General features: G+C 41.1%; 2 protein-coding genes and 1 long non-coding RNA gene across 6 annotated transcripts; 2 read left to right on the forward strand and 1 right to left on the reverse strand.

Annotated features, from left to right (window-relative positions):
- Window positions 1-44,276: 44,276 nt before the first annotated feature.
- Window positions 44,277-51,499, reverse strand: LOC138171649 (uncharacterized). 2 transcript variants are annotated; one of them, XR_011170930.1, is made up of 3 exons: window positions 51,040-51,499; window positions 45,885-46,009; window positions 44,277-45,130 (listed from the first exon to the last, which is right to left on the reverse strand). It is a non-coding gene; the product is annotated as an uncharacterized lncRNA (long non-coding RNA). The 2 variants fall into 2 exon arrangements; XR_011170931.1 differs by having other exon boundaries at window positions 45,848-46,009.
- SP1 (Sp1 transcription factor) lies at window positions 48,714-91,589 on the forward strand. 3 transcript variants are annotated; one of them, XM_069101216.1, is made up of 6 exons: window positions 48,714-48,847; window positions 53,508-53,644; window positions 54,169-55,681; window positions 82,656-82,824; window positions 84,425-84,624; window positions 85,762-91,589. In XM_069101216.1, exons 2-6 carry the CDS (start codon window positions 53,531-53,533, stop codon window positions 86,073-86,075), a joined length of 2,310 nt encoding a protein of 769 aa, XP_068957317.1. In that variant the 5' UTR covers window positions 48,714-48,847; window positions 53,508-53,530; the 3' UTR covers window positions 86,076-91,589. The 3 variants fall into 3 exon arrangements, with proteins under 3 accessions (XP_068957317.1, XP_068957318.1, XP_068957315.1); XM_069101217.1 differs by lacking the exon at window positions 48,714-48,847 and adding an exon at window positions 52,303-52,399; XM_069101214.1 differs by lacking the exon at window positions 48,714-48,847 and adding an exon at window positions 52,513-52,626.
- Window positions 91,590-111,697: 20,108 nt separating this feature from the next.
- Window positions 111,698-118,658, forward strand: AMHR2 (anti-Mullerian hormone receptor type 2). Its single transcript, XM_069101127.1, has 11 exons — window positions 111,698-111,746; window positions 112,041-112,223; window positions 112,451-112,628; window positions 112,977-113,062; window positions 113,440-113,552; window positions 113,766-113,996; window positions 114,939-115,053; window positions 115,159-115,331; window positions 115,552-115,699; window positions 116,202-116,338; window positions 118,048-118,658. Exons 1-11 carry the CDS (start codon window positions 111,698-111,700, stop codon window positions 118,282-118,284), a joined length of 1,650 nt encoding a protein of 549 aa, XP_068957228.1. The 3' UTR covers window positions 118,285-118,658.
- Window positions 118,659-144,179: the final 25,521 nt, after the last annotated feature.

Raw genomic sequence — 144,179 nt, forward strand, 5'->3', positions numbered from 1 at the left:
ACCTGAAATGTTAATTCTTTTGGGATCCATGAGCTAGGTGGTTCAGTGGATAGAATATTGGGCTGGGAGTCTGGAAGATCTGAGTTCATAATCTTGCCTCATACACTTACTAGCTGTGTGAGTTACTTAACCTTAATTTTTTTCATCTGTAATATAGGTATAATAATAGTACCTAGCCTGAAAGATTGTTGTGAGGATCAAATGAAATAATATTTCCTAAAGCACAGTGCCCAGGCACATAGTAGGTGATAAATAAATGCTTATTTCCTTCCTCTTCCTTTCCCCCTTCCTAACCAAATGGCATTACTCACAGAGCATGGGGTATTTTTTAATGGGCTTTTCCGAAGGGAATAGCTTGGGATCCCTTGAAGCATGACGTTATTTCCTAAATGCAATCCTGCCAGGTCTTCTCTTGTTCAGTTCTGGGCCCAGCTCAAAATCATCCATCTGTGTGCACTCATAGACTTACTCATTGGGATGCCCATTCAACTTCACTGCAGAATCTAGGCTAGAGTCATGTTTTGTCCACTAGATTTTTTTTTGTTGTTTTTCTTGTGTGGATGGCCCAGCCTGAGCAGGATCTTAAACATCCTTCTTGGTCAGATACCTAGATGTCTAGATATAGGCTAACTAAAGAAGGGAAAAACTTCCAGTGTAGATTTCCATCCCCTTAAAGTCATCTGCCCTGGAAAGGTCCCAAATATCTTAGTAAAGTTTTAAGCTTTGGTAGTTTAAAGAGGTAACTAGGTAGTTTAGCGGATAGAACAGTGGGCCTGGAGTCAGGGAGACCCAAGTTCAAATGTGGCCTCAGACACATTATCTGTGACCCTGGACAAGTCACATCCTCAGTTTCTTCAACTGAAAAATGGGTATAGCACCTACCTCTGAGGGTCATCATGAGGACAGAGTACAAAGCACCTGACACGGAGTAGGTCACTTGTTTCCTTCCTTCCTACATGAGGCTAAGAGTGGCTAACTCCTAAATCAGGGGTCCTTAACTTGGAGTCTACGAATTTATCTTTTAAAAAATATTTTGTTAACTGTATTTCAATATAATTGGTTTCTTTTGTAATCCTAGCTGCTTTATTTTATGCATTTAAAAACATCATTCTGACAAGGGGCCCATAGTCTTCACCAGATTGCCAAAGGATACAAAAGAACCCCAGTTCTGAAGACTCAGATGCAGACAGGGGTCTGGTGGGGTATAAGAGGGGGAATTTTCCTAGCCTCCGTGGAAATGGGGCTTGTGTTTACATTACCTGCCTCACAGGATGTCAGGAGAGAAGTTTTCTCTAAACCTGAAAGCCATACACAAATATATTTGGGAATGGAGGGGACAATCCAGTCTAGACCTCTGTGATTTCATCCTCATTTCGAATCCCCAGAAAGGCTCATCTTACTGACTTCAAATATGGTCTCAGGCACTTACTAGTGTGACCCTGGGTAAGTCACTTCACCCCCTTGCCTCAGTTTCTCCATCTGTAAAATGAGCTGCAAAAGGAAATGGCAAAACCACCCCAGTATCTTTGTCAAGAAAACGTCAAAGGGGATTGGAAGAGTCGGACACCCTCCACCAATGCATTTAATTTAGAATCTTGGTTGCCTGGGGACACTGAGAGGTTAATGAATAACTCGTCTGGGGGCCATATAAATGTGAGTTACTGTTACTAATGGGATGCTTTATTGGGCTTTCTCTTTCTCTGCACACTCACAGCCCCAGGTCGCTAGGCTCGCTTTAGCCCCGCGGCGCGGCTCGGCTCGGGTGGGGACCACCTTGGACCAGAGGGGACGGGCGGGGCGGTGCCAGGCTGGCGGGGGCGGGGCGGGGGGCTGAACGGGGGGCGGGGCTCTGCCGGGCCGGGCGCCCGGGAAGGAGGCGGCTGCATTTCTGCGGTCCCGACCACAATTGCTGGGAGTCGCGTCCCGGAGACTGGCGGCGCTGACTCTGCCCGCTGCGGCCGCGCCGATTAGAGCCCGAGAGAGAGCGCCAGCCGAGGAGGGGGTGGGGGGAGCTCCGCATGTCCTCCTTCTCCTGCTAGCCCCCCAACCCACCCTCCTTGCAACTCCCAGGACCCAGGAGTAGCCACCTCCCCGTTTGAGCCCGGGAGTCTCGAGTCTCTCTTTGCATTTGGACCTAGATGCACTAACCGCCCCCCAAAGACCTCCGGACCCCAAAGTCCTTGAAACCTGGCTGTGCAGCCCTCTTGACATTTTCCAGGTTTCCAAGCCCAGAGCCCTGCCTCCCCAGCCAGTCATACTCTCCCTGCTCCCTTTTCCCAACACCCCACCCCCAGTCTCAATCTAAGCAACCAGGGGAAGAGGCCGAGGTGTGTTTGGGGGCTACCCCCTAAAAGCCCTGCTTTCCCACCCTTACCCCCTCTAAGCTGGGAAGAGTAGTGTAGGCTGGAATAGGGTGTGTCAGAGACTTAGGAGGACGTGTAGCCCCAGCATAGCCCACAGTAGAGAGTATCCCCTGCTGGCTGTCCAGTAGCCGCTCCCTCCTCCCCTCCCCCCAGCAGTGACCTCCAGCTGCGGTGGTTGGGAAGAGGCTGGCCCCTTTGATCTAGGAGCGTGGCCACTCCCCCCAGGCGCCCTATTAACCTCCATTATCCCAATTAGGCAGCCCTCCCAGGCCTGGATGCCGGCTTCAAAGCCCCCTCAGTTAGGTGGGGGGCGGGAGGTGGGAGGGGTGGCTAAGGAGGGGGATTCAGGGAAAGGGACCCTATAGCTTCTCCACCCCACACCACCAAACCAACATCTAGGCACGGTCCAGGTGTCCTTGGATTACAGCTTAGAGGAGCAGGCCAGTGCCAAGGGCTGGACCTCAGGGTCCCAGACCCTCTGTCCCCAGGACTAGACAGGAAGAGAATTATTATAGGATTGGGTTTCTTGCATTGGGTGAGCTGGACCCAGATATTCTAGGGCCAAGCTGGACTGTGAAGCCCACGGGATTCCCCTGCTTTATTTCTGGGGAGGGGGAACTGGGAACCACCCCTTCCCCCCTCAATACTATCTCAGTTCCCCTCTTGCCCCCCCCCCCCCCCCTCCCTCATGGAACAGTTTCCGCTGAGGGAGCCAGAGCACAGTGGCCGCTTCCTGGAACATTTTCCTGTATCCGAAACCGCGGCTCCCTCCCCAAGGACTGGCTGATCAAGGCCAGATGGGAGCAGGGACTGGGGGAGGGGAGGGAGCCGGCTGCTTACCACCCTTCTACCCCCCCACACACATATACACATACACACCACAGGGAGCCCCTGTCCTGAGACATGCACACAAGCCCACATTGCACACCATGGTCACACACACAGGGACACCCATGGTGACATGCCTGCATTCATCAATACACAGGCACAAAAAAGCCTACAAACCCCAGAATCCCACGTGTGCATAAATATAGTCATAGACATTCTATAGCTCCACACTCTCACCAACCACGTTGAGTTGGTCCTGTGTCCAAGTTCCATCGTCTTGTCCCTCTCTGATCCCTGACCATCCTGGCACTTTTAGATCTTACTTAGATGAGGAAGGATTCCAAGACACAGGGATGAAGACCGTGAGGAACCCCAGCTCTACTCCCGGGAGTGAACACCCCAATCAATCAATCAATCAATAAACAAGCATTTATTAATCCTTCACAATGTGCCAGGCACCGTGCTGAGTCATGGGGGTATAATGAAGCAATCCCTAAGGGAAACCTTCTAATAATGGAGACCAGTATGGATAAAGACTTACACAGTATAAATATAAAGTTAACAAATATAAATATATTCAAAAGTAGCTAAATACAAGGTATTTTGAGAAGAAAGGCACTAGAAGTTGCAGGAAATCAGGGCAGCAGATGGTGCTTAAGCTGTCTTTTTAAAAATTCATTTTAAAAATAAGTTTTTATTGATGTCTTTTTTTAACATTACCATAATTTCCCCAAGTATCCCTTCCTGTTCCCTTCCCAGGGAGCCAACCAAAATAACAAGTAATATTTTTAAAGACAATAAAAGGGAAAAGAAAAAGAAAAAATGTCAATTCATAACTGATCAATACATCAAAAAAAAGTCTTAAAATAAGTGCAAGTTACAATACTTGTGGACCTTCCACCTCTGCAAAGGTGGGGCCTAGGGATGTCTTCTCATATCTCTTTTTTTAAATCATGCTCATTCTTTATAAGTTGGCAACATGCACTTTTGATTTTTTGTTGTGATTGTTTTTCCATTTACATTGTTGTAATTATTGTATATGTTACTTAAGTTGGTCCTGCTTTCTTTACTTTGCATCGTGTAGATTTGTCCGTGCTTCTCTGTATTCATCACATTCAGCATTTCTTACAGCACAGTGATGTACCACAATGTGTTTAGCCATTCCCCAATCAATGAACATCTACTTTGTTTCTAAGTCTATCACAAAAAATGCTGCCATTGGTATTTTAGGGTGTATGGAGGTTTTCTTTTTACTGATGGGATATAAGCCTAGGAGTGGAATTTCTAAATCAAAAGGAATGGACATTTTAGTCACTTTATTTTACATAATTCCAATTTGTTTTCCAAAATGGTTGTGTTTTAACAGTATTAAAGGTAGAGAAGAACTCTATGAGGTAAGCAGAGAGAAGACTCCAAGCAGGACAGACAGACAGACACTCCTCACCACCAGCCACACTATTTCTTCTTTTATTTTTTGGAGGGTCGAAGGTAAGGCAATTGGAGTTAAGTGACTTGCCCAAAGTCACACAGCTAGTAAGTGTGACAAGTGTCTGAGACCAGATTTGAACTTAGGTTCTCCAGACTCCAGGGCACGTACTCTATTCTCTGCGCCAGCTTAGCTGCCCATAAACCATACTCTATCTTTTTTTTTTGAAGGCTCCAACCAATCAGTTGCCAAATGCTACCATTTCTATCTCTACAACAATCCCTTCCTCTCCAATCACACAGCTACCAATCTAGTCCAGGCCCTCATCATCTGAAATTTTCAAATAGTCTTCTGTTTGATCTCCCTGCCTCCAGTCTCTCTCCACTCCGATCTATGGTCTACACAGTTGCCAAAGTGATTTCCCTAAAGCACAGGTTTAACCACACTGCTTCCTCTACTCAGTAAATGCCAATGCCCCCCTACAACCTCTAGGTGTCTAGGATCAAATACATACTACTTCAGTTAGTATTTAAAGCTTAGTGCTACTTGGCCCATTCCTTCTTTTCAAGTCTTCATATATATGCATCACTCCCCTCCACTCATTCTATCCTCCAAAAAATTGGCCTATTTTGTGGTGTTCAGTCCATCCTCTACCTCTGTGACTTGGGGCTGGTCTGCCCCCCATGCCTGGAATTCAACATGGCGATTTATTCTACAACTCTCTAATGAATTTATCATGTAATTTGGGGAGGAGGAATAGAAGAAAGTTTAGAACTATGATTAGTGTAGGGAACTTCCTGTGTGGATTTTCCCTCCACTGGATGTAGTTCTACAACTTTATGTAACTCATAGTCTTAGAGAGTTGTCCAGAACACAGAGGCTGCTTGACTTTTTTAGTAAAATGGTGAGAAAGTAGAACCTGAACCCAGGTTGTCCTGACTTCAAGGCCAGCCTTTCTCTCCACTCTGACAAGCTTCTTCTCTATAATCTAACACGGCCTATTCCATTTATTTTACTTGTATCTTATCCCTTTAATCCATATGAGCCAAGAGGCTCACCTAAATTTTGCCTTTCTACCTGCCTCCAGAGAAAGACTGATAGAATCTAGAAAAAAAGACCTAAGCTTGCCTGCACTTCCTTCCTTCCTTTCTTCCTTTCTTGCTTTTTCTTTCTTTCTTTCTTCCTTCCTTTTTCTCCCTTCTTTCCTTTTCCTTTCTTTCTTTCTTCCTTCCTTTTTTCTTCCTTCCTTCCTTCCTTCCTTCCTTCCTTCCTTCCTTTCTTTCTTTCTTTCTTTCTTTCTTTCTTTCTTTTTCTTTCTTTCTTTCTTTCTTCCTTCCTTTCTTCCTTTCTTTTCTCCTTTCTTCTTTCCTTCCTTTCTCTCTTTCTTTCTCTCTCTCTTCCTTCCTCAAGTTTTCTTCCACAAAATGACTAATATGGAAATATGTTTTATATGATTACACATTTATGGCCTATAGCAACTTGCTTACCATCTAGGGGAGGAAGGGAAGTATAGAATTTAGAAATAAAAACTTTTAAAAGTTAATGTTAAAATTCTTTTTACATGTAATTGTGGATAAAAATAAAATATTATTTAAAAAAATAAAAATAAATTTCTCCTTCCTCCCCAAACCCAGCAGTGGCATGTCTGCATGTGATAGGCACCTAGTAAATGCTTATTGAACAAATGAGAAGCAAATAAGGAATATAAGCTACTGTGAGATCAGATAAGGCAGAAATCACTTCCAGCTGGAGAAAAAGTGGAACACTTTACCAAAGAGGTGGTTTGAGGAATTAAAGCAGATTGGTGAAAGGAGAAGGATGTTAATAAACAGAGGTAAGGCTGGGAAGAAGGCATTTCAGATGGAGCCAACTTCATAAAAATACAGTTGTTGCAAGGAGATCAATTAGAAAACTACCCAAATGAGGGTGGTGGCTATGTGAGTAGCGAGAAGGGGACTCATAGGAGAGATATTTGGAAGGTAAAAACAATATTTGGCAATAGGTTGGATGCATGGGGTGAAAGCTCAAAATGAGTTGTTTGGCAAGAACATTGAGGGACAACAAGAACAAAAAAGGTATTTTAAAAACTATATGGGAGAAAAGAAGATCAAAAAAGGTATAGTACCAGTACTTGAGGTGGACTTAACTAATAATTTATTTTTTCATTTTTTTCAACATTCACTTTTATAAGACTTTGAGTTCCCAGTTTTTTTTTTCTTCCTCCCTCCCTTCCCTCCCCTGTCCCCAAGGTGGCAGACAGGCTGATGTGGGCTATACATGTACAATAATATTAAACATATTTCCACATTTGGACTTAAATAAAGAGAAGATAGAACTTTTTTTTTTTTTTTTGCTTTTTGGAAGGGGGAAGGCAGGTCAATTGAGGTTAAGTGACTTGCCCAAGGTCACATGGCTAGTAAGTGCTAAGTGTCTTTGAGCTCAGGTCCTCTTGACTCCAGGGCCGGTGCTCTAATCACTGCACCACCTAGCCACCCCCCACAGAATTTCTAAAAAAAAAAAATTTAGATATATATATATAGCTGTTGATAGTGTGCATGTGGGGAAGGACCCTGAAGGAAAAGGAGTTTTAGATTTGATAAGAAGAGGAAATATTTATATAGTGCTTACTGTCTGTTGGTTGTTGTGCTAAGAGCCTTTAACAAATATAATCAAATTTGATCCTCACAACAACCCTTATCTCCATTTTACAGTTGAGGAAACTGAGGGAGGCATAGATTAAGTGACTTGGCCAGGGTCACACAGCTAGTAAGTATCTAAGGGTCAAATTTGAACTCAAGTCTTCTTCCTGACTCCAGGCCCATGACTCTCTCAGCTGCCAAGTAACAAAAGGTTCCTATTGGAAATTCTTTAATAGAAAAATAGATAGTCCTATTTCTCCTGCATAGTTTTTTTTGTATGTATAATATTTGTGGTTTCTCTCATTCGATTGTGAGTTGCTTGGGAATAAGGACCCTCTTCTGCCTGTTTTTGTATCCCTACTGCTTAGCATAGTGTTTGTCACATAGTAGGTCCTTAATGGATGCTTGTTGATTGGCTGAAAAAAAAAATACACATGACTATTTCTGATCCAGGAGAGAGTGTTGCAAACAGAAAGGAGGAGAGAGATCTGAGATGTTGAGATCTGAGATCTGAGCTGTTACTGAGTTTCCCTTGATGGCTGCTCCTTCTCTACCTCTATCCCTCTGGCCTGGATGGCCATATGCAAGAAGCCATAGAGTGTGCCCCACTGGGGACCGAGTCTAAAAAAAGGCTGTTGAAGTAGATTCCTTGGGAATTTCCGGGGGAGCTGAAGCTAGGGAGGAGCCTTAGATGCAGCAGGGATGGCTAGACCATGAAACAACAGCAGGTGGCAGCAAAAAGCTATTCTGTGACCTTGAGATGATTTCCTTCTCCCCACTTGCTCCATCCATTTGAGGAGGAGGAGGAGGGTAGGTGCACTCAGTCCTCAGTTTAGACATTTGTCTAGAGAGCCGAGGCCAAGGTTGAGGATGGAAGAAATGAATGCTCATGTATCTCCCTACTTCTTACCCATCAGGATATATAAGTACTGTTTATCCTAGAAATAGCAATATTCTTAGATGATAGGATTAAAAGCTTGAAGAGGTCTCAGACGTCATCTAGTCCTGGGGTGACCGATTTTTAAAAAGTTGTTGTATTCTTAGGCTCTCAGTAAATCTTCTGGTACCTTCCATTGAATTGGGAAGGAACTAAATTCAAGAATTTACCGTGCACGTGTACTTAAGAAAATGGTGTCATTTCAAAAGGATTACTAAATAATATAATTTATTTACCAAATAAAATTAATTGGTAATATGGTTATCCAATTATAATTAATTACCAAATATTCCTCCTATTCCCTAGATAAACTTTTCCAATACTTGTAACTCATCAAGGGAAACCTTGATCCAAGCCAACCCCTTCATTTCATAGATGAGGAAATCCAAGTTTAGAAAAGTAAACTGATGAAAATAACTGCCATTTCTGTAATGCTTTTCCAGCCCTTCACATATATTATCTCATTTGAACATCACAATTTTGTGAAATGAGTTCTACAACTATTATTATCCCTATTTTATAAATGAGGAAATAGACTCAGAAAGTCAATAAATGTTCAGGCTGCCATGAGAAGCCAGGAGTCCTGATTCCAATTCCATCCCTCTCCCTACTGTGTCACAGGAACCCCACAGCTTCTCTTGGTTAACTAGCATTGAAGCATAGAATATCAGAGCTGGAAAGGACTTCAGGAGTTATCTGATCCATCTGTTTTATCGGATCTAGTTCATTTTACAGATGAGCAGACTGAGTCCCAGAAAAGTCAATTGATCTGGTTACTTATGCAAGGAGCTGGTAGCAGAGAAAGGACTAGAGATCCACTCTTTGCTCCTTTCAGATCTGGGCTTCTTCCCCATATCTCACCCCCAAAGGAACGGGCACAAAGAAAATGGCTCCCCCTTCTTCATCAGATTCTGGAGCAGCACAGGCTTTCTAATCATGGCATTGCACAGAGAGGCTTGGAGTTTATCCGTCCAAAAACACTTATCAGTGCATAAGACATATGAGGTGCTATAAGGTCCGATAAGGAAGAAGGAACTTTTCAGGAACATGATGGTCTGGGGCAGAGTTAGCATGATGTAGTAGCTGTAGAGATCTGGCCTTAAAGCCAGGGCCCAAGTCCCTTCTCTTACATGTACTGGCTACATGATCCATAAGTCTTTCACCCTCTGTATGTTCTAAAATGAGAATTTTGGGGGCGGCCAGGTAGCACAGTGAGTAAGAGCACTGGCTCCAGTGTTGGGATGACCTGGGGATCAAATCTGGGCTCAGATACTCAGCACCACACTCAGAAATAACTGGCCGTGTAACCTTGAGCAAATTACTTAACCCCAATTGCTTAAAAAAAAATGAGAACTTTCTAAGAAATGTCCTTAGTTGGGAGTTTCCTATAACAATGAAATCATAGGGAGACCTGTGCCTATTTATTGAGTCAGCTGTGGTATGAAAGAAACAGCCCTAGACTTTTGGGATGAACAGGGCCTCTATTAGATAAGGTGTCTCTTATTGGACAAGTAGTTTTCCTTACTGGATGCCATGGCTGATGATAGGAGAAGAGAAGGTGGTAAAGGGTGAAATGTTCCTCTATTATTCAGGAGTTTGTCCAATCTGAGAAAATTCAAGGTGTATTTGAGTGAACACTCAGCAGATAGTGGATGCAGAAAGAAAGCCACTCCAGAGAGGAAGCAACTTTGAGAAATGAGACCTTTGGTAGAAAAGAGAGCCAACCATGAATCCAACAGAGAACTAGGCCTGGTGATCCAGAATTGAACTATAGAAAAGGACCAGACTCTGGGAGCTCAGGTGAACCACCTACCTGGCAGAGATACTACATACAATGGGGAGTGTTGAGAAAACCCTAGTAAGAGAGAAAGCAGATCATGGCACCACAGTTCTAGAAGTGTGAGTTGCCTAAGACTAGGGGTAGGGAACCTTTGGCCTCAAGGCCACATGTAGCCCTCTAGGTCTTGGATTCAGGGCTGTACTTGAGGACCTAGAGGGCCACATATGGTTTCCAGGCCGTAGTTTCCCCACCCCTGCCTAAGACCATGTGTTTCTTGTATATGTATCTCATTCCTATTGGTACTTTAAATTTGTGCTTACTCTACCCAAGGTTTACAGGGATAATTTTTTGAAAGTATTATAATTAGACAGTTTGGTAGTAGTTAACTTGGACTTGGAGTCAGGAAGATCTGAGTTCTAAAAAAGCTATGTGACCCTGAGCAAATCACTTAACTTGGCTGCCTCCTCCTCTCCTTCTTCTTCTTCTCCTCCTCCTCCTCCTCCTTCTTCTTCTCCTTCTCCTTCTCTTCCTTCTCCTCCTCCTCTTCCTTTGCCCCCCTCCTACCTCAGTTTCAGTCTCAGATATAAAATGGAAATAATAAATAGTAGCTACCCCACAGGGTTGTTGTGAAGACCTTATGAGATAATGTGTGTAAAGCACCACTTGGTAAATCTTTAAGTGCAATAGAAATTCCAGCTATTATTATTGATAAGTACTGTTGCTTTAAGCTAATTGTGTCTACTAACTGACTGTTAATAGGAAACACACAGGTAGGGGCTTAGTTAGAATTTTAAGAATAAAGACCCACAGTATGGGTTCTGGGTTCTAGGTTCTGAGTTCTAGCGGCTGCCTTCTGAGGACCTTACCTGGTAGTACAAGTGAAAATTGGGGCAGTATCCCAGAAAGGTTGTTACACAAAGGTAGAGATGGGAATGGGCTGACCCATCCCTGGCTTGGAATAACATAGCAGAACAGAAATGTGTCAGGAATAGGTAGGACCAAGGGCTTGGCATCAGGGTCCTTTTTTGAGTCTTATTCGCTTGAAATCTCAGACTATTTTATTTGGCACTTGGTGGGGTGTAAATTTCCCTCTTGTGCCATTTTCATTCAACAGAAATCATACACAAAGGAGCTCAAGGACAATCTTGGAGAGAAGTAAATTACAAGAGAACAAGTTACCTTCCCGGATCCAGCCTCCTCTTCCTAGGATTTCATGGAGCTTTCTATCATGTTTTGTTATAATCTCCTGACCGGTCCTATCTGTGCTGCTGGATAACCTTCCTTAGGCTAGTGACTTACTTCTTTTCTGGCCTGGGTATAGCACCAAGCTGAAGCAAGCAAGCATTTAAGGACCTACTATATGCAAGATACTGCATCTAGTATTGATTCAGGTATTGGATATAAACCATCAAGGAGGCTAATGGTTTGTGTAGTGGTTAGAGCTGGCTGGAGCAGTGGATAGAGGAGATTTGGAGTTAGCAAGGCTTGAGTTCAAATCTTCTCTCAGACTTGATTGTGTGACACTGGGCAGAGTCATTTAACCTTTATTTATTCTCACTTTTTCCATCTTTAAAATGTGATCAATAATACTTAACATCACAACAAAAAGCTTTTTTGCAGACCTTAAAGTACTGTATAAATGCTAACTTCTCCCTCTTTCCCCTTCCCCTTCCCCTTCTCCTCCTCCTCCTCCTCTTCCTCCTCCTTCTTCTTCTTTTTCTTTTTCTTCTATAAAAACCAAAATGAGGACCCTGAAATCGTTTTGCCCTCAAGGTGCTTTCATTTCTACCGGGGAAGATGGAGCAGGTACATAATACAAATGAACTTGGAGGAGAATATTTGTTGAATGAAGGAGTCATTCAGTGTCATGATTAAATATATTTATATATGAGGGTTTTTTTTTCTCAAAGCAATTTTAAATCACTGACTATCTTCTGTCCAGCCTATTGATACTTTTTAGTCACTTTTTTTTGAGGCAATTAGGTTAAGTGACTTGCCCAGGATCACACAGCTGCTAACTGTCTGAGACCAGAGTTGAATTCAGATCTTTCTGGCTTCAGGGCCACTGCTCTGTCAATTACACACCTAGCTGCCTTTTCAATCATTTTCCATTGACATGGTCTGGACCAGAAGGTAGGAAAGTGTTGGGGAAGGAGAGTTGAGAAAACCTGAGTTGAAATCCTAGCTCTTCCACTTAGAATGTGTGTCCTTAGGTAAGTCACTTCTCTCAGGTTTCATTTGCTTCTTCTACAGAATAAAGAAGTTATCAGGGGAGGCTGGATTCTTCCAACTCACAGTCTGATGGTCCCATGATGAAGCATGCCCCCCACCTCCTGACAGAGAGGTGCTAGATTCAGGGTACAGACATATTTTTTTGGATATGGTTAATGTAGTCATTTGCTTTGCTTGACTAGGCATATTTTGTTACAAGGATTTTCTTTTCCTTTTTTTAATTAAGGGGATGATGTAGAAGGGGGGAAGATAGAGTTTTGTTCAGTGAAAATAATTTTAATTTAATCTTTAAAAAGTCCTATGGTCTATGAAAGCAAGGCCCACAGGGGACTGCCCCATTTGTCATCCAAAGCATATGGTGTAACTCCCCTTTTCCAGGCAGAGAAAACACGTCCCAGAGCAAAAACAGTGAGATGGAAATTGTTCCAAGCCTCCTGGATCCTGGATTCCAGCTCTATGGACACCAGCCGGACTCAGGGCCCAGAGCCATGAAGCAGCTGCAAACAGTTTCCTTTCTATCCCCACAGAGACTACTACCATTGGGGGGATTACTCCCAACTCTAACCCACCAAACCTGGAGACAGATGGGAAGGCAAATAACTAAGTTTGTATCATTGAAATCTAGGGACACAGAGGCCTCAGGTCTGTCACCCTCCTAAGTCCTTTGGCAGGAGGATTAGAGCAGATGGAGGAGAGCTGATTTGATCATAACCTGCCAAAGAGCCACTGTTGGTGCCAGGCTGCAGTGAAAATTTTAGGGGCTGCAGAGAAGGCCAAGCATGAGGTTAGGGGAGGGGGAAAGGCTGGCAGTTTTCAGGCAGTTGATGGAAGGGGAGGACCCCATATCAAAGCTAGGCTCTTCTCTTGGCTTGAGGCTGATCCTGCAGGACTAGGAGATGCCTTCAGGGTAGAGACACACCACTGAAGGGCTAAGGTCACAGGACCGTTTACTGGGTTATGCTGAGGCACAGTGTCCAGGAGGAATAAAGTAACAATGATAATAACTTACCTCTGAGTTTACAAGACAGTGTCACTCTGTAAGAAATGATGAAGGGGATCAGGTTCTAGGAAAATCTGGGAAGACTTGTACAACTGATACAAAGTGCAGAACCAGACCAATTTAGACAATTGTCATTAAGCAATGACAACAATGTTATACAGTTTTCCCTCTCACATCACAACATTCCCCACTGAGGTTCTGCTATATCGTGGGTCAGCATAAGAAATTAAATGGGAATTTTAGAGGAGCTCTGTGAATGACATGCAAAGGTCAGCATATTATACAGAAAAAGTTTAGAAACTCAGAGAGGGAGGCACAGAAAATTTAAAACTCAAAATCTTACAGAAGTAAATGTTGAAAACTAAAAATAAATTAATTATTTTTTTAAAAAGCAAAGTAAAAACTCAAAAAAAAGTTTAGAAACTCAGAAACGCATAAAATTTATGTACAGTATTGTATAGTATCAACCCAAATTTTACAATAAGGTATTATAAGCACCCCATTAAAAAAAAAGAAAAAGAAAAAAATTCAGACTTCTCTGGTATGAAGGGAAGGCTAAAACGTTTTATGCAGATTTTCCAGATCACAGCACATCCTTACCCTCCAAGATGTGGAAGGGGATATAGTATAAGGATAAGTAACTGGAAAAAACCTAGGAACTCTGATCAACACAATGACCAATTGGAATTCCAAATGACTCATAATGAAACATGTTAACCACCTACAGATAGAGAGATCATAGTTTCAGAGTACAAACTGAAGCATGTTTTCTTCCCCCCCCCTGTTTATTTTGGATATAGCTTATGAAAGAATTTGTTTTGCATGACTGTACATATTTATAATAGGTTTTGGTTTTTTTGTCTTCTCAATGGGTGGATGAGGGAGAGGAGAGAATTCTGAACTGAAAATAAAATAGAATTAAAAAAACAAACCAAAGGGACAGATATTTCTATCCTCATATGAGAATAGAGGTAATTTGGTATGCTGGAGATTGGTTGTTGTCCTTGGTTCTCCAAGAGGACCAAAATCTCATCACTATGTTAGGGTCAAGGTTCAGTGTGTGCGACTGTGGTTGATCAGACCGGCATGAGCTCAGAAGGCTCCACCACAGGTCGGGCACAGATATTGCAGATAGGCATTTAGAATGGAGATGTCTCAGATGCTGGATATTATAGTAGGCCTGGAGAGTTAAAACCCAAGTGCCTCTGACTGGCTTTGTGACCTCAGGCAAGTCTTCTTAACCTTTATGTGGTTTAGGCAATTCCTTAAGAAATCAATTATGATGCAGACAAGCTGCAGCCTGGCTTGGTACAGGCAGTTTCCACATTCTGGGAGTTTCCTATGATGAAGAAATCACAGATCCTTAGAAAGTTTACAGATGAGAAATCAAACTCTGAGCTTTTAAGTGACTTGGCCAGCGTCGCTTGGTGAGTGGTCTAGAGGGCAGTATCCAGCAATATGTAGGCAGCAAACCTTCTGGGGGCTATGGAGTTATTATGAGGGGTCCTGAAATTCTTCATACGGAAATCCATAAATAAGAAGCAGACCTTCTGGAGAAGAAGGAAAATAAAGACTGGACTGGTGATTTCTGTGGCATTAGGGAGCTCTCAAGCGATGGTACTACAGCTAACTGCAAGTTGGTACCTTTTCTGCAATTTAGAAAGAGATATCTAGAGTATTGAAAGGTTGATGACTTACTTAGGTGTGGGTCACACAGCCAGGATATGTCAGAGGGAGGACTTGAATATTGTCTCCCTGTCTCTATTATACTTTCTATACTATAGACTGAGTAAATGTTGTGCATAAGCAAATAAGTATTAAAAATACATGTAATAAGTATTAAAAATGTATTGCTTTTAAATGTAAATGTTTTATTAAAAGCTTAATAATAAGGGGCGTCCAGGTGGCTCAGCGAGTAAGAGCACTGGCTCCAGGGTCGGGATGACCTGGAGATCAAATCTGGGCTCAGATACTTAGCACCACACCCAGAAATAACTGGCCGTGTAACCTTGAGCAAGTTACTTAACCCCGATTGCTTAAAAAAAAAAAGCTTAATAATAATAACAATAGCATTTATTCTAGGTATTGTACTTTTTTCTTTTTAATTTAATAGTATTTTATTTTTTCCAATTATATGTAAAGATATTTTCAACATTATATATATATATACACTCACACATTTTTTTTGGAGGGGGGAAGGCAAGGCAGTTGGGGTGAAGTGACTTATCCAAGGTCACATAGCTAGTTGTGTCAAGTGTCTGAGGTTGGACTTGAACTCAGGTCCTTCTGATTTCAGGGCCGGTTCTCTATTCACTGCGTCACCTAGCTACCCCTCAGCACACATTTTTTGAAACATTTTGAGCTCCAGATTTTTCTCCCTCCCTCCATCCCCCTCCTGAGACAGTGAGCAATCTGATATAGATTATACACGCACACACATGCACAATCATGTAAAACTTATTTCCATATTAGTCATGTGAAAGAAGAAACAGAACAAAAGGAAAAAGCCATGAAAAAAAAAAGTGAAAATAGTACACTTCAATATGCATTCAGACTCCATGGTTCTTTCTCTGGTTGTGGATAAGCATTTCTTATCAGGAGTCTTTTGGAATTATCTTGGATCATTGCATTGCTGAGAAGAGCTAAGTCAGTCATAGCTGATCATCACACACTATGGCTATTACTGTGTACAATGTTCTCCTGGTTCTGCTCACTCCATTCAGCATCAGTTCATGTAAATCTTTTCAGGTTTTTTTCTGAAATCATCCTGCTCATCATGTTTTATATGTACAATAGATACTATGCTTCTTAATAATAATAAAAAATTAAACAAAATAATAATAATACCTAACATTTATATGGTGCCTACTATATGCCAAACAGTGTGCTAAGCATTTTACAATTATTATTTAATTTGATACTCACAACAATCCTGGGAGGGAGGTGTTATTATTATCCCCATTTTACAGATGAGGAGTTAAATGACTTGCCCAAAGTCACCCAGCTAATAAGTGTCAAAGACTAGATTTGAAGTCTATTGTTCCAGGACTCAGACACTTACTAGCGGGGTGATGCTGGGCAAGTCACTTCACCCTGTTGGCTTCAGTTGCCCCATCTATATAATGATCTGTAAAAGGAAAGGGCAAAACACTCCAGTATCTCTGTCAAGAAAACCCCAAATGGGTCACAAAGAGTCAAACACAACAGAAATGACTGAACAGCATCAACAACAATTTCTTGACTCTAGGCCCAGGGCTCTCTCTACTGTGTCACCCACTGAACATCAGTACAGCCACCTACATCTGCTTAACGATAATTTATTTATTTATGTTTGCCTTTTTTTTTTTTGAGAGGGGAAGGCAGGGCATTTGGGGTTAAGTGACTTGCCCAAGGTCACATGGATAGTTTTGTGTTAAGTGTCTAAGGCCAGATTTGAACTCAGGTCCTCCTGATTCCAGGGCTGGTGCTCTATTCACTGTGCTACCTAGCTGCCCCAATAAAAATTTTTATTTAAATTAATTTCAACATCTAAAGCTTGCCATTCTTTCTAAATTTTTTTTTTTAAAGCAATTGGGGTTAAGTAACTTGCTCAAGGTTACATGGCCAGGTGTTTCTGGGTGGGTGCTAAGAGTCTAAGCCTGGGATTCGATCCCCAGGTCATCCCCACACTGGAGCCGGTGCTCTTACTCGCTGTGCTACCTAGCTGCCCCCCTTTCTAAATCTGTATTAGGATTCTCTGTCCATTCTTATTTGCTCTCCATCTTACATGGGTTGACTTAGTATGTTCTTCTTTCTTCTGGTCTGTATGTTCCCATGGATAGGATTTCATAAAAACCTTTCCAGATTTCTTTATATTCCTTATACTTGACAATCTTCTTTGAGTTATAGTATTTTATCATATCAATATAGCACAATTTATTTAATCATTCTTCTATTTTTAGATATTAAATTTTTTGCCTGTTTGTGTGCATATGTATATATAATGCTGCTGTGAAAATTGTTGGAAAAAAAAACAATAACTTTTTCTTGTTTTTGATTATACTTTCATCATATTTCCAAAAATTGAATTATTGGGTCAAAGGGAATTTTTTAAATAATTTTTCAGCATATTTCTCATAGATCCATTGTGAGTCAAAAAATGCAAATTCATTTAAAATGAATTCATATATTTTACCCCTTCAGAGATATTTTCCCCCACCTTACACTTGCATGTGCCAATAGGTTGGGTTCCCAGAGAGTGGATGCTACCTCTGTTTTAGGGGTAATACTATAACTCATGGGCCTCCTTTGGTGTGCTAGTAGATTCATTTAGCAATTAGCTAAGGCATTTACTAAGATGGTATAGAAAGAACAGTTACTATAAAACATTGCCTCCAAGAATCTAGGGTACACTCTCCCACAAATATACACTGAATCCTTAGAAAGAGTTGATTCAGACTTAGAGTATAACAGTTCTGCTGTTTGGTCACGGCCAACTCTTTGTGACCTATTGTGGCAGCAAGCACCTCAAGCGTCCTCAGGGTGGCTGCCAACACAGATTCTTGGATCTGCTTTGATAAAGGAAAGCAACTCAAAATGGGTTAACAAGCTTACTTTAATCAGTCAGATATGTATTGTTCACCTAGTTCAGGGGAAAAAGGTCAGCACCCCGAACTTCAGAATATACAGACAGAATTATCAAGACAGAGAAACAGATCAAGTAGACAGATTTCCAAACTGTCCAACCATTACATCCATACCAAACAACATCTGGGTTTCAAAGCTGGGGGGTCTCTGGACAATGGCTTCCCAGAATCCATATCAAATCACAGAACACTTCTCAAAGTGAGCCCCCAAAACAAAGCCTCACATCAGGGCTTATATAGCCTTCTCCTGGCTCAGAGAATGTAACAACCTTTTGGACCCACTGGCCAATCAAAAAGTATCTACTGAAAAACAAACCTCCTACCAGAGGCTCCAGGTGTACTTTACCTTAGGGGCAGGGAAGATCTTTAAATTTACATTCCCATTACACCTATTTGGGGTTTTCTTAGCAAAGATACTGGAGTGGTTTGCCATTTCCTTCTCCGGTTCATTTTACAGATGATGAAACTGAGGCAAACAGGGTTAAGTGACTTGCCTAGGGTCACACAACTAACAAGTGTCTGAGGCCAAATTTGAACTCTTAAAGATGAGTCTCTTTTGGCTTTTGGAGGCAATCAGGGTTAAGTGACTTGCCTAGGGTCACACAAGCTAGAGTCTGAGGCCAAATTTAACTTCAGGTCCTCTTGACTCCAGGGCTGGTGTTCTACCCACTGTGCCATCTACCTGCCCAAAGTATAACAGTAGAGAGGCACTTTTGTAGGATTCACACATGGCAAAGGCAACTCACAAGTCCTGGTGCTGTAGAACCTTGAAGTTCTTTCTCTCTTCCTTCAGTACTGTGCATCTCCTGGGTAGGCTGCTCAGCTTTCCTTTTTTTTTTTCTTTTTTTGCTTTTTGAAGGGGGAAGGGCAGGGCAATTCAGGTTAAATGACTTGCCCAAGGTCACATGGCTAGTGAGTGTTAAGTGTCAGAGGTCGAATTTGAACTCAGGTCCTCTTGACTCCAGGGCCAGTCTACTCACTCTGCCACCTAGCCGCCCTTGCTCAGCTTTCTTTATCTGTTTTGAGGGGTCCCACTCCTTAAGGCTGCTTTCACCCTTGAGAAATTATTTTTCTTTATCTCAGTTAATCAACAAGCATTTATTAAATACTTGCTACATATCTGGATGCATGCTAAGTTCTGGAAATACAAATAACAAGCAATCAGAAAAACAATTCCTGTCATAAAGGGAGCTTACATTCTAATGGGGGGTGTCAGCACATAAAGGGGGATCTGAATAGGAAGAGGGAAGAGACACAGTGGCAAAATACAAAGAATGAGGGACTCCTTCCCCAACATGGAGATTCCAGGATAACCTCACCACTGGGAGAGGACACTGAAGGAGAAAGCAATGGAAACATGGTGGCAATAGAATTTTTTTTTTCTTTTTGGAGGGGGGAAGGTAGGGCAATTGGGGTTAAATGACTTGCCCAAGGTCACACAGCTAGTTTTTTGTTAAGAGTCTAAGACTGGATTTGAACCTGGGTCTTCCTGACTCCAGGACTGGTGCTCTATTCACTGCACCACCTAGCCGCCCCGTGGCAATAGAATTTGTGCCTGTTTGTGCCTGTGTCTCTGCTAGGCACCCACACCCTGTTCCTGACTGGTCCATTAGCTCCAGGGACATGGTTGATGGGGGTAGGGGTATAGATGAGCATGAACACCCCTTCCTCTTTTCTGTCCTCTGGTACAGGTACTGAATGACTTGATATGCTATATTAATGATTAAATTACTGTAATTAATATATTACTACATTATTATAATCAATATACATTACTATGGCTACATAAAATTACAATAATATATAAAGCAAGTCACTTGGGCAAGTCACTTAACCCCAACTGCCCTGCCTTCCCCCTCCAAAAAAAGCAAAAAAAAAAAAAAGAACCCATGAACTAGATCAAATGAGATAATATATGTAAAACAACCTGCACAATGCCTGGCCCATAGTATGTATTTGTTAAATGTTTGTTTCCTGTGTCCCATCATGGTACCTCATGAAGCAACTAGCCCCAGAATTAAGACATCAATGAAAGAAAGGAAGTGGCTTTGTCTACTCCAGTGAGGGGACAGGTTCAGACAACTTGGTCACTCAACTATCCTTGAATATTAACTTAGACTATATTTTAACATATCTTTTCCTTGCTCAAGAATATGTATATATATACATATATACACACACATATATACACATATACACATACATACATATACACATATACACACATATATACATACGCACATATATATACACATACATATGTGCACATATATACATATATACACATACACATATATACACATATATACATACATATGCACATACATACACCTACATACATACATATATACACATATATACCCATACACACATATATACACATATATACATGTATATACATATACACACATATATACATATATACACATATACACACGTATATACATATACATATATGTATATATACATATTGCCTAAAATTGTCTTGAGGCAGAGAGTAATGTCAGGGCATGGGGAACTACTGTTCATCTTTAATATCTCTCTCTCCAAGCTACAAATAGCTTGAATATAGATTAATTATATATTAAATAAAAGTGTTGCTGGCAAACTAGGGCCTCAATCTCAGAAGATGGGGTGGATATTAACATTTTTTTATTTGACAGAGCAGAGATACCTGAGCCCTCTTCTAGGTTTTTTGTTTGTTTGTTTGAATGGGGGAAGGCAGGGCAATTGGGATTAAGTGACTTGCCCAAGGTCACACAACTAGTTAAGTGTTAAGTGTCTGATGCTGGATTTGAACTCAGGTCCTCTGGACTCCAGGGCTGGTGCTCTATTCGCTGTGCCACCAGGCTGCCCCCGAGCTATCTTCTTAGTTCTCTTCCTCAGGATTAGATTTCATTTTTTTGTTTCAAATTAGACAAACTCTACCTGATGCTTCTTGTGTCTTTTCTTTCCTCTGTCTTTCTTCTTCTTCTCTCTAATCCTTCTCTGAAACAGCTTCAGGGCTGGTGGGGTGGGGGGGTAGGGAAAAGAAGACATTTACATGAAAATTTTGTCATGTAATTTTTTTTGTCATGTAATTTGCAATTTTCATGTGCAGTCATCTTTTTATTGTACTATGTTATGGAAATGCTTGTTTTATTCCATAATTTTTTCCATTTTTCCAAAATCCATTTATTCCACAAGTTGAAAATAAATTTAAAAAGAAAAAGGGTGAGTAGCTAAGTACAAATCCTTTCTGAAAATCTATCCCTTTACTCCCCTCACTCCCCTATAACCTTTGTCCTTGGGCATAACTATCAGAGATTTCCCCCTTGATCATCTTGGAGGAGCGGATGCGAGATGAGGGCAGTAAAGATATAGTAATAAAACTAGATTATTCAGTAATTTATAACCCTTGAAGATAATTTAGGCTTCTCAATGTGCCTAGGTGTTTTATATTCCATTAAATCCTGCTTTTATATCTTATGTAAAATATAGCTTCAATATTAAAAATTGTTAAATTATTATTTCACAATTTTTAAATAATTAAAAATTTTTAAATTATATAACATTAACATTAAAAAAATATAGGTGTCATGGAAAATCCAGTCAAGGGTTCTCAGCTCTTTGTCACTCACTATCAGTGATACTTAAGAGCAATCCACAGCCTCTTCTAAATGCCATTTTCCTTATCTGTAAAATTGAGGGGTTGGTCTAAAAGAGGGGTTCTAATTTGGTATCCATGGGCTCCTTCAAAGGTATATTTCATGAAGAAAAGTACATTTTTGCAAATCCGGGCTCGGATACTTAGCACCACACCCAGAAATAACTGGCTGTGTAACCTTGAGCAAGTTACTTAACCCCGATTGCTTTAAAAAAAATAAAAGTACATTTTTGTTTCAATATAATTGGTGATTCTATGTATTTTATTTTATGCATAAGATGTAGGCATATTATGTATTCTGCAAATATTGTTCTGAGAAGGGATCCACAGGCACCTGCCAAATAATAATACAAATAAATATAAGAACCCCTGTCTTATAGAAGATCTCTAGTGTCCTTTCCTTTCCTTTCCAGCATAGTACTACGGTCATCTGTAAATTCCTTTTGGTGAGGAGGAACCACTCTCTGGAAAAGAGCTGAGTACAAGAGACTAGTTGGGTTTCTCAGATGTCTGCCTCCATCCCCCCCGGTTTTGTCTCCTTTGGGACTTGAAAATCATCTGACCACCTTGGCTTCCTGCCACCCCTGGACCCAAGGGCCTCAGAGTTGTGGGAGGGCTGCTGCAGACAGCTGGACGACCCACACTTCACTGGGACCCAGAAGTCCGTGGCACTGAGGATGAGGTGGCAAGCAGAGAGGTCCAGACCAGTGTGGTCAATTGGAGGAGCAGGAGCGTGGGGCCTGAGCAGACTTTTGCTTTGCTCCCTCCCGGTGCCTCAGGGCCCAGAACAGTTTATTTATAAATGCAATTTCTCCAGCCCACCAGCCATTCTCATCCCACAGCCCCGGTTTGGTGGAAGGGGGGCACTGAAAACAGGCCCCAGCTCAACCTAAGCTACCCTCTGCTCCTTTCTCCCTCCCCTTCAGCCCCTGTTACAGGAAGGAAAGAAGGGTCCTTTCCAGACCTGGTTAGCCAGCTCTGGCCAAGTTCCACTCCTGGGAACGAAAGAGGGATGGTGTCAATGCTCTCTCCTTGGCCTTCTCTGGATAAGTCCCTAGGCCCTTGACTCAAACTCCCTCCCTGGGCCTAGCCCCAGAAGCTGAGCCAAAAAACCAGGGGCAAGGAGGAAGAGAAGCTGCTTCATTTTGCTGTTGAAACAGGAAATTATGTTTTTAAAGTAAAAAAAAAACAAAAAACAAACCCAGCCCTAAACTCCCAAGAGTGTGTGTGTGTGTGTGTGTGGTGAGAGAGAGAGAGAGAGAGAGAGAGAGAGAGAGAGAGAGAGAGAGAGAGAGAGAGAGAGAGATCATCAGAAAAACAAGAAAATCAGTTTGTAAGAATAATGAAGATGAAACGAAGAGACAAAGATAAGGAAGTGAACAAAACTTATAATGATAGTAGTAGTAGTAGTAGTTGTTTTTATTCCAGGGAGCAGAGAGATTGTGTGAAGGATGGGAGAGGGGAGATGGGGATATCTGGGGAACAGTAAGCCATCTGTCTTGAACAGAGAATATTTGAAAGAGAATAGAGAATATTAATGTTAGAGAATTACATATAAATGAAAGAGAATAATAATGTTAATGAAATAATATATAGAAAATATAATAGATAATAAATGAAAAAAAGTGAAATAATTATATAGGCAGCTAGGTGGCACAGTGGATAGAGTGCCAGGCCTGAAGTCAGGAAAACTTACTTTTCTGAGTTCAAATCTGGCCTCAGACACTTACTGGGTGAGACTGGGCAAGTCACTTAACCTCTATGATTTCAGTTTTCTCATCTGTAAAATGGGATAATAATAGCACTTACATCCCAGGGTGATTGTGAGGATTGTGCCAAATGTGCTAAATGTGTGACAAATGAAATAATAGCTGTAAAGTATTTATCACAGTGCTTGGCATATAGTTAAGTGCCATGTAAATATTAGCTATTAGTAGCAGCAAAGTGCGTTGCAAACCTTAAAGCAATGTAGAAATTCTGCATATATATATCTATATATCTATACACATACATATATATGTGTGTTTGTGTATGGGCTTACATAAATATGTATACAATACAATAAATATGCAAATATATTTCTCAGATGAGGAAATAGACACAGGAAAGTATAGTGAGACAAGGAGAGAAATCAGCCAAGAATCCCAGTTAGCACCTGCAATTTAAAAAAAAATTTTTTTTGGAGGGGGGGAAGGGCGGGGCAATGGGGATTAAGTGATTTGCCCAAGGTCACACAGTTAGTTAACTGTTTGAGGTCAGATTTGAACTCAGGTCCTCCTGACTCCAGGGCCTGTACTCTATTCACTGCACCACTAGCTGCCTCACCAAGTGCAATTTTAAAAGATGATGGAGACCATAGTAATGAAGAAAATCAGCAACCAAAAATGCCTCAATATGGTTGAGGAACCCGTATTAAACCTTTTATGTAAAAGGACTCGAAAATTGCCATTTCTCCGGTCCCATAATAGTAGCATTCCTATTATCAATCACTAATTAAAATTAATAGTTAAATCATTGAAAAATGAGGTGAAAAAAAGCTTCTAAATTTGAATTTGTGTTTTACTAGTTAATCATAATTATTGTGACTGCATCTGCACGAATTTGAAAAATAAAAATGTGGGTGGTGGTGGGAGGTTTCAGATCTGTGATTTCATTTCCCTGGAGGAAGACTCAGGAGCTCCTTTCAATATGCAGATTGCCAAATCCTCTAAAACCACATTTTAGAAAATTGTCTGGGGCATTGAGAAGCTATTGTGTCCATGAATCAGTTAACCAGCATTTATTAAGTGCCTAATATGTGCCCAGCACTGCATAGAAGGAAGGACTTGAATGCATGTCTTCCTGACTATGAGGCTGCCTCCTGTCTACTCCAAAACACTACCTCTAATAATAGTAATGCATGTGTGGGAGCCATTGTTGACTCAGTCTACAGAAAGTATGTTTGCTTATGAGCACAATGCATCATTATGTATATTTGACTGGAGCCAAATAAAAATCAGAATTCTTGCTGTGTCTGTGAGTACCTCCTGCAGTAATTCTCCTGATTATAGAGAAGTTCCTAGGACCATAGATTTAGGGACCTTAGAGGTCATCTAGTGAAGTACACTCATTTTACAGGTGAGGAAACTGAGGTCCAGGGAGGTTGTGATTTGTTCAAGATCACATGACTATTAAATATCAGAAGAGATGCCCCAAAGGCTATAAAACTATGCATACCCTTTGATCTAGCAATACCGCTTCTAGGGCTGTATCCCAAAGAGATCATAAAAAAGGGAAAAGGATCCATATGGACAAAATTATTTATAGTAGCTCTTTTTGTAGTGTCCAAGAACTGGAAATTGAGTGGGTGCCCATCAATTGGGGAATGGCTGAACAAGTTGTGGTATATGATGTAATGGAATACTGTTGTGCTATAAGAAATGATGAACAGGTGGACTTCAGAAAATCCTGGAAAGTCTTCTATGAACTGATGCTGAGTGAAGTGAGCAGAACCAGGAGAATATTGTGCACAGTTAACAGCAACAGTGTTTGATAATCAACTTTGATAGACTTAGCTCTTCTCAGCAATACAATGATATATTTCCAAAAGACTCATGATGGAACATGCTGTCCACATCCGGAGGAAGAACCACGGAGTCTGAATGCAGAATGAAGCAGACTATTTTCACTTTTTTTTTCTTGTATTTTTTTCCTTTTTTTCTTATTCTTCTTTCACAACATATGAAATATGTTTAACATGATTGTACATGCATAGCCTATATCAGATTGCTTGCTGTCTTGGAGAGGTGGGAGGGAGAAAAAAATTGGAACTCAAAATCTTACAAAGATGAATGTTGAAAAATATTTTTACATGTAATTGGAAAAGGTACCAGAGCTGGGATGGCCAGCTCAAATATCTCCTCTAGGAAATTTTCCCTTATCCTCACCAGCTGAAGTGATGCCCTCACATGATATTTAACATATACCCAGGAGGGAAGATGGGAAAGAGCCATAAATGGGGCTCTAAGGTTAACCTAGATTGATTAAGTGACTTGCCCACTAATTGGCAGAACTGGGATTTGAACCCAGGTTCTCAAGCTCTAAATTCTGGCTAGCAAATGGAAAATAGATCAGTTTATTTCAAATCCCTTCTGGGTTCATCTGATGTTTTTCTAGGAGTTTTAAAAGACTGAACACCCATAGCAGGCATTTCTACAAACCTTCTCCTTTCATGCCCAGGCACATAAGAACCAAGACTTTTTAGAACAAAGTACCCATTTCAACAAGCTTTCACAGATACAGCATCCACTTTTTTTTTTTAACCATGATCCTATATGTTTGTATGATATATGCACAGAATATGTATCCTGACTGTTTCTAGTGGACTATGGCCCTTGATTGTCCTGATGCCAGACCGGAAAAAGAAGTCTGGCTACTGAGCCGGGAACCTAACCAGGTTAGAAAGAGCCAGCCACTCAGAAGTCTTTGAAAGGAGAGACAAATTTCTCTCTCTCTTTCTCTCTCTATCTTTCTTTCTCTCTCTCTCTCTGTCTCTCTCTCTCTCCCTCCCCTGCCTCTCTTTCTCTCTTCCTCCCCCACCTCTCTTTTTCTCTCTCTCCTTCTCTGTCTCTCTCTCTCTTTCATTTCCACCTATGGAGTGGGTTACAGATCTTCAATCTTGGCAACCTTATCCAGCATCCAAAGGGATGATTCCCATCAACCTTCAGTGCTCACTTAATTTTTAACATTCCCAGGCATGTTCAGGGCTCATCTGGGTTTGCTTTTCAGCTAACTCTGCTTGTCCTTTCTTTGACTGATTTGGGGCCTCCAAGTAGGAACTTAATAATGTTGCAGGGACTAATATCTGATCCTTCATCTAGATCGGCCCATGAGTTGGCAGAGGATTTTCTTAGGGAAATATGTAGGCTGTCCTGTATGTGAAAGAGACCCATGAAGGAACAGGACAATCTGCTTTCTCACCTGAAACTGAAAGGTTCATTTCCAGTGGACCCCAAGTCCCCAGCCTCAATGTGAAGTGGTCCATGTGTTCTGGAAGTTCATTTGTAAACAGACTGTTGAGAGAGGAAGGTCTTTTTTTTCCCTTTTCCTTTCCTTTATCTTTCTTTTGCTGTTTTAGTTTAATTTTAATTATAATTTTGTTCATTCCTAGTGGTTTTGTGTTAGGAGAAAGCCCTATAAACAATAGGCAAGTGATTATTTATAATAACTTGGTAAAATATTGTTTGTTAAATTGCGATAATTTTGTATGGTACAATATGATTGTAAGCTACTAGGCCACTAATTATGATAGGTCTAAGTCCCTACAAAAAACTATCAATTATTAAATTGTCTAAGAAATGTACCAAGTACATCTCAGGCAGGGGGGAGATGAGGGAGGAAGAGAGAAATTTTGGAACTCAAATTTTCTTAAAAAAATTAATGCTAAAAATTGTCTTTACATGTAACTGGGGGGAAATTTTTTTTTTTTAAAGAAATGTACTGGGTGGACTGCATGGCATTGTTTACATGGCATTTAGGAGGCTGTTAAGAAATGTACTATGGGGCAGCCAGGTAGCACAGTGAGTAAGAGCATTGGCTCCAGTGTCAGAATGACATGTGGATCAAATCCGGGCTCAGACACTTAGCACCCACCCAGAAACACCTGGCCATGTAACCTTGAGCAAGTTACTTAACCCCAATTGCTTTAAAAAAAAAATGTACTATGTGTGGGGGTGGCTAGGTAGCGCAGTGAATAGAGCACCGGCCCTGGAGTCAGGAGGACCTGGGTTCGGATCTGGTCTCAGACACTGAACACACACACACACACACACACACACACACACACACACACACACAAATAGCCTTGTGACCTTGGGCAAGTCACTTAACCGCAATTGCCCTCCAAAAGAGCAAAAAAAAAAACCTTAAAAAAATTCTGAGAATGATATCTTTGACATTCTTAACGGACTACCTTGTAAATTTGAAAGGTCAGAAGTTCTTGGGTGTTGACTACCTACTGGAGGGTACTTTCTGCTACTACAAAGTTTCTCAGAGAAGGGCACTGATAAGGTAATGAATTCCTGATTACCCAGAAGATGCAGACCTATTGTGAGTTACTCAGACAGTACATTTCTGAAATAGAAATGAAATGCCTGGTCAGCCATCCCTCAAAGCATTTCATGTTTTAAGTATTAACCCTCTGGGAGAGTATTTGTCATTGGGTTACTACTGTATTGTTTTTAGTGTTTGTCAACATCTCTTAGAATTTCTTTTATGATGAAGGAAATAAATAACTGTCCTATACCTGATATTGTACATTGAATGACTTTCTAGAAGAGACCCTGTTAATTCCTTTTGAGGAAACCATAGATATAATACAAACATAAACTTTGTTTAAGATTCACCCCACCCCCACCCCAGAGGCCTATGTGAATAGGGGAAAAAGGAGGCAGAGAATTTGAGAAGAACATTCAGATTTTCTGTTTTCAGGAGTGTGCTGAAGCCGGTTCAGACCTGCTCACAAGAGCCAAATGTTCAATTTTAGTCTGAGCATTGATATTTCACATATCAGAAACACTACAAATCAGGGCTTAATGTATCTTGTTGACTGTCTAGACCAAGGGTTAGCAAACTACAGCTCTATGTGCCAAATCTAGCCTGTCCTGTTTTTGTAAGCCCTCAAGCTAAGATCTGGCCAGTTGTAGCTCAGATTGTATAAAAACTGGCATGAGATTGGATTTGGCCTATAGGGTGTAGTTTACTGACACAGAATCTAGCCTATACACTTGGAAAAGTTACAGAGAAAATGTTAGTAATACAGATTAAATTTAAAATTAGGTCCTGTGTACATTCCAAGTGTATAAGCATACAACTGTTCCCTTTCCTTAAAGATTAGGCTCTCAGGGAATGAACCTAGGTCTGTGTGAGTCCATAGCTGGTAGAAAGAGCTACCAGCTACCCCTCTCTCAAACTTATACATTGAGGTGGCTAGGTGGCTCAGTGAATAGAGCATTGGCCCTGGAGTTTGGAGGACCTGAGTTCAAATTCAGTCTCAGATACTTAACACTTAACTAGCCATGTTATCTTGGGCAAGTCACTTAGCCCCAATTGCCCAGCATCTCACCCCTCCAAAAATAAAAACAAACAAACAAAAAAAACCCTGTATGTTCACCAAGGCCTAGTGACCTAGGAAAACCCACAGTAGATACTGAATCTACAGAACTACAAGTTCAATTCTGGAATCTAAGGAAGAGTCTTTTTGAAAAGAAGTGGGGAAGAAACAGAATCTCTCACCTATTTCTGGTACTTTCTCTTTTGTTTCTATTGTTTATTCCTTTTGGCCTGTTAATATCTTTGAGGGGTATAGCTTGAATTGAGTAGATTAAAGCAAATTAAATGTAAATCTAAATCAGTGTTTATTTTGTAACTCAGCATCTTCCTTTGGAGGTTGGAGGACTAAATAGGAATAAGCCAATAGCAAAAAGAAATAGACTTTTAATTGTAAATTCTTTGACAGCTAAGATTGTCTTTTATTAAATTTTTTTTTTTTTTGCTTTTTGGAGGTCAATTGGGGTTAAATGACTTGCCCAAGGTCACACTACTAGTTTTTGTGTTAAGTGTTTGAGGTCCTGTTTGAACTCAGGTCCTCCTGACTCCAGGGCTTTGCCACCTAGCCACCGTCTTTTATTAATTTTTAAAAGTCTTTGTATTTCTTTGTGTCTAACACAGTGCCTTTCTTGCAGTGCAGTAGGCACTGAAAAGTGTGGGTACCTTCTCATCATTTCCCAGATTTCACTCCTGGACTTCATCATAGTCTCCAGAAACTCATCCTTCAAGATCACATCAATCAATCAATCAGTCAAAGAATCAATAAACATTTATTAAGTGCGTACTAAGTGACAAGCACTGTGATACAAGATACAAGCACTGGGGACACAAGAAGAGGCAAAAGACAGTGCCTGCCCTCAGGTTTACAATCTAATGGGGCAGACACTAAGCAAACAAATATATACAAAACAAGGTATATTCCAGATGAAGAGGAAACAAGTAAGAAATGGAAAGTACTGGAATTGAGAGGGCCTGGGGAAGGCTTCCTGTAGAAGGTTGGATTTGTGCTGGGTGGTCAATAGTTGCATTGGAGGAGGAAGTGAATTCCAGGCAGGGAGGCAGACAGAGAAAATACCTGGAGCTGAGAGGTGGAGTGTCTTACTTGTGGAAAGGTCAGGAGGCCTGTGTCAGTGAATTGAAGCGTTTGTGTTGGAGAATAAAGTATAGGAAGACTGGAAAGGTAGGAGGTGGCTAGGGCTCTGAATGGCAAAGCAGAGCAAGTTTTTTATTCCTGGAGGCAAGAGGGAGGCATTGCCTGTAGTAGAGTAAGGGTGTATGTGGCGGGGTGTGTTTTCCAGCTGCACTCCTCCCTGACCTCATCATGCCCTTGGGCTGCCTACCCTTCCCTCCACCTCAGTCTGGCTGCCCTTCCCCCTCCTCTTCGCAGCCTCTTTTTACATACTGTCTTCCCCCATCACATTGTAAGCTCCTGGAGGGCAAGCCCTGTCTTTAGCCATGCTTAACCCAGTGGCAGTTTATTGAATGACTGAATACACGTCTGCTGAATAGAATTCTTGAATTATTTTCTAGGGACCTACGGAACAGGAGACATTAACCAAAAATCTCTTCACTGCCGGATCCAGAAGCCTTTCCTCTGCTTTCAGTCTCCTGGACCTCTCTGCACCTCTGATACTGATCACCAGTCTCCTGGATGCTCTCCTCTCTAGGTTTTGGGGACACAATTCTCCCCATACCTATCCCACCCCTCCTTCTCAGTCTCCTCTTCTAGGTCAGGCCCTCTAACCATAAGTGTCTCCAGGGTTCTGTCTGGGGCCTTTTCCTGGAGGCCCCTCCCTTCACCTCACAGCTGATCTCATCAACTTCCTTGGATTTAATTACCATTTCTATGCGGACTATTAATAAACCTACCTACCCCATCCCTACCTCTGCAGACCTCTAGTCTCCCATTTACCACTGCCCTTCTGGCGTCTCAAATTGGATGTCCAATAGACATCTTACACTCAACAAGTGTAAAAACTAAACTTAGTCTCTTTTCCCCTAAACCCTCCCCACCCCTGACCTTCCCTGTTACTGCAGAGGGCAACACCTGCCTTCCCATCCCTTGGGCTCACAACCTGGACTCATCTTGTGCTCCCTACTATCTCTCACCCCTCATATCCAAGCTATTGCCAAGGCCTGCCGATTTCCCCTTTGAAACATTATCTCCAATATGCCCCCGTCCCTCCTCTGGCCCTGCCACCATTTCTACTACCAGCCCTCATCACCTTGTGCCTGGACTATGAGATAAACTCAAGTCTCCTTCTACTCCAGTCCACTCTCCATCCAGCCACTAAAGTGATTTTTCTCCTAAGTACAAGGCAGCTCGTGAAAGACATAAAATTTAACAGTGGTCTTTAGTCCTAACATAGGGCTTCATTAGATAAATCTTTTTTTAGGCCTGAACTTGTGACTTCATTGACTAAGGGAGTTCTGGCTAAGGAAACTCCTTTTATCCAGGAGGTGGGTCAGTAGATGCTTGGCAATTTTTTTTCTTTCACAAATTGCCTGGGGCCGTGAGAAAATTAAAGGATTTACCCACAGTCATAGCCTAGTGTCAGAGAAGCACTCAAACCCATGTTTTCAAACCTGGCTCCCCAGCCTCTGAGCCTTTCTGTCTCTTCTTAGTTTATAAATTCTTATATCTTATAAATTCTTACCTGTCTCTTCTTAATTTATAAATAAATTATAAATTAAAATTTCTAATAAAGAAATTAATATAAGGAGGCAGCTAGGTGGTAAGTTGGAGAGAGCACAGGCCCTGGAGTCAAAAGGACTTGGGTTCAAATCCAGCCTCAGACAATTACTAGTTGTGTGACCTTGGACAAGTCATTTAACCCCAATTGCCTTCCCTTCCCAACCCCTCCCCAAAAAAGAAATTAATACAAGTAGTTGGAAGAAGCACTCCAACATTAAAACTTTAGAGGCACCATTGCTTGGATATTTCTCAGTTCTGACCATATAGATAAATGTAAAGCAAATAATTCAGTTGAACCCATTGCTCAAGTATCTTCTGTGTAGAAGACACTGTTTCTTATATAAAGCCAAAGTTGTCGAGGAGTTTACAATTCAAAGTCCTTTTCTTTTTACTGTTTGGTTCATTCCTGTCTAATCCTGTGACCTTCTAAGGGGGCTGATGACCAGCAGAATCGACTTTTTTTTTTTAGTCTACTCAGCTTCCATGTCCTCATACTCTAAGCTTGAAAATATATTAAAGGCGAAGCTTCAGGTCCATTCAAGTCCTGCCCCAGATATGATACTATGATAAGATACTAGCTGGGGATAGGGATGGAAAAAAAGGCTCTTAAATTCATGGGGCCTCAGGAAATTCTCCAAAACTGGGGTCAGTCAACACTTTGGGTTATCCAGGTTTAATCCCAATATGAAGTAGCTGAGAAAAGGGTGGAATAGGAATGGCAGGGGAGGGAGAAGTCAGGATTGTGAATCAGAAATGCATGGAAACTATTGGATTCCTGGCCAAGTATTCCCGAATTACAATTCCAGTACTATCTCAACCCTTTTTTTTTTTCTCCTTAGGATACAAATCCAGCCTTAGTTCCCGTCTTTAGCGTAGACCAGTCCCAGCAAGTACAGGTGTATGTTGTGTTGATCACGTAGGCAGCTGGCCCAGTCCACCAGCTGGTCTGCCTCTGGGCAATAATCTCTCCTAATCTGTAGAATTTAGTCTTTCTGCCTTCCCATGTATCTAATGAAGCCACTGGGACTGGAAAAACTGTGCAAAAAGCTGATAGTTCTTGAGAAAGAGAGGAAAAGAGCCAAGAGCCTGTTTTACAACCTTTGTAAGAGGTTTGGGAATGAGATGAGTACTGATTTCACTCCAGAGCAAGAATCCTGAACTTTTTATGTGTCATGGACCCCCATCAGCAGACTGCTGAAGACCTCTTTTTGGAATAATGTTTTTCAGTGGGTAAAATAAAATGACAGGATTATAAAAGAAACAAATCATGTTGAAATCCAGTTATCAAAATATGAAAAAAGGTAGTTTATGGGCCTCACGTTTAGAATCCCTGTTCCAGAGGAAGATAATGGTGTATCCTGTATGAATCTGGAAAGTCAAGGCCCTCTTTTGAATTTTGACTTTCCTTGTGTTCTTCTTTCTTAAATTTTCAGTTTTCTTTCTTGAAATACCAGTGAGATTGGATTTGGCTTAAGGAGGGAATAACATGCACACTCAATTGGGTATCTTACCCTACAGGAAAGTAGGAGGGAAGGGGATAAGAGGGGGAGGGTAGTTAGAAGCAAACACTTTTGAAAAGGGGCATGGTCAAAGGAGAAAATAGAATAAATGGGGGGGTGGGATAGGATAGAGGGAAATGTAGTTAATCTTTCACAATGTAACTACCATGGAAATGTTTTGTCTAACTACACATGTATAACCTCTATTGAATTGCTGGTCTTCCCAGGGGGGGTGAGTGAGGAGGGGAGAAGAGAGAGAATCTGGAACTCAAAGTTTTAAAAACAAATGTTAAAAAAAATTGTTTTTACATGCAACCAGGAAATAAGACATACAGGCAATAGGGTATAGAAATCCATCTTGCCCTATAAGAAAATAAGAGGGGAGCCTGGAGGGATATAAAAGAGAGTAGATTGGGGGAAGGGGTATTCAGTATGCTTGTCATCTTAGGGTGGGGGTAGGGGAGAGATGGGGAGAAAATTTGTAACTCAAAATCTTGTGGAAATGAATGTTGAAAACTAAAAATAAATAAATTATAAATTAAAAAAAGTCACCAAGCCAATAAAAAAATTATCAATGAGTGCAATAGTAGAGGACACAGTGCTGGAATGACGCTAGGCCAGACATTAGCTGTAATCATAGGCAAAATCACTTTAACTCATAGTCAGTTCTCTCGTCTGTGAAACCTGGAGACAATAATCTTGTATAACTCCCATCCCCATTCCTCAGGTCTTAGACACTTTGGAAAATTCAAGGGCAGAGAAGCTTGGGAAGTCACAGTGAATAGTGGGTCACATTAACCAGAATCAGGGTGCTGCTAGCTTCATTGTTCTTGGAGACATTTCTTGCTGAGAGTTAGGGGGAGGACCTGTAGAATTGGCGTGTCATATTCCATGAAGGGGCAAGTACTATAAGTAGGGGGAAAAATAACGGAAACCTGGGTGAAGTGCTGACCAGACTGGGAAGAGGCTGGACACAATCAGAAAGTGAAAGTGGCTATAAAAGCAGGAATGAGACTGTAACTAGGGGGGAAGGACTGACTGATGAGAACTGGTTGAGGAGAGCCACTCTAGTCTGGCCCACAGCTTCTTTCTCTCTATACTTCCCCAGAACACAGTGCTGGGGGAATTTCCCACCCAGGATGAAAGTCTTGTTCCTCTCAGACCAGCTAGAAAAAAGATCTGGGGAAAAAGAGAAAATTCAACTCTGTCTTTCTTGTATTCTTATTTTTTAATTTTTTATTTTTTGGAGGGCAGTTGGAGTTAAGTGACTTGCCCAAGGTCACATGGCTAGTTTTTGTGTTAAGTATCTGAGATCGGATTTGAATTCAGGTCCTTCTGACTCCAGGGCTGGTGTTCTATTCACTGTACCACCTAGCCACCCCATTCTTATTGTATTATTGCAACCTACTTCTGTAAATCTTGCTTTCTAAAATTATTATTATGAACTTGGCAGATATCAAAGAACCTGATCTTTTCCATATATAAAGAATAAATTTCAGTCCTTTATGGCTTAGAATTGTTTCACATCTATATCAAATTTAACATCTTATTTCTAGTACTCCCCTGTTTGACTTTGTCTCTCTGAATTTCTTTCTATTCTTTTCTGTATATTTTGTGTTTCAAAAATGTTCTTTTCTTTCTGGCCTGTTACTATTTTCATTCTCCCCTCCTCAAAATAAACACCTCCAAACCACACAAAAGCCCCCTCTCTTGAAACAAGTATAGTCAAGCAAAATAGACCCACACATTGGTTGGGTCAGAAAGTGTGTCTCGTTCTGCATATCTAGTCCATTATTTCTTTTTCAAGAACTGGAAAGTATGATTTATCATCAGTCTTTGGAATCATGATTGGTCATAGCACTGATCAGAATACTTAAGTCTTTCATGTTTTTTTTTCCTTTACAATGTTGTAGTTATTGTACAAACTATCTTGTTCTGCCTGTTTTACTCTGTATAAGTTCATAAAGTCATCTGGGTTTCTTTGAATCCATCTCTTATAATTTCTTATAGAGCAATCACATTCTGTGATATTAATGTTATAATTTGTCCATTTTGACAGTTACCTCCTTAGTGTTCTTTTTTTTCTTTTTGTTACAATAAAAAGCATTACTATAAATTTATATGAGTCCTTTTCTCTTTGATTTATTTGGAGAATAAGCCTAATAGTAGTATCTAGATGGCTCAGAGGATAGAGTGCTGGGCCTGGAGTCAATGAGTTTAAGTGCAAGACCTGAGTTTAAATGCAGCTTCTGTGTGACCCTGGGCAAGTCACTTAACTTCTGTTTGCCTTAATTCACTGGAGAAGGAAATGGCAAACTATTCCAGTATCTTTGACAAGAAATGGACAGTATCAGGGTGCTATGATTCATGTGGTCATGAAGAGTCACACATTAACTTAAAAAGAATAGGAAGCAGTATCACTGGGCTAAAGGATATGCAAAATGTAGTAAATTTGGGGGCATAGTTCTGTTTTAGAAAAAAATAGTAAAATGGCACTCTATTTTAAGCACAAGTTTGCCACAACACTTTTTTTGGGGGGGGGGAGGGAAGGCAAGGCAATTGGGGTTAAGTGACTTGCTCAAGGTCACACAGCTAGTAAGTGTATCAAGTGTCTGAGGCCACATTTGAACTCAGGTCCTTCTGACTCTATGGCTGGTGCTCACTGTGCCATCTAGCTGCACCCCCCCCCTTTTTTTTCAAAATTTTATTTTAGACTCAAACGCCAGAACACAAATACAGAATAGAGAAGAGAAACAAAAACATATCATGAACTTAAATATTGGAATTTAAATATAAAGTTAGAAAGCAAAAAAAAAGCTTGTCATGTGCATAGCAGAACATAAGAGAGGATTCAAAATATGTAACAATAAATTCTCATTTCAAGAAAGCCTGGATGATAAATAATACTCGTGTTGAGAATTGTCCATCATTTCTTTGCTTCCTTGGGGGTTTTCTTTTGCTCTCTGCTGGGCACTTTTTGACTTGGTTCTTTTTTTTCCCCCGCCCAAGGCCACAATAAAGTTTAGATAGGTTTCTCTATAGCCATAAATATATACATACCCTCCCCACCCTTACCCCCCAAGAAGACTACAATAAAGTTTAGATGTTTCTCTATGGCTATAGATATATACATACACATAGACATACATAGACATATACTTTCCCAGACCTATTCTACTCCTAATCTTTGTTTTTATGTTTATATTTACCAGAAAAATGCTCCAAATCACTATTAATAAGAGAAATGCAAGCTAAAATAATCCCGAAGCTTTCCATTACACACATCAGATTGGCAACGATGACAAAAAGGGAAAAGAATTGTTGGAGTGCAGGGATAAGAACGTGCTAGTGTGGAGCTGTGAATTAAGTCAAACCATTCTGCAAAACAATTTGAAACACTTTTTTAAAAACATTATTCTATATCCAAGGCACTATACAACCCCTCCTTTGACTAAAGAACTTTACAAGATCAATATCTTAATCCTGAATACAAAAGAAGATACTGACCCTAAGTGAGTCATTAATCACTTCAAGGGGGAGGTAAGGCAAAAATGTGATCTAGATAAGAGTTGTTTAGCTTCTAACTTTGATCTATTACTTGAGAGCTGGCGTTTACTCTATCCACTTTCTTAAAATGAAAAATCTAGTTAGAATCTTATTCTGGAAAAAAAAATTCTTAATATTTTCTGGAGAAACTGAAAAGGGGGTATTTAATATACTTCCACAGCTCCACCTTACTTTCCAGAATGGCTGAACTAACTTATGGCTCTATCAGGTAAGGTTAGTAAAAGCTGTGTAGTAGGTGCTTTTCATACAAGGAAAAAGAATGCAATCCCATGCTCAGGGAGTTTACGTTTCAATGGAGGGAGACAAACACACAAAAAAGGGAGCTGAAGGTACCTGCCCTGAGACTGAAATCCTGAAGGTCATAAGACTGGCTGGCCTGGGCTTTCCTCCAAAATGGAAAAAATAGAGGCTCTGAGAAGAACTCACCTGAGAGAAGGCCATCAAGGTGGAAAGAGATTTCTGGGTGAAAAGGCCACAAGAACTAATGGATGTTCTAAGGCAAAAAGGCCCCAGGCACTAAGGGAAGTTCTGGGGAGAGAGTGTGGAAATTCAGAAACAGAGCCAGGAGGGGAATGAAGGTGGGCCAGTCTGGGACCTTCACCGAGCCACAGAATAGAGGAGCTCCCCCATGAGGGAAGGGAGCCAGCATCCCAGAGATGTGTCCCAGGATGAGAAGGCTGCTGGGGATATGTACTAGTGTACCTGTCCTTCCATAGCGACTCCAACAAATGCCATTTTCCATTTTTGTCATCTTTGTCAGTGCGGTATGTGTGAAATGGAACCTCAGAGTTATTTTCATCTGCATTTCTCTTAGTCGATGATTTGGAGCATTTTTCCATATGGTTGTTTATAGTTTGCATTTTTTTCCCTTGAGAACTATCAGGTTTTTTTTATATCTTTTGACCATTTATTTTTCTGTTAGGGAATGGCTCTTGTTTTTATAGATTTGAATCAATTCCTACATATATTGAAAACAGACTTTCTTCCCAGTCCCAAATGTTACAGTGCCTTCTGTGGGTTTAAGTCAGGTGTGGGGAACCTGCGGCCTCCAGTCCATACATGGCCCCCTAAGTCCTCAAGGATGGCCCATTGACTGAATCCAGACTTCATAGAACAAATCCCCTTAATAAAAGGATTTGTTCTGAAAACTTGGACTCAGTCAAAAGGCCTCACCAGAGGACCTAGAAGGCTGCCTCTAGGCTGCAGCTTCCCCACTGCAGGTTTAAATCATTTTTGGGTGGTGCAGCTAGGGCAGTAAATAGAGCAGCAACCAGTTCAAATTGGGCCTCAGAAACTGGATACTTATTAGCTGTGTGACTTTGGGCAAGTCACTTAACCCCAATTGCCCTGCCTTCTCCCCTCCAAAAAGCAAAACAAACAAAAATCATTATTGGCACTATTTGATAGCAATAGTAATTATCTATATTTATTTATTTATTAAATACCTACTATGTGTCAGGCACTGTACTAAGCACTGGCAAGAGATAGTCCCTGCCCTCAAGAAGCTTGCAATTTAATGATATGGTTTTAGAAATGCTGGCCTTATCAATAAGACAAGGAAAATAAATTGGGGAAAGAAGCATAAGCAAAGAGGAAACAAAATTATCACATTTTATTGATGACATGATAGTTTACTTAGAGAATTCCAGAGAGAGAATTAAAAATTAATGTAGCAATTAATAACCGCAGTAAAGTAGCAGACCATAAAATGAACCACATCATTCACAAGCCTTTCTCTATGTAATCAACAAAATCCAGCAAGAGGAGCTAGAAAGAGAAATTCCATTAAAAATAAAAATAGAGACACAGGAAGTACAAGACTACAACCATAAAACAATCTTTACAAAATAAAGAGAGAGAAAAAATTGCTCATGATTGGGCTGTGACAATATAAGAATGACACTACAACCTAAATTAATTTATTTATTCTGTGCCATACCAAAGCTTTATTTCATAGAACAAGGAAAAAATAATAACAAAATTTATCTGAAAGAACAAAAGAAATTCAACTGAAAAAGTGGAGGGAAAAGGGGTCAAATACATACACATATATATAATATATGTAAGGAATTTATTCAAATACACAAGGACGATAGCCATTCCCCAGCAGATAAAAAAAATAGTTAAAGGATCTGATTTATATAGAAAAATGCTCTTAAGGCACTTAACCTTTCTCAGCCTCAGTTTCCTAATCTGTAATATGGGGGAGTTCCCAGACTTGTAATGATCAAATGAGATAATGCATATTAATAGCTTTGCAAACTTTTAAAGGGCCATACTGAGGGAACAAGTATTTGCATATTTAAACTATTATTACCTTATAAGAAAGGAGAAATGGAAGAACTTATGAACTGATGCAGAGTGAAATAAACAGAACCAGGAAAATAATCTATGCAGTAAGCTACATCTCTGTGAAGGAAAACATCTTTAAAAGACTTAACTTTGATCAATAGTAAGAAAAGCCAGGAGTCCAGAAGTTTGGTGATGGATGAATCATTTCTTTCTAATGACAGACAGGTGGAGATGGACTAGGAATGCAGGAACAGATAAATACGTTAGGACATGACTAGTGAGCCTATTTTCTTTTACTAACCTGCAATTCCAAATCTATTTTACATTTATTTGTTACAAAGGAGAGGAGTTTTGGGGTTTTTTTTTTTTGAGGGGAGTAGATTAAGAAAGAAAAAGGAGTAAGAATAATGCCAGAAAAAAAGGAAGGTATTTGAAGCTCAAAAAAACGCACATAAACTTATGAAAGTGAATGTTGACAACTAAAAATAGATAAACTAACTAAAAAAATGCACATAAGAAGATGGAAGGAAGTTCACAGGGAAATTCATTTGAGTGGGAGAACCTTCAAACTGTTTCATCTAAACACACACACACAAATATTTTAAGGTAATATATGATATTATATTATATAATTATAATATTATAAATATAATATAATATATAAAATATATATATAATAGAGAGTCATTGTTTCAGATACAATCCTCTTTTCCTGTCCTTTGTATATGGAAATATTCCTGCTGGTATTTCTCATGTTCAGAACAACAAAAAAAAAATAAAAAATTATTTAAAAAACAAAGAACCAAAGAAAAAGAGTTTGTTTTTCACTTTTAAAAAATTTAATTTAATTTTTTTACATTCTTTTTTTTGTGTTCCAAATTCATTCCTTCCTCCCGGCCCCTCCCCCACCCACTAAGAAGGCAGACAATATGATACCCATTCGACAGGTGAAGTCATGGAATCATTTTCTCCTTTTCCTCCTCTCTTGCCCTTATACTAGAAGATGCTGATGCTCCCTCAGACCTCAGTTACTCAGCTCCTGAGATTCCATGACCTGCTCTTCTTTTCCACATCACTCACACACACACAGATATGGTCACATCCTAGGTCTTGCCGTCATCCTCACATCTATGTCCAGAAGCTCTGGACCCTCCTCTCTATAATCATCACCTCCAGTCACTCCATCTCTTCCATGATTTATCCCCTTTTTAATCTATTTTTCATCATGATCATGACTTCCTGTCCTCCATCACCCCTTAGTAAGGCTTTCTCAGGCCATTACCTTTGCTTGGACTTCACTTTCCTCCCTAGCCAACTTGGGTCTGATTCCACAATTCCACAACTTTGCAGTCATCGATTTAGAGGTGGACAGGACCTCAGAGTTCCATCTATTTAACCCTACCACTGCTCATGACTTGCCAGACCCTGACCGTCAATAACTTCTATTATCCATCTTTTATATAAGTGCTTCTCACATGCTGAGCTGACACTATGAATTTGTTATCTAGACTCAAGTGGGAGCTCACTGCAGCAAGGCAATCCTTTTCCTCTAAATGGATTCTTTGCACTTTGCAGATACTGTTATAACTCTTCCTCTTTCCTCACACCTCCCTGCTCCTCTCAGCTGAGAACCTTGTTTCATATTTTACTGAGAAAATAGAGACTACTTGCCATGAATTCTCCATTTTCTCCTGATCTCAAAATCATTTGGCATCATATCTCATGTTTTCTGCCTTCACTCACTTATCTGATAATGAGGTGGACCCTTCGACTTGTACACTTGACCCCATTTTTTCCAGAAGACTGTCCCCTCAATCTCCCCCCATTTAATCCTCAATCTCTTCTTATTTACTGGTTCCTTTCCTGCTGTCTAATGAAGAATCAGACATACATTTTAGGCCATAGCCAATGTGCCAACTTGCTTTTGTTCACCAGCAAATCTAAATGCTTGTAACAAAGGATTTTTTTGCTTGAGTCTCTTCCATATTGAAAAAAATCCTCATCAGACCCTTTCATTCCCTTAAGTTAACATTCTATATTCCTCCTTCTCTTCTCAGCCAAACTCCTAGAATATGTTACCTACAACCATTGCCTCTATTTTATCTTCTCTTACTCATTGCTCAACTGAAATTACTCTCTCCAAAATTACCAGCCTTAACTGTAAAATCTGAAGGCCTTTTCTCAGTCCTCTCCCTTCCTGATTTCGCTGTAGCATTTGACATTGCTCATTGCCCCCTCTCCTCTTGGCTCCTCTCCCCACTGCATCTTTGTGATGCTGCTCTGTCCTAGGTCTCTTCTTACCTGTCTCATCCATTTCACTCCCTTTAAATAAGATGTATCTCAAGGCTCTATCCCTGGCCTTCAGCAATTCTCTTTCTCCACCTCTCACTAACTCCCAGATCTATTGGTCCAGTCCCAGTCACTCTCCAGAGCAGCAATGTCCTGCTAGACATTTCATACTGGATAGCTCCTAAATAGCTCAGTTTCAACAGTGTCCAGAACAGAACTCAATCTTTCCTCACGAACTCATCTTGATTCTGAACTTGCCTATTTCTGGCAAGGGCACCACCATTCTTTCAGTCTGCCAGGTCCATGACGTTGGCATTATCTTTTACTCCTCATTCTCCCTCACTCCACATTTCTGATCAGCCTCCACATCTTGCCATTTCTCTCTCTACAGCATCAGTCATCTCCACCCCCTTCTTTCTACACTACACAGCACCATCTTGGTTAAGGCCCTCATCACCTCTCACCTGAGCTATTGCAATAGACTTAGGCTCCCTTCCTTGAGTGTCTCCTCACTAACCTACCTTCCACAGAGCTGCAAAAGTGATTTTCTCTAAGTACAGTCACTTCCTTGCTAGATGAATTCTGGTGGCTCCATATCAATTACTTCTAGAATAAAATATAAGCACCTGGTTGGCTTTTAAAGTTCCTCATGACTTGCCTTTCCTCAATCTCTAGCCAAACTTGGCTTCATACTGCTTCTCACACAGTCCACTTTTTCTCCAGAGTCTTTGTCTTTAGCAAAGTCATCTATCCCCTTATATTCTATATATAAAAGAAAGCTTTTCCCATCAAACACCTCTTTTTTTTTAAAAAGCAATTGGGGTTAAGTAACTTGCTCAAGGTTACACAACCAGTTATTTTGTGTGGGTGCTGAGTATCTGAGGCCGGAACCAATCTCAGGTCTCCTGATTCTGGGGCTGGTGCTCTTACTCACTGCACCACCTGGCCACCCCCAACAAACACCTCTTAATTCTAGTGCCTTACCTCTGTTAATTGTTTCCTATTGTGTATGTAGCTTGTTTGTATATATTTGCTTGTCTTTTGTCTCCCCCATTACATTGTGACTTCCCTCAGGGCTTTTTTTTTTTTTTTTTTTTGCCTCTTTTGTATCCCCAATGCTTAGTACAGTGCCTGGTACAGAGCAGGCACTTGATGAATGACCACTGATTGACTCAAGCTACAGTTGAAGCCCTGACCTGTTATATGAAGTCTTTCCTGGACTACCCCTGCCTCATTTCTGTGCCAATTACTAATGTTCTCCCTCCCTAAACTACCTAGTATTTCTTTTTGCATTCATTACAAATATATATCTGTATATACACACACATATATCACACACACACATATATATATATAGGTAGTGTATGTACACACACACAGAATATCAGTTCTTTAAGAGCAGAGACTTTTAAATTTTTGTCTTTTTGTCTCCCCAGGCCTGGCACGTGGTAGATGTTTAATAAATGCTTGTGGATTGATTGATTGGCCAAGAGAACAAAGGTCACAACAGTTTGATGCCAGAGCATTAACTAGCTGAGAACCAACCAAGAAGCACTCAGAGCCTTATGCTTTAATTGTCAAATGAATGGACTAATGAGGAGCCAGCATGAGGAAATGGGGATGAGGCTAGAGATGGGAGTCTGAATGGACTCATTATCAGTTGCTTGAGAGTTCATCCCACCTGGATTCACAGAACCTGCACAGTTGTGTCATTTTAAGTTGGAATGCATAGCCGTACTGGACAACAGATTTGAAAGGACTATGGTATTTCATTCATTCTAAGGAGAAACCTTGATGAAAATACCTTCACAACTCTGAAAGAACTCGTGATTGGTGGACTGGATTATCAGATCATGAAGGGACTTCCAAGGTCATATATATGTGCTCTTCTTTTATTTTACAGATGACTATAAGGTCTAGGGGAGTTAAGTGCCTTGCTAAGGTCACACAGGCATGTAAGTATTAGAGGCAGGTTTGAATTCAAGTACCCTGACTTTAAAGCCAGTGATTTTTTCCTTCCAGTTTGAGACTGTCACCTACAAAAGGATCCTGCTTTGTACTTATACAGGCCAGGTGCAATTCCAAGAAGTTCAATGCCAAAAAGAAGAGATCAGGATTTTCTCACATACTCTCTCAAACATTCTCAGAGGCACTTAGGTGGCAAAGACCATGATGATGATAGTAATAACAATGCTAACAATAACTAATAACAGCTAGCATTTACAGGGTGCTTTAAGGCTTACAAACACTCCAAAAGTATTATCTTATTTGATGCTCACCAATAATCGTGGCTGATAGGTGCTATCCCCATTTTACATAAGTCAGGGAGAGGTTAAAGGACTTGCCCAGGAACACACAAATAGTAAGTCTGAAACTGGATTTGAACTTGTCATTCTGACTCCAGGTATAAATTATAAATCTGGCTCTTCTTTCTCTCTCTCTCTCTCTCTCTCTCTCTCTCTCTCTCTCTCTCTCTCCCTTTCTCTTTCTCTCTCAGCCAGATGCTGCTTTGACAGTAAATCTAGCACCTGGTACTAGAATGTTCTTTCTCTCTAAACTGCCTTGTATTTCTTTTTGTATTCACTACAAATGTATATATATACACACACACCCATATACACATACATATACACACATATAAACACACAAACACAGATATGTACATTTGGCTCTCTTTCTATATCTCACTCTTATCTACTGTACCATCTAGAGTCAGGAAGACCTGAGTTCAAATTCCTTCTCGGACACTTACTAGCTGTGAGACTGGGCAAATCACTGTAACCTCTCTTTGCCTCCATTTTCTCATCTGTGAAATGGGAATAAGACTAGCACTTGGCAACCAGGGTTGTTGTAAGGATCAAAGGAGATTATAATTGTAAAGTGCTTAGACGTAGTAAGCTTATATAAAATTAGCTATTATCATTACTTCTTAATTTTTTTTTAAAGCAATTGGAGTTAAGTAACTTGCTCAAGGTTACACAGCCAGGTGTTTCTGGGTGGGTGCTAAGTGTCTGAGCCCAGGATTCCATCCCCAGGTCATCCCAACACTGGAGCCGGTGCTCTTACTCACTGTGCTACCTGGATGCCCCAAAGGTGTTTTTTTTTTTTAATAAAATGCAATAATATTTGTCAAATGTTTTGCAAACTTTAAAGCACTCTATAAACACCAGCTATGATGATGATGTCTTCATCCTGGAGTCCCAGGGAACATCTTTTCAAACTGAAGTCTGGCTTATATCTATGGTTTTCCCAGAAGAGATAAGTAGGGTCCCTTCCAGAAACTGTACCAAAGAGCAGATGGCAGGTATAAGGCAACTATCTTTTTTTTTAATTTTGCCACAATATAAATGCTTAAAACACAAAAAGTCTCAAAAGTATAAACTGAAAAATGCTTAAAACATGAAACGGTAATCTATCACAAACGACTCACTGGAACCCATAAACATACACAGAAAAAAGAAAAAGAATTCAAAGGGCTCAGAGAAGCCCATAATAAGCCACAGACACATGTTACCTATTCCCTTTATTATGCTTTCCCATGAGCAAAGACTCCTAGGAGACTTGGGGGACTGCTGACTAGATAGACAGACAAAGCACTTCTGTGTCAGTCCCTGCACAAAGCACTGTGAATACACATGCTAGAAAACAAGATTGTGGCACCCACCCTCAGGCAGCTTTCATTCTAATATGGGAAGGGGATGTTTGAGAGGAAGTGGGGGAAACAAGTCCATATGTTTCCAAACCAAGTTCCTAGTTAGGCCTCCTCCTGGGCTAGCTAGCTTTTTGTACTTTATTTAGCTTTTTTGCTGTCTGGCTCCTATGAAGAACTTCTGGGGCTTTTCCCCGTTTGCTTGGATACTTTGGAGGCCTCAGGTTTCTTTTCCTTGCCTTTGGGTTGGGCTTTAGAGAAGGCAGATGGGAAGGACGTAGTATAGGACAGATACTAGATTTTACTTTCCCCTCCATTTTTACTGTCAAAGCAGCAGGGTTTTTTGGACTCCCAGAAGAGCTTTTGGTTCTTGGATGAACCCATCACTGGTGGCTCATCTCCAAAGTAGTAATTTCTACCATTAGTCAGCATTGGACTTTGAAACTTCTAGGACTCTTGAGCCCATTAGGTAGCCTCCAAGGCTAGAACCATGTGCGTCAGGATCTTGGCTCAGAAAATAAACAAAGTAAAACCACAAAGCAGAAGAAGGAGCCAGATGTTAGATCAAGTGACGTATCTGAAATAAAAGAAAAGAGAAAATGGCAGACTTTGTCCCCTTTATTGACTACTGAGTGGCCTGCTCTTCCTGGATGAAAAGCCAGTTGTCTAGACAGTTCAGTGGATACTGTGCTGGACCTGAATTCAAATTTTGCCTCAGCTACTTATTAGCTTTGTGACTCTGGGCAAGTCATCTGCCTGACTCATGTAAAATGAGGATAATAATAGTACTAACCTAGGGCTGTTTTGAGAATCAAATGAAAGAGTATCTATGAAATGCTTTACAAATTTTAATGAGCTACATAAATCTAACTTCTTGAAGAAGGGGCTAAACAAGTTGGTCTAGTAACTAAATGGAACTGCTACTCCATTTCAGAGTCGGCAAACAGAGGTTTCCTTAACCATAGGAAGTGCATGTAGTAAGAGGATAGTTTTGACTCAGTAGAGTTCAGCTTTCCTATGGCCTGTGTCGGTCCTGCTGCCAGCTGGCCAACCAGTCAGAGGTGCAAGGGAGGAGCTGCAGCTCCCTGTGTCTTTGGATCTTTATGTACCCAGGCAACCAGGAAGTCAAGAAACTATGTCAGTGGCCTGAACTTTTCCCCTAGAGGTGATTAAGTCTCCAGAACAATTTCAACGCCTTTAAGGAAAAACAACTAGCCCAACCCACCAGGCATGGAACTGGAATAGATATTCAAACAGTCAATCTGTAATTATTCATTAAGCACATGGGGTGTACCAGGCACTATGCTTGGCTGCAGGGATGTTCCCATTACCACATCCTTCTTCTTTATGGCAAGGTTCTTCTAGGCAACACTCCATCACTTAAACAGCTTCAGGGACATTATTATTGGACAACCCTAATCTCAGGGCTGCAAGAAGCTTGTCATAGGTAGCAGCACTGGGGAAAAAAAAAAAACAAGAATGATTTCAGAACCAAAAGACAGCAAACAATGCAAAGATTCCCTGAAGGGGTGACCCAGTATGGGAGAAGGAAGACCAGAAATCCCAGGCCTTACCCCACCCTCCTAATAGAAGACCAAATCCCAGATCTAAATTGTAGATCACAGTGGGTAAGCAGGAGGGGCCCCAGAAATGCCAGGGTTATGAAAAAGGTAATGATATCTCTTGCAGACGTTTTAGTGAGACTCTCCTCAATTGTTGAGTAGATGGGTACACTGAAAGCCCCAACCCAAGTATTCTGCTCAGAGATGCTTGTAGAGATAATGGTCCTCCTCAATGTCTCCCTCCTCTGCCTTGGTTCACTCCTACCAACCTTCCCTTTCTCCTTTTGGTGTAGTTGCCTCAGGGATCTGGGCTCTTGGCTGTGCTCTAGGAGATTCTTCTCAGTCCTATCTAATTTTAGACCCTCCCCTGACCCTCCCAAGCCTTCTTTTTGGTTCTGAGATATTTCCTCCCATTTATACCAATCCCTTTGAGTGTGACCAAGTCTCTCAAGTAATGGCTTTGATTAATTCAAGTCAAGTCAACTAGCATTAATTATGTATAACTGTGGGCCAGGTACTGTGTTAAATTCTGGGAGATATAAAAAGGCAAAAACATGGCTCCTGAACCCAATGAGCTCACAGTCTAATGGGAGAGACAACATGCAAGCAACTATATACAGGTTAAGTGGAAGGTAATCTCAACTAGGTGTCAAAGTGTAATTGAGTGTTGAGTTTGAAGTCAGGAAGACTCAACTTCCTGAATTCAAATCTGGCTTTAGATACTTACTAGCTGTGTGACCCTGGGCAAGTCACTTCACCCTGTCTGCCTCAGTTTTTTTCTCTGTAAAATGAGCTGGAGAAGGAAATGGCAAAACATTCTAATATCTCTGCTAAGAAAACCCCAAATGGGATCATGAAGGGTCTAGTAAGACTGAAACAATTGAACAACAATTAAATCTCATTGGGAAGGTCCTAGAAGTACAGGAAGAGCCCAAGGGAAGCACCAAGAAAGGACTTCTCTTTCTTCAACTTCCTCATTAGATCCCATCAGACTGGGCTCTCTGCCTAAACTAACATTTATAGCTATCTCAAGTTAAGCCCTGACCTCTCTATGGGATAAAGCAAAATTCAGGTCCCTAAAAGTGTTTAGGTGATGAAATAGCAACTTGTTCTATCCTGCCTGTGGACAGGCACGGCCCATCACTTCAACCTAGGTCTTCCAATTCCAAATCCAGCATCTTAGCATGTGGGGCCATATACAAAAAATATTTGTGGAAGCACTTTCTGTTTATGTAAATCCCTGGAAGGACAGAGGGTGATCCTTCCCAATAAACAAGTTTTTTAAGTTCCTACCATGAGCTAGTTATTGTGTTAGGTGCTATTGATACAAAGACAAAATGAAACAGTCATGGTAGCCATCAATGAGCTGACATTCTGCCCTTGGAGAAACATGCCACATAAATACAAACAAAATCAATACAAGCTAAGAAAGGAGGGAGACAGCAGCAGGTGGGGAAATCAGGAAAGATCTTATGTAGGAGCTGGCAACTAAAATGAGCTTTGAAACTAAACCTGGGATTTTTAGAGGCAGACATGAAAAGGGAGTCCATGTTCCAGTTATGAGACACAACCTGTGCAAAGTCACAGAAAGATGAGAGGGGGTGCCAGGCAGGCACTGGCAGCATTAAGAAAGCCGTTTGATAGTTTAGTTTGTTTGGTAGAGTGCATGGGGGGAGTTAGCCTGGAAAGGCAGTCAAGTCAGTTTTCGAAGAGCTTTAGCCTAAACCAGTTGGAGGAGTTTGTTTTAGGATCGTGATAATAATAATAACAGCTAGCACTTATATAGTATTTTAAGGTTTGCAAAACGCTTTACAAATATCTCATTTTCTTTTGCATGACTGCAATACTTAATCTATATCAACTTGTTTGCCTTCTCAAGGAGGGAAGAGAGACAGAAAATAGGGAACTCAAAATTAAAAAAAGAATGTTTTGTTTACATGTAATTGAGAAAAAAATAAGAATTAAATCTAACCCCCAATATCTCATTTTCTCCTTACAATGATACTATTATACCCATTTTACAGATAAGGAAACAGGCAAGCAGAGGTTAAGAGATTTGTCCAGGGTCACAGAGCTAGTAAGTAGCTGAGGCTGAATTTGAATTCAGGTCTTCTAGACTCTAGGTCCAGTGTTCCATCGACTGTGCTACTTAGCCATGGGAGTTTGTTGAACTGGGGAATGGTATAGTCAGACTAGTATTTATGAATATTACTGTAATTTGGAATTATTCATAAAATGACTAAAATGTTTATATACTTTGACATAGAGATCCAACTGCTAGGCTTGTATCTTATGTAGGTCAAAGGCAGAAAGAAGGGTAGCATACACACTAAAAAATTCAGTTACTCAGCTTCTTAGTATGTATCAGGCATTGTGTGGAAGTGCTCAAGATAAAAAAAGAAAAAAAGTGGGGCTTACCCTCAAAGAGGTTACATTCTAATGGGGAGACAGGTTTACAAATAACTGCACAATAAGATTATGTCTAGTGTACATGGGAGGTGATTTTGTAGGCAAGGTCCTAGTCTTGGGGGGTGGGGCTGGGGCTGGGGCTGGGGGTGGGGGTGGGGGTGGTGGGTGGGACGAGGAAAACCTCCAGCCGGAAGAGCTGGATTTTAGTTGAGCCTTGAGGGAAGTCGGAGGCAAAGGTAAGGAGGAAGAGCATTCCTGGAGACTTTGGGGACAGCCAATGAACAGGCACTGAGTCAGAATGGAGGAGGCCTGAGTCACTAAAGGTAGGAAGGGGCCGGGTTGTGACATGCTTGAAACGCCAAAAAGCATTTTATATTTGGTCTTATAGCTAACCGGGAGCCACATTTTATTGAAGAGAGTGGTCTAATCTACACTTTAGGAAAATGAATTTGGCAGCTGGCCCACGTGGGGCCTCTGGCGGCCCTGGTCACCTAATCTACCTACCTTCAGGCTTCCTTCCCCACCCACCTACCCACCCATTACTACCCCACCTACCTCCCCACCTCTTTACTCTCTCAGATACTCAGATACTCCTGTGCTGGGGTGGGAGATTTTATAGGTTATTGATTAGATGGGGGGGGGTGAGAGTGAGTGAGGAGTCAAGGTTGACCTAGGGAAATCTTGGTACCCTAGATAGTAATATGGAAATTAGGAAGCCTCCCCCCTTCATCCCTGAAAGATAAGTTCAGTTTTGGACAAATGCAGTTTAAAATGCATATGAGGCTGTTTTTCTGTTGCCCAATAGGCATTTGGAGATGTGAGACTAGAGGTCAGGCACAAGTTTGGGTTTGGACGAATAGATATGCAAATCATCCGCGTGGCAATAATTGAATCCTCGAGAGCTGATGAAATCATCAAACTAAATAGCATACAGGGAGAAGAGGGCCCTGGACCAAGTCTATAGCTAGAGGTGCTGTGGTGTATTTAATTTAAAGTCAGAGGTTTATTGATCAGAGCTCCTGTCTATCATAATTTATTTTACCTATAAATTGTTCTCCTTGTGCTAAATTCTGCATCAGTGACAGAGATCTTTCCCGTTTCCACTTTCCATTTCACTATTTCCTATGGCAAGATAATAGTCTATTATATTTATATACCATAATTTGTTTAGCCACTCCCCAATAAGTGGAAACCTGATAGCTTTTAGCCACTTTTTAGCTTTTTTGACCACTACAAAAAAGAGCTACTATAAATATTTTTGTACAGGTAGATCCTTGTCCTTTTTCTTGGATCTCTTTGGGCTATAGACCTAGGTGGGTATAGCTGGGTTCAAAGGGCATAAGATGTTTGGTAACTTTCTGGGCAGAGTTCTGAATTGCTGTCCAGAATGGCTAAACCAGGTCACAGCCACACTACATTTGTCATTTTCCTATTATATTTGTCAATTTCCTCTTATATTTGCCAGTCTGATATAGGTGTGAGGGAGAACCTCTGGGGTTTTTTTTCAATTTCTATTTTTCTGATTATTAGTGATCTGGTGCATTCTTATGGCTATTGATAAGCTTGGGTTTCTTCCTTTGAAAACCTCTTGTTCCTATCCTTTGACTATTTTTCAATTAAGGAATGCCTCACAAATAAATTTAAATCAGTCCCTTATGTATCTTGGATACAGGACCTTTATCAGAGAAACTTGCAGCACAGTTTTCCCCAGTTATTCATTTCCCTTTTGATTGCATTAGATTTGTGTGAAAACTTTTACATTTTATATAATCCAATTTCTCCACTTTATCTTAAGTGATCATCCTTTGATCTATTAATCATGAACTTTCTCTATCCTTGTATTTGAATGGTAATTTCTTCTGGGCTCCTTTAATTTACTTATATCATCTTTTATTTCTAAGTTCTGCAGCCATTTGGAATTTATCTTGGCACATGTTATAAGGCGATCCAATCTTAATTTCTGTCAAACTGCTTTCCAGTTTTCCTAACAGTTTTTGTCAAAAAGTGGGAGTTTTTTTGCTCCATTCTGTAGCAGGATCAGGAGGAGAGGGGGAGAGGGGAGAGGTCTGCAGGCTCTTCCATCCTGGGCTCTGTTTGATTCTTTGATCCAAAGTCTTTTTACTTAATCAAAGGAGCCCCACGTTTAGACAAGTATTGATTAAGCACCTACTAACTGCTGTAAGTTAACTACTTCGGACCTCTCTAAGGAGTTTATTTTCCATAATGGGAGACCACTTGTACCCCTGTGAGTGCTAAGAAGATAAAGCACTCCGTAACCTCACCCACAATCGGTGTTTACACCTCTGTGCAAAGCTCTCCTACAGGCCTCTGCCAGACTAGAGCGTGCCCCGATTTAGTTTTGGACTTTTGCAATAACCAGCTGATCCATCCCTTCTGCTCTCCATTTCTTGCAGGCCTAACCCAGACATTCTTGCTCCAGGGTCTTCAGCATCTCCCCCTTGCTTCTAGGATAAAATACAAAAAGCACTGAAATACTGAGGGGGCCGGCTCCAACCTGCCTTCCTTGATGCGGGCCAAACCGGCCTACTGGCTGCTGCCTGGATCCGTCCGGGCTGCACCTGCTGCCTCGGTCTGGCCTGGAATGTTCTCTCTCCCCTATCACTGACCTTCTTCCCAGCTCCGCTCCTGGGCCCCTCCCCGGGTGGCCTTTCCTCCCCTCCCTAAGTGTCCACCCTCAGTACCGGGCCTGGCCTGAGACCAGTACTTCGTGTACCCCTCCCCGCTTACTTCCTAACTGTTGTGTGTTCCACTCGTCCTCCCTAATCAGAGCCCGCGACCCCAATAATTTCAACAGAGGCGGTCGTCTGCGTCCCTGACTTTCTGCATACTTTGTTAAAGCCGCCCCGGATTAAGTAGAGCAGTGTTTCGAGTAGGCACTCCATCTGAATCCGGTTCAGTGTCGGGGTAAAGAGGGAGCCCCACGGGTCCAGCTAACCAGGGGTAAAGCTGGGGTACATGGGAGGGAGGACGTAACACGTGCCAGGAGCGACCTCCAACTGCCCCTCCCCCTTCCCTCCTCCCCCCGCCCCGGGAGGGCAAGGCGGGGGCGGGGGACTTTCCCAAAGCTCCAGTCCTGCCTTCTCCGCACTGGCCGGGGCGGGGCAGGAGGGCAAGGGGGATGGAGCGGGGAGGAGGAAGGGGGCGGGTGGGCACCCCACACTCCGCCCCCGGACGCTAAAGCCCCGCCGCCGGCCCGCTTAAGGCTCGTGAAGACACCTAGGTAAAAAAACAACATGGCGGCAGAGCACTATTGGCACAACCCCCATTCCCTCCCCAGTACTAGGCGCCACTGGCCAACGCCCATTGGCCAATTTAGGGCGGTGCCCGGCTAACTCTGTGTCCCCATTGGTGGAAGGGATTCAGAGGGAGGCTGATTCCGCTCTCTCCAGATCTTACTTCCCTCACAAAACTTATTTGGTGGTTTATTGGTTGTCCTGTCACGTCAATGTAAATTTAGTCCCGTCAGCTTCTAGGAGTCTTCCAATGATGGTTTGGCTAGGCGCCTTTCTGATTTGTGATTGGTCATTTTCAGATAAATCCGCCCCCAGTTCGCAAACCTGTACTTTGCCGAGCCATATCCTAAACTCTGATTGGTCGTCCCTCTCGTCATTTCTATAAAAATTGTCCTATCCCTGCGGCGTAGAGAGCCCGCCTGGCTGTTTATTGGCGACTTCTCAAGTCCATCTTTAAAAGGACCCACCCCTCCCTTCTAGCCCTATTTCTTATTGGACTTTCGAACTTGAGGGCCGATCCTATGAGGCGACCGCCAGCCACGCAACGCCCTTCTGCACAGTGGGTACCGCCCTAGCAAACCAGTCATCCTTCCCATTGGCCGATCGATCCGCCTCTCTTCCGTAAGTCCCTCTTTTCCCCCTCCCTCATTGGGAGGGGCAGCGGCCTATGGGCGGGGCCTAGGCCGGGCTTGTGGCGCGCTGTTCCCTCCTCCTCACCCCCCCCTCCCTGTCCGGTCCAGGTTCGCTTGCCTCGTCAGCGTCCGCGTTCTCCCTGGGCCCCCCCTAACCCCCCCCGCTGCAGGACCCCCCCCCTCCCAGAGCTCGTGCCCGCGCTGCCACCATGAGCGGTAAGGATCCGTGCCCTCCACGCCGGGGGCTTGGAAGCGGGTGAGGGGGCGCGCGCGCGGGCCAACCGGGCGGTCCCCGCCGAGAGGGGGGGCGGGCGGGAGGCGGCGGCGGCGGCCTTGGTCCCGCCCGGGGCGGAGGGAAGGGGAAGGGACTAGGGAGGGAGCGAGGGAGAGCCGGGGCAGTGGCGGGGCCTCCGAGGGGGAGGGGGGATGGGCTGCCCGCCCCGGGGGAGGGGGCAGCGCGGCCTCGCCCGCCCCCTGCCCGCCCCGGCCACGGGGGACGGGCCTCCCCCGGCCGCCGCCCGCCCCAGGCTCTTCTGGCGGGGGCGCCGGAGCCCCGTGGGCCCCACCCAGGCCCTACGCCTCCCGCCCGCCCGCCTCAGGGCCGTCGCCGCCAATGCTGCCGCTCCTCGTGCCCCCGCCCCCCTCCCCCCCCCCCCCCCCCCTGCCCCCCCCCCCCCCCTTTTTCGGGGCCCCCCCCGCGGGTCCGCCCTCGCCCCGCCCATTTCTCCGAAACCGCCCTGGCCCCCCTCTGCCCGCCTCCTCTCCGCCCCCGAAACCGCCTCCTCGGCTCCCGCCCGGGGACCCCCACCCCATCTCCTCCTCGGTCCGCCGCCACCTCCTCCCCGGCCCCCCATCTCCTGGAAGGCCCCTGGGCCGTAGCTGCCATGCCCAGCATCCCCGCATCCCCCGTGCCAAGAGCGCCGGCCCCCGCTCCGGGGCCGCCTTCCCGGCGTGCCCGGAGACCCCCGGCTGCCCCCCGCGCTGCCGGCGCGGCTTGGAGATGCCAGAGCTGTGGGGACGGCGGGAACCGTGCGCCGCAGGCCCCGCCACCCTCCATTGCTGCCTCTGAATGTTTGGGCTTTTTTAATCTTCTCCAGACCAAGATCATTCTGTGGATGAGATGCCTGTTGTGGTGAAGATTGAGAAAGGAGTTGGCAGCAATGGTGGTGGCGGCTTTTCCCAGACTCGTAGCAGCAGCACAGGCAGCAGCAGTAGTGGAGGAGGAGGTGGCCAGGTGAGTGAGGGAGGGTGCACAGACCCCGGGCGGGGGGGGGGCGTGCCCTTGGGACAGCCCCTCGAGGATGTGTTAGGGCCAGGAGGACATGGAGCAGGTGGTAACCTATTTGAAGGTTGAGTGTTTTGTTTTTTTTTTAAGCAATCGGGGTTAAGTAACTTGCTCAAGGTTACACGGCCGGTTATTTCTGGGTGGGTGCTGAGTGTCTGAGCCCGGATTCGATCCCCAGGTTATCCCGACACCGGAGCCGGTGCTCTTACTCGCTGAGCCACCTGACTGCCCCAGATTGAGTGTTTTTAATAAAAGGTGTGAATGGTTCTTGCTTCAGGTTGTGTTGTTAAGTGATGATGCCTGGGTTTGTTTCTTCAGGCTTGTGTTCTAGATTTCTCACCGTGTTTTTTTTGTGCTCGCTTGTCTCATGGGATATTTTTGTGTATGTCTCATGCAGTAGTCTACCTTCTTGGTGTTTGTGTATGACTGACGAATGACAGATCAATAATATCTTCCCTTTTCTCTCTGACCAGGAATCCCAGCCATCCCCACTAGCTTTGCTAGCAGCCACCTGCAGCAGAATCGAGTCACCCAATGAAAACAGCAACAACTCCCAGGGCCCAAGCCAGTCAGGGGGCTCAGGTGAACTGGATCTCACAGCTGCCACACAACTCACCCAAGGTGCCAATGGTTGGCAGATCATCTCCTCCTCTGGGGCTACCCCTACCTCAAAGGATCAGGGTGGCAGTAATAGCAATGGTAGCAGTAGTAGTGAACCCTCCAAGAACCGCTCAGTCTCTGGTGGGCAATATGTAGTTACCACCACCCCCAATATACAGAACCAGCAAGTTCTGACAGGACTTCCTGGAGTGATGCCCAACATTCAGTATCAAGTAATCCCCCAGTTCCAGACTGTTGATGGGCAACAGCTACAATTTGCCACCACTGGGGCCCAAGTGCAACAAGATGGTTCTGGTCAAATTCAGATAATACCTGGGGCAAACCAGCAGATTATTACAAATAGAGGGAGTGGGGGTAATATCATTGCTGCTATGCCAAACCTCCTCCAGCAGGCTGTCCCCCTCCAAGGCTTGGCCAATAATGTCCTCTCAGGACAGACTCAGTACGTGGCCAATGTCCCCGTGGCACTCAATGGGAATATCACCCTGCTGCCTGTCAATAGTGTTGCTGCAGCCACCCTGACTCCCAGTTCCCAGGCAGTCACAATCAGTAGCTCAGGCTCTCAAGAGAGTGGCTCACAGCCGGCAACCTCAGGGACAACTATTAGCTCTGCTAGCCTGGCAACCTCACAAGCCAGTTCTGGATCCTTTTTCACTAATGCCAGCAGTTACTCGTCCACAACCACCACCAGCAACATGGGCATTATGAATTTCTCCGCCAGCGGAACAGCCGGGACCAATACTCAAGTCCAGACACCACAAAGGGTCAGTGGGCTCCAGGGATCTGACTCTCTGAATGTTCAGCAGAACCAGACACCTGGGGGTACGCTCCAGCCCAGCCAACAAAAGGAAGGAGAGCAAAACCAGCAGTCCCAGCAACAACAGATCCTCATCCAACCTCAGTTAGTTCAAGGGGGACAGGCTATTCAGGCCCTCCAGGCTGCACCACTGTCAGGTCAGACCTTTACAACCCAAGCTATTTCTCAAGATGGTCTCCAGAACCTCCAGCTTCAAGCTGTTCCTAACTCAGGCCCCATTATCATCCGGACACCAACAGTGGGGCCTAATGGGCAAGTCAGTTGGCAGACTATTCAGCTGCAGAATCTTCAAGTCCAGAACCCACAGGCTCAGACAATCACCCTGGCACCAATGCAGGGTGTCTCTTTGGGACAGACTGGCAACAGCAACACCACCCTTACACCTATTGCCTCAGCTGCCTCCATCCCTGCTGGCACGGTCACTGTGAATGCTGCTCAGCTCTCCTCGATGCCAGGCCTCCAGACCATCAATCTTAGTGCACTAGGTGCTTCAGGAATCCAGGTGCACCAGCTGCCAGGCCTGCCGCTGACCATAGCAAATGCCACAGGTAAGGAATAGTGAGAACAGGACTGAGATGTTTATGTTGTTGAACTGACCTTGGCACATCAGCGAAGTGCTCCAGCCTAGGGATAGGACTATTTTCCAACTGCTTGCAGAAACCTGCCTCACTAACACTGCTGTCTAGGCAGGTCTGCACTAGAGAACTTGAAATGATGTCTCCAAATAATCTGGAATTAAGTATTAACACTCATTCTCTACTCCCCCCAGTAAATCTAGATTAACATTATTTATTGGTTGTCATACTTTTTATTAGACTAGAACTTCAGTTAGCTAGAAACCCTAAATCATAGCATCTCAAATGAAGACATTTAGAGCTGGAAGAGATGTCAGATTGTTCAGTCTTGTCTTACAGTTGTAGAAACTAAGACAAGAATTAAGTGACTTAAGCACACAACTAGTTATGGCAGAAACCAGGACCAGAACAAAAGTCTCCTGGTTCAACTATGGTGCATTTTCCTTGGTTAACTGATTTTTTTTTTGATCAGCATTTAATGAGAGTTGCATATCATGAAAAAGATTATGCTGTATAGAACTTAGTTTAAAAAAAATTTCCAGGGAATTTCTGGGGACAGTAGAGGTTGAGCCCATTTTCTTATACTTTCTGCATTTATAGTAGAGTGCTATTGTATATATTGATTATGCCCCTGATGATATTGCAGTTATAGTCACCAAAAATTTAAATAATATTTGGTGTGCTTTACTAATAAGGAAGAAAACAAAGAGTGTAAGTTAATAATTTTTAGAGGCATTTTCAATGAAATGTTTATTAGTTAACAAGTAACTAGACTATCTAGTTAAAAATTCCCACATTCTTAGATGGTGTATATTTTTGAGTATGGGTCACTGCCAGATGTCCTGGTTAACAAAGAATTAACTAGTAACTTTTCATCAAGGTTTCATTAGCATTTTTCACCTGTGAAAAAGAGGTGGGGTCCTACAAGGCCTCTCCTCAATCCAAATGTAGGTTAGTGATTTAGTAGAGATCCTTTCTAGGTGCTTCTGGGCTGCCCAGAAGGGGATGTTAAAAACTGTGGAGACAAGCTGTGGTGTTCACTGGAGCTTGATCGAACTGTGAAGTTCTGTTGTTTCTCTTTCTTTTGTGTCCATAATCACATATCTCTAGAGTTAAATACATCAGGGGGCTCAGTGGATGAGAACATTGGTCTGTGTAGAATAGAATTCGGTAACTTATTTTCACTTGTAGTGGTGTTGTTTCCTTTAATAGAGAAAAGAGTGTTTTCACTCTCTGTTGTATAGCATTGGGAATGTTCATTTAAAAAAATTATGGATGAAAAATATCAAAATTCTTCCAAATCACTGAACTTCATGGCTCCATTTGGAATATAGTTAGGTGTTGTATACATTACACAGTTTACTTTAGAAGAAGAAAGGTGCCATAGGGGATGGAAGGCTGGCCTTGCAGTGCTGAGGATCTGGTTTCAAGTCCTCTGACACATCTGGGCCCCAGGACGCTAGGGAGCCATCTGCCACTGGCAGTTATGCACACTTGTGGATCTGCCTCAGTAGTGCGGGGAATTTCCACACAAGGAAGTTCCCACACTAATAATCAGGTCTATACCCCTTGAAATTAGTTACTTTTATTGTAGACCATCTCTTCTTGCAGTCTGAGAAAGTCTCAGGAGAGAGCTATTAAAGCTTCACTACTTAGTAAGCCTATATGGTTTGTTTTAGTCAATCTCTAAAGTGTGATTATTTTACTCAGCAAATTGGGTATTATTGTAAGGGATCAAAACTCTGGTGCCATTTTCTTTTTTAAAAAATTGAATCCGGCTGTCTTTGGTTTGTTGTTCAGTTGTTTCAGGTGTGTTGACTCTTCCATGACCCCATTTGGAGGTTTTCTTGGCAGAGATACTGGAGTGGTTTGCCATGTCCTTCTCCAGCTCATTTTACAGATGAGGAAACTGAGGCAAATGGGTTAAGTGACTTGCCCGTAGTCACACAGCTAGGAAGTGTCTGAGGCTGGATTTGAACTTAGGAAGATGTGTCTTCATGACACCAGGCCTGAAATTCTGTCCACTGCACTACCTAGCTGAACTTTAGTGTTCTATTTGGCATCACACTTTTTACAAGTAAGAAGATATGTAAGTGGAAATGTGAAAAACTGTTGTTGAAAAGTTGACCTTAGTATAGAAGTCTACAGGTAACATCTGTTAAGTTTTATTTTGTTCTTTTTTGGTCCTTATTAATTGTTTACTTTTAGTTTACAAGATTTATTATCACAATTCCTTGAGTTTCAAATATTCTCTCCCTCCCTTCCCCCATGGCGGCATACAATCAAGTATAGTATCTGCAAATACTTTCACATTAGGCATTAGTCAGGTTATAAAGAAGGATTGTATCAGATGGAATGAAGAATGGGAAAGAGGAAACAAAACCAACAAGAAAAAGAAAAAGGGCAGGTAGTTTGCTTCAGTCTGAGTTCAAACTCAGTTCTTTCTTTGGATGTAAACATCTCTCTTCATCATGAGTCTTTTGGGATTGACTTATGACTCTGGATTGCTGAGAATAGTCCAGTTTATCAAAGTTGGTTGTCACACATACGTTGTGTCTGTAATTGTGTACAAATTCCTCCTGGCTCTGCTCTTCTCACTCAGCATCAGATTGTATAAGCCTCTCCAGGTAAATATGAAGTTCATCTGCTCCTCTTTTCTTATCACACAGTAGTATTCCATAACATGCATATACCACAACTTGTTCAGCCATTCCCCAGTTGATGGGCACCCCCTTAATTTCCAATTCTTTGCTACCACAAAAAGAGCCGCTGTAAATATTTTTTGTAAGTATGGGTCTATTTCCCACTTCTATGATCTCTTTGGGATACAGGCCTAGAAGTGGTATTGCTGGGTTAAATTTTATTTTCTTTATTCTTAGGCTTTTCTCTAGTGCCTTCAGGGAAAAGCATGATTAAAAAGTTTTCAGCTTAAGGTCAGGATATCAGTAATGGAGATTTATTATTGCTAAATCCCACTCTAGAGAAATCTGCTGTTCCCTTTGCCACAGGACAGAGTCTCTGAACTAAAGATAGAGGTCACATTAGATATCCCTAATGAAAGAATGGAGCACTCAGATTTTGTTGTGTTGAGATTTAGTTTTCTTCACTAATGGTAGCTTCCAAAGATATCAGTTCCTCCCCCATCCCTTCTAGTTAGTCACAATTGTGCAATATTCTCGTTACCTCTAATTCATCTGACTTTACTCCCCACGAAGGATAATAAAGTTACTTCCTGGAATCCTAGTGTTGTTTAGATGTTGCCTGGCTGCTGTGAATGAGGTTATTTTATCCTACTTTCCAGGGTATTTGGTAGTTTTGCTGGAAAATCAAGCTGTGCTAACTCCCTTTTGTGTGCTGCCTACCTAGTTGGTGGGCTGTGTAGCTTTGCAGCTGGTTTCCCTTGGTCTGTTTACAGTCTCCCTGTGAAATCACCCGGAAGACAAGCAGCTCCCCTGTTAACTCGTTGAGTTAGCTTATCTGTACGTCTGCTAAAGAAAAGGGGAGACAGGGCACAGACCAGAACACTCCTGTTCTTGTGGTTGCTCTACGCCCCCTCCCCCCCCACCAGTGCATCCCCCCCACCCGCTGCCCGGGGGGGGGGGGTGGGGAAGGAAACGCCCCAGAAACTTTCCCCCTTAAATTAGGGTTATGTTCCAGACAGTGAAGTGATATGTGGGGCCCTCTCCTGTGTTTTTTTTTTCCATTCAGAAATAGCTAAAATATTTTAGCTAGCCACCCCATCTCTGTTCTTATATAGAGATTGTCATTTCTTCCTTTCAGTTTTTGAACCTCTTGGTCTTTTCTCAGCTTTGGCTAAAAAAAACTCTTGCGTGGCCCCAGGTTGGAGAGAAGGTTTACTTAGGCCTGTAGTTTCTGTACAACACACTTTGGATGTCTTCATTAGGAGTTCTGCCGTATACAGAGTTCCAGGGCTAGGCTCTGGCAGCAGAAGAGAACATATTTCATTAGTGACTTTAAGAAGAAAATTTCAGACACTAAAAATAAAATTTTCACATTTGCTTAATTTTATCAGTGGCAGAAGTATGTCCCTTTTTCAAGGGAAGTTAAAAGAACTTGATACTAAAAGCTGGTTTGCCAATGGTGTCAATAGACTTGGGGTCATATTGCTGAGACTTAGTTAAGAAAGAAAGTTGCATTTCAGCATTCAGTGACAAGTTATTTTAAATGCCAAAAATATAGCCTACATGATTGAGTCTCTTACAAAAACACCCAGAAATTTCTATAGTTAAGATTTTTGGTATTGATTTTTTAATGTTAACGTTATTTCTCAATGTATGCCGTCCTCTATGTAGAGAGCCATTCCATTATAACAAAAGATAAAAAAGGTCTATGTGTGAGGTGAAGCAGGTCAGCATAATTAACTAATTTGTCAAGCATTTCTGACATATATGGTGTTCATCATCCATAGGCCTCTTTACCCCCTCAAATAAAGGGAATGAGGTATATTCTTATGTAAGCTTTTGCATTTTATTTTATTTTTGCTTTTTTTTTTTTGAGAGGAGAAGGTAGGGCCATTAGGGTTAAGTGACTTGCCCAAGGTCACACGACTAGTTAAGTGTCTTGAAGCCAGATTTGAACTCAGGACCTCCTGACTCTAGGGCCAGTGCTCTACTCACTGCACCACCTAGCCTCCCCTGCATTTTATTTTTTAATAATTTAAAGATATTTTTTGTATTCCTCCTCATTCTTAGCCATCACAATAAGTTTTTTTTTTTTAATTAGAGAAAAAAAATAAGTAAAACTAATTAAAACTGTGAAAAGCCTGAAGATAAAATCAATGTTCCACACTGTTGGACCTCCTACCTCTGCAAAGAGTGGTGTGGAGAGTGTCATTTCACAAGATTTTCTATTTTAAAAGGAAAATATTTCTTCAGTTGAACAAGTGAAGTTTACGGTTTCCTTGAACAGCTTCTCCCTTGATGCTGCTGAATATTTCTTGTGATCATCTTAGTTTTCATTGAACAGGTAGTCTAAGACTTGGTTTTGGTTTGTTAGTAAGAGTAAAAACTTCTTTAAACTTAGGTGCCCCAGTTCAGATTGAAAATGAGTTGAATAGGGGGGTGGCCAGGTGGCTCAGCGAGTAAGAGCACCGGCTCCAGTGTTGGGATGACCTGGAGATCGAATCCACCACACCCAGAAATAACTGGCTGTGTAACCTTGACCAAGTTACTTAACCCCGATTGCTTAAAAAAAAAAAAAAAGATTTGAATAGATTAGAATTCAGTCTGTAAAAACCTTATTTTATTGGCCCTATTTATTCCCAGTGACTTTCCGGTAAATGACATCATCTTTAAAGTATATTGCATTTTGTAATGTGACCATTTTAGTTCCTTATTAAGTGGCCAGAGCACGCAGTTATGCAAAGTGTGCACCGTCCGCAAGCCATGGCTCACTTCTAGAGTTCTGCCTTTTATCAGTTTGGTTTGGTTTTGTAGAGTTTGCTTGTTGTACACACTGCTTGGGAGGACTCAGCTGTAACTGATTCATTAAGCATGTTTTTAAATAGTAAAATTGATACCAGAGTATCGATATCAATAGAAAAGATGATACCAGTCTTTGCCATCATACTGTCACTTAATCTGAGAAAACATCTATTTAGTCATGGGAATGTTTGTTTTTAACCCTTTGGGACACCAAAGGACACCTTTTCTCTCTGTAGTAAACAAGCTTGTGTGTCAGTGTTCTCTCATTTCTCCCTTGAGCATTCTGGGAAAATGCCACAAATATTTAGCAATAGCCTATAGGACTTAGCTTTGTTGTTTTGAAAACATAATTGTCTACACTGTAACTGAGTCCCTGATGCTGTGATAGTCTTGGAGAGACTGTTTGCCTTAATAATAATGGGTGAGGAGAGGAGGAAGGAGTAGGGGACAGTGACAATATCCATGAGAATGATAATGCTGAGAATGGTCTTGACCACAGAGACTAGCACTTAGGCTTCAAGGTTTGCAAAGAACTTTATATACATATCTTTTACACTGCAACACTGTGAGTGAAGTAGGCCCCACCCACACTTATTTCCATTTTCAGTAGATAATTGATAGATCCTGAAAAAAAAAAAACAACCGTGTTTGAAGAAAACAATTGAATTTCTCTGACAAATGGATCTTTCAGGGTTCTTTGTAAACCTGGACTGCATTTAAATTTGTTCTTTTGCTCCACTGTCTTGTAGAAACTCAATTTGCATGGTTTGTATGACTTATGGAGATTGAGCAGTATTACTTGTTCTACAGGTTTTGATGTGCCCTTCCAGTAGCCTGCATTATTTACTATGAATTTCATTCTCCCCCCAAAACAAAACAAAATTTCCTGTAGAAAGCAAACAATACCATTGGCTTATTTGAGCTAGGAGTTAGAATATGAAATGCCTCGTTCATTAAGTCCACATTAACATTTGCCCTTTAATAGTTGGGAAACTGCTTTAAACCATAAAATTGCTGAAGAACTATCAAATAACTGGTTTCTCTGGGAAATTACAGATGAGTGTTGGCTACAAATCTGTGGGGTAAAGAATTTTGAATTCTCTTGAGATAGATCTTTACAAATTGCTTAGCATGAACTTTAAGGAGTGACTTGCTCAGTATGTGACCTCAGAGATTGATAAGGCACTCAGGCATAGTATTGGTTTTGGAGTCAGAAGACTTGGGATTTGAATTCTGGGTGACTTTTGGTAAGTCACTTCACATTTCTCACTCTTAGTTTCTGCATATATAAAATGGATGGGGAGGTAGACTCACAACTCTAAAATCTTTGATCTGATGAATGTTGGGGGAACTTGAATGCTTGTTGGTAGTACTTATTTACAATGTCAAAAATATAATACTACAGCCTAAAATAGTGATGGAGTGAGAGAATGAGGCATTTTGGATTTGGCAGAGACCTTAGAGATTATCCTGTTCAACTCCCTGATTTTTTTTTTAAACAGATCAGTAAACAAGCTCAGAAAGGTTGTCTTCCCCAAGGTCATTCAATGAGTGGCAAAGCCAGGACTAATCTTCAGGTCTTCTGACTCCTAGTGTTTAGATAATGGAAGTGATCGTTTTATTTCACTTGCTTACCCAACACTGTAGATACTAATAAACAGTCTGATAATAATAGCCGATATTTATATAGTGCTTTAAGGTTTGTAGAGCATTTTACATAAATAATGTCATTTGATCCAAAGGCAAGAGCGATCAGAGAAACACAGAGTATGAAATTCCACATGTCGGATTATCTCATTAACCTAAAACATAAATGAGCTCATTTTAATTTTACCTGTGGTCATACTCTCATCTACTTATGTATATAATTTATCATCAAAATGCCTCAAGCATGAGGAGTAAATGATTATACAGAATGGTGAAAGATAAATCTAGGGCTTAGATAAATTAAACTTCTGCAGAATTGAATTTGAGTTTGCCACAGTTTGTGTAGAGAATTTTAGATTTTTGCATTTCAGAGGAATGTTTTCTATTAACATGGGTTATTTTTTAGGAGCTCTTGAGACCTCCATAGCAGGTGTCTGCATTGTGCCTGTTGTTTTTCTTGTCATTCTGGAATGATCTTTCAGATTTTTCCTTTTTTTTCCTCAAGAACTGCTTTCTTCCCTTACTAACGGGATGATGGGGATAGGGCTTAATTGCCCTAACAGAGCATACACAAGATTCAGTTTTATCCAGACTTGTACATAAAAACTGTGAAGTGTGTTGTTTATGGTAAATAGTGGTGGGTATAAAAATACCATGCTTAGAACCCTTTGGCAGTTCATCGAATTCAAGGTACAAACATTTTTGCCCAGACCAGCAGCAGTCTTGGGAAGGTAAAGTTTTTTTCTGAATTCTAGGAAATGGTTTTCAGATATTATAGACCCATTTTTGTTGTTTTTAAGAATATTTATGAGCATTCACATATTTCTTTTAGTTTAATCATTTTTAACTTTAAATGGAATCCATAAAGCTGCAGGATACTCATGGTTCAATTAAACAAGCATTTTTTTTATCCACCTACAGTTTGGCATCTATCAGAGTATCATCCGAAAATGTTTCAGGCACCTAAGTAGTAGAGGTTCCAATTGCAACTATTTATTTAATGAAAATCATTGTTCTATCTTGTTTCATTGTTTTATATTTTTATATATTTCCTTAAAAAAATTTTAAATCTAATTTTGATTGATTCCTTTTTGAAAACATCACACTAAAAACATCACATCACAATTGATTAAGTGACTTACCCAGGGCCCCAGAGCTGATAATTGTCTGAGGCCTTATCTGAACTCACTCAGGTCCTGGTCTGGTACTCTTATCATAGCACTGTGCCACCTAGCTGCCCCCTTTACCAACATGTTAATGATAACAGCAGCTAACATTTCTATAGTGCATACTAATGCGCCAGGCATTGATCTTCACAGCGACCTTGGTGGGGTAAGTACCAGGATAAATCATTTTATAGATGAGGAAAATGAGGCCAACATGTCTGAGCTTGGATTTGAGCTCAGGTCTTCCTGACTCCAGGCCTACTGCACCATCCACTGCTACACCTGTGCCCACTGTATGCAGCATTCCATGCCTAGGGTCCCCCCCACCCCCACCCTCTAGAACCATTGGACCAACGATAAGAGGCTAAAAGCAAAGTGCAAGAAAGTTTTCATCTTAGACCTAGAGTTTCTACCCCTAAGGATCATCATGTTCATGATTGTGAAGTAATTGGGAGGAATATAACCATTATTAGATTTACATTTCTGTCTGCATGTCCTTTCTTAGTTTTCTAGTTAAAAATATTCCTACCCTCCAAGTGCATATTCCTGGTGTCCTTTCCCTTTCTATTCATGCACAAATTCGAACCAAATCTTTATTACCAAGTGTGTTCTAGTGAAAGGAGAAAGAGAAATATGGCTGGCAAAGGCCAAGGGTAACCAAAACTCTGGGAACTGGCAGTGTGAAAAATAATTCTTTTCTACTTAATGGTATAAGAACAACCAAGGGATGTTTTTTCTGGGCTCCTAGGATCGATCGTAACTTTAGAGCTGGAAGAACCAGTCCAGCTGTTTCATTTTGCCCATTAGGGATTAGGCTTAGAAGAAGATTTGCCTGGAATCACAGAGCCTAGTAAGTGTAGGAAGCAGTGTTAGAACCCAGGTCTTCCTGACTCCTGATCAGCACTCTATCCACAATGCTGTGATGCCTTTTCAGTATCTTTACTGCACTCCTTTTTTCCAAAGTTTACTATTTTTATTTTTCAAGTAATAAATGTGTTTTTTTTTTCTTTTTGGAGAGAGGAAGGTAGGGCAGTTGGGGTTAAGTGACTTGCCCATGGTCACACAGCTAGTTTTGTGTTAAGTATCTGAGGTCACATTTGAACTCAAGTCCTCCCGACTCTAGGGCCGGTGCTCTATTCACTGTGCCACCTAGCCACCCCAAGTAATAAAGTTTTTTAAGTTTTTTTTTTAAATTTTTCTCTCCCACTACTTCCCTTCTCTTGTTGAGCAAATTAGAAATAAAAAATCTTTTCAATACATATTTACATGATCTGACAAATCAGATTCTCATATTAGCCACGTCTTAAAATATATCTCTCTCTGCATTTTAAGTTCATTACCTTGTCAGAAGGTGAGTGATGTGTTTCCTTTTCATTCTTTTGAACTTGTGGTCTGTCATTGTGTTGAGTTCTAAAGTTAGTTGTTTTTCTCTATAATGTAGTTATTGTATAAATTGTTCTCCTACTTCTCACTCAATATCAGTTTATAAAGGTATTAGTGGTTTCCTGAAGCTGTCCATTTCATCATCTCTTATAGCATAATAATATTCCACAATTTGTTCAGTTATTTTCTGATAAAAGGCAACCAACTTCCTTAGTTTCAGGTTCTTTTTTTTTTATATCCCCCTCAAAACTCGCTATAAATATTTCTGTACACAGATTCTTTTTCTCTTTCTTTGATTTGGGGTATAAGCATGGTGGTAGTAGTATAGCTGTGTCAAAGGGTATAAATAGTTTGGTAACACCCTCTGGGCATAGTTCCAATGTCCAGGGAGCTTTGTGTGACTTTAATTGAAAACTGCCTATTCCTATCCTTTAGCCATTCATCTATTGGCAAATGGCACTTAGTCTTATAAAATTGAATCAGTTCCTTGTATATCTTCAGAATGAGACCTTTTTCAGAGAAGCTTGTTGCAAATAGGTACCTGTTTCCCTTCTGGTTTTTATTACTTTAGTTTTGTTTTAATTTTGTTTAATCAAAACTATCTGTTTTATCTTGTGTGATTCTCTGTCACTTATGTCATCATGAACTCTTCTTCCAGGCATAGCTCTGAAAGGTAATTTTGTCTTTGCTCCTTTTAGTTTGTTTATGATGTGATCTTATGTTTAGATCATTAATCCATTTGGCCTATCTTTGGTGCATGGTTTGAAGTTTTGGTCTAAATCTTCATTTTTGCCAGACTGCTGTCCAATTTTCCCAGCTGTTTTTGACAAATAGTGAGTTTTCCCCTCAGTAACTGAGGTCTTTGGAGTTTGTACTACTACTGTGTTTGTTGTATACCTAATCTGTTCTACTGTTTTACCTCCTTTTTTTAAACCTATACCAAATCATTTTAATGATTACTGTTTTGTACAGTTTATGATCTGGTACTGATAGACCATTTATTTTCATTATTACCTGTGAGATTCTTGACCTTTTTGTTCATCTATATGAATTTTGTAATTTTTTCCTAACTTTTAAAAATATTCTTTGGGGAGTTTACTGTAGCAATGAATAAGTAAATCAGCAGTAGGTAGTGTTACAATTAGGTAGTATTGTCTTTTTTATTATATTAGCTCAACCCATCCTTGAATAATTAAATGTGTCTCCAATTATTTAGATCTTTATTTTTCAAAGAGTATTTTATAAATTAGATGTACTTAATAGTCTCTGGGTAAATCTTGGCAGATGCCTCTCCTGAATCTTTAATCCTTTTAAAAACAATTTTGTGGTGACCAAAATTGCATCTTAAGCTAGCTTAATACATTAGACTAATTTGGAGACATGTGTCTATTTCTTAACCTGATTAAGGAAGATAGATACTGGTGAAATCTGGCATATATACCTTTAAAAAAAGTTTTTTTTTTTAAATTCTGAATATCTATAAGTAAAGTGTTTAATGTAGCACAAAGTTTGGAATAAGGATTGTTGCAAGCCTGAATTATACAACAATACTTGTGATGGATGATGTGTGTTCAGCATACTTTCAAAGTAAATCATTCTTCCATAACTGGTAATTGCTTTTTGCCTTGTTTTAATTACTGAGGCATAAAACAACCAAAGAAAGCAAAGATGGATTGTTCTTGGAAAGCATTTCCCCTTGTTGGGATTTATTCAGTGACCCCCTGAGGCCCCTAGAATTTCATCCTCCTGTCATCCCATACAATGGATACCTCTCATCTCTAGATTGTTTTGATGCTTAGGGAGCTAGCTACATTGTGGCCTAGCATCTTGGCACTGATGGTGAAGCTTTTACTCAAATGTAGGCAAGTCATATCCATCTTAATAAAATCATTAATGTGCTCTCACATAGTATTTTGAAATGGGCTGGTAAGCAGATTCGGATGCAACAAGATTTTTGATTCTCCTTAGTTATCATTTTCTGATTTTGCTGGTTTGTCAGCTAGTCTTAAAAATATCAAAAATGGAAAGACATTAATTTCACAGTGAGTATTAAGTTGCAGGTAACCATAATAACTTAAAACTAAAGCACCTAAATGACCTTAAATTTATACCATTCTGCCTTTTTGCCATAAAAAAAATCAAAATGCATTGCTTTGGTCACAGAAGACTCAAACCAGTTCTGTTGCTGAAAATAATATTCAGCCTCCCATTATACTTTAGTTACTATGGTTTATTTTAGTCCTTTCAGAGCCCCTAAACTAGGGGTTTTTAGCTTTTTTTGTTTCCTAGACCCTTTTGGCAGTCTGGTGAAGCCAATGGATTCCTTTTTTTTTTTTTAATAATGTTTTTCAATACATACAATAAAACATGTGGGGTTACACAGAAAATTATATTGAAATATAGTTCTCAGACTATTGAGAATAAAAAAGTTCAGGGATCCCAGGTTAAGAACCCCTGCCCAAAAGCTGTAAGTAGTAAAAGGCAGGACTAAGACAGTCTTTTCCAGGAAAGTCATTTGGATGACTGACTTGATGTTCTACCACCCACTCCCCCATACATAACGTATCTAACAAAAAAAAGCAAGCCAAGGAAGGGGATATGGAAAACTCGGCTTTGATGCCCTGTTCAACACTTTTTACAAGACTGTACTTGTAGAAAACATGAAGATTATAAAGGTTCTGCTTGAAAAGAAAAGCTTGCTGTTTAGTCAGGAAGTCAAGAGTTCAGAGGCTTTTCTGGCCCTATTTGTGCAAACCCCCACCAGGCCTGTCCCTGCAGCTGTTTTCTAAAGGCTGAGATAGGAGCAGATGATGAAACCTAGAAACTGTATGAACAGTTCTATTTATAAATGAATCAAAACTGTTTCTGTCCAGTCCCCTCTACCAATCTCCATCCTGTTATGTGAGACACAGGTTATTACCAACAGAATCAGGAGCTGGTAACGATTTTCTGTGGACCTCTCCTAACCTGCCAGTTGTGAAGAAAAGTTATTCAGTGAGATTGTAATATAAGACTGATAGAAGCTGATGTTTTTGGTTTTTCTTGGTTTGTTTTTGAAATGGCTATTCCCCATTTGTTTGGCATTGCCCTAGATGTGAAATCACACGTGAACATAAATTGAGTCTTGTACTCACAGTTCTCTTTTTGCACACTTTTTGTTCTGAATTACTTCTCATAACCTCTATTCTTTAAATGAGTAGATGAGCTGTGAACATAATGTTTTCTCTGATGAAATTGAAGAATGAGGTAACAGAGGCTCAGAGCCTGGCAGTGGCTGGTAGGCAAACCTCTGTGGGGAGGAGGCCTTGTACTGGGTGAGGTTTTATTTGGTGTCTAGCAAGAGAAGTTTTCATTTTACTGGAGAAATTAAATGTTCAGCTTTCTTGATTTGGGACTGATGTTCTCATTTGTAAATTATGTGCATCCCTTTTTTCCTTTCTCCTTGTCTGCCCTTATGCTCACCCCTTTTCCTGTGATTCTTCTCCCCAGTACAGGGGATTTAAGGAAGGGTTTTGAATGTTGGATTTACAGTCGTAGAAGAAACTGGCTAGGCAACGTCATCTGTTTAATTCCCAATCAAGATACTTGGTGACCTTGCTCAGAGGTTCTGGGCTCTAGTTTCCCTAGTAAAATAATAATAATGATACTTGGCCTATTACTCATGGAGATGTCACATAATGTCTGTTAAAATATTTAGAACATCTCATGTGTTTGTACAATTGTAGGTGTGTCTCTCAGTGCTTTAGATCCTAAATGTGGACCGATTAGGCAACTCTGCCTGACCTCAGATATATACAGCACAGTACCACATACGGAGTGAATATTTTTGAATAGGAAGGAATTTGAAATGTTTTGGCCCTTCTGATCCTTAGAAAAAGCAGGTTTATATTTTTCCCCCTTGGGAATAAAATAAAGCTAAAGAAATTATTTTATTGTCTTGGATATTTCTGGAGATCAAAGCCCCTTAAAGGTTGTCCCCCATAAATTGGGAACTTTAAATTGTAATCATTATGGCAGCATATGTTTCAGGTCTCTCTCATAGTTGGGTAAGAAATTGACAACACAGACATGGCACACTAAAAAAAGTCAGAAAGGTAGGTAGGACAGCTAACTCAGAATTCTTTGGCTTCTAGTGACTTGGTAACCTACTGTCACTGCTTGATTCTGGGTTGTCTTCTTGTAACTCTAGGCATAAATTGTCATTTAGTCCTCAGACCACAAACTGTACAAAAATTAAATTTAAGGGGCTGACTACCTAGGAACAAAAGGTTCCCTACTTCTTCCCTAGAGTCACTTCTGCTGCTCTGTTCTAAAGTTGCCTTTAGATTGTTGATCCCATTCTGGTATCTTAAGTGTCTGGTGCATTTAAGGCCCTGGGGGAAGTAGTTGTAGTACCAGAAGTCCAGCCCTCCAGAGCAGTGTGCTGAACTTTGAGTTTAAGTAAAGGGTTTACATCTTTAAAACCTTCTAAGTTCAGGCAGTGATTGGTCAGAGTTAGAGTTTAGGAAACTCATTCAGCTAGACGCAGAACAGATTGGAATGGGAGAGAAAGCAGGCAGGCAATTGTATCATGATGAGTGAGAGCAGAAACGGGAGGGAGCAGTGGATCCAGAGGCAAGGTAGTTTAGTGTGAAATCAAGACCTGATTTCAAATCCCACTTTGCTCTTTATTGCCTGAGTGACCTTGGGCTAGTTGTGTCACCTCTGAGCTTCAGTTTCCTCATCTGTAAAATGAGGGGGGTTGAATATTGCAGTACTGTGAGAAGCAACAATTATGAATAATTTAGTGAAATTTGAGAAGGCTTGCATGAACTGATGCAGAGCAGAGTGAGCAGTGATCACAGTAACGTAAAGGAAAAAGGCACTGAAAGACATCAGAACTTGACTCAACATAGTAACAGCTCATGACTTGAGGACTAAAATGAAGCATGGTTCCTTCCCTCTTGGTAGAGAGAGAAGTTGGGTTATAGGTGCAGAATCAGCCTGTATTGTCAGATTTGACTAATATATTTTGATTTGTTTTACATTCATAACTAATTTTTTTTGTTACAAGAGAAAAGGTTCTGTTGATTGTGATAGTCATCGAGAAAGGATAGTAAAGTTTAAAAAATTGATAAACTATTTAAGAAGTAAAAGGAAATAAAAATAAAAAGATTGGACTAGCTGACCACCATGGTCCCTTCCAGCAGTGTAGTATAAGAGAAAGAGTCCTGATTTTGGAGTTCACAGGGTGATACTGGTTCAAATACCAGTTCAGGCAATAGGAAATTCACTCTCTGGGACTCACTTTCCTTATCTGTAAAATGAGAGGCTGGCCTAGGTGACCTTTAAAGTTCTTTCCAACTCTTAAATACATACATTCTAATGACTTTCTAAGGACCTTCTAGTTAGAAATCCTGTGGTTTGTGAATCTTTTATCTGAATTGTGGTAGAAGTGGGAATAGAAAGGAGTTGGGGAGGTAGAATTCAAAGCATTTGGATTTGGAGGTGGGGGAAGGTGGGACAAGAAGAGAGAAATAAAAAATGGTTCCATAGTTTTTAGCATAACTGAAAGAATGGTGGTGCCCTTAATAGAAATGGAGAAGTCAGGAGTAGGAGGAGTTGGTTGGATAGCAAAGATAATGAATTTGAGTGACTGACAGGAACCTGAGAGTTGAGAGATCCAGAAGCCATTTATTGCTTCTGTTGTGACTAGAGATATAAATATAATCATTTGATTAGATATACTTGTTGAAATCATGGAAATGGGTGAAGACCTCAAAAGAGAGGACATAGAAGGGTGCTGATCACAAAACCTTTATGGGATCTCCACTTTAGGGAACAGAAAAGGTAGGAGGACAGAAGACGAGGTAGGAAGAGAGCAAGGATAATGCAGTGTGAGGGAAACCAAATTAGGACATAGAGAAGGGATCAATTAGAACTTTTAATTTCCTCTGGGCCTTCTTAGTAGGGGCATGCAAGTCAGTCCAGAGTGGTTTCTCTCATCTCACTTTCCTGCTCTCCAACTTCAATGAACTTGTATTGTCTAGTTTCTTGATGGTTGAGTATGAAAGAAAGTTGGGAGAAAATAGTAGAGTAGGAGTTTATTGTATTCTTTGTGACTACCAGGTCACCTGATTTATTAATGAGTTGCACTTCAAATATATTTTAGTTAAATGCTTTGTAACGCTATACTTTTGTTTCTTTAAGATGAAATGGAAGGAACTTTAGCAGTAATTTAGTCCCCTTGCATATTGCTAATCACATTCATTTCCCTAAACCAGGATACTGAGGAAATAAAGAAGCAGCTTCTCTCCCTCTCTTTGGCCATATAGCATGAAAGAAAACTGGATTTTCCATAGACCCACTTGTTTTTATTTTTTCAGCTGAATAGGTTTTCCTTTCTTGAAGCTATTGTCATTTACAATTAATTTGATTCTATTGGACCTTCTAGGTATAGGGAAGACCTAGAGAAGAGAAGAACTAGCAAGAGCCTCCTTATTGTCAGTTTAGGAAACCGAGTCCCAGGGAGAAAGGCTACCTTGTCCAGTATTACAGGGATAGTGTGTCATAGAACTAGGACTCAAGCCCCTGGTCTCCTGACTCCAGCTACCCATTTTTATATCACTAGACACCTTTACTGTCATGTGGAAACCGACTTTCTAGCCTATACCCTGGAAACATTCCACTCTTAACTTACATTGCAAGGATAAGCAGAAACTGTCTTTTCTTCCTACCACATTAGACTTCCTTTTTTTTTTTTTTTCCTATTCTTATATGTTGTAATGTTTCTGCTTTAAAGATATTAAGTAATTAGTTTCTAATCGATGAAACTGAATAGTCCAGAAGTTAATGTGAATGTTAAATTATAAGAATTTGAGTATCAAACCCCTGTCTCAGTTCCTTAGGGAAAAATTGAGGTGTTTCATACTTTTATAGCCTAGTAAGTGATGAAATGTGAATATAAAACCAAATATGAATTTGACTTTTTTTCCCTGAAGATATTGTCACCAAGCCAAACTATACCCTCTAACACACGGATCGTTTAAACAGTAATTTGTATGAATGTTAACCTGAGGGGATTTCTTCAGACAAGTGTTAAGATATATGGTTATAGGAAGGAAAGGCTAGAATGTGGGAAAGGAATTTTCAGGATGAAGAAAATACCAGGAAATGGAAGAAACTGAATATCTTGGTATTTATTTGATTTTTTGAACATTAAGATTAATGTCTAGATCTTAACAGGACAGGTAAAATGGAGGACTCCTGTTCCTCTTTGGGCTTATGATTAATTAACACAAGATCACAGTCTTTGGATAGCTGACTTAGTTCCAGTGTTTCCCAAAACATAGATTAAGTGCAATTTAGACTCTTCAGGTTTTTTTTTTTTTTTTAATCTGGGCCTTATTTTGTCAGTAACCACTTTTCGGGCCTTTTTGTTGGAATGAACTTTTTAAACTATCTCAGACTTTCTGTTAACACTTTTAGTTTCCAAACCCCTGCTCGTTTATCCCTTGGTGACACTGACACCTGCTGGAGAAAGCCAGTTTGATCAGCTCTACCAATCACCTGATTCTTACTGAAAACTTAAGATAAACACAATTAGTTTTAGATCTATAAAACTGAGAGGGAGAAAGGGGTTATTTTTCTTTTTAAACTTCACTTTTGTTCTCTTTGTATTTAAAAATATTTCATTTATATTTTCTTTTTTTAATCCCTGTAACATCTCTTTTTTTCTTTTTGGGTAAATAGTTTTTTATTTTTCCAATTACATATAAAGCTAGTTTTCAAAATTCATTTTTTAATAAGATTTTGAGTTTCAAATTTTTCCTCCTTCTCATCCTCCCAAGATGGCAAGCAATCTGATATAGATCATACATATGCAATCATGTAAACCATATTTCCACATTTGTCATGTTGTGAAAGAAGAATCCGAACAAAAGGGAAAAGCCACACAAAAAAAGACAGAATTGATGATAGTCTGCTCCAGTCTGCATTCAGACTCTATAGCTCTTTCTCTGGATGTAGATAGCATTTTCTATCATGAGTGTTATGGAATTGTCTTGGATCATTGTATTGCTGAGAAAAGCTAAATCAGTCATAGTTGATCATGGAACAATGTTGCAGTCACTGTGTAGATGTGCTTCTGGTTCTGCTCACTTTACTGAGCATCAGTTCGTGTAAAATTTTCCAGGTTTTTCTGAAATCATCCTGCTCATCACAGTAACATTCTATTACATTCATATACCATAACTTGTGCATTCATTCTCCAATTGATGGACATTCCCTTAATTTCCAGTTCTTTACCATCACAAAAAGAATTGCTATAAATAATTTCGTACACCTAGGTCCTTTCCCCTTTTTTTATGATCTCTTTGGGATACAGACCTAGTAGTGGTATTGATGAATCAAAGGGTACGCACAGTTTGCTTGCCCTTTGGGCATAGTTCCAAATTGCTGTAATTGCCTCTCTTAATTCACCACCATCCCATCCCACTCTCACTACTACCAAAAAATAAAAGTCTTCCCTTAACAAATAAATGTAGTCACACAAAACAAGTCTGTCACCTCTCTGCCAAGAAATGGAAAGAATGATTCATCATCAGTATTCTGGAGTTGTTGTTGGTCACTGCATTGATCATTGTTCCTAAATCTTTCACTGTTTTTCTTTACAGCTTTGTGGTTATTATATAATTTTTTCCACTCTTATCATTTCGCTCTGTATCAGTTCATACATGTATTCCTAGGTTTCTCTGAATCTCTCCCTTTTATAATTCCTTACAGTGCAATTGTAATATGTTAATATCATAATTTGTTCAACCATTTTCCAGTTGGACCCCCACTGTTTTTCCCATTATTTTTGCTACAATCAAAAGTGTTGCTATAAATATTTTTGTATGTATGGGTCCCATGTTCTCTTTGAGGTATATGTGCCCATTAGTGGGATCCCTTGATCAAAGGGTATACGGTTTAGTGACTTTGGATATATTAAAAAGATTGTCAGTTATTGGACCATTTCACATATTTGATAGCAGTGCATTAGTGTATTTATCCTCTTACAGATCCCTCCAAAAATCCTTGCCAGTCTGATGCATGTAAGGTAAAATTTCATAGTTGAATTTCTCTTATTATATATTTTATAATATAATATTTTACTATATGGTTGTTGATAGCTTGGATTTCTTCCTTTGAGAACTACCAGTTCATTTCCTATTGGGGAATGAGGATATATTTTAAAAATTATTTATTTTTAGTTTTCAACATTCACTTTCATAAGTTTTACATTTTCTTCCCTTCTCTTCCTGCTATGGAAAAAAAAACAAAAAAGAAAATAGTCTGCTTCGTTCTGCATTCTGACCTCATAGTCCTTTCTCTGGAGATGGCATTTTTCATCATGTTTCCTTTGGAAATGTTTGCTGAGAAGGGCTAAGTTTATCAAAATCAGTCTTTGCACACTGTGGCTGTTACTGTGTACATTGTTCTTCTGGCTCTGCTCCCCTCACTCAGTATCACATCATATAAGTCTTTCCAGGTTTCTCTGAAGTCCTCCTGTTTATCATTTCTTATATAGCACAATAGTGCAATGAGGATCTTATTCTTATACATTTGAATACATTTCCTATATATCCTGCATAGTAAACCTTGATTAGAGAAATAAACAGACAAGATTTTGTCCCCAGTTAACTCGTTATAATTCTGTTAATGTTTTTGGTACAAAACCTTTTCAGTTTTATGTAATCAAAATTGGCCATTTTATCTCCCATGTTTCTTGCTATTCTTTATTTGGTCCAGAACTTTTTTCTAGGGGTGGCTAAGTAACACAGTGAATAGAGCACTGGCCCTGGAGTCAGGAGGACCTGAGTTCAAATGTGGCCTCAGACACTTAACACTTACTAGTCCTGTGACCTTGGGCAAGTCACTTAACCCCAATTGCCCTACCTTCCCCTGCTCAAAAAAAAAGCAAAAGGAAAACAAAAAAACTTTTTCCCTATTTATTTGTAGTTACTAAAGATAGCTCCTGATTTGTGATAAGACCTTTTATAATTAGTTCATTTATCCATTTGGATCTTATCGTGGTAAATAGTGTGAAATATTGGCCTAAACCTAATTTCTTCCAGACTGCGTTCTTGTTTTCCTAGAAACTTTTGTGTAATGGTGAGGCCTTACTCCCAGTAACTGGAGTTCTTATGTTTATTGAATAGTATGCTACTAATTTTGATTGCTTCTGGAGCTTAGGAATCCTAATCTTTTCCATTTTTTTTTTTGACTTTCCTACTTTTTAAATAGTACCAGACCGCTTGGATGATTATTGTTTTGTAGTACAGTTTTGAGATCTGATACTCTGCTAGGTCTCCTAACTTTTCCTGTTTTCATTATTTACCTTGTGTTTCTTATCCTTTTGTTACTTCATATGAATTTTGTCTTTTTTTTTTCTTTTTGGAGGTGGGAAGGTAGGGCAGTTGGGGTTAAGTGACTTGCCCAAGGTCACATGACTAGTAAGTGTTAAGTGTCTGAGGCCACATTTGAACTCAGGTCCTCATGATTCTAGGGCTGATGCTCTATTCACTGCTCGACCTAGCTGCCCCCTGAATTTTGTCATTTGATATTGAATCTTCAAATTAATTTAAATAGTATTGTTTTTTATTGTCAAGGTCCAACCATGAAATTTAAAAATATATCTTCAATAATTTAGATTTCATAGTTACATGCATATACTTCTCATGTGTCTTGGTAGGTGACTCCCAGATATTTTGTGCTTTGTCCAGTTGTCTTGAATGGAATTTTATTTTTCTGTCTCTTCTTCCTTCCTGGGTTTTGTTGGTATTATACAGAAAGGCCAGCAATTTATTTATACAGATTTTATATATTGTTATTTTACTTAAGTTATTGTTTCAAGTAGGTCTTTTTAGTTGAATCTATAAGGAAACCATAATATCTGTAAGAAGTATTAATTTATTTTCTCTGTGTCTGTTCTTATTCCCTTAATATGTTTTATTTCTGTCTTATTGCCATGTCTAGTATTTCTAGAATTATATCAAATAATAGTGGTGATAATGGACATTCTTACTTTACCAACCTCATCCTGTTGGGTAAGCCTCAGGCATTTCTCCATTAGAGATAATTCTAATTCTTTGTTTTAGTTAGGTATGATTTACTAAATTAAGAAACATGTTTCCCCACTACACCCCCTTTTTAAAAAAAATATATAGTGTGGTGTATTTTGTGAAAGACTTTTCTGTATCTTTTGATATAATCATGATTATTTTTTATTTTGTTAAGATAATCTGTTATATTTATAGTTGTTATAATATTGAACCATCTCTTCATTTGTGGTATAAATCCTATCTTTTCATAATGTGTATGATATTTTAAATATATTATTTTAGCCTCTTTGCTGTTACTTTGCCCAATATTTTTGCATCAGTATTCATTGGACTTATAGGTTTAGGTTTTTCTGTTTTATTCTTCTTAGGTTTAGTTATCTGGACTTTTATTTGTCTTATAAAAGGAATTTAGGAGGATCTTGCCTTTCTTTCCCTACTAGTTTTGCCGTTTTTCTTACTGTTTCTATGTTTGATAGAATTCACTTGTAACCCCATTTGTAAATCCATTTCTTCTATCTTTCACCAGTTTTCTTTCAGTTACAGGAAATTGTAAAGTGCCCTTCCTTATTTATTCCTTAATGTAATCTTTTCCCCCCCAATCCTTTTCTTTACTCTAGTAAACAAATGAAACAGAACTGAAACCTCAGCCAATTTTTGTGTTTGTGTGTTACTTAACTCTCTGTGTCCTTTGAAGACAGTGGAATTCTGAAGAGACCCTTTTGTCATTGGAACTGAGGAGGTTGACCTTCATTTAATTACATATCTAGTGTTCTCTTTATTCCTGTTTTTCTTTTCAAAATTTTTACCCAGTCCTGGTCTTTTTATCAGGAATGCTTATAAATCTTGTACATAAAGGTCCATTTTTTCCTCTGTAGGGTACTGTTGTGGAGGGTAAGTTGGTTGTAAGCTATAGTCTTTTCTTAGGAGAATATTGTATTCCTAGATTTTCTTAACTCTATAGTAGTAGGCTACTGTGTCTTTAGATAATCTAGATTCCTTGGTTATATATTTCTTGATGCTTGGAACTTTTTCTGATGCATATGGTATTTTTTTTTTTATCTTTGAAGCTTTGGACATTGGCTTGGACGATCATGGGTGTTTTCGTTTTGGGGTTTCTTTCAGGAGGTAATTGGTGGGTTTTTCCTGTAGAATAGAGCTAGACAGCTTTCTTTCATGATTTCTTTAAATACAGCATCCAAGTCTTTGGCTCTTGGTTTTCATGGGTTCCAGTGATTCTTGAATATCTCTCTTTAACCTATTTGACAGGTCATTTGTTTTTTATATTAGATTGACATTTTCCTTTTTTCCCAATCTTTTGGTTTTATTATAATAATATTTCTTACTGTTCTGGAATCATTGAGTTATGATTGTATCAGTCTATTTTTTAGCTTATCCACTACTTGGATAAGCTTTTCCACCTCTGTTCTAAGCTCTGTCCAGTTTTTTTCCTCCAGAATTCTTATTCTCACATCAAATATTATTTTTTCAATCTCTTAATTTCTTCCATCCATTTTTATAGAACTTGTGGCCAAGCCATTTTTACTTCTCTGAGACTCTGTCAGTGTTTGCTGTTGAGTTACTCTTTCCATGGGTGTTTTTCTCTTGGGCTTCTTTTATTATTTCGTGATATTTCTGGGGTTTCTTCTGTTTACTCATAATTTCCTTGGTATGGTCCCCCTAGCACATTCAGTCTTCAGGTCTGGATGGTCATTGGGACTTACCTTGGCACGATTATCCCCTCCTAGCCTACCTTAGCACTAGCCTTTGCTAACTTCTGGCAGTCTTTTTGTGCTATTCTGGACTGTATGGTGGAAATTAACCACAGTTTTCTTTATCGTGTTCTAGCTGAGGTCCATTTCCATACTGCTGGAGTATATGTGGGGAAAGCTGGGCTCCTATCATCTTTCTAGATGCCATCTTAGCAGAAAATGCAGGATGACTTTGATTCGCTATTTTCACTGGCTGATTCTGGAGGGCAAAGACCAGAGGTGCTGTGCCACTTCTCCAGGCCAGGTGGCAAATGGGTTAGGGGTGGCAAGCATCAAAAAAGGAAGAGTCTCCACTGTCCAGTACAGTTGTTGATTCTCCTAAGGCTGGCAGGGTGGTGGGAGAGCAGGCTCTTGCCAAGGGGCTGAGTAACTACCATTCTACAGCTGTCAGCTGTGTAGGACTGCTTTTTACTAAATAGCCTTTTGCTGTTAGGTCTTTTTGTGTCTCCTCTCAATCTGAGTTGTTTTATGATGTCAGTGTACTTGCCTCTGGCAGGACACTATTCCTTTTTGGTTCTCCTAACACCCCCTTTCTCCCCCCCCCCCAACCCCATTCCAGTCCTTTTTCTAATGAGAGCTATTGAAGAACATTGATAGATAACATTAGGCCTATAGGCCAGCAGATGCACTTAGTAATAAATAAATAAGCAGCAGTCAGAGCTTCTGTGCTTAGGTGCTGGGACTTTGCAACATCTATTTTGGTTTTTCACTTTTCACCTTTTTTTATTTTGTTTTTTACTATATTTTGCATAGTGAGATTGGGTGGTGATATAATATGTTTGTCCTCCACAGTACTGCACCAGGGTTGAAGAAGTTGCATCCTGAATGGCTGCAACTCCTCAGGAATCCTTCTGTAAAATGAGATGCAGTACAGATAAAATGATAGAGCTAGTACAGTGCTATGTGTATTTAATTTATTCCTTGTTGAAATAGTACTCCTTTAATGTTCATACGAGTTTCTGATGATGCCTATAAATAGTTGTAATGGGCTATTGGGTAGGAAGGGAGATGCTAGATCTGCCAGTGTCTTTAGAAGTGTATGGGGGTCACTTGGAACTTAACCAAACTTTGTAGCCATTTGCTGTTTTCCCTGTGACCTTCTATATCTTTCCCTTATCTGTGGTGTTTTTTATAAATGTCTTTTCAGAGAACAATATATGTTTGGCTTGGCCTGGACAAGCCTAGTAGTCTTCCTTGGAAGTTCATGGCCTTGGCACATCTTGTCATTTCAAGTAAACTGAGAAGTATGGGTAATGTCTATATCCTGATTCAAGAGGTGGACCAATGGGCTGAGCAAAGTTGTCATTAAATTGTGCCTTTGGTTTACTAACTTTTTTCATCATGGAAAGAAAAATCTTTAATCTTTTTCTGTCTTTAACCAGTACCACATTTAAAGATACAACCATTCTCTTTCTGAAATAGTTATTAAAGGGAGTTGGAAACAGTTCATTTGGTGCTTTGCTAGCATTTTACCCCACCCATCTTTGAATTAAATAGCAATTTAGTGCTCTCCCAAACAAAAAAAGTTTGGGATTATTGTGAGGGGCAATTAATTGGCCTAATCATCTGGCTGTTTGTCTGTTTGAAAAACAAAGGGGAGAGGAATAGAGAAGGGGTATAGGTCATATTCTCCACTGGGTCCAAAAGTCCATAATTACACTTTAGTAAAACAGGGGAAGATTATTTCCCATTAAATTGTAAAGGATGGGCATGAGGTGAGGCAGAGGAAACTGAGGAAAAAGGAATTATTTGCCCAGCTTCTCAGAGTGAAGGTAATGGGATTTTGGAATGATATGTAGAAGAAGTTAGTTTATTTATATTCTTCATTTCTCCCTACTGAAGATTTAAAGTAGACAGTTCTGCAAACACATGGAAAATTTCTCTTCCAAAGTTAACTTTTTGCTTGTTTATCCATGACTTGTGCTACCAGCCAATCTCTTGAGCCACATAGGCTTTATTTCAAGGACAAACTCTATATCACCAGGAGGGGGAGCCATTGTTCATTAGCAAAGCAATCTCCTTGAGCTATTTTAGGAGGCTGATTAATAACATGTTATTTACCTGGTACATTTACTCCCATCCCTATAGGTATGTTATTAAGTTTTTGATTACAAAAACAAAATTCATTTAAATTCATTTTTTAAAATCTGCCCTACAGCACTTATAGAAGTGGTGAGTGTTGGGCTTAGTGGCAGTTTGATCACAAAATCAAATAAATATTGGGCATTGTATCTCAAAAGTCTGGCAATGCTAAGTAAGGTACCTAGGGCAAGATACTGATCCCATAAGGAAGGGCAGACTAGTTTTGAATCGGACTTAGGATCAGTGACAGAACTAAAACACGCCTTACTTTCCTAGTTCCAATTTTTGAAAAGCAGAGAGAGCAGGCTAGAATAGTCGTGGTTGAATTATCACTGTGGATCTCTGATTTGTCCCTAAGCTATTTTGTGGATGAATACAATGATGGAAAGAACCTAATTTAGAAGAAGGAATACCGGAACTGGTTAACAAGGTCTGGGCTCTAGTCCTGCTTCTGCCACCAATTCATTTAGTAACCTTGGGGGAAGTTACTTAGTCTTAGAATTCTAATGTTAGAAAAAGACCTCACAGATCATCTAGTCTAACCTCTACCTGAATGAAGCATGAATGCCTTCTGATGAATCCTTTTCAAGTTCTGATCTAGTTTCTGACAGAAGTGTGCCAAAAGTAAGTCATCTGCATTTATTTCATTTTGAGTTATTTATAACATGTTAGGCACTGTGCTGAGCAACATTAAGTGACTATATGCCCCTCATTCTCTGACATGAATTGATTTTTCTGGGCTTCAGTTTCTGTGTCTGTAAAATGAGTGGTTGGACCAAAGGGTCTCTTAAGTTCTTTTTAGCAATTAACATTCTGTGATTTTTTTTCTCTCTCTTTAAGGAAAATGTCATCCATTCTCAGAAAATGCTAGGTATTTCCATTGGTTTAGGAGCCCTATGGCTATTTGATCGAGTATTTCAGAAATTGTAATGAGTTTTTACAAATTTGGTTTTTAATTGTAAGTGGTATTATGTAGTGTAATATATCTGTCACATCCACAAATCCTGGATAATTTCTTCTCTGTCGTGGTATGTTGCACATAATAGAAGCTTATTAAGTATGTGTTGAACTGACTTGAATTTCCATGGTATCAACAAAAGTAGTTGACCCTAAATTGTAACCATCTCCTTCCTCCCTTCACTGGGCCAGGATATTTTCTCTAGACAACTACAGCATAATTTGCATTCTGAAAGCACAGTGTTGAAGTTTCTTCTTAAAATCTCCCAACTCTAAATGCTTCCTAGGTTTAATGAAGTTTTTGGTAATAAGGTACCTGGAAATTTCATTTTAGTTCAAGGTAACCATCGCTTCTATTATAACCCAATCCTGGAGAAGTGTTAAAAGTATCTAAATGGCCCCTGTGGCTTTAAAGGTGAAAGAGAGACGAATTTAAGTTAAAAGAAATATTAGAAGCAGGAGCTATGGTTCTTAGAATGAAATCTCATTCTCTTTCAGGAAGAAAGCTTTTTTTTTTTTTTTTCCTGTTTCGGTAGAGTCAGTGAGTAGACTAGACAACTGATTAGATATTGGGGGGTGGGGCATGAGGGGTAAAAGATGATTGGTGCCCTTGACAGAAATAGGAAGTTAGGAAGAAGAGTGGATTTTGGGGAAAAGCTAACAAATTCTGTTTTGGAGAAGTTTTAAGTATCCACTAGAAGGTTGGTGACATGGGGCTGAATCTTAGATCAGGAGATCAGGGCTGCATGTTTTGTCTGGGAATCATTTGTATAAAGTTGACAGTTGAATCTATAATAACCTAATGAGAGGGAGGGAGAGAGAGAGGCTATAAAGACAAAAGAAGAGAGAGCTCAGAGCAGCCTTGGGTGCCCTTGCACATGAGTGCTGATCCAACAAAGGAGTGGTATCCAGGTAAATTGAGCTCATCTGAAGAACATTTGGAAGAATTAGAGATATTTAATATGGAAAAGGAAAAAAAGACTAGATTAACATAATATTGAAATATTTGAGGGATTATTATATGAAACAATAGGCATTCTTCTTTCAAATTTATTGCTGTCTTTCGTTTTTATATCATGTATATATCCTAATGTAGCCCTCCTAAACTTAATCTTTACAATGGATGGACATTTTTAATGCATAGAGCTCAGCTTAGTTTAAGGAAGAATTGGAGTAGTCCAAAAATTAAAAGGACTACTTGTGTTGTGGCAGATATCTTCATTACCACCAAGCAGAGCTTGGACAAAATGACCACCCATCTTTAAGTTTCTCATTCGGTGACTATGGAGTTTCAAACCTGGGTAATTAGGAGAATTTTGAAGGGAGAATTTTGTCATGAATTCAGGAAGTTAAAATGTTGCTAACGTGGTAGTTAATGTGATAGCAGGAATGAGTTATTTTTCTTTCTCTTCCAGGAGACCATGGGGCTCAACTTGGTCTTCATGGGGCTAGTGGTGATGGAATACATGATGACACAGCCGGTGGGGTGGAAGGAGAGTCCAGCTCAGACCCTCAGCCCCAGCCTGGTAGGAGGACGCGTCGGGAGGCTTGCACCTGCCCCTATTGTAAAGACAGTGAAGGGAGGTGAGTCGGGTCTTCCCAAGAGTTCAAAAGAAATTTCATTTGCTTTAGAGGAGGAAAAGATAGGAAAGCAACCTAAATTGTTGTTGGGAACAGTGATATATAGGGAAGTGGCTAAAATAAAAAATATGTCAAAAACTTTTCCATATATCTAGAATGTGAATCAAGGGCTTGTAGCAGCAAGCACCCCAAGCGTCCTCAGGGTTTGCTGCCAGCACAGGTTCTTGGATCTGCTTTGATAAAGGAAAGCAACTCAAAATGGGTTAACAAGCTTATTTCAATCAGTCAAACACCTATCGTTTACCTAGTTCAGGGGAAAAAGGTCAGCACCCCGAACTTCAGAATACACAGACAGAATTATCAAGTCAGAGAAACAGATCAAGTAGACAGATTTCCAAACTGTCCAACCATTACATCCATACCAAATCAACATCTGGATTTTTCAAAGGAGGGGGGGGGCGTGGAGGGACAATGGCTTCTCAGAATCCAGGTCAAATCACAGAACACTTCTCAAAGTGAGCCCCCAAAACAAAGCCTCACATCAGGGCTTATATAGCCTTCTCCTGGCTCAGAGAATGTAACAACCTTTTGGACCCACTGGCCAATCAAAAAGTATCTACTGAAAAACAAGCCTCCCACCCCTGGCTCCAGGTGCACTTTAGCTTAGGGGCAGGGAAGATCTTTAAAATTTACATTCTCATTACAGGGCTATATTCTCTTCATCTTTTCATCCTTCAGAAAATCAGTTCTTTGTTTAGTTCCTTTTTTAATCAGTTCCTCCAGCTTCTAGTTTTCCCTGGTTGTATCTTCATCCTTGGGAAGTACTTATGCATATGTTATGAAATATTCCAAAGACTTAAGGAGAGGAGAATCTTTTTTCCTGCGTAAATGGCCAACTAGAAATCAGTGGCCAAGTCTCAGTGTTTTGCATAAGTAATACCTAGAGTTGGGCATTGGAAACATCATCTCAGATGACTGACAGATGATGCTCAAACTGCACAAATTGTTTTTATCAATGATCATCTCTTGATGATAATAACTAACATTGATATTGCCCAATATCAATGTTATTATTTATAACTATTTATAACCAATAACTATGTCCCAAGCATATGCCAAGTTCTTTACAGTTTTATTTCATCTGATCTCACGACAACCCTGGGAGGTAAGTGCTATTATCATACCCATTTTACAGCTGAGGAAACTGATGCAGACAGTAACTAAATGACTTACTCAGGATCACACAGCTTGTGAAGGTCTAAGGATGGATTTGAGCTCAGGTGTTCTTGACTCCAGGTCCAGTGCTCTCTGCATGATGGCATCCCCTCGCTGCCCCACTGAGACTGAGTAAGGAGCATAGGACAGTAAGGGGCTGGCATCTAGAGAAAAATACAGGGGAAGCAAAGTGCACTGGTGATTTTGAGTCTTGCATTATTCCTAGGGGTAAAGATAGGAAAACCCCAGGTACTCCCTTGGCTTTGATTTCTCAAGTCCTCATGTGTTTAAGGATTTACATTATTGAGAGAGAGAGTGAGTGTGTGTAGGAGGTCACCTTGTTCATATCTCAGAAGATTACAGATGGTGGCTGTGTTCTCTCCGACAGGGGTTCTGGGGACCCTGGTAAAAAGAAGCAACATATCTGCCACATGCCAGGTTGTGGCAAAGTTTATGGCAAGACTTCCCACCTTCGAGCACACCTACGATGGCACACAGGCGAGAGACCCTTTATCTGCTCCTGGATGTACTGTGGAAAGCGTTTTACCCGATCAGATGAGCTCCAGCGGCACAAACGCACACACACTGGTGAGTTACCTGTTGAGGGCCAGGTGTACTGAGAGGCCAGTCAAGGGGCCAGAACCATATCCTGAAACAGATATCTACTGTCCAAGACCCTGCTGCCCCAGTGTTAGACGGTCTTTAGTGAACTTGCAGTCTAGTTGGGAATGTAGGAAATATGCATATACTGATAAAACTGGTAAACAACTTAACAATTTCAGTTCAGACACTCTAGAATAAAGTATAACTGAACTTATTTTTACAAAGGTTTTAGAAAATTTGGGGTTTTTATAAGAAACTGCTTGATGGGAAAGGGAGATGGGAGTATATTAGGGGGATAATGTGACAAAATCAAAAGGTATAAATTAATTTAAGTCAATTTAAAAAATTGACATGGAGCAAATTTGAGTATATGGGTCAATTCATGTAGAAGAGAAGTTAGACTTTTTTATGATTGACTTCAGAGTACCAGGACCAGTGGCTGAAAGTTACAGATTTTGAGTCAGTGAAAAGCTTCCTAACAATTAAGTTGTCCAAAAGTGGAATGGGCTGCTTTTGGAGGGAATGGGCTCCGCTGACTCAAAAGGTCTTCAAGTAGGAGATTCCCAGTGTTATAGAGGAGAGGAAGGTTTGACTAGAGGACCATGTTTTGACCTGTTTTGGAAGTAAGGGAAGTACCTTTGATCCTCTTCTTCCTCCTCCTATGTTCCCAACCCTCTCCTCATTAGAACAACCACATCACTGCTCTGCTTCTTCCCTCACCTCGAAAAATGAATACATAAACAAAAGATTTGTTCTGGTGCTTATATCTCCTGCTCCTCATCTCCCCCAGCAGTACTGATTATACTAAAATGATTACCTCAGGGATTGCTGATTACCTTTATCTCACAGAAGGGCTTAATGTCAGGGTGTACTGGGTAGAAACCTCAGGGATTTAGTAGCACCCTTCTTTAGGGGTTGGAATAAAATAGAGATGCCTCCTGGAGAAAACACAGGCTAACTACAAATATGACACAACCTTCTGGGACACCTCACTAGGTGCTTTTAACATGATATGTTTTAAGATAGAAGCTTGGGCAAGGTTCCTAGTCTTTCAGCCACCCCTCTTCTTTACCTCCTTTTCAAAGTTAGGTCTTCTCACCTTTCCTCTCTCTATTCATCCAGGTGAAAAGAAGTTTGCCTGCCCTGAGTGCCCTAAACGTTTCATGAGGAGTGACCATTTGTCGAAGCACATCAAGACCCACCAGAATAAAAAAGGAGGCCCAGGAGTGGCCCTGAGCGTAGGCACCATGCCCCTGGACAGCGGGGCAGGGTCAGAGGGCAGTGGTACTCCCACTCCTTCTGCCCTCATTACCACCAACATGGTAGCTATGGAAGCTATCTGCCCAGAGGGTATTGCCCGACTTGCCAACAGTGGCATCAATGTCATGCAGGTAGCTGACTTGCAGTCTATCAATATCAGTGGCAATGGCTTCTGAGATCAGGCGCCCAGTGCCAGAGACACAGGGCTGTACCCACAGACCCTGGGGTACAAGGTAGCATGGGTCCAAGAGACATGTGGGAGAGGGAGCCACGAGGCATTAAAGATGCACAGCAATGGGAAGGTAGGGGGGCCCAGGAGATGAGTTGGGGCCCTAGTACCCTACCTGGAATGGGGCATGTGAGAGGAAGCTATTGATGTGACCCCGCTACCCTACATGGAGCATTTGACCCCAGACGGTTTCCTTTTAAACTTCTTTCCCCGACCTCTCCCTTTCTGCTTTACTTATCTTACCTCCCCCACGATGGATCCTTCCCTCTTCCCCCTTCCTTAAAGCCATCATGCCTTGATAAATATATATATGATCATTGAAATACTTTTTAACAAAAGACAGATTCTATATTATATATATGTGTACATATAAAGTATATAAAAGACATTCACAATGAGGAGCAGGCTCAGAGGGAGGAGGAGGAGGAACATCCTGTGACCAAAATACCATGGTCAGTTTTATAATGATGCCTTATCTCCTTGTGGCTGGGCCTTGGCCTGGCACACCAGGTCTTTCTGTCCTGACTTCCCATGAGATTAAGCATTCATATACTCTGCTTTTAGGTTTTATATATATATGGTTTTTTTTTCTTCATTTTTTCATTTTAATTGGGAGCAGCTTTCTGTACTACCTTTCTCAAGCATACCCTTTTAGTCTCCTCCCCCATACACCCACACCCCCTTTTTCCTCTAATCATTTAGTGTTTATCTTTTAGATGATATTCTTTGGACCAGGGCTCCCAATAGTTTTAAGTCATCTTTGGTCCTGACAGTAGAATGGGAGAAGAAGCTCTGAGCCCTGGGCCAATGCTTGAAGTGGCAGGGTCTGAGAGCCATTCAGAAAAACTACTGATGGAGGCGTTCCCCTCACTTCCTCCCACTGTGGAGCCAGAGAGTTCGAGGCAGTGCCTTCTTGTTACGTTCAAGCATCCAGGATCACAGGTGGTTCTGGGACAAAGGACAGTAGCCATATGAAAGATCAGAGGATGGTGATAGAGGAATGAGTGAAGAGTGGACCGGGGTGAAGGATGTGCCCAGACCAGGAGGGTGCTCAGATAGCCTCAAGGGCTAGGAGGAGACTGTATCCAGTCTTACAGCCTGGACTTCATGCTGCCTGAAAAGCAGGCCTGCTCTTTACTTAGAACGTCCCTAGAAATGTCCCTCTGACTCCATGATTAAGGATTATCACGATCTGATGTTTTTCCCCTAATTTCAGTCCTTCAGAGTTATTTGGGGACAAAAGTAGGATTGTTCTGGGATAACAGTAAATTAGTGGCAGGTCAAAAGAACTTTTTTTCCTCATGCTGATATCTGCTTTGGGAGATTGTAGGGATGACACCTCAGGAGAGGAGTGACTCCTGTGCTTCAGAGGAGACACCAGTATCTTTAGAAACAAAATATTCCCATTTCCTTTAGGCCCAGATCTAGAGGAGAGTCCAGGAATGACAGCAACAGGAAACTCTTGGTTCATTTGTCATTGAGAGATCTAAAAACAACTAAAATTGGCCTCAAGGCCCAGCCACTGAAGCCTTGTGTCTTTTGACCATTTGGTTTCTCATCAGGGAGCTTTTCACTCACTGTGAGCAAGGTGTAGAAATGGATGTGTCTGTGTGGATCTATTGGGTTGGGGGACAAGTTTCTGTTAGCCACTATTAAAGCAGACCTGCAGTAAATGAAAATTGCCTCGAGCTGATAGGGCTAGTGGGGTGTGTGTGCGAATGCGTGCCTATCTGTATGTGTTCATATCTACATACACATAAAAGAAATTATTTTGAAATTGTTGAAAAGAATCAAAAAGCTCTAGAATTAAAACACCTCAAGATCCCTTTTGTAGAAATCCATTTTTATCTGTACACTTGAGTGTGTCCCTGAGGTCACTTCTTTGCTTATAAGAGTCACACTTTGAAACAAGGCAAGTTAAGGGGTCATCAAACATAGTAAACTCCTTCTGCACTTTTTGAGGGGAAATGATTATATATATATATATATATATACATATACATATATATATGTGTGTGTGTGTGTGTGAAAGAGGAAACAGTGTTCCAGTCCATAAGCAGAGACCTAGACCTTTTGATAAATTGTCTTTTTACTGTAACTACAAATAGATGATGCTGTGATTCTGCCTTATATTTTATATAAAATCCAGCAAGATTAGGGTTTTGGTGTTTGTTTGGTTTTTTTTAACCTGAAACTCAATGACTGTTAATATCTTAAAGATTAACTTGAAGCATGTTCAGCTCCATTCTGTGAGGACTTATGCTGTTTTCCAAACTCAGGAATCATTTGCAAGGATCTTAGGTAACCTAAGATTGTTTCCCAGACCAAATCCTGTTTATGCTGAAACAAAGGAATTTGTGCCCCAGCCTGTCATCCTACTATCCCATCCCATCCTCCCCTCCCCACTTCCCCTTAGCTCCAGAAGAGGACTCAGCAAATTCTTTCAATGTAGATTTATAATCATGTACATTTGGATCCGTTAAAGGAAGGGGGCAGGACACCCCAATGAATATTTCAATATTTTATTGGTACAACTCAACAAGGCATGGTCTCCTCCCCTAGTAATGTGGGATTACAGGGAATACCTGTTCGGTGCTGCTCCTTGGGGCAGTGGAACCTTTGGGAAAGGTACTTGAGGTTGGTTCTTTAGAGTGGAGGGTTATTATGGGTTTACTCCTTGAAATGCATGTATTATCTTTGCCTTGGATCAATTTACAACAGACCCTTCTTCCACTTTGTTCATCCTTTTACCCACTAAGGAAGTTCCAGGGCAGGGGAGGTGTTGTTTGGCCATGAACTTTTGAGAGTTGGCCTTTGGCAGCTCAAGTCCGATGGACTCCTTAGTAGGGAGTAGGGGGTCCTGTGCCTAGTTAGGAGCTATAGCTCTTTTCTGAAAGTCCCTTTTCCCTAAGGTTTTAGCCATCAGCAATTAATCCAGCTGTCAGGTAGACTGATCTTGAGACTTATTTCTCCTCCCTTGAGATGTTATAATAATTTTTTTTTTGTCATGACCAATCCTGTTTTGTTGTGGGTTTATTTTTGTTTTTTGGTATAGGGGTTAGGATAGGAGAGGTGATGTTAAAGCATTCATTCCCTTGCCTGGCCTTTGTATCTTTTGGCTTCCTCCCTTGTTCCTCAAATTAGTAAGATATCTCATACTATCTTTTCAGGGACCTATAATAGCTGCCCTATTCCACCCTGACCTGTGGCTTCTGAACAGAGTGCAGTTTAATGGTAATTCCTGAGCCCAGCCCAAACCTGAATAAACAGCCTGTGTTCTTCTCTTTCCTGCCTCCCATCCCCTACCCCTTCAGAAAATACAGAAGTAATGGACATGGGGCTTAGGAGTGGGGGAGGGTTGGGTACAAAAGCTGTAAATTAATATGGCTGATTTATTTCTACTATATATATATTTTTTGCTTTTGTATATCTTATATAGGAAACTTTAAGCATTGTATTTTTTAACAAATCTGAGAAAAGCACTATAAACTGCAGGTATTTGACTTTCAGAATATATTTTGTATTGTTAATATCTTTACATTGTGAATACTGGAAGCTGCAGATCTTTGCTGAAATGCAATAAATTTGTATACCTTTTGGTGGGTGCAGGTGTTGGAGGGACCTTGTTGGGGGTGCTATCCAGGTCCTTGTCATGCTCTGGGGGAGCCTAGGTGCTACTTGATTAAAGTTTCCACCCAGCTACAATCATCCCTTGTGCCTGTCAAGCCTTGGGGTGAAGTTAAAAGGCACTTGGAGATGCAGGTGCCAAAAAAAAGAGTGAGGATGGTCTAACTGTCTAGAGTGGGACCCCTTCAATTATAGCCCTACCCTACCCTGGTCTGGGAAGCCACTGGTAATGGAAGGTAGAAAGTGAAATCTGTTCCATCTCTTTTGGAAAGAGAAGGGTTAATTTGTCGGGATGAAAGGTGGCAGCAGTAGCCTTGGGAAGGGGGAGGATGTGGCTTCCATCCAACCCCGGAAAAGGTTGCTTTTGAAAACTGCTGATAAAATATGGGCAGGTTATTACTTTTTGTTTGGGAGCCCAAACTCTCCCTGGTGCCTCTTTTGGCTCTCCTCCCGGGCCACAGACCTTTTCCAAGGAGGATGAGCAGACCAGCTTTGAGGTTGATTCACTTTTCTTTTCTCTGTTTCCCTCTGAACACCAGCACCCAGGCACTAACTAAGGTCACAGGGCAGAAGTAAGTTGCCTTAAGCTTAAATTCTTCTCTCCTATTTCTTTAATCTAGCTTTAATTCCCTTTCCTGAGACCCTGGGCTTTAGGACTCCCTGGCTTATTTCCCTCATTCTGAGGTGAGCATTGACCCAGTTCTTCAACACCAAACCAGTTTCCCCGAGTCCTGTCACTCCACAAAATTGTTTGAGGAGAACAGTATTGGGAGATGGTCTGGTCACTCCAGGGACGGAGGACATATTGCTTGGTAGCTGAAGTCTTAATATTTTGCAGGGTGACCTAACACTTCTTTTTCCCTATTCCTAAAACAGGCTTAGCCTTTCAACAGTTAGGGATTCTGGAGATCATAGGATGTTGGCGGTCTGTTTGGCTTTCCCCCACACATTTCTTTGTCTCAGGATTAGGGAAGAAAGATCAGTCACAGGCAAGGCTGGGTCTAGGACTGTGGTTGCTGAGGACAAACAAGGAATTGAATTTATTTTGCTGGTTGCCCTTGGTGTGAGGGAAAAAGGGGTATGTTTATCTGTGTTTGTCCTTCCGATGCTCAGAAATGCTACTGTGCCTTCTTCTTCCTGGGGAGCAGGAAGCAGGCTTCAGCTACCTAGCTCTTCTCCCATGCAATACCTGGTGTTCTCCCCAGGGAAGGGTTGGCATAGGTAAGCCTCTATCCTGCTGCTTAGCCCTTCTCCCTATGGCTTCCCCCTCCTTCACCAAGGACTGGGGAAAGATGGAGGGGGCCTTGCTGAGATAAGCTTGTGGTAGTTGTCCCAGGATGACCTGCTTCTTCATGAGTCTCAGCCATCCCCTGTGAAGGCTGTGACCCAACTTCTTGTGCCTAAAACTTTAGATGATATTTTTTTAATCTCCTAACACTGGTAATAACCAGTCACCACACAACTGCCTTTACAAAAGAAATCTCAATATCATGCTGTTTCTGTTGGTTTCCAACAGATTACCACCAGAGCTCTATGGGGAAATATGGTTTTAAGTCTCTATATTTCATCTAGAAGTCCTGCCCTTTTTTACTCATTATTTCCTCTTCTCTTGCCTCTTATCTTTTGTCCATCAATCTTTTCTCCCTTTTGCTCATATGTCTCTTGTCTTATTTTCTTGTCTCTTTCCCCTTGTTCTTGTCTGGGTTGGGTGGGGTGGGGGAGGGAACTTTTTTTTTTTTTTTTGCCTTTTTGTACAAAGATTAGTTTCAATGTAGTCTGTAGCTCCTTTGTAAACCAATTAAAAAATTTTTTAATAAAAAGCCATGTCTCTGTGTGTGGAGGAGTGAGTTGAATGGGGTATTGAATGGATTTTTCTTATCTAAAAGTTTATGGTTATGAATAAGAGAGTTTATTGCACATTAACTAATCTAGCTGACTTGCCCTTTCTCTCCCCTAATTTTATTTGGGCAGACTTTAACTAGTCATGTGCCTATTTCAGGATTCTCTAACTTAATGGAAATAAGCAAAGGGAAAATTCCATTTTGACTATGTAAATAATGAAACCAAATATAAGTCAGGCCATTTTAGACTTGAATCAATAAGAGGCTCTTTCTTATTATCCTCAAAGAGAGGAAGTGATGTACAGTTTCCGGGCCTTTGTTTTCTGCTCAAGATAATTGGTTCTCTTCTCTGCCCTCTCCTTCCCCCCCCAAGACTTAACTAACCTTGTCTTACTGGGGTCAGGAAACTTGAATTCCTGTGGGTTTTCCATTAACCTGGGGTCCTAACCCTGGCCATCCCCAACCCCTCATTTTAAACTCATTGCTCCACCACTCAACTCTGAACTCTGACCCACCAGCAGAGGTAGCCTGTCCCCTTAATGTTTGAGGAGGTTCAAGGCCATGGAGTGGAATGGAGGTATTTCCCAGCTTGATCATGATCCTTGTTGCCTTATGGATGTGATAAGTTCCCCACTCTGTTTTTCTCTCATCCTTCACAACTAATGTATTTCTGACCTGGTCTCTTAGCTGGTAAAGAAAATTGGAGTGAATATTTTCTACTCCCCCTGGCTTCAATTGATGGGACCCCTACACATTCTTAGAAGGGACCAGAAAAGCATGGACAACTGTCGCTGTCTTTGGTGTGTGATCCCTATAACAGCTTTTCTCATCTAATAACTAGCATTTATCCTCCCTCCATAGTGATGCCATAATATTCCCCTGCTACTACTGTTTTTCATCATGCCAGGTCAATTCCCCCAAGAATAAGGAATAAAGACTTAACCATTCTATGATGCTTGTTAATTGGGAGACAGAACCTCTGTCAGTCATTTCCAATTACCATAGAAGTTCAGTTTCCCCAGGTTATAGAAATTTCCACACCCTGTAACCTAATTATTAGAAAGTTTAAATTTGCCTTTCGGCAACATCTGCCCACTATTGCACCCGTACCTCTGGGGCTAAGCAAAAGTCCAATCCCTTTTCCACTTGACAGCCCTTCAAGTACTTGGAAGACTTGGGATAGCCTTCAAGTCTTCTTTGTGCCAAACATCCCTAATTCCATCTACAGTTTGCTCATGAGACCTTCTTGAAACCTCTCACTATGCAGGTACTCCTGGATACTCCAGATTCTTATTCCTGTGGCTTCCAGAATTGGGAAATTCACCAGGTGTGATCTAGCTGGGATAAGACCATCGCAGCCTGTGTTCTGGTTGCTATGCCTAACATTCCATTAGTTTTTTACTCATGTTGAATTCACTAAACTAGACCCATTTTATATTGACTGTTGCCTTAGCTACACTATCCTCACCTTGCATTTGATTTTTATAAGGCTTTAATATTTATTACATTTTGTCTTACTAAGTTTAGTTCTTGAGATTTTTTTTTGTACCCTGCCATGTAGAATGTTAGTTTTGTGTTATTTGAAAATTTGGTGGGCATGCTGTTGCTGGAGGAGGATCTTATAGATCATACAGCCAAATCCCCTCATTTTTATAAATTCAACAACCATGTCCTATGGGAAGATAAAAACATTTTTTTTTAAAATTCAAACGGGAAGAAGGGAGGAAGGTGGTATGAGATATAACCAAATGGGTATGAGAAGAGGTAGAATGGGATAAAGAAGGAGGGTTCTAGGGAGTGTTAAGAAATATAAGGGGGGGGGGATGGCTAGGTGGTACAGTAAATAGCGCACTGGTCCTGGAGTCAAAAGGACCTGAGTTCAAATCCAGCCCCAGACACTTAATACTAGTTGTGTGACCTTAGGCAAGTCACTTAACCCCAATTGCCCCTCCCCCAAAGAATATAAAGGAAAGATTACTTTCAGCTAGGGAATTCAAAGAAGGCTTCACAAAGGGGATCAGGAGACAAACATTTATTAAGCTCCTACTAGACACTAGGCAGCCTGGTGGTATAGTAGATAGCGCACTAGGAAACAGGCATCTTCATGAGTTCAAATCTGACCTCAGATACTGTGTGACCCTAGGCAAGCCACTTAAACCTGTTTGCCTCAGTGTCTCATCTGTAAAATGAGCTGGAGAAGGAAATGGCAGATTATTACATTGTCTTGGCCAAGAAAACCCCAAAATGGGGTCACAGAGAGTTGGACATAGCTGATATGATGCAACAGGCACTTTTTTTTCCCTTTGCTTTTTTGGAGGGGGAAAGGCAGGGCAATTGGGCTTAAGTGACTTACCCAAGGTCACAGCTAGTGTTAAGTGTCTGAGGCCAGATTTGAACTCAGGTGCTCCTGACTCCAGGGCTGGTGCTCTATTCACTGCACCACCGCGCTGCCCAACAGGCACTTCTTAGCCTCATTTTACAGTTGTGAAATCTGAGACAGAGGTTAAGTAACTTAGCTAGAAAGCTAGGAAGTGTCTGAGGCTGAATTTGAACTAAGGTCTGCCAGAAACCAGACCCGGTGCTCTAATACACCACCTAGCTACCTGAAGAAGGTACCTGAAGAAGTGGAACTTGAACAGAGAACCATTTCAATAGGTACATGTAAAGGTTATGGTAGATGGTATGTGCAAATGGAAATGGAAAATGCCAGGAAAAGATAGTCATACAATTTGGCTTCCATTATGATGAAGGGGAATAGAGTGAAATTAGGCTGAAAATGGTGAGTTGAAGTCAAATTATTAGAGTACCACCTAATGACTATTTTTCCTCCAATGGACAATTAGGGTGCCAATGAAGGTTTTTCAAGCAAAGGAATAAATAGTCAGGCATTGCTATGCGTTTAGGATGTTTTGGCAGATGAAACTGCCAAAGAAACTGGAGAAGGGACAGATTAGAAGCAGAAGGAAGGCTTTTACTGTTAACAGTCTAGGGAAGAGGTAACAAAAATCTGAATTAGGGTCATGGAGGGATGACTGACTAAGAGGGGAAATGAACAAGAACCACCAACTGATTTAGTTTGAAGTACTGGTGGGAAGCAAGGTGACGATGTCCAGTAGGTAGCTAGAGATGTAGAACTGTAGCTCAGAGGAGACATCAGGTCTGGAAAGTCTTGGGAGTCATGCAAAATCTGGTGATAATTGAAACTATGGAAGTGGAGATCACCAGGGGGAAAGCCTTAAGGAGAGAATAGGGCTGAGAACTAAATTTGGGACCTCACTTTGAACATCCTGGAGGAAAGAAATGAAGCAGTGAGAGACCTAGGCATGGTCAGTCAAGTAGGAGAACCAAGTGATCATTCAACAAAGACGCATCTTTGAAGACCCTAGAGAGGAAAATGTACCCAGAAGATGACATTCCACGGTATCAAAAGCTGCTGAAAAGTCAAGGAGAACTCTTGCTAGAGTGGTCACAGGTAGAAACCTCATTGGAGAAGCGTAAGGAGTGAGTGGGTGGTGAGGGAATGAAATGTAGATGAGTCTTGATAGAAATTTAGCAGAGAAAGGAAGAAGAAATCCTGAACAGTAACTTGAAATGATGGTTGGTGTCAAAAGAAGGTTTTGAAGATCTGAATATATTTGTAGCCAGGTGGAGGGAGTTGTTAAAGAAGGAAAGGTTAAAAAAAGAGGGAGAGGGAATATTAAGAGGCAGAAGGAAAAGAAATCAAGTGCAGAAATAGCCTTGTGAAAAAATAAGGACCAAGGAATAGCTCGATGGTGCCGTAGTGCACAGAGCACTGAACTTGGAATTAGGAAGACTCCTCTTCCTGAGTTCAAATTCTGCCTCAGACACTAACTAGCTGTGTGACCCTGGGCAAGTCACTTAACCCTGTTTGCCTCAGTTTCCTCATCTGTAAAATGAGCTGGAAAAGGAAATGGCAAACCACTCCAGTATCTCTGCCAAGAAAACCCCAAATGGGGCCATAAAGAGTCAGATGTGACTGAAACGACTGAACAACCCTAAGATCATGCTGTTAATATGGAAGATAAGGCATGTATCTGGAAGGCCCTCATCTGGCATCACTTGGTCAACTAGCCAGTTGACCTGGCAGTGGCAGATTTGGGTCCCCAGAAGGGTGGCTGCTTCTAATACTAGTTCATGAACCCCCACTAGTGTGTTTCCCCTTAATCAACCAATAGACTCAGTTCTTTAGCAAATGGCATAGCAGGAACAGTGCTTGTTCCCCACAATTCCAGGGCACAGTCTCGCCCAAATATACACAGAGCCCATGGGAGGGGAAGGTGCATGAATTTAAAGTACAATGGTAGTCAGGGTTCACACATGGCTAAAGCAACTCACCTCTAGAGATGGGATAGTTCCTTCAAAATTCCTTTAGGAATCTTATGTAAACTAGGGACCAAGGTATCCTAGGCAGTCTATGCCCTAGAGAATGTGTGGGGAACCTGTGACCTGGAGGCAGCATGTGACCTTTAGGTCCTCAAGTGCAGCCCTTTGAATCCAAAGGGCTGCCTGTGAGGACCTTGTAGCACCAATGCAATATTTACAGTTCCCATGATCACAATAAAGACTGTGACTGTAAGTATCACATGGTGTTCGATTGCAAAATATATCAAACTCTCCAGATAGAGGACAGAACTGAAGCATTTATTTAGACACCAGAAAACCCAATCCCAAAACCAGTAAGCCAAAGTACCAAAGATATTCAGAAGCCATAATAATGCTAAGAGCCACAGCATCCTTCAGCCTTCCCACAAACCAACACAAGATCAATATTTACTCACAAACCTCTCTATCTCCTTAATGAGCATCCTCTTTCCCCCACTGTCTCCCTAGCTCTGACCAGCTTCCTGTGGGCTCTGCTATACCCTTCAGCAGTCTCCTCCCACCACAGGCTCCAGCAGGGGAGGTCTTCAAACTACCCCCCCTAGGTCTATTAAGGGGCAGGAAAGAGCTTCAAATTTCCATTCCCATTACAGACCTAGAGGGCCACATGTGAGGTTCCCTACCCCTTCCTAAGAGGCTAGTTCATGTCTCTTTGACTTCTTCATATACAATTGAGCCATTTAAGCCTTAAACCTTTTTTAGGATGGGGCCTGGAATGTGTTCCATCATTTCTATAATGTCTGACTCTCTGTTGATCCCATTTGGGGTTTTCTTGGCAGAGATGCCGGAGTGGTCTGACATTTCCTTCTCCAGCTCATTTTACAGATGAGGAAACTGAGGAAAATAGGGTCAAGTGACTTGCCCAGGGTCACACAGCTAGTATGTGTCTGAGGTCATATTTGAACTCAGGATGATGAAACTTCCTCATTCCAAGTCCAGGGCTCTGAGCACTATGGTGTCCTCTAGCTGCCTGAGTCCTGAAGATCTAGGTTCAAATTTGACCTCTAAACCTTATTGTGTGTATGTATGTGTTTATGACCCAACAAATCACTTTGCCTCAGTTTCCTCAACTTTAAAATGGGGATAGTATCCACTTCCCAGGGTTGTTGTGAGGGTCAAATGCGATCATATTTGGAGGGTGCTTAGCACAGGTCCTGGCACATAGTAGGTACTGTATAAATGTTAGGTAGGCAGCTAGGTGGCACAGTGAATAGAGTCAAGAAGACCCATTTTGCTGAATTCAAATTCAGCCTCAGACGATTATTAACTGTGTGACCTTGGGCAAGTCACTTAATCCTGCCTGCCTCAGTTTCCTCATCTGTAAAATGAGCTGGAGAAGGAAATGGCAAACCACTCCAGTATCCTTGACCCCCAAATGGGGTCACAGAGAATTGGACATAACTGAAACTACTCAAGGACAATGAAAGAGCAGGGAAGACCCTTTGGAGGAAGTGTAGGGGTAGGAATTGGACCAGCATAATTTGGAAAGAAAGTGAAAGGAAGACTGTAGGTAGGGATGGAGCAGAAGCAAAGAGTTAGGAAACAACATTCCCTCTCCCGTCTCCAAGCCTTTGCCCCCCATGCACCTTATCTCTACTCTTCCCATCTGTTATCTTCCTTCAAGGCTCAGCTCAGTTACTGCCCCTTCCTGTCCTAATACTATTATTCTAATACCTAATCCTGTCCTAACACCTTTCCAGCTGTTAGTGTTCTCTTTCCTTCCTCAAATTTTCTTGCTTTTACCTATAAGTATATGTATGTATAACACTTTCAGCTGACAACCTTACATTACTGAGAAAATGGAAACATCTTGATATCATTTCCCCACTTTCATCTCCTTTCCCTCCCCTGCCCTCTGTAATGCCATGCACAAGCAGCTTTCCAGAAGAATGCTACGGTGAACAGCTTTTAAGATTCTGATTACATAGTATAGTGAACATTCTATTCCATAACAAATCAAAGCAAAACATTCACACAAAATCAAGGTACAGCATTCACAATGTTATGACTTATCACAGAAAATCACAATATTGTATTCACAACAGCTTATCATTAAAATGGCCACATAGTTTTCACCAAAGTGGTCACAATATTTAGAACAAAGAACAATCATCTCAAAGTACAATAGGCAAAGTCTTCCACTCATGGGGCAACTAAGTTAACTCAATCAGTCATTTATCAATCAATTACTAAGTATCATTAATACACAAACCCTCTACCTCTAGGTCACTAGTAAACTACAATTTCATCACTACTCAGTACCCAGGGAGAGGTCTTTTCATCTTGACTTGGGACCAGTTCTCAGATTCCCTGGATCCCCTTCCATGGTCCCAGATTCTACCTGGATTCACCAGACTGTCACCTGGGTTCAATGGCAGATAGCCCCCAGCCTTGTCCAGCTCTCTGGGCAGGTCCTGCTCCACACTGAAGTTCACGGGGTCCAGTCTTTCTCAAATCCTTCACAATTTCTGCTCCAGGGAATTCAAGGCTCAACCACAAACAGACAAAGTCTCTGCATCCTGATCATGCTTCCTCAGTCTTCTCCTGGGCTCCTGGTTCCTGGTTCCTGGTTCCTGGGCTCCTGTTCAGAAGAAGCTCCACCAGGACAAGTTCTCAGGAAATTCTGACTCAGTTCCCCATTCTCTCTTCTGTAGTTGCTCTGCCACCAGATGCTGGTCCCAAGAAATTCTGACTGTGCCTCTCTGGGGCTTTTCTTATATACACAGCATTAGCTACTTCCTGTTTCCGCCAACCCCTTCCTGTTAAGTCAGAGACAGGAGTTCATACCTTCTGTTTCCCCAACAGAAGATGGATCAGTTACTAAGTGCTAAGTACCTGTTACCTTTGCCAACACAGAGGGATCTTCAAATTCAAATTACATTACCATTATACCCTCCCAGCCCCAAGTGGGCCCTTCTTATCAAGGGCAACCCTTGATCAGAAAAAACTTATCCTAAATCCCAACCTTTGTGATCTTCTCTAACAGTTTATAACCTCAATCATCCTCTCTCTAATCTTGACCTCTTCTAATCTAGCAGTTCCTTCCCTACTGCTTTCAAGAATGCTCAAGTCTCCCTCATCTTTAAAGAGCTATCACTAAGGCCTACATCTATCACATAATAGTTTATAATATAATATTAGATAGGTCATATTCTATGTTATGATTATGTTATATTACTGAACAATTAGGCTTAACTCCCATTTTCCAGCCAGACTCCTAGGAGAAGCTCTCTACACTCACAACCTTTACTTTTCTCCTCTCACTCACTCTTCAGCCCTTTGCAATCAGATTTTTCATCTCACCACTCAACTGAAATGACTCTCTCCATTTCTTAATTGCCAAATCTGATGCTTTTTTCTAAATCCTCGTATTTCTTGACTTCTCTGCTACCTTTGATACCGTTGACCACCCTCTCTTCCTAGATCCTTTTTTCACTTTCCGAGTTTTCATGACACTACTCTTTTTTGCTTCTTCTCCTACCTACCTAATGTTCCTTCTCACTATTTATATCACGTCCCTTGTAAGTGTTCCCCAAGGCTCTAATGGGGATCTTCTCTCTATATACTCTTTTTCTCTCATGGTGATCACATCAACTTTAATTTTCATCCATGCGAATGAATCATAGATTTATATATCTAGTCCCAATCTTTCCTCTGAATTTCAATCTGTCATGAAATATCTATAGGACATTTTAAATTGATGTCTTGGAGACATTGAAAACTCAATATCCCTGAAATAGAACTAATCGCACTCATTATCTTCCCCTTCAAAGCCACCCTGCTTCCAAATTTCCCTATTTCTGTCAAAGGTGCTGCCATTATTCCAGTCTTCTGGGTTTATAACCTTGGCTTTTATTCTCAATTTCTTTTATCCTTAATATCTTCTCCCTCGTTCTATATATCTAGTTAAGTACCAAATTGCATCATTTGTTATCTTGTATCTGACCCTTTCTCTCTATTCACACAATTGCAATGGTCTCCCAAATGGTCCCTCTGACTCAAATTACATCCTATTCCACATTGCTGCCATTCTTAAGCACACATGTGTCCATGTCACTCCTCAATAATCCTCAGTGGCTCCCTGTTACCTCTAGGATAAAATAAAGCTTCTATGTATGGCTTTTAGAGTTTCTCCCAATTTGGCCCAAATTGTACCCCCCCCCCCTTGGACTCTGCAATCTATACAAACTGACCTTTTCTCTGTTCCTCAGAGGGGGGATTGGAGAGAGGAAATATTTCACACTTGTTCTGGGCCTACCTAACTCATATCACTCCCTTGGTGGTTTGTTTGATGTTGAAATGGAATGATACCCCGTAGATCATTCAAGAGTGAACAAAAGGATTTTTTATTTAGCCATAGAAGGAGAAGGATGCATTGAAGAGACCCTGACTTGATTCAGCTAGGTAAAGCTTTTTTGCCTGAGTTGTCCATCATATTCTACTAGCCAAGTATCAGAGAGCTCCTGGAGCTCCTCTGCCTGTTTGTACTTAGCAAAGATACTAATTAAGACAATAAATAGCTTCAGCAAAGCTTCAAGCTACAAAATTAACTTTCAAAAATCAACTGCATTTTTAGATAATAATAACAAAATGCAAGAGGCAGTAAGAGAAAGTGAAATTCCATTCCAAAAAACTACAAAGCTCATACATAATTAGGACTTTTTCCCTCTCTGTTGGACTTGAACTGTCCCCAAGGAATTTCTCCCCCCCACCTCCCTTGCAGGGGAAAGCATTTAGGATCAAGAGAGTTGACTCCTAACCCTCCAGTGGAGATCACGTTCCCATTAGACTTATCCAATCACCTTTAGTCTTACAAAAACATGGTTGAGGCACTATTGATTAGGGAAAAATACATGGAGTTCCTAGACAGTCAACTCCTTCCCCTCTAGTAGTACTGTCTTTCCTTTGGAGCTATATAATAATAATAATAACTAGCATTTATATAGCATCTATTACTGTGCCATGCACTGTTCTAAGCACTTTACCAAAATTAACTCATTTGATCAAAAATATCTTTGTATTAGGGCTGCTAGGTAGAGCAGTAAATAGAGCATGGGCCCTGGAGTCAGGAGGACTTGAGTTAAAATCCGACCTGGGACACTTAACAATTACTAGCCTTGTGACCTTGGGCAAGTCACTTAACCCCAATTGCCCTGCCTTCCCCCCTCCAAAAAAATAAGTATGTATTTGTATAGATTCAATTACAAAGTGCTCTTAAAGAAACAAAGAACAGCTTTAGTAGTCAGAGGAATATTTAGCCACTAAAATAATAATGACAATACTACTAAAGTTAATTTGCACCATTAATACTATGCCAATCAAATTATCAAGCGGATACTTTACAGAACTCAATAAAATCATAACAAAATTCATTTAGAAAAAAAGATCTAAAATATCAAGAAAAATTATGACAAGAAATAGAGATGAAGGGGGAATAGTACATTCAGAACCCAAACTATATTATAAAGCACCAGTCATCAAAACCACCTGGTATTGGCTAAAATATAGAGTGGATCAATGGAATATACTGGATGAGGGAATCAGGAAAAAAATGGATTCAATAACCCCTAGTGTTCAGTAAATCAGAAAATGAATTATTTGAGAAAGAATTCCCTATTCGGGGAAGCAAAAACTTGATGGGAAAACTAGAAAGCAATCTAAAAGAAATTAGGTTTAGATCAATATTTTATTCCACTTTTACAAAATATTCTTTTTTTTTAATTTTCCCCCAATTACATTTAAAAATAATTCTTAACATTCATTTTTTAAAAATTTTGAGTTCCAAATTCTATCCCTCCTCTAGGTTATATATGTGCCATCATTCAAAACAAATTTCCATAGTAGTCATGTTGTAAAAGAAGACACAATAACCAAAAAGAAAAAAAAAACCATGAAAAAAAAGTGAAATTTGATCTGCATTCAGACTTCATCAGTTCTTTTCTTTGGATAGCATTTTTCATCATGAGTCCTTTGGGATTGTATGGGATCACTGCATTGCTGAGGATAGCTAAGTCATTCACAGTTGTTCATCATACAATGTTGCTGTTACTGTGTACAGTGTTCTCCTGGTTCTGCTGACTTCACTTTGTATCTGTCTTTCCAGGTTTTTAAAAAATTATCCTGCTCATCATTTCTTGCAGCACAATAGTATACCAATTACAACCATTACAACCATATACCCCAACTTGTTCAGCCATTTCATAATGAATGGACATCTCCTCAATTTCTAATTCTATGCCACCACACAACCAGAAAATATTCTCCTTTTTTTGGGTTATTTTCTTAATCAGAAAATACTCTAAATGATATATGACCTTCATATTAAAGATCATGTTATAAAAAAAAAAATAGAAGAGAAACAGATCCTATACCTCTCATAGCTATGGGTAGATGTTTTCTTTTCTTTGTCTTTTTGGAGGGGGGAAGGCAGGGCAATTGGGGTTAAGTGACTTGTCCAAGGTCACACAGCTTAAGTGTCTGAGGTTGAATTTGAGCTCAGGTCCTCCTGACTCTAGGGCTGGTGTTCTATTTACTGTGCCACCTAGCTGCCCCAGTAGATGTTTTCTTCACCAAACAAGGGAAAGAGGCAATTTCAAAACAAAAAAGATAATTTTAACTACATGAAACTGGAAAGGTTCTGCACAAATAACAACAGCAATGCTTCTAGGATAGAAAGGGAAGATGTCCAATGAGGAAAAAAATCTTTGTATCAAATGTTTCTGACAAAGGTTTGGTATCCAAGTCATAAAAAACGAACACATTATATAATATACATATGTGCCTCATTTATGCATGCCTTTATGTATGTATATGCCAAACCTATTTTTATATATCTATATGTAGGTATATAGATACACACACCTATATGCTGAAAGCTATTCCCCAATAGATTAATTGTTTTGTTTTGTTTTTTGCTTTTTGGAGGGCAATTGGGGTTAAGTAATTTGCCCAAGGTTACACGGCTAGTTTTTTGTGTGGGTGTTAAGTGTCTGAGGCCAGAACCCAACTCGGGTCCTGCGCTTTACTCACTGTGCCACCTAGCTGCCCCCAATAGATAAATTGTTGAGGGATATGGACAAATAAATCTCAAAAGAAAAATTGCAAATTATTCACAACCACATGAAAGAATGGTGTGAATCACTCCTTGCTGTGTTGTTTGCCCTTTGTTCTAGAAGAGCGCCAATGATAACAGGAGGGTGATGTCTTGACTTGCAAGTGAATTGGTTTTAAGTGAGGCAGATCTGTGAAAAGTCATCAGCCTCACTCTCTCCTCCAGAGTCATCAGAGTCCATAAGTCAAGATAACTGGTGGTGGCCTCTTAATCAGTAATAATAAGGGAAATGTACATCAAAACAAGCCTGAGGTTTTACTTTATACCCTACAAATTGGCAAAAGATGACAAAAGAGAGTTAGGGTCAAAGTTGAAGGGATCATGGAAAATAGGAATTGTTGGTGGAGCTTGAATCACAACCATTTTGGAAAGCAATATGGAATTATACTTATAAAATGACAAACGGGGCGGCCAGGTAGCACAGCGAGTAAGAGCACCGGCTCCAGTGTTGAGAAGACCTGGAGATCGAATCCCGGGCTCAGACACTTAGCACCCACCCAGAAACACCTGGCCGTGTAACCTTGAGCAAGTTACTTAACCCCGATTGCTTTAAAAAAAAAAAAAAAGAAATGAAACGAAACACTTGTAGGTCCTTCCACAGTTAACAAAAGGATATTTACTTAGCCATAGCCAGAGAAGGGTGCTTTGAGATGACCCTTAGTTGATCGAGCTAAATAAAACTCTTTCCTGAGTTGCCAATCATGGTCTACTTGCCAAGCATTAAAGAATAACTAGAGTTCTTAGCAGCTGTTTTGTATTTGAGTGACCAGGAAGTGATGGCAACAGTTGTTAGCCCCCCTGAATCAATCAAGTCTCGATTGATTATCAGGTTAATACAATTTTTCAAATTAATTTTTTAAAATTACCAAACATTTGGTTTAGTTTAGCTTTAATACCGTATTTGGCAGGACCCGGAGTGTTGGTATTTTGTGGTCTCCAGAGCAACCCTAACCCTCTTTATGAGTAACCTCTTCAACTTAACCCTAATTGCCTTGCCTTTCCCCCTCAAAAAAAAAAAATCAAACATTTGATTTGGCTTTGAAGAAAAAACTAATCTAAACTTACATGGCGGGCTCTGAGTTAGGCTATTGTTCTCAAAGCACCTAGAATTCACTACCTCCTCCCTTCTGTTCCCTAGAATTCCTCTCTTCCTTCAAGATTCAACTAACCACTATGTTCTACATGAAGCCTTTCCCAATCCCTGGGACTGTTAATGTTCTTCCTTCTAAACTACCTTGAATTTAAAGACTTCAAATTTATTTGTGTTTAGGCTCTTTGTCTTAATTACGTATGTACTTATATATAGTTTTCCCTCCCATTAAAATATAAACTCTTTTGAGAGTAGAGATTGTCTCATTCTTTGTATTTGAGACAGCTCATGGTGGGAGATGAGAGTTGCCCTGCGGGTGTGAGTGGCATACCCAACGATCTTGGAACTCCGCCTCCCAATGAGTTTCCCAGTTTAACTAGGGAGTTATCTGGACCCCATCATTTGTATTCCCAGCCACACACACAATGCCTGGAACATAATAGGTGCCTAGTAAATGCTTGTTGATTGGTTAATGCTCCCAGTAGAATGCAAGCCCTTTAAAAGAAGGCATTGATTGGGCTTTGTCTCTGTGTCCCCAGGACCTGGCACATTATCTTGAACACAGGCTTTTAATAATAAATGTTTGTTAAATCAAAATAACTATGTACAAGATCATTAGAGAGGAGCAAGTCAAGTGTAATGTAATTCCTCAGTTGAAAAAGGTCATTACTGATTGGAAGGATCAGAGCAAACTTCATGGAACAGAAGGCATCTCAGTTGGCCTTTAGAGAATGGGTAGGACAGGTGAGAAGAGGGAGAAGGTATTTGAGGCATGGAGAAAGTGTGAGCAAAATTTGGAGGTGGGAAATTGCAGACTATGTCCAGGATATGCAGTTATGTTTGGATTACAATAGTGTGGAGGGAGTGGTATTTGAAAATAAATTGTGGAAGACCTGGTAACCAAACTCTTCACAACATTGCCTCCTCAACCCCCTAGATTGACCCTAGGACCCACCTTCTCCACCCTGCCTGTCACTAAAGTATTTCATCCTCGTAGCCTTACTCTCTCTTCCTTCCCATGTACAATCAGTCGCCAAACACTGCTATTTCTTTCTTTCCACAGTCTTTCACATACTTTCACTTACTTTCACTCACACTTCTCCCCTTTGACTCAGCCACTACCATTGAAGGTTAAGAAAGCCAGGTTAAGAAATTTGAACTTGTAATTGGCAGCAGAGAGTTAGTAGTTTTTGTGCAGAGAAATCACACAATGAGCTTTATGCATAAGGGACATGAACCTAGCATTGATATTGTTGAAAAAGAATGTACATTAATACTGTACTTCATGTTTTTGGGCTCAGGTCTGCCAAAAACAGTTTTAGTCAGTCAGTTAATGCGCATTTTGTTGTAGTTCGGTAGTTGTCGTCATATCCAGCTCTTTGTGACCCCATCTGGGGTTTTCTTGGCAGAGTTACTGGAGTGGTTTGTCATTTCCTTCTCCAGCTCATAGTATTGCGGTGTAGGGGTGCTGGGAGCCCCAAGGTGCAAGGGTAAAGGGTCTGCCTAGGAAGAATTCGACCACTCAACTCTTCCAGTTCAAGCAGTGACTTTTATTTGTGATGCCAGAACAAGTGGCCAGACTCCTAATGAGTCTGTGCATTTGATAAAGGACAAAATGAATATTTTTATAGGGAAAAAGATTGTGGGAAGATTTGGAAGAAGGAGTGGCAAATAGAAAAAAATTGGGGTGATCCAGAAGTAACAGAGAAAGGGATCTAGATGGGATTAAGAAGTGGGAAGTAGCCTGGGGGTGGTCTGGAGAATGGGGGGGGGGGGAGGGGGGAAGGCCGAAGGCCGAAATGAAAGAGCAGTTGAAAGGATTATAGTGGGATGAGCTTGATGCCTCAGGTGAACTCCTGGGGCTGGGTTAAAGTTCAAGAAGGAGGGGAATCCTGATTCTATACCCCTTCAATATTACAGATGAGGAATTGAGGCAGAGTTAAGTGACTTTGAAGTCACATTTGAACTCAGGTCCTCCTGACTCCAGGGTCAGTGATCTACCTAGCTAGGTCACTGCACTACCTAGCTGTCCCCTACAACAAGCATTTATTATGCACTTACTATGTGCCAGGCACCATGCTATGGACTAGGGATATAAAAAATAGTAAAAAACAATCCCTGCCCTCAAGGAGCTCACAGTCTAAGGGAGGGGGAGGGGAACACCATGCAAACAACTATATGCAAGGCATACACCAGACAAAGATATATACCAGATAAATTGGAGACAACAGGTTACAACAAGTTAAGGAGAATTTTCTATTTGATCCTAGAAACAATAGGAAACCAATAAAGTTGGTTGAATGGAGGTGGGGGTGGGGTGACAGGGTCAAACTTGCCCTTTAGGAGGATCAATTCAGATGGTTTGGAGGACAGATTGTAGTGAGGAAGTCTTTCCTGAGTCATGGAGACCAATCAGCAAGTTTTTTCAATACTTCAGGCCTGAGGTGTTGAGGGTGTTGACTGTGGTGGCTACAGTTTCAGAGGAGGGGATGGATAGAAAAGATTTTGGAAAGGTAGAAACTATAGTGTTTGGCAAATGTTTAGACATGGAAAGATGAAAAAGGGAAGAGATGAGAGTCACACTTAGATTGAGAACTTTATTGGCTGGAAGGGTGGAAAAGATTGTGTTGGTCTCTTCAGGTGGATGGGGAGGCAAAGTTAATTGTAAAGAAGGCTAGAGTTAAATTGGATTATAAACATTCTTTTCCCAAGAAAAGCCTTTCTGGGGGTAGCTAGGTGATACAGTGGATAGAGCATGGGCCTTGGAGTCAGAAGAAACAGTTCAAATCCAGCCTCATACACTTACTAGCTATGTGACCCTGGGCAAATCACTTAACCCCAATTGTCTTCAAAAAGAAAAAGTCTTGGGGTGGCCAGGTAGCACAGCGAGTAAGAGCACTGGCTCCAGTGTCGGGATGACCTGGATAACCTGGGGATCGAATCCGGGCTCAGACACTTAGCACCCACCTGGAAACACCTGGCTGTGTAACCTTGAGCAAGTTACTTAACCCCGATTTCTTTCCGTTCTTTAGACATTATGTACCACCCACCTTTCCAAGGGCTCTTCCCTTGGACTCTTAATAATTTTTTTTTTTTTGCTTTTTTTGGAGGGGGAAAGGCAGGATAATTGGTAATTGGGGTTAAGTGACTTGCCCAAGGTCACACAGCTATTACATGTCTGAGGTTGGATTTGAATTCAGGTCCTTCTGACTCCAGAGCCAGTGCTGTATTCACTACCCATCTAGCTGCCCCATGGGTTTTAAATATATTGAATTTTAGGAGCAAGTTGAATGTCCAGGAGATATGCTGTAGACATTTGGAAGATGAAGAGTCTACATATGTAGGTGGCTGAGTGGCTTGCTATCCATTAGATAGAGTGCTGGACCTATGGTCAAGAAACATAAGTTCTAAAAGGAAATGAAAAAGAAAGAGACAAAAGAAACCTGAGTTCTAATCCAGCCTTGGACACTTACTAGCTAGATGACCTTGGGCAAGTCACTTAACCTCTCTGCCTCAATCTCTTTAACTGGAAAATAGGATAAGGCACTAACCTGTCTCCCAGGCTTGTTGTGAGGTTTATATGAGATAATATTTAAAGTGCTTTGTTGACCTTAAAGCATAATATAAATGCTATCTATTGGTTATTATCACGTGATTCTAGAAGTCAGGACTGGAGATGATAATTTGGACATCCTCATCTGCATAATGAATGTTATTGCTGAGGAAGGGAGTGTAGCAAGAAGCAGGAAGAAGAAAAAATAGAATAGGCCAGAACATTAGCAAACACCAACATTAAGGGACTGGAAAAGATACAGTGGGGGAAAAAATGGAGAACCAAAAGAATGTAGTGTCTCTGAAGCTGAAGAGAGAGAGGGTGTCCAGAAAAAGGGGAATGGTCAACAGTATAGCTGCTGTAGAGAAATCAAAGGAAGTAAAGGCAGTGAGGTACCACGAGAAGAGGACCTGAGATGACACCCCAGTGTGACTTTGAACAGTGTCCTTGCCCTGTCTGTGCTTCAGTTTCTCTATCTGCAAAACGAAGAAGATTGGACTAATCAATTAATCAATAGACACTTATTAAGTTCCTACTATGTACCAGGGATAGAAAAAGCAGCAAAAGACAGTATCTGTCCTCAAGGAACTTACAATGTAATGGGGGAGACAGCATGCAAATCAATATATACCAAGCAAGCTAGATGGAACATTTCTTTTTGCTTTTTTTTTTTTTTGAAGGGGGGAAGGCAGGGCAAATGGGATTAAGTGACTCGTCCAAGGTCAAGATAGAGCCTTTTTTAAGTGAAATCGACAGCCTTGTTGGCAGAATGGATAAGGAGGGTTGTTCAGTCATGTCCAATTCTTTGTGATCCCATTAGGGGGTACTAAAGTGGTCTGTCATTTCCTTCTCCAGCTTGTTTTACAAATAGAGGCCAACAGGGGGCCTTGTCCAGGGTCACAGCTAGTCAGTGTCTGAGGCTGGATTTGAACTCAGGAGGATGAGTCTAACTGACTCCAGGCCCAGTGCTCTATCCAAAAGAAAGTAAGGAGTCATCCTGGACTCGACTGTGAGGCTGAGGGACTGGGAGGATGGTGTGGTCCTCTATATGAATAGGAAAGATAGGGAATACAGGTAGATGGTCCAGTGGATAGAACACTGGGCTTGGAATCAATAGATTTATCCTGACTTCAAATCTGGCCTTAGATGCTTACTACCTGTGTGGCTCTGGGTACTTTGCCCTGTTTGCCTCAGTTTCCTCATCTGTAAAATGAGCTGGGAAAGGAAATGGCAAACCACTGTAGTATCCTTGCCATGAAAACCCATAATGGGGTACCAAAGAGTTGAACAGGACTGAAAATGATTGAAGGGAAAGGAAGGACTTAGGGGAAAGAAAATGAGTTATGTTTTGGACATTTTGAGTTCAAGATTTCTACTGGATATCTAATTTGAGATTCCTGACAGGTAGTTGGAGATGGGAGACTAGAGGTTTGCAGAGAGGTTAGGGAAGATTAGGTAGGTTTGATAATAATGTATAGATATTTAAAATAGTTATTTTAAGTTATTTATAGTTATTATAAGTGATTATAAATAACAATTGTTCCTGTTTTGGTCAGAAACCCTGAGGGTCTTACCCCTACCAAAATGATTTTTTTTTTGACTAGGTAAAAGAGGTCATTCTTTGCCTCATTTCTTACCTAGTCTTAATCACTGAATGGGTGTTGCCTCAGACAAACTGAGACCTCAGAAAAACATAGCTTAAAAAGTTCAAGGTCTCCAGTATGTGTGGGGCCATCTCCAGTTGTCCTGATCTCTATCTTGCCACTGGACCCAGATGGCTCTGGAAGAGTGAAGCTGGTGACTTTGCACAACCCTCTCTTAAATCCAATTCAATTGCAAGTCAAGGCATCACCTTCCTGACATCATGGTCTTCTTTGAAAATGAAGGACAAACAACAGAGACGATAATTAAATCGGTGAAAATGAAGTCATATGGAGGGAAAATGGGAGGGTCCCAGGACAGGCCCTGAGGGCCACCTTGGCTAGATGAACTCTAAGGTCCCTTTTAGATCTATAAGGAATGCTCCTATGGTGATGAAAAGAGAATCCATGCTGACTTTTGGGAGAATAGGTTCTGTGGAGTGGTGGGGAATGGCTAAGTCTCAGAGGTGGAAGAACAGAGGCTAGTTGGTCTAATCCATAACTGTCCAACAATGCCTTGTATAACATCTGCCCCCAATGCTTATCTGCAGTTTGTCTTTCATTCTCAAAGAGGACCATGACATTGGGAACGTGATGCTGTCATGTGCAAGTGAATTGGACTTAAGAGAGGCAAGGATGGGCAAAGTCACCACCTCACTCTCTCCTTCAGAGCAGTCTGGGTCCAGTGACCAGATATCAGTCAGGATGACTGGAGATGGCCCAGCATGCAATGGGAGACTTCCGGCCTTTTTGAGCTAAGGTCTTTCCCAGGCTCATGTTCATCTAATCTCTGCTTGAAAGATTCCCATGATGGGGAATTTGCTATCTCACAAGAGACTGTTCATTCTTCTTTGGAATAATTGTCATTGGTAGGAATTTTTTAATGCTCCTGCTACTAATAATCATAACCATAACCATAATAATGGCAACTAAGCAACGCAGTAGACAGAGCACTGTGTCAGAAGCAATGGAACTTGAGTTCAAATTTGAACTCAGATTCTTACTGGCTATGAGACCTTGGGCAAGTCACTAACCTCTATTGCCTCAGTTTCCTTTTTGGTAAAAATGAGGATAATAGTATCACCTACTTCCCAGGGTTGCAGTGATATCAGATGACACAATATTTGTAAAGAGCTTAGTGTAGCATCTGGTACATAGTAGGTGCTACATAAATGCTAACTGTTATGGTTATTATATTCCCACCACCTGCCAAGTCTTCTGATTTTCTTGCTAAAGTTCAAAAAGTCAACAAGCATTTATTAAGTGCCAACTATGTACATGCATCCCTATATTTAATCATTATGTATTATTCATCACATTATTATTAATTATTAATAAACTTAACAATTATATATGATTAATATTTAATCATTACATATTCTTCTGTCTTTGGGATACATTCCAGCTTCTCTGAGACAGAATGCAAAGGACTGTGGATAGAGTAGGTAGGAGGGAAGTGTGGATATTGATTCTAAACAACTTTTTCTAGAAATTTAAATGTAATGAATCAGGTAGAAATGGGACAGTGAGAGTAGGTTTATTTTTGTCTTTTATAGCACCTAGCTGATACAGGACTGTAGGTGCCCGGTGAATATTTATTAGTTAATAGACAATTAATAAATACTTGTTGATTGACTGACTTAATTGACTTGGGGTTTCCACCTAGATGACACCACCCCTTCTTCCCCCTATGTGTACTGACCTCTTGTGGTACCAGACTAAATTGCAACCTAGTCCCTGGGTAACTGTCCCTTCAATTGAGTCTGAAACCTCTAAAAGGCCAAATTGAGGTCCTCATTCTAATGGTTCTACTGAGGCCATGATTTCCTGACATTTGGGTGAACCATAGGGGAAACTGAGGCCTGGTTGGGAGGAAGAGGCATGGAGCCTGTTGAGGGCCCTGTGGAGGGAATACTTGGGATTTCTAACAACTGAAGGCTATACCTTCAGGCAGGCCTGCACCTTCTCTTTGTGCCACAGGAGGAAAAGTTATAAAAGACAGGAGTCTGAATTCTCAGCTAAACATCAAAGTCCCCCCCCCACTCCTTCTGACCAGAGAAGAAAGGAGTGCATGAGGAGGCTGGAGGATCTCAGATTGGCCCTGCTCCTCCCTTCCTCCCCCCATCCCCACCGCTATCACAGCTGCGGTCTCCCCCACACAGGCTGGGGAAGAAGGGGAGGGGCGGGCAGAGAGGAGGAGTTGGGGACGGTGGGATCTGAGAGCCCCACGGTGCCAGGCAGCCAAAGAGAAAAAGCCAACCTTAGCTCAACCTCCCCGAAACCTCCTTCAGACCCACTCCCCAGTCATGTTGGGGACTCTAGGGTTTTGGATGTTTCTTCCTGCAGCTGTGCAGGGTAAGTGTCTATAGGAATGGGTTGTTCAACTGGCTTTCAGGCTTTCAAGGCAGGTTGCCCCCTGAGACAGACTGGGGATGGGGGTGGGGGAGAGACATTTAAGATAACTGACCCGTTGGTTCTTAGAGAGAGTCAAGGCAAAGGGGCAGGAGGTCCCATTTTAGATGGCTGCTGACTTTCCAGCTTTTTCACCTTGATCCTGAGATGTGACACGAGTTTTCTCTCTAACTAGACGTCTATCTGTCTGGGGTATAATCCTACCTTCCTTCTTCCCTGCCCTTATCTTGTCCTCAGCCCCACCAGGTCACCGGACTTGTGTTTTCTTTGAGGGCCCTGGTGTACAGGGCAGCACAAGGGCCCTGGGGGAGCTCCTAGATGAAGGGCCGGGGCCCCCCAGGGGAATTCGGTGCCTGTTTAGCCACTGTTGCTTTGGAATATGGAACCTGACTCAGGACGGGGCTCATTTGGAGATGCAGGGTGAGTGGCCAGGACTGGGAAACAAGGGGTGGGGATGTAAGGGGAAGAGAACTCTGGCTTGGAGAGATGAGGCATGGGGAGCTAGCTTCTCTAAGAGGGATGATAGCACATCTATAGAGGAAGAAAGACCATGTCAGAGATTGAAGGGACACCTCTAAAAAGAGAAGGAATAGGTCCTCTAAAAGTGGACTTTACTGCCTTCTGTCCCCTTCTCTTCCCAACCCCAGGTTGCCGAGACAGTGATGAGCTGGGCTGTGAATCCCCGAGATGTGAGCCAGCCCGTCGTGCCCACCCAAGCCCTGGCTCCACTCTCTTCACCTGCTCCTGTGGCACTGACCTCTGCAATGCTAACTACAGCCACCTGCCACCTCCAGGGATCTCAAGGGCCCCCAGCTCTCAGGGTAATCACTACTCTGGAGCCCAAGTGTCCAGGCTGGAAGGCCAGGCTGGGGTTGCGTGTGCAAGGTGGGGGAGAATGGAGATAGGGTTGAAACTGGGAGGAGGGCCATGCCCAGATTTCCCTCTGTCCATACTCCTCCCAGTCCAAGCCTCCTACTCCCTCCTCCTGACCTTGGGATGTTTTTTACTCTGATGACAAGAAGATAACAGGAAAAACTCTATGGAAGCAATGGGAAGGGGATGAAGAGCCCAGAGCATGGGTTCCCAGAGTGCCCAGGATCCATATCTTTCTTCAGCAAGGGGAGGGGAGGTTGGGGATAGTCTAGAGTATTCCCCTCCAGCCCTGAATTTATTCTCTGTCTGTCCAGGGGACTCCTTTCTGGTGGTGGCGTCTCTGCTGGGGCTGTTTCTCCTTCTTATGCTGGGCAGCAGCATCTTGGGTACAGACTTGACCCCTGCCACCCCTCTCCCCCCAATGCCCTTTGGGCATCCTTCTGATGCTTCTCTGTGTCACCCCCACACACAAACACCTCCCAGGTACTCTCTGGGCCCTTCTCCCCAGCCTTCCTCCGCCATGACCATGCCCTCTCTAGCATGGAGCCATGTCCTCTGCCCTTTCTCTGACCCCAGCCTCCCCTAGGTGTTAGCCCCCATCATGCCATCATCCCTCTGCCCTCAGCAGTCCTCACGGTCCTTTTATTTCCTTCCCGTGGTCTTGGTCCCATGACCATCCCACTACACCTCCCAAGCCCTTGGTCCTGTGCATGCTGGCCCCACAGCTCCCAACCCTAGGGCTCCCCACCACCTGTATCTCCAGCCCTTCGACAGTGGAAGGCATTTAGGGCCTCAGGGGGCCAGGAGCTAGAGCTGGAGCCAGGCAGCGGTTGGAGCCGGGACTTGCCAGAGCTGCAGGAGTTATGTTTCTCTCAGGTCTCTGTTCCCCACGTCATGGCGGGCAGGTGGGGGGTGGGGGATAACAGTCCCAATGCTTCAATTCCAGTGATTGGGCACTGGGTCCTTCCTTTGCTGTCATGGCTAGGGTGATGAGGGATGAGGGCAAGAAACGCCGAATAGGATAGAAGCCTGAAGAAAAGGTGGTGAATCCAGCCCCCTTGCAGCAGCGTTTTGTCCCCTTTTGCCCAGATCCTACAAGAGGGAGGCCACACCGTGGTATGGGCAGGACACCTCCAAGGGGAGCCGGTGGCCATCAAGGCCTTCCCCCCTTGGGCCGCACCCCAATTTCAGGCAGAAAGGGCACTCTATGAGCTTTCTGGCCTGCAGCATGACAACATAGTACGCTTTATTGCTGCTGGCAGAGGGGGTCCTGGCCCCCAGCCTCCCGGGCCCCTACTGGTTCTCCAGTTCTACCCCAAGGTAAGTGTCTGGTGATGGTGGGAGGAAGAAGGTCATGGGGGCTCTCTGCTCCCATCCCTTGTTCCCTGTTCCTGTTCATTTCTCTCTTCTGGCCTCCCTCTTGTCCTCTCACCTTCCCTCGGTCTGTTACTGGTCCCTTTCCTCCAGGCTTGCCGTCTATCCCTATGCCTACAGCCCTTTCTCCTAAGAGATAGTTAGTTAGTTGATGATCTCTTAATCATTGCCTTCTTGTTTCATTTTCTACCTTTTCTTCTGAAGTCCCATACCCTATGTTGTGGCTGTTGTTCAGTCACTCATGCCCAACTCTTTGGGAGCCCATGGACCATAGCAAGTCAATACTGTCCATGGGTTTTTGTTTATTTGTTTTTTGACAAAGATAGAGGAGTTGTTTGGCTACTTTTAAGTGACTTACCCAGAGTCACACTGCTAGCATGTGTCTGAAGCCAGATTTGAATTCAGGTCTTCCTGACTCCTGGCCTAGCACACTCTCCACTGAGCCAACTACCTGCCTCAAACACTTAGTAGGCACTAAATACCTGAATTTCATTTGAAATATATCATGGGTTGGTAATAAGAAATTAAATGGGAATTTGGGAGGAGTTTTGTGGCAGCCAGAGACAACACACAAAGGCCAGCAGACGACACAAAAACAAGTTAGGAACTCAAATGCATGAAATATATGCATAATGTGGGCTGTATAATGCAATAGCCCACAAAAGAAAAAAGAGAAATTCAGACTTCTACTCTGGCACAAGGGGAAGGCCAAAAATTTTTATGGGGGGAATGTTGCACCCTTAACCCCTGCAGTGTGGAAGGGATAACTGTAATGATGTTTCCCAAAGTGTGTGGGTGGAGAGATGTCTGTCTCTTTTTTTGGTACCTGCTCCCTCTTCCCAAGGCTCACATGTCTTTCTCCTACTATGTGATCGATCCTTCCTCTAGGGCTCCCTACGCCACTACTTGGCCCACCATACCTGCGACTGGGGCCATTCTATAAAGCTTGCACTCTCTCTGACTAGGGGCCTGGCCTTCCTTCATGAGGAATCCTGGAAGGATGGTGAGCCCAGGGGAAGCTGGAATTCTGTCTCCTCCTGGATATGGAAAGGAGGAATGAGAAATTAGGGGGCAAAGAATAACCTTTGATTTGTAATCCCATCCTCAGGTCAATATAAACCAGGCATTGCCCATAGGGACCTGAGTAGTCACAATGTGCTTGTCCGGGATGATGGTTCGTGTGCCATTGGAGACCTGGGCCTCGCCTTGGCTCTTCCTGGTCTCACTCAGCCCCCTACTTGGCTCCCCACTCAACCCCGGGGCCCAGCCACCATCATGGAGGTGGGGACTTTGGGCAGGGAGGAGGAGGGAAGAGAAATGTCCCTAGTTTAATGTCAAGGGACTTGATGGAAGTGGTCTTGATTTCCTTGGTGGAGATCATATTGCTGTGGAGACAAGAGGAGGGGGTATTCTTTGGGTAGCTGCATGGGGGAGGGCGGGTTGAGGCTTTTGTTATTGTCAGATTGCCATGGTAATGGTACAAGGTCCTCCTTCACCCAAGGCTGGAACTCAGCGGTACATGGCCCCCGAGATCCTGGACAAGACTCTGGACCTTCAGGACTGGGGGATGGCCCTTCGTCGGGCTGATATCTACTCTCTTTCACTGCTCTTGTGGGAGATGCTAAGTCGATGCCCTGACCTATGGCCTGGTGAGGGGCTGGAGCATATCCTGAACATCTCCCACCCCCAGACATACATACCTGTGCCTCCCATACCAACACCTCCCACTCTTTCCCTGGTCCTTATCTTCTTCCTGACATCCTTCCATTGCTATTACCAAAAGATCCCCTTTGTATAATATTGTACCCTGTGAGATAGGCCAAGCAGAGTTTATTACCCCCATTTCAATAGAGAAGAAAATTTGAGACTTAAACAGGCTTGTCTAATATGATGTCTAGCAAGGGAAAAAGCTTGAACTTCTAACTTCTAACTTCAGTCTGGGTCCCCTTGTCCGAACACCACTTTCCTTGACCTTGATTCCTCTCTGCCCAATTCCCACCCTCTTCAGAAGTCCTGACCTCTGCCCCACTTTGGGTCTCCTCTCCTAAGCTATTCCTAAGCTTTACGTCCCCTTACTTCTCCCACCCCTCACCCATCCTAAGGGAAGCACCTTAGACACTGACTCCTATCCCCCATGTGCCTGACCCTCAGACCACAGGCCCCCACCGTTCCAGCTAGCTTATGAAGCAGAGTTGGGGAGCAGCCCCACCACTTGTGAGCTCTGGGCTTTGGCGGTGGCAGAAAGAAGGAGACCCCGCATTCCCCCCAGCTGGTACCGAACCACCATGGTAAGGGGCATAAAGAGGAGGAGAGGAGAGGGAGGAAGGGACAGTGTGGGGGGGGGGATGGGAAGAGGGATGTTACAAAGAGGGAGGGGCATGGCCCTACAGAGGATTAATTTCCACATCCTACTCAAACTTCTCTCCTTAAGCCCAGCTAGTCTCATCATCTCTTATGACTTTCCTTAGCTTTCTATTTTTCTTTCCTGTGACCTTAGAGGCCAATTCTAATTCCCGGGAATATTCTTTGTTCTCCTCCTCTCCACCTGGCCCCATTCCCCCCCCCCCAAATTCCCTTCTTCTGTGCCCCACTGTTCATTTCCCTTCTATCACACCTGCTGACTCCACCTCAGCCTCATTCCTCTGCTACGGGCTTCTAGAGGTAGGTGCCCTTGATGCCTCAGTTTCTCTTAATTATTTCTGTCTCTATGTTGTCTACATTTGTGTCTGTGCCCCTGGCCAGGGCAGCCCTTGGCATCGGTGGAATAAGTGATTGCCTCTTGTGAGTAGTTTGAATAATGGGAACTTTTCTGTCTTTCAAGATATCTTCTAGTGGGGTGGCTAGGTGGCGCAGTGAATAGAGCATCAGCCCTGGAGTCAGGAGGACCTGAGTTCAAATCTGGCCTCAGACACTTAACATAAAAAATAGCCATGTGACCTTGGGCAAGTCACTTAACCCCAATTGCCCTACCTTTCCCCCTCCAAAAAGCAAAAAAAAAAAAAAGATATCTTCTAGTTGTAGCTCTGTCATCTCCTTTCCTCCTTCCCCTGCTCACTTGGAATAGCTATAATACTAATTTCTATCAGATTCAGAGGTGGAGACTGAATCCAAACGTCACAGAACAAATTCCAGGATTTTATTATTAGTCATTATTTTATTATTATATAATGTTTCATATGATAAACTCATTGTTTATTTTATTATTATAAAGAATTATAATTATAATATTATATTATATATTATAATCTTATGAATAAATTATACATTATTATTATTATTTAAGGGATTTGTTCTATGAAGGATTTCTATAGATTCAGTTAAAGGGCTGCACTTGAGGACCTAGAGGGCCACATGTGGCTTCAAGGCTGCAAGTTCCCCATCCTGGATAAAATAATAGGAGAAGACCCCCATTAAAATATCCAAGTCATTTGGAAGGAGGGAAGGTCTTTTTTGCATTAACACATCAGCCCAGACTAGTTTAAGGAACAAATTGTTTGACACCTCAGAGGCAGAAAGAGCCTGTTCTGGGGGAACATGAGTTTTGTTACCCTGAAAGGAGTTTGTGTGACATGAGACGATGCTAAGAACAGTGCTAATAATGATGAAAACTCACATTCCTACAGCACTTTCCATGTGTGATTCTCATGAGCCCTGTGAAGTAGGTAGTACATTCTACAGATGGGTAAAGTGAGGGTCAGGAGGGCAAATTTCTACAAGGTGACAGAACCAGGACTTGAACCAGGGTCTTTGGACTCCGAGACTAGTGTTCCACATTGACTCTGAAAAGAAGGACTCAGTTTCCTCATCTATAAAATGGGGTGGTTGGATTACGCCATTTCTGAGATTCATTCTAGCTCTAAATTCCAGGAGCCCATAAGAGATAATAGAGAAGAAATCTGAGGGGGGTGTGTGTGTCAACAAAGACAGCCCTGCATCAAGACATGGGGGAGGAGGGGGCAGGAGGGAGGGTGGCCTAATTCTCTGTCCTCTCTCCCAGGAGCCTGGTGGGTTGCCGGAGCTGCTGGAGGATTGCTGGGATTCAGATCCCGAAGCTCGACTTACAGCTGAATGTGTACAGCATAGATTAGCCAGCCTGAGACTCACCCCCGAGGCCCTGGACTCTGGAGAGGCCTCTCCCAATGTCCTTCCTTCCTTTTGTGCTCAAGCCTGCCCTGCAAACCCCGGGGTAGCAACCTCGCTCCCCTGGCAAGGGACCTTTTTAGACCCTAGCTGAGTATGTTTGAAACCCCTTTACCAAAACGGAGCAGTATCTCAATATGCCCCTTAGCAAGCATTGCTGTGACTATGTAAATATGTAGATATGTAATTCACATGTAATCCGTGTACATATATAATGTATTTATATACCCCAAGACACATGTAGCATGATTGTATGACTCACTATTTAACCTCACAACTCTGCCCTTTCTATTCTACCGACCCATAGGTTTCCTGCTCCATAACTGTCACTGAATGAATCTGGAAGACAGAAGACTGGCAAAATGATGGGAAAGGGGTGTGCAGATGAGGAAGGGAAGAAAAAAGGGCAAAGAATAGGCAGCAAAGAGATGGGAACAGATTTGTAACAATGAAAAACAATTTTCTCAATTCTTATATTTTTTGACACTTTTTGGACTGCTCTCTCTTGCATCTCTGACATTGTGGTCCACTAGATTTTCTCTGATCTTGTCGGATCAGACCCCCTCATCCACTAAGGAGGGGAGGTGCAGATAGAGACAGCTAGCACCAGTTACTGATGAATATCCATGAGTGAAACTCCTTACTACAAAGATGTTCTAACAACTTTGGTGTTGAGACTGGTACATTGGGGAGATAACCTGAGTTCAGCTTTCTCAGAATTATTGTTTACTGTTTGTCCTTCCTTCTCAAAGAGGACAACAGATGGGTGATGTCCTGACTTGCAAGTGAATTAGACACAGCTGTGCAAAGTCATCAGCCTCACTTGTCTCCTCCAGAGCCATGTGGGTCCATGAGCAACATATAGATCAGGATGACTGGAGATGGCCCCTAATGCAGTGGGAGATCTTGGTCTTTTGTTTGTTTGTTTGGAGGGGGGAAGGCAAGGCAATTGGAGTTAAGTGACTTGTCCAAGGTCACACAGCTAGTAAGTGTTAAGTGTCTGAGGCTGGATTTGTACTCAGGTCCTCCTGACTCCAGGGTCAGTATTCTATTCATGGTGCCACCTAACTGCCCCAACCTTGGCCTTTTTAAGTTAAGGTTTTCCCTGGTCTCATTTTGTCTGAGGCAAAACTCATTTGGCAGTTAAAGGTTGGGTAAGAATTGAAGCAAAAAAAAAAAAAAATCCTGGTTTTGAGACTGGTATATGGAGAGACGACCTGAGCTCTGCTTTCTCAAAATTGGTGCATTTGTAAAATGCCCTCCATTCCTTCTCTTTGTCAACCTTAGTATAAAGTAAAACCAAAGAGTCTCTAAGAGATATGGACCATCCAGACCCATCAGTAAGGCAGGGTACACATCTTTTACCCTTCTTAAATGAATTTATTCACTATTGTATATTATCAATAAACCAACTGAATATGAGCTTTTATCTCTGTTCCTTGAAATCCCAGACCAGATTAGCACACTGCCATAACCTGTCTTTAGGTTTCCTTTTGCTCATTCTTTTTCCTCCCACTTCTTATGTAGGTATTTTGCATAACTCTGGCCTGGAAATTTTTTTCCCTCTGGAAATGGCACTAGACCTAAACCCCAACCCCTTCTTTGCCAACACCAAGCTGGTAGACCTTGGTTCTATCCCCTCTCTGACCTTCAGGTTATTCATTTATATAGTGACTTGTTGTTGGGGTAGATGATTTATTTCTAGCAAGGTATATGCTCTCCTGGTTTCAAGTTTTCTTTGCTACCACTTTCCCATTTTCCTTTGTCTTGTTTCCCCTACTAGCCTCTAAACTCCCTCAAGGCAGGAATCTTGTCTTTATCAACCTTAAATGTCCGTCTCTGCCCCACAGAATCTCATCCATATTGAATATTTTAGTAATAAATAGTTTTGGAGTAATGATCAACCATGACTACAAAGAATTTATGATACTACCCAACCTAATTTTTGGACCATGGGAATTTGTTTTGTTTGATTCTGCATATTTATGACAAGCATTGGGTTTTTCTTTTTTTTTTTTAAGGTGCAGGGGGAGATGAGAGGGAGAAAAAAATGTGCATTGAGAAAATAAAATAATAAATATTTTTGAAATGTATAGCATTCCCTCTACTTATGCTCAACGTGGGGGAAAATACATAGTCTGTCTCTATCCAGTGCAGTCTCTGATATCAAAGCATTTAATTGACCATAGTAAAACAGCTAACAGGAAAACCTGTGTGATAAAATCATTCTTAACTCCCCCTAAACAAATGAGAAAAAACTTCAAAAAGTCCTTGTATCAGTGAGGAAAAAAAACCAAATTCTTTTGGGAGGGTGCGGCGAGGCCTCAAGCTCCAAGGACATTGGAAGGAGAATTGCTTTGTGTAGCTGCAGAAATGCTTCTCTAGAGAGGCTGGAGCTTCCTCAGCTGCCACCTGCTAAAGGGGTTCCCTTAAAGGCTGTTGTTCACTGAAACTCCACCCACTTAGCTGTGGGCTACTATAGCTCCTCTGTCAAACAAAACTGGGCAGGGATGGCTTCTACCTTAGGTTTCTCTGCTGACATCTGTAGAAGCTTTTCCTTCTGGGATTGTTAGAGCTCTGTGAAGGTCAATCCCCCAGGGGCCACATGCTGCTGTTGTGGTTGGGGTTGGACTCCTTTTACTGCAAGACTTGTCACTTGAGAAGGGTCAATCAGCCAGATTTTTTTCTTCCACTTTTTGGTTCCCTCTCTGCTCCCCACCTGCACCCCACTATCAAGTTGAGTTAGGAGAAGTGATTTTTGCCATCTCTTCTCTGGGCTCAGGTAGTAGGACTCCCCTCCTTCTCTTTGAGGCTTGGGACAGACCCTTTTGCGTTCTCCTTTCCATTCCTCTTGCACCCTCCCCGTCAACTAGTGCCTGGCCTGTGGATATTTTCTGAAGATTTGCTATGCCTCAGGAAGGCATAAATAAAATAGGAAGAGGTTGGGGCCAGAAGAGGTACATTCTGGTTTTTCTGCAGACGTTCCTACCTACCTAACCAAAGCCTCGTTTCCCCTCACATGTATATGAAACCCATATCTCTAACCATGACCCCATCCCTCCTCCTTTGACTAGCTTCATATTTCCAGTTACCCTTAAGATACCTTTCCTTGAATATTCACTCTGCTGTCACCACAAATCATCTTCCTTTCCTAACTCCAAGAAGGTTCCTATTACCAAATTCTCAACACTTTTCAACTGTTCCATGATTATCTCCTCTTATGAGCCTTATAAGGCTCAAAATTATTTTTGTTTCCTTGTATTTAAGACTTCACCAATTAGCAAGCACTGCCGAATATTTCTCCATAGTTTCTCAGATTTCCTCCTTCTTCCAATATTTTCAGTCTGGTTCAGTCTACCAATATTTTCAGTCTGGTTCAGTCCCCATAGACTCCTCCTTCTAGGCTTCTGAAACAGAATGACAACCGTTTCCTCTAACAGCAAATTCATCACATTTTCCCCCTTATTAAGAACCCAGAATGGTTTCACATAGCTTTTCTTATGAATACAAAATTCTCACCTCACTATTCAAGGTCCTTGGACTCCATTACAATCCACATCTCATTACCTTCAGTTCCTTGTTTTGAAGCTTCAGCAGAGCTAAGATCTCACTAATTTCACTAAGCCCTCTCTAACACTTGCTAATCGTGAGTGTATGTGCTTTTGGCAGTGTATGGGGTTGAAGGTGAAAAAAGATTTAGGAACAAGAGAGCTATAACACCCTTTCAGCTAGAACCAAGAGTCTTCGTGTAAGAGACATTTTGTGTTTCCAACTTCTCACTTTTTAAAAAATAGTATTTTATATTTTTCAATTAAATGTAAAGACAATTTTTAACATTCATTTTTTTGGAGGAAGTAATCGAGTTTAAATGACTTACCCCAGGTCACATATCTAGTAACTATTGAAGACTGGAATTGAACTCAGGTCCTCTTGACTTCAGAGCTGGTGCTCACCGCACCACCTAGCTGCCTCAACATTCATTAAATATTTTGTTTGAGTTTCATTTTTTTCTCCCTCACTCCCTCTTCTCTCCTCTCCCCTCCCTCCTCCTTAAATTTTATATGTGCAATCATGTAAAACATATCTCCACATTAGTCATGTTGTGAAAGTAAAAACAGAACAAAAGGGAAAAAATGAAAAAATAAAAAAGTGAAAATAGTACCCTTCAATCTACATTCAGAGTTCCTCAGTTCTTTCTCTAGATGTGCGGATAGCATTTTCAATCATGAGTCCTTTGGAATTGTCTTGGACCACTATGTTGCTGAGAAGAGCTAAGTTGTTCAAAGTTGATCATCACACAATGTTGCTGTTACTGTGTATGATGTTCTCCTGGTTCTTCTCATTTCATTTTGCATCAGTTCATGTAAGTCTTTTCAAGTTTTTTTGAAATAATTCTGCTTATCATTTCTTATAACACAACAGTACTCCATTACATTCATAAACCTCAATTTGTTCAACCATTCTCCAATTGATGGGCATTCCCTCAATTTCCAATTCTTTACCAAAAAGAACTGCTATAAATGTTTTTGTACATGTGGACCCTTTTCCTTTTTTTATGATCTCTTTAAGATACAGACCTAGTAGTGGTATTGTTGGATCAAAGGGTATGCACAGTTTTATAGCCCTTTGGACATAGTTTGTTTTATTTTGAGTAATTGATAGTTCTCTTTTAGGAGGCTCTGCCTTTTTCTGGAGTTCTACTTAGCTGGTTCAGTGGATAGAGTGCTGTACACAAAATCAGGAAGACCTAAATTCAAATCCTACCTCAGATACTCATTAACTGGATAACAGACACTTGGCTCAGTTTCCTCATCTGCAAAATGGGGATAATTTCACTTACCCCATAGAGTTACTGTGAGGATCAAATGAGATAACATCCACAAAACATTTTATAAACATTAAAGCACTGTATAGGGGCAGCTAGGTGGCACAGTGAGTAGAGTACTGGATCTAGAGTCAGGAAGACCTGAGTTCAAATACAGCCTTAGACACTTACAAGATGTATAACCCTGGTCAAGTTACTTAACCCTAAATACCTCATTGGCAAAGTGAACTGGAGAAGGAAATGGCAAATCACTCTAGTATCTTTGCCAAGAAAACCCCAAATGAGGCCATAAAGAGTTGAACACAGGGTGGCTAGGTGGTGCAGTGAGTGGGTCCTGGAGTCAGGAGGGCCTGAGTTCGGATCCAGCCTCAGACACTTAACATAAAAAAAAAAAAACTAGCCATGTGACCTTGGGCAAGTTGCTTAACCCCAATTGCCCTCCAAAAAAAAAAAAGAATTGAACACAACTGAAATGACTGAACAAGAACAAAGTGTGAGCTATTATTGTAATTAATACATAAAATACAAAATAAATACATAACTGCATAATACATAAATAAAATACAGCTGTCTACACTCCACGTGAATTCCTACATTTGGTGGTAAATGAATGATTGTGTAGTAACTCAGTGTCTGAACTAGGCTACTGAGAGAAAAGGAGACCTATTCAGGAGACTTAGATGTTCATGAGAGATTTATGAAACAATCTTCCTTCTAGCCAGCTTTATTGTCAGCAGGGGGTCTCTGTGGTCCTCCAAACCTCTGTCCAGATTGACTGCTCCAAAGACAGTCCCTTACCTTGCCCTTTTGTACAGGAAGAGTCCTGCCTGTGACATGCAGGTTACTCCATCCTTTGGGGGATGTGACTGGTGGGGAGCAAGGCATTATCTATTACCTCTTCAATCTAGACTTTGGAACTTGAGTTTAGTAATTGTTTGAGGGGGATAATTTTATGGGCTTAGAAGGTTTCTTGATTTATTCAAGATTGGCTAACAAGGGGGATGTGAATCATCTTATCTGTGTTCCAGGGGCTATAAGGCTATTTGGCCCCAAGTGGACACTTGCCTATGAAGTCATAAAACAGGAGCTATCTCCTCAAATTTTTAGGAACAAAAGGAAAAGAAAACATCAAGCAATTAAAAATACATATGTATATAGAATTATAGCCAATTAATGTGGGCATGAGTTTTTCCAGGGAGTTCTGCCTCTAGATTGTTTGATCAGTGTAAGGAGAATGGCCTTGAGTTGTTTTCTCAGGAAAGATCAAAGGCCTCTTATGGAAGGGAACATAACTTTTCCTTTGGGATTCTGCATTTGAAGGCTAACTCAGATTTTAAGGGGAAGAAGGAAACAAAACTTTCAATACACAAAGGTTCTATGGGGGACAAAGGATTCAATTATGTCTAAAGTTTGAAAAAGAGGGATTACATATGTACTGACAAAATTTGAAGAAATAATCATCCTCTTATATAAATAAGGAATACAGAAACCACAGAAAAGGTTCTTTGAAATGATTCATTGCAGCTATAGTGTAATGGGCCTTGTGAGAATAAATTCATCACAGTCTCACCCACAAGTAAGAGCATATAGATGCTCTTAATATTTATATGGAATTCATCTTCCACTTGGACTCTGTGTTGCACATCCTCTGTGACAATGAAAGAGGCTGAAAAAACAAGTAAAAACAACAACAAAAGAACCTGACCATAGAAAGTTACTATGGTGACAGGGAAGATCAAGACACAGATGCAAAAGACAAAAAAATCAAAACAGCTACATGCAAAGCCTCTAAGAAAAATGTGAATTGGTCACAGACCCCCCAAATAATTCCTGGATGAACTAAAAACAGATTTTAAAAATAAAATAAGAGAAGTAGATGAAAAATTAGGAAAAGAAATGAGAGTAATGCAAGAAAATAATAAAAAGAGAATCACAGGGATTTCATTCCCTGCAAGCCTATGTGAAGTACAGCAGGTGGAAGATTCCTTCTCCCCAATACATACTCAGAATAGGAGCATTTACATCACATCTTGTGAGATTTTTAGTTACAGTGCTGCTAAAGAGGGAATATGAAAAGAGTTAATAGAGATGAATTGGGGCAGTTGGATGGTGTAATACATAGAGCACCAAGCCTGGAAATGAGAACAAATCTGACCTCAGACACCTCCTAGATATGTGATTCTGAGCAAGTCACTTAACCTCTGTTTGCTCCAATTTCCTCAGAATTAAAATGGAGATAATAATAGCACTACATACCAGGGTTGTTGTTAAGATCAAATGAGATAATTGTCAAGTACTTAGTAAGTGCTATATAAATGTTAGCTATTATTATGTATTTTATTTTTTCCAATTACATGTAAAGATAGTTTTAATATTCACTTTATAAGATTTTGAGTTCCAAATTTTTCTCCCTTCTCAAGACAGCAAGCAATCTGATATAGGTTATACCTGTACTATCATATTAAACATATTTGCACATTAGTCATGTTCTAAAAGAAGAATCAGAACAGAAGGGAAAAAACACAAGAAAGTAAAAAACAACAAAAAAACTAAAAATAGTATGCTTCAATCTCCATTCAGACTCCATAGTTCTTTCTTTGGATATAGATAGCATTTTCCATTATTAGTCTTTTTGGAATTGTCTTAGATCATTGTACTACTAAGAAAACCCAAGTCTATCATAGCTGATCATCATCATCATATTATTATTAAGAATGGAAAAAAAGAGAAGAGGAAAAGAAAAAACAAAAAGAAAAAAAAAACCTTTACTTAAGATAGGCTTAAAACCAAGCAGCACACATCATCCATTTCCCAAAACCAATGACCAAAAGTCTAGCATTAATCTGAATTGGGAAGCTCCTAGTGGTAGCAGTAATTGTCAAATAACTGAAATCTAATTCTGGGATGAATGGGGAAAACTCGACATAAAAAAAAAAACCTAGTTGGCACCGAAGGCAAATCCCTGGATTAGGGGATCCTGGGATCCCTTCTCTGGCCCTAGTTTGGGTTTTGTCAGTCATTCTTCCTCTTTATTACTCAGTTCAGTCATCAGCACTGGGCCCATTGAGTGCCTCAGCCATCCCTTTTCTGAAGCAAAATGGAGTCCTTCATGGTGAGTCCACATTGGCTTTTTCCCAGCTTCCCTCTTTCCTACCCCTATAGAAGTTCATCACTCTCTCACACCACCAAGACCAGGAAGGGCTTGATGCAGGAACACCTGGCTCACTGGGTCACCTGACATTTGTTGATCTGTCACTTAACCTCTGATTACCTTAATCCTTTGGGGAAGGAAATGGCAAACCACCCCAGTATCTTTGCCAAGAAAACCTCATGGACAACTGTAATGGCAAGCAAGTGGTACTTTGCTTCTTGTTTCAGTTATTGTAAAGGCAAGCAAAGAAGTATTTAGCCCCTTATTTCAGCTATTCAAGTGCCTTTGAGCCTCACCTGTGATTATATCAAGTATTTGTTGGAAACAATATACAATGGGTTGCCCTTAATAGGCCTACAGGAGTTTGGAGACCTTCCCTGCCCTTAGCAGGCCTAAAGTCATCACTGGAACCTGAGGTGGGAGCAACTTGCCAAAAGAGTGGAATGGGAAAGACACAGCAGGAAGGGTGGAAGGGGAAGGAGCAGAGCAGATAAAAGCTGAGCACTGGGACCAGGCAGAACTGTTTATGATTTCTGCACTTTGTAGCACTCTGTCCGTTGGTCTGTCAGACAAAAGTCTTATCAGTTACTTTTAACATTTGTTTTTAAAACTTTGATTTCCAGATTCTTTCCCTTCTTCTCTCCTCACCCACCACCACTGGGAAGACAAGCATTCAATATTGGTTGTACATGTGTAGTTACACAATATGTTTCCATAGCAGTTATAATGTGAAAATCTAACTATATTTCCCTCCATCCTATCCCACTCCCCACTTATTCTATTTTCTCCTTTGACCCTGTCTGTTTCCAAAAGCATTTGCTTCTAACTACTCTCACCCCCAATCTGACCTCCCTTCTATCATCCCCCCTCTTATCCCCTTCCCCTCTATTTTCCTATAGGGTAAGATACCCAACTGAGTGTGTATGTTATTCCCTCTTTAAACCAAATTCAATAAGAATAAGGTTAACCCATTCCCTTTCACCTTCCTGCTCTTCCCCTTCACTGTAACAGTTTTCTCTTGCCTCTTTTATATGGGATAATTTACTCTACCTGTTCTATATCTTCCTTTCTCTTTCTCCCTTTATATTCCTCTCTTATCTCTCAATTTTATTATTTAGGTATCATTCCTTCCTATTCAAGTGATCCTGTGCCCTCTATGTATACATGTTCATGCATATACACACACTCACATATGTATTTATACACACATACACCCTCCTATACCTACATACATATATATGTATGTATATACACACACACACATATTCCCTTCAATTATCCTCATACTGAGAAAAGTCTCATGAGTTACAATGATCATTTTTCCATGTAGGAATGTAAATAGTTTAACTTTATTAAGTTCTTTATGATTCTTTTTTCCTGTTTCCCTTCTCATGCTTCTCTTGCTTCTTGTATTTGAAAGTCAAATTTGGGGTGACTAGGTGGCACAGTGAATAGAGTACTGGCCCTGGAGTCAGGAGGACCTGAGTTCAAATATGGCCTCAGACTCTTCACACTTACTAGCCGTGTGACGTTGAGCAAGTCACTTAATCCCAATTGCTCTCCAAAAAAAAAAAAAAGTCAAATTTTCTGTTCAGCTTTGGTTTTTTTCATCAAGAATGCTTGAAAGTCCTCTATTTCATTGAATGATCATATTTTCCCCTGAAGCATTATACTCGGTTTTGCTGGGTAGGTGATTCTTGGTTTTAATTCTAGCTCCTTTGACCTCTGGAATATCATATTCCAAGCCCTTCAGTCCCTTAATGTAGAAGCTTCTAGGTCTTGTGTTATCCTGATTGTGTTTCTACAATACTCAAATTGCTTCTCCCTGACTGCTTGTAATATTTTCTCCTTGACCTGGGAACTCTGGAATTTGGCTATGATATTCCTAGAAGTTTTCTTTTTGGGATCTTTTTCAAGAAGTGATTGGTGAATTCTTTCAGTTTCTATTTTGCCCCCTGGTTCTAGCATATCAGGGCAATTTTCCTTGAGAATTTCTTGAAGGATGATTTCTAGGCTTTTATTTTGATCATGGTTTTCAGGTAGTCCAAAAAATTTTAAATTATCTCTCCTGGATCTATTTTCTAGGTCAGTGGTTTTTCCAGTGAGATATTTCACATTGCCTTCTATTTTTTTCATTTGTTTGGATCTTTCTTATAGTATCTTGATTTCTCATAAAGTCATTAGCTTCCATTTGTTCCAATCTAATTTTGAAGGAATTATTCTCTTCCGTGAGTTTTTGAATTTCCTTTTCCATCTGGTCAATTTGACTTTTTAAGGCATTCTTCTCATTGGCTTTTTTGATCTCTTTTGCCATTTGAGTTAGTCTATATATTTTTTTTCTTTTTGGAAGGCAATTGGGGTTAAGTGACTTGCCCAGCGTCACAAAGCTAGTTTTTGTGTTAAGTGTCTGAAGCCAGATTTGAACTCAGGTCCTCCTGACTCCAGGGCCGGTGCTCTTTTCACTGTGCCACCTAGCTGCCCCTGAGTTAGTCTATTTCTTAAGGTGTTATTTTCTTCAGTATTTTTTTTTGGGGGGGGGTCTCTTTTAGCAGTCTGTTGACTTGCTTTTCATGATTTTCTTGCATTATTCTCATTTCTCTTCCCAATTTTTCCTCCACTTCTCTTACTTGATTGTCAAAATCCTTCTAGAGTTCCTCCATGGCCTGTAACCAGTTTATATTTTCTTGGAAGCTTTTGATGCAGCAGTTTTGACTTTGCTGTCTTCTTGTCTTCTGGTTCCATGTTTTGATCCTTTTTGTCCCTAAAAAAGGATTCTGTGGTCTGATTTTGCTTCCTTTGCTTGCTCATCTTGTCAGCCAGTTACTTGACTTTTGAGCTCTTTGCCACAGTAGAACTCTGCTTCCAGAGTTGAGAGTTTTGTCCCAAATTGCTGGGGTTTTCACAAATGTTGTCAGAGTTATGTGGAGGGCACCCTCTCTACAGCCACCACAAGCTCTGGCACACTGGTGTTTCTCACCCCAGGACCACCACCCAAGACTGCGATCCAGATTCAAGCAGGTCAAAGCAAGAGCGATTACCCTCTGAATGGTCTCTTGGTCCGCCTACAATATGTAGGCCAAGAGCTCCAGAGGCAGCAGCTGCAGTTGCCTCCTCCCACACCTCTTGCCCTAGGGGAAGGGCTGGACCATACTCTTCTATCACTCAGTTACAACAGAGTTTGCTACTGACCTTTTGCTTTCTCTTTGGTGTTTATGGGTTGAGAAATCTGGAAACTGACACAATTGCCGGTGATTCACTCTCCTAAAGTCTTCTCTGGCTGGTCTGGGCTGCTGGTCGAGGCCTCCAAGAGTCTGGGCCCAGGTCACTGTGTGGTTGTGCTTGGCTCCCAGACCGGTGGGATAGACTCCTCCTGTCTGCCTGTCAGGCTGCCTTCAGTGGGAGATTTGTTTCTCTCTGTCGCTTTGTGGGTTCTTAAAGCTTTAAAATTTGTTTAGAGTCATATTGCGGGTGGTTGGAGCAGAAGCTGAAGCAAGTTCCTGCTTTTACTCCACCATCTTGGCTCTGCCCCTCTGTTGCTTTTAGACAGAAATCCCAAAAGAGAACTTTACTGCTGATCCAGAAGCCTGCTGTTTACAGAAATCCTGAAGGAGGGCTTTAATGCTGTTTACAGAAGTCCTGAGACTTTACTGCTGATTTGTGTTTGATTTCTCAGACAGAAGCTTTGTCAGTTGGTTTGTGTTACTTTGTCAGACAGAAAGTGAATTGAGATGAAGGTGCCAGCAATGTGTGTGAATATTGTTGTGGCTCTGTTAAGCTTTGTCTTCCCAGAAACATAAACTTTGAAGAGCTTGGAGTGGAATAGTCACCATGAGCTGTGATCAGAGAGCTGCCTACCTGTGACTCCAGGCAAGAGTTGTGTGAATCCAGGCAAGACCCAGGAGTTTGGAAGTCAGCCTCAAGTTAAGATGAAAGGACCTTTACTTGTACTTAGTGCTGACTGATGAGATTATGACTTACTATGACCTGAGGTGGATAACCTTTGTACTTTCCACTACCCCTTAAGGATGATTGACTTAAGGATGACTAATCCTTAAGGATAATTAGCTTAAGGATGATTGGAAGCCAGGCTCTACTTAAGGATGAAAGGAGAATTCATAGGGTACTTTATATTGATTGATGAGATTGTGACTTACTGAATGATATGTTTTATTTAAGAATATGTGGCCACCTTACCAATAAGTAGTTATATTATGCTGTTGTGAATGTTATTCTTTAGTTTATTGCTGAATAAATAGAGAGTTCACTATCCTATGCAATCAAAACCTTAAAGCTATTCACAGCAACAGTCTTCAGGAGAGCTGCTTGTGATTGATTTTACAAGTTCATGGCTCATAGGGTTATAAAGAGCTGGATACAACCAAACATGAATGAACCACAACAACTCTAATTAATTAATTTATTGTTAATTTATTCTTTCTTTCTTTTTAGTTTTCAACATTTAGTTCCACAAGCTTTTAAGTTTTAAATTTTCCCCCTCTCCCTCCCCTCCCCCCTCCTCAAAATGGTGTGCAATCTGATATAGGCTATATATATGTATATATATATATATACATATATATATATATATATATATATATATATATATATATATATATATATATACACATTCATATCAAACCTACAACAACATTAAGTGAAGGCCGGTCTTCTCCTTGAGATGAGGGTTACAGATAAAGGAACCTGAATATAATGTTGGACCATCTCAGTCTGGGATAGTTTTTGTGGAATTTTGCTTGTCCCCCACTCACTTTAAGTAAGAATATTCTGAGTTTTGCTTCTGTTTCCTCATCTGTAAAATGGAGATAATAATAATAATACCTACCTTCCAGGATTATTGTGAGGATGAAATGAGATAATAATTGTAAATACACTTAGTTTTGTGCCTGGTACATAGGAGGAGCTATATGAATATTAGTTATTATTTTACACATTACAGCTGAAAACTGCACTAAGACTTTTGGGACACCTGTAAGGTTTCTAGGCTCTAATTAATAGCAATAAAAAAAACACAACATATCTCCTTCCAACCCCCTCAAAGTCTTGCAGACCAGTCATTATACATTATAATCACCCTGATCATTACATTGCTGTTGCAAAATGCTAATGAAATTTCATTCTTGGTGTTATTGCTTGAATAACTGTTGCTAAGACTGTACGTTGCCTATTTGAATAGTAAAATGTGTGTGGATATGTTTTATTGCTAACGTCATGCTGTTGAATCAACAATATTGTGTATTTGAATAGTCACTGTGGGTTATGCAATCATTGTAGAGCTGGTACTTGGTGTCATGGCTTGACCTTATTGAAGGCTCTTGGTTTTGGGGTTATTTAGCGATTGAGTCAGTGACTGGAAGCAGCTAGGTGGCTAAGTGGATAAAGTGCTGGGCCTGGAATCAAGAAGATCTGAGTTCAAATCCAACCTCAGATACTTAGTAGCTATGTGACTCTGGGCAAGTCACTTAATCTCTGCCTTAATCTACTGAAGAAGGAAATGGCAAACCACTCCAGTGTCTTTGCCAAGAAACTCCTATGGACAGTATGGTCCATGGGATCATGAAGGATCATTAAGAACAATAACAACAGCTGTGCCAGGAAATATACTAAATTTGGGGAATAGGAATACAAGGAAAAGAAAGACAGTGTCTGCCCTAAAGGGGCTTACATTCTAATGTGAGGAGATGACATACTAAAGGAAGTTGAAAGCAATGTCCAAAGTCAGAAGCACAGTCAATAAAGGAATGAAATTTCTCTGGCCTGGGTCCTTCTCCCAAATGGAAATCCTGAGAAGAACTTACCAATGGGAGAAGGGAGCTGGCATGGTAGAGGGATGTTCCACAATGAGAAGGCCGAAGGAGCTGATGGATGTTCCAAAATGAGGAAACCCCCAGCCCCAAAGGGACGTTGCAGCATGAGAATGCCATTGAGACTTGGTGTTGACTGATAAGAAAAGACTGGAAAGATTGGAAAGACTGTATGCAATACTGTGGACACATTGGGGAAATGTCGGGTACCATCTACAGTAACCAGGAAGGGATGTGATGCAGTAGCACCACTGTGTGAGCTCCCTGAACAGGGGCACATCCCAGCATCCTCAGTGAGAAGGATCTCATTGGGGAGCTTGGAATATTAGTTATTAAACTGCAATTTGGTAATTAGGACCTAATGATGACATTTAGAATTCTCAGACAAAAGAAAGTATTTTCTTTTCTTTTCTTTTTTTTTTTTTAAAGCAATTGGGGTTAAGTAACTTGCTCAAGGTTACACGGCCAGGTGTTTCTGGGTGGGTGCTAAGTGTCTGAGCCCGGATTCAATCCCAGGTCATCCCGACTCTGGGGCCGGTGCTCTTACTCTCTGTGCTACCTGGCCGTCCCTTTTTTTTTTTTGGAGGGGCAATTGGGGTTAAGTGACTTGCCCAAGGTCACATGGCTAATTTTTATGTTAAGTGTCTGAGGCCGGATTTGAACTCAGATACTCCTGACTCCAGGGCCAGTACTGTATTCACTGTGCCACCTTGCCGTCCCTAAGAAAGTATTTTCTTGAAAGAAGAGCACCATCTCCATCATTTCATGAGAAAGAAATGCCATTGTCTTTGACACTCCTGCTTGTGAGGAGGGGATAGTCAGATGTAGTAACAACAGTTAGGAACAGAGTTCAGAATATCAGCCTGCTCCAAGCACCATTTTGTGGACTTTGGACTCAGATGACCTGAGTTCAAATCCCATATCTGGTAGTTACTAACTTTGGGAGGTAAATTCACTTCTCTGGGCTTAAACTTCCTTATCTTTTAAATCAGTGGGTTGGAATAGATGGCCCCTAAATTCCCTTTCAGATGTAAACCTATAATCCTGTGCTTTATTATGGAAGGCAGCAAGACTTAGGAACTTTGATCAGTGAAATGACCAACAGGATTCCAGAAGACCAGTGATAAAGCTTCTCATCCTCATTCTGAAAGGAGGGAGATGGAATCAGGTTTCAGAGTAAGTCATATATATATATATATATATGTATATATATATGTATGTATGTGTATATATATATGTGTGTGTGTGTATATATATATATATTTTGGCCATGGCCAACACAGGAATAAGGTTTGCTTGACTTTGCATATTTACTATAAAGGTTTTGCTTTTTTTTTCCCCCTAATGGTGGAAGTGGAGGCAGGATAGAAAATTAATTTGTGTGCATTGAAAAAATTTTAATTTAATTTAAAAAATGGAGAAGCATCCAAACACCTCAGGGAGGTATCCTTGTTTGCCAAATGAGAAAGCATCTGAGTTCTGAGTATGAGGTGATACAACACTGATAGGTAAGATGCAGGGAAATGGAAAGGCCTCAGGGACCCAATTCTGACCTAATTCACTCCCTGAAAATGCAGAGTCCTATATTTGAGTGTTTACAATGACTGGATGGACAGTGACAGTGCAGAGATCATGTCCACTTTCTCAGTGTCCTTCCTCCTCATTTATCCTGGGTTACAAATCCCTCCAGGGTCATTACTAGCCTATAGGTCCCACCTTCAAATCGGAGCAGACTGCCCCAACACCCCCAGGTGTATGTGCTGGTTGGGAGTGTGTTGATGTATAACAGATCCCCTTCAACAGGAGAGAAAAAAAAAAACCTCTGACTTCATATTTCCTTTTAAAAGGCTGCTTTTAGAGGGTGTTAGACCAGGAACTCTGAAACGGTTCTGTAACATCCCTTAGGATTGCCTAAGTACCAGTAAGGAGACAAAGATCCTGCCTATGGATGCCTGGAAGGCCTCGCAGAGATCCCCTGCAGTGTTCCCGCTTAGAGTCCTCAGAGAGTTTGTCCTGCCCCGGAGTTAAACTGACAAGGCTGCCTTCGAGTCCCAAAAGGGGAGGGCGGAAGCAGCAGCAGCATTGTGCCTGAGCTGGCTGATAGAGGAGAGAACAGAGATGCTGGTGGGTAGGAGGAGACCGAGGGATTGCGGGCAGAGTTGCTGCTTCTACTATGATCATTGCAAGAAGATGGGAAGCACTACCCCAAAGAAAGACAAAACAAACCTCCTCCCCAAATAAAAAATAGCCCTCTGCTCTCTTGGAGCTCCCAGAGGAATGGGGGAGACAACATGCAAATGATTACAGCCAAACAACATACAGGCAGGATAAACTGGACGGAGCACATCAGTGATCAGGATTCAAGAAAGTGCTATTGTCCTCAACAGTGAGGCCTAAGTGCTAATTATTTGCTAGGACTTTTATGAAAGGTACTTGTAATAGATAATAAGAATTAGCATTTACATAGAGCCATGTAATATGTGTAGGGCTCTTTGCTAAGCACTTTGAAAATTATTTCATTTGACACTTACAACAACCTTGGGAAGTAGGTATTATTATTATTACCCCTATTTTACAGATGAGGAAACTGAAGCAAACAGAAGTTAAGCTGTCTTGCCCAGATCAGAGCTAGCAAGTGGATTTGAACACAGGTCTTTCTGACTCTGGGCCCAGTGATCTCTCTACTGTGGTACCTGGCTGCCATATACTCCTTAAAGCTTATGTGGGAGCTAGGCTCTTGTGGGCTGAGTGAGGGTATTTAAGTGATGCCCTAGTGTTCTTGACCTGTATTAGGTGATGTTTTAGTGATCTTCCCTAGGGAAGTTGTAGTGGTCTGAAAGAAGACCGAGGTACACCTAAGACTAGTGAGCATCCTTGGGTGCATTGATTGGGATCTACCTGGTGCAGTCACTACCTGAATACCCTGACAGTCTGTGCATCTCCTGTGGAAGCTGCCCCAGAAAATGAAAGTCAAATGGGAAGGAAACATAAAAGAAATAATATGAAGCAGCTAGGTGGTCCAGCAGATAGAGCATTGGCCTTGGAATCAATAGGACCTGAGTTCCAATCCAGCCACAGACACTTAGTAGCTGTGTGACCCCTGGTCAAATCGCCTATCCCTGTTTGCCTCAAAAAAAAGAAGGGAAAAAAAGAAGCACTGAACCCTTCAAGGCCAGGGGAAACCCAGAGAAGTTTAACTTTGGTTGCTTTTTGCTGAATAAAAAGAAGGATGACCTAAAGAAGCAATTCATGGTGAGAGTGGTGGGAGGTAGGGTGTTTCATGGAACCATGCACATAACCACACCAAAGACTCCTGACATTTTGCAGAATGATTTTGGGAGATTTACGTTTTGTAAGATGGAAAACCTCAGGAGCCACAAGAAGGAATTGTTAGTGAACAGCATAGAGGAATCCCATAATCCATACATTTTGGCTGTGGCCGTGTGGTGTGGACAAAGCCTGGAAACAGTCTGCTAAGCCACCAAATGTCTTGGGTTCAGGAATTTGCCCAGTGGGTACTATCAGATTCCTGTGGTAATAATACTAATGATGGCGGTATTTATGGAGTACTTTGAGATTTACAAAGCATTTTGCATATATTATTATTTCATTTGAGCCATAGTTGCTATTGTTACCCTTATTTTACCGATGAGGAAACTGAGGGAAACAGGGGACTTACCCAGAGTCACATAGCTAGATAAGTATCTGAGGCAGGATGAAAACCCATATCTTTTATTTTTGTTTTGTTTTGTTTTTGCTTTTTGGAGGGGGGAGAGCAGGGCAATGGGGGTTAAGTGACTTGCCCAAGGTCACACAAACCCACATCTTTTAGATTCCAATGCTTGGTACTCTTATCTGCTGCTCCACCTAGATCTCTCTGAGGAAGAAAAGGAAAAATGGTTTTAATGTGTCTTATAAGAGTCTATAAATTTTAAGGCACGCCCTCAAGAGATTTGGGGCAACCTCCTTTCCCGCATACACGCAACACACTTTTCCTATTCCTTATCATTTTCTTTTCTTTTTATTACAAATGTAACAAATACCTCTACTTACCGAGAACTCAGACCTCAGATCATGAACATTGAACAATCTAATCACTAACCCTCCTCAACAAACTCCTTGCCTACTGACACTCTTCCAGAATTCACTCTTCAATGGTTACCATACCTCCCTGTCCCTTATACTGTGGCAATCCCAGTGATGCCAATCCCCAGGCTTTTAAAAAACAAACCCAGTTCCCCAGTTCCAAATGTACAGTCCTTTTTTCCAATCTACATCAACCTTACTCCACAATGTCCCACATTGTGTCCCACTACAGATCTACTAGCCCCCAGAACCCCTGTTCTGTAATTAATATGCTTTGTATCATCTTAACCTTCCTCCTCTTTTACCCCTTCCATCACTCAGATCCCTGGCCCTTTCCCCAAGACACTGCTTCTCTGGAAACCCTTTTCTTTTCTCATATCCCTTGACTCATTAGTTGGGAACAGTGGTATAGTGGGGGCAGGGGAGTAGAAGTAATTACTTCTTACTACCATTACTAAATCTAGACTCTCTTTTACCTCCATCACTCGGTGAAGAGCATTATCTACAAAGTTTAAAACAGACATTATCTCTGGCTCTTATAAAGCTTTCATCCTACATGGGTGTGACAATACAAATACTACTGTATAAAATAAAGTGATATTACAAGATCACTGAGTGACTGCCATATAACTCTTCTCTATAGATCTTTTTAAAGAACTATCATTTCTTATGTTTTACATGATTGCACATGTATAATCTATATCAAATTGCATACTGTCTTAGGAAGGGAGGAAGAAAATTTAGAACTCAAGAATTTAAAAAAATATGGGGCGGCCAGGTAGCACAGTGAGTAAGAGCACCGGCTCCAGTGTCAGGATGACCTGGGCATCAAATCTGGGCTCAGATACTCAGTACCACACCCAGAAATAACTGGCCATGTAACCTTGAGCAAGTTACTTAACCCCGATTGTTTAAAAAAAAAAAGAATTAAAAAAATGAATGTTAAATGGTAGTGAAAAATTGGACATTGAAGGAATGCCCATCAATTGGGGAGTGACTGAACAAGTTGTGGTATATGAATGTAATGGAATACTGTTGTTCTATAAGAAATGACGGGCAGTATGATTTCAGAAAAACCTGGAAAGACTTAAATAAACTGATACTGAGTGAAGTGAGCAGAGCTAGAACATTGATTATACACAGTAGTAACAACATTGTTTGATGACTAACTTTGATAGACTCAGCTTTTCTTAGCAGTGCAATGATCTAAGACAATTCCAAAAGACTCATGAAGGAAAATGCTATCCACATCCAGAGAAAGAACCATGGAGTCCGAATGTAGATCAACATACTATTTTCTCTCTCTATTCCCTTTCTCATGGTTTTTCCCTTTTGTCCTAATTCTTCTTTCACAACATAACTAATATGGAAATATATTTAATATGATTGTATATCTATAGTCTATATCAGATTGCATTCAGTCTTGGGGAGGGGAGGATGAGGAAGCAGGAAAAATTTAGAACTCAAAATCTTATAAAAGTGAGTGCTGAATTGTTGGTGGAGTTGTGAACTGATCTAACCATTCTGGAGAGCAATCTGGAACTATGCCCAAAAGGCTATAAATAAGTGCATACCCTTTGACCCAGCAATACCACTTCTAGGGTTATATCCCAAAGAGATCAGAGAAGTGGGAGGAGGACCAGTATATACAAAAATATTTATAGCAGCTCTTTTTGTGGTGGCAAAGAATTGGAAATCAAGGGGATGCCCATCAATTGGGGAATGGCTGAACAAGTTGTGGTATATGAATATAATGGAATACTGCTGTGCTATAAGAAATGAAGAGCAGACAGACTTCATAATAACCTGGAGAGACTTGTATAAACTGATGCTGAGCGAGAAGAGCAGAACCAGGAGAAATATTTACACAATCACAGATACAACGTATGTGTGATGACTAACTTCAATAGACTGGACTCCTCTCAGCAATGTAAGGTTATAAGAGAACTCCAAAAGACTCATGGTCAAAAGAGATCTCCACATCCAGAGGAAGAGATGCAGAGTCTGAATGCAGATTGAAGGAAACTACTTGCTCTGTTTCTTTTTCTTGTCTTGTTTTGTTTCCTCTTTCCCACTGATCATTCCACCAGTTATAATCCTTCTTTACAACCTGACTAATGATTAATGTGAAGATATCTGTAGATCCTTTATTTGAGGGCATGTCACCATGACGGGGGCGAAGAAGAGGGAGGGGAAGAAAATTTGAAACTCAAGGGACTGTGGAACGGAATGTTGTACACTAAAAGTAAAAAAACAAATCAATTAAAAAGAAAAAATAAAAAGTGAGTGCTTGTAGCAGCAAGCACCCCAAGCGTCCTCAGGGTTTGCAGCTACCACAGGTTCTTGGATCTGCTTTGTTAAAGGAAAGCAACTCAAAATGGGTTAACAAGCTTACTTTAATCAGTCAGACATATATCGTTTACCTTGTTCAGGAGAAAAGGTCAGCACCCTGAACCTCAAAGTATACAGGCATAATTATCAAGACAGAAACATCAAGTAGACAGATTTCCAAACTGTCCAACCATTACATCCATACCCAGTCAACATCTGGGTTTCCACATTCTGGGTTTTTCAAAGCTGGGGGACTCTCAACAACAGCTTCCCAGAATTCAGATCAAATCACAGAACACTTCTCAAAGTGAGTCCCAAAAACAAAGCTACACATCAGGGCTTATATAGCCTTCTCCTGGCTCAGAGAATGTAACAACCTTTTGGACCCACTGGCCAATCAAAAAGTATCTACTGAAAAACAAGCCTCCCCCACCCCAGGCTTCAGGTGCACATTAGCCTAGGGGCAGGGAAGATCTTTAAAATTTACATTCTTATTACAGTGCTGAAAACTAAAAATAAATAAATGAAATTTGAAAATCTAATAAAATAAAAAAATGAATGTTAAAAATCATTTTTACATGTAATTGGAAAAAAAATACTATTTAAAAAGAAAAAAAAAAGAACTATCATTTCCACCAGTTAGGTGGACCAGTAGATAGAGTGCTGTATGTGGAGTCAGGAAAAAGCTGAGTTCAAATCCAGCCTCAGACATTAGCTATGTGATCCTGGGCAAGTTACTTAACTTCTGTTTGTCTGACTTTCCTGAACTGTAAAAGGGGGATAATAACATAACCTTCCTCCCAGAGGAATGGAAAGAATCAGATGAGATAATATCTGTTAAATGCTAGCACAATTCTTGGCAGTTTTAAATATTTAATAAATGCTTGTTGCTTGGCAGTTTTAAGTATTTAATAAATGCTTGTTGCCTTAATCTATAAAAAGGAGCCACTTAATTAAGATAATACTTTGAGGAAGGACAGTCTGCTTGATGAAATCACTATAGATTTGCTGGATGCTAGTATGACTAAGCCCTATACATTATGACTAAAGTGCTGTTATCCCTTCCAAGTCACTGGGGTTAGGGGTATGGCACTCACTGATCTGGAAAATCCATGGAAAATTTTTTGGCTCTCACTTCCTATCAGAAGAAAAGTCTGAATTTTTTCTTTGTCTTCTATGGGGTGTTTACAGTACCTTATTATAAAAGTTGGGCTAAGCACTTGGTCATAGGCTATATGTAGGTCAAAATTATATACATTTTCTATCTCATCTGCTGGCTTTCACGTGTTACCTGTGGCTTCCTCAAAACTCCCCCAAAATTCCCATTTAATTTCATATGCCAACCCACAATATATTGAAACCTCAATGGGAAAAATCATGATGTAGAAAGGATAGCTGTATAATCTTTACTACTTTGTATCCCTATTTTCCACCCCTAGTTTGCCTGGACATATAGGCAATTCGTAAGCAATTGATTTTAGCAATAGCACTACTAGCAGCCAAAGTGTCCTCCCTATTGTTCTCCTGTCTATCCCCCATCAAAACCCGAAGTAGACTTTCTGAATGACCAAAAAAAAAAATTGAGTAAAGATTCATTAGAGCACATCTGTGTGAACCACATTCAAATTTGATTTAGGATCTGATCGATATTAAATATTCAGCCATATCTCCAAGTATCAATTACCTCCTCCTACATAGGAAAAGTTTCACAGAGTATGGCTTGGTTCACTCAAATAGTTTCTTTCCCTAAAAAGAAACCACGAGACCACGGAATGTAAATATTATAACTTCAATATTTTAATTGTTTTTAATATGAAAAAAAGAGATGAAGTTTAGCATTGGGTTATAAGAGCCCTTTCTCTTCTTGTCTCCCCCAGCTGAAAAACTTACATATCTTAATGGCCAGCATCCTTTGAGACCTACATTTGGGCCCAATACATTCAAGCCTCAGTTCAATCATCTTTGTGATCATGGCCTTTCTCCTTCTTCCTCTCCCCCCACACCAAATAACTAGCTTTGTGAACATTTCAGCAAGTATTTATTAAACTCTTACTATGTGTTAAGCACAGTGCTAAGTTTTGGGATTACAAATACAAGCAAAAAAAGAAAGACAGACACTACCCATTCTAACAGGGCACTAAGAAGGGAAGAGGAGAGCTTCCTCTGTGGAGGAACCTAGAGCTTAGGCATGGGAGGGATGTTGGAGTACAGTCTGGTAAGAATTAAAAATATAACCATCTACCAAAATAAAGTCAAAATGGGTATGTCATTTAGATATAAAGGCTGATACTATTAAGCAAACTGGGAGAGCAAGGAATAGGTTACCTGTCAGATTTATGGAGAACAGAAGAATTTATGACCAAACATGAGATAAAGAACATTATTAAATGCAAAATGGGTAATTTTGATTACATTAAATTGAAAAGTTTTTGCACAAACAAAGCCAATGCAACCAAGATTAGGAGGGAAGCAGAAAACTGGGGAAGAATTTTTACAACCAGAGTTTCTGATAAAGTCCTCATTTCTAAACTATGTAAAGAACTGAGTCAAAATTATAAGAATACAAGTCATTCCCCACTGATAAATGGTCAAAGGATATGAACAGGCAGTTTTCAGAGGAAGAAATTAAAGCTATCCATAATCATATGAAAAAATGCCCTAAATCTCTATTGATTAGAAAAATAAAAAGCAAAACAACTCTGAGGTACCGCTTTACACCTATCAGATTGACTACCAAGACAAAACAGGAAAATTATAATTGCTGAAGAAGATGTGGGAAAATTGGAACACTAATGCATTGGTGGTGGAGTTGTGAACTGATCCAGCCATTCTGGAGAGGAATTTGGAACTATGCCCAAAGGGCTATAAAAATGTGCATACCCTTTGACCCAGCAATACCACTTCTAGGACTATATCCCAAAGAGATCATAAAAATGGGAAAAGGAGCCACAGGGACAAAAATATTTATAACAGTTCTTTTTTGTGGCGGCCAAGAATTGGAAAGTGAGGGGATGCCCATCAATTGGGGAATGGCTGAACAAGTTGTGGTATTTGAATGTAATGGAAAACTATTGTGCTAAAAGAAATGGTGAACAGGCAGACTTCAGAAAAATCTGGAAAGACATATGAACTCATGCTGGGTGAAATGAACAGAAACAAAATAACACTGTACATGATAACAGGTACATTGTTCAAGGACTGATTTTGATAGACTTAGCCTTTCTCAGCAATGAGAAACTAAGACAACTCCAAAAGACTCATGATAGAAAATGCCATCCACATCCAGAGAAACAGCCTTGGAGTCTGAAAGCAGATGGAAGCATACTATTTCCTCTCTCTTTTGTTTTGTTTTGTTTTTTTTCTTTCTTATGGTTTCTCCCATTCATTCTTCTTCTTCTTTGCAACATGACTAATGTGAAAATATGTTTAATAATTTTTTTAAAAAAAGAATTAAAAACATAACTCAGTGGGAGGAGCTTTCCAATCAGAGGGAGGGACCTGCGAGATAAAGGGTATTCCCAAGGTGTGAATTCTAGGACTGGAGTTATCTTCCAGGATAAAGAAGGTTTCTGGGCGATGGCAGGGAAGTTCAAAGTACAGCCTGTTTAGTAATCACGGTGACTTTCTTTGTTTTTCTAATTAAATTTTTATTCTTTTCAATCAAACACCTATTTTTTCCTTTGTCCTACCTCCTGACTGAAAAAAAAAAAAAAGGAGGGGCAATAAAACCCCTGTAACAAATAAGCATCCACAGTGACCACATCTAAAAATTTGTGCCTCCTTCCGCACAATGTATCCCCTCTCAAGAGTTGGGCAGTACTCTTTATTATCTGGAATTTGGAACTGGACATCTCTAGTCACCTCAAACTCAACATGTCCAAAACAAAACTCATTATCTTTTTTTCCCAGTATTTAACACAATGGCTGGCATATAGTAGGTGTTTAATAAATGTTGATTGATTTGATTTCTGAATAGAAGAAACTCTAGAGTACTTGGAGGGAACTGTGCCTCCTCTGGGCTACCTCCTCATCTTGGCACTCACCTTAGTAGGTTGGGTTTCCCAGAGGGCTGCTACTCTGAAGTTTCAAGCTGTAATCTGTGGGTGCAAGCTCCCTCTGCTTTAGATCATGAGCCCCCACCAGTGTACTTCCCATTAACAGCTATCCAATAACTGTTGATTAGTTTTTCATTCTGGCATTTCCTAAAATGACATAGTAAGTACAGCAGTTACAAAAAATCCCCCTCCCCTTATAAACTTGTGTACATTCTCTAGTCTACACAATATTCCTGGGAAGAATGAACATATACATAGATTATAATGATGGTGAAGCACACATATAAAGAACATATGTGACTAAGGTTACTAATTTCTCTAGTATTGCTAGACTCCAACATCCTTTCTCTCTCACAGAGAACCCACAAAACTCTGACCTCTGGCTACAACATCTCTGCTGGGAAGATTGCTTGGCTGAGTTCCCAGGGTTTGTTCCTTTCCATAGTTCAACTGCTGATTGCCAGGGCTAGCTTTCTAAACTTGAGGACATAGGAAGCATTCTTTTGTCCTATGAGATGTCCTGTTCTTCCAATCTTCTTCGTTCCTTGAGTGACAGAGATTCTCTATGTCTATGTCTATCTGGAGTGTATGTCTCTACTCTCTCAGTGCCTCAAACTCTCTCAGATATGACTCTCCAAATACTCAATGGGTTTTGGGTGAAGCTATAGTTAATATGAGTAAGGAGACACTATCTTTTCTTTACCTCTCCCCTGAGAGACAACTAGCTGAATCCTTTTATCAGTTGCTGGCTCTTGCCTCCACTATCTTCAAATAGCATCTTTTAAGAGTCACCTGAGAGTATGTTCTTCTGTAAGTTATAGAAGTCTGCTTTACTAAACCAGTCAAGCATTTCTTACTTCTTTAAAAAAAAGAATTTATTTATTTAAATTTTTATTTTCAGTTCTAAATTCTCTCCTCTCTCCCTCCCCAGCACCACCTATTCAGATGTCAAGTAATATGATACTCATACATATGAAGTCATACAATATATATTTCCACATTAGCCATGTTATAAAAAAAAAAAACCAACCCAAAACAAGAAAAAGAAAGTGGAAAAAAATGCTTCAATCTTCACTTAGAGCTCATCAGTTCTCTCTCTGGAGGTAGATGACATTTTTTTCATCATGGGTCCTTTGGAATTGTTGTGGATCACTGTATTAATGAGAGTAACTAAGTCTTTTACAGTTAATCATCTTCATAATATTTCTGTTATTGCATATAATATTCTCTTAGTTCTGAAGAGCTTCTCACTTCTTAAAGAGTTAACACCTTGTTAAATATATGATCATTTTATCTTATCATTATAATCTGTGACTATATCAACTGAGCTGGTGGGAAAGCCAAGACTTAACCAGAGAAAAGCAGATCACGAGGTGGCAAACTAACTGTAAAGATGCAATCAGGACAAATGATCCTTTTATGAATTATAAACAGATCCTTTGAGTGAAATAGAAGGCAAACAAAGAAATATGACAAAAAATGACAGGCCACATCTTCTGGGTAATCTTTGAAAGTCAATCTATATATAAGTCATTGTGAAAGAAGAATCCAGCTCCTGATAAGGTGTCCAGAGGATCCATAGAACTGATGGAGGGGAGGCCATGAGAAGCTTCATGGAGCTGGGAGACCAGAAGCATGGCAGAGGGAGTGGCTGATTGAGCCAGAGAAGTGTCACTATAGATTTGTGTCATTGAAACCCTCTTATACCCAGACTTGAGA

This window comes from Petaurus breviceps, unplaced genomic scaffold, assembly GCF_028583685.1.
Source record: "Petaurus breviceps papuanus isolate PSGF00001 unplaced genomic scaffold, PetGlider_PUasm1.0 454, whole genome shotgun sequence".
In the NCBI taxonomy this organism is placed as follows: Eukaryota; Metazoa; Chordata; class Mammalia; order Diprotodontia; family Petauridae; genus Petaurus; species Petaurus breviceps.

Coding starts and splice junctions, on each gene's coding strand:
- SP1 (XM_069101214.1), top strand. Junction 55,682..82,655: donor GACCATAGCAAATGCCACAG/GTAAGGAATAGT, acceptor TTTCTCTTCCAG/GAGACCATGGGGCTCAACTT. Junction 82,825..84,424: donor TGTAAAGACAGTGAAGGGAG/GTGAGTCGGGTC, acceptor TCTCTCCGACAG/GGGTTCTGGGGACCCTGGTA.
- AMHR2 (XM_069101127.1), top strand. CDS start 111,698: ATGTTGGGGACTCTAGGGTTTTGGATGTTTCTTCCTGCAGCTGTGCAG. Junction 112,224..112,450: donor GGCTCATTTGGAGATGCAGG/GTGAGTGGCCAG, acceptor TCCCAACCCCAG/GTTGCCGAGACAGTGATGAG. Junction 113,063..113,439: donor GCTGGGCAGCAGCATCTTGG/GTACAGACTTGA, acceptor CTGTATCTCCAG/CCCTTCGACAGTGGAAGGCA.